The sequence below is a fragment of the Danio rerio genome, chromosome 4 (assembly GCF_052040795.2).
Source record: "Danio rerio strain M-AB ecotype USA chromosome 4, GRCz13ab, whole genome shotgun sequence".
Lineage (NCBI taxonomy): Eukaryota > Metazoa > Chordata > Actinopteri > Cypriniformes > Danionidae > Danio > Danio rerio.
The window spans coordinates 44,132,319-44,276,497 of record NC_141024.2 but is presented as its reverse complement, the minus strand read 5'-3'; the positions used below and the strand labels follow the sequence as shown (position 1 = coordinate 44,276,497).

At 37.7% G+C, this 144,179-nt stretch overlaps 6 protein-coding genes, 2 long non-coding RNA genes and 14 other non-coding genes across 31 annotated transcripts in view; 12 read left to right on the top strand and 10 right to left on the bottom strand.

The window, feature by feature from the left end:
• LOC148681160 (protein NLRC3-like) overlaps window positions 1–695 on the bottom strand; it is a 345,676-nt gene extending 344,981 nt beyond the window's left edge. For 4 of the 6 annotated variants that reach the window (XM_088650157.1, XM_088650154.1, XM_088650152.1 and 1 more), the window contains exon 1: window positions 630–695. The gene's annotated coding sequence lies outside the window, so the exon portion shown is untranslated. Of the gene's footprint in view, window positions 354–452 lie in introns of all 6 variants that reach the window. The other 2 variants (XM_088650155.1, XM_088650153.1) reach the window with 1 other exon arrangement.
• Window positions 696–1,897: 1,202 nt separating this feature from the next.
• Window positions 1,898–9,769, top strand: LOC148681159 (uncharacterized). Of its 3 annotated transcripts, XR_015942629.1 has the most exons (4): window positions 1,898–1,946; window positions 2,286–2,435; window positions 7,389–8,875; window positions 8,940–9,769. XR_015942629.1 is itself a non-coding variant. In XM_088650699.1 (3 exons), the coding sequence occupies exon 3, from the start codon at window positions 7,454–7,456 to the stop codon at window positions 8,381–8,383; it is 930 nt and encodes a 309-aa protein (XP_088506825.1). In that variant the 5' UTR covers window positions 1,898–1,941; window positions 2,286–2,435; window positions 7,389–7,453; the 3' UTR covers window positions 8,384–9,769. The 3 variants fall into 3 exon arrangements, 2 of the variants coding, with proteins under 2 accessions (XP_088506825.1, XP_088506824.1); XM_088650699.1 differs by having other exon boundaries at window positions 1,898–1,941; window positions 7,389–9,769; XM_088650698.1 differs by having other exon boundaries at window positions 7,389–9,769.
• A 2,878-nt stretch (window positions 9,770–12,647) lies between these two features.
• trnar-ucg (transfer RNA arginine (anticodon UCG)) lies at window positions 12,648–12,720 on the bottom strand. Its single transcript has one exon. It is a non-coding gene; the product is annotated as a tRNA-Arg (tRNA).
• A 3,479-nt stretch (window positions 12,721–16,199) lies between these two features.
• Window positions 16,200–16,271, top strand: trnae-uuc (transfer RNA glutamic acid (anticodon UUC)). Its single transcript has one exon. It is a non-coding gene; the product is annotated as a tRNA-Glu (tRNA).
• An 88-nt stretch (window positions 16,272–16,359) lies between these two features.
• On the top strand, window positions 16,360–16,446 carry trnay-gua (transfer RNA tyrosine (anticodon GUA)). Its single transcript is given in 2 exon segments — window positions 16,360–16,396; window positions 16,411–16,446. It is a non-coding gene; the product is annotated as a tRNA-Tyr (tRNA).
• Window positions 16,447–16,899: 453 nt separating this feature from the next.
• trnar-acg (transfer RNA arginine (anticodon ACG)) lies at window positions 16,900–16,972 on the top strand. The gene has a single exon. It is a non-coding gene; the product is annotated as a tRNA-Arg (tRNA).
• Window positions 16,973–18,590: 1,618 nt separating this feature from the next.
• On the top strand, window positions 18,591–18,677 carry trnay-gua (transfer RNA tyrosine (anticodon GUA)). Its single transcript is given in 2 exon segments — window positions 18,591–18,627; window positions 18,642–18,677. It is a non-coding gene; the product is annotated as a tRNA-Tyr (tRNA).
• Window positions 18,678–18,762: 85 nt separating this feature from the next.
• Window positions 18,763–18,834, bottom strand: trnae-cuc (transfer RNA glutamic acid (anticodon CUC)). Its single transcript has one exon. It is a non-coding gene; the product is annotated as a tRNA-Glu (tRNA).
• A 295-nt stretch (window positions 18,835–19,129) lies between these two features.
• Window positions 19,130–19,202, top strand: trnar-acg (transfer RNA arginine (anticodon ACG)). Its single transcript has one exon. It is a non-coding gene; the product is annotated as a tRNA-Arg (tRNA).
• A 1,458-nt stretch (window positions 19,203–20,660) lies between these two features.
• trnae-uuc (transfer RNA glutamic acid (anticodon UUC)) lies at window positions 20,661–20,732 on the top strand. Its single transcript has one exon. It is a non-coding gene; the product is annotated as a tRNA-Glu (tRNA).
• Window positions 20,733–20,820: 88 nt separating this feature from the next.
• trnay-gua (transfer RNA tyrosine (anticodon GUA)) lies at window positions 20,821–20,907 on the top strand. The gene is given in 2 exon segments: window positions 20,821–20,857; window positions 20,872–20,907. It is a non-coding gene; the product is annotated as a tRNA-Tyr (tRNA).
• Window positions 20,908–20,992: 85 nt separating this feature from the next.
• On the bottom strand, window positions 20,993–21,064 carry trnae-cuc (transfer RNA glutamic acid (anticodon CUC)). The gene has a single exon. It is a non-coding gene; the product is annotated as a tRNA-Glu (tRNA).
• Window positions 21,065–23,988: 2,924 nt separating this feature from the next.
• Window positions 23,989–33,164, bottom strand: LOC148681155 (uncharacterized). The gene is made up of 2 exons (XM_088650782.1): window positions 25,790–33,164; window positions 23,989–25,706 (listed from the first exon to the last, which is right to left on the bottom strand). Exon 2 carries the CDS (start codon window positions 25,662–25,664, stop codon window positions 25,053–25,055), a length of 612 nt encoding a protein of 203 aa, XP_088506908.1. The 5' UTR covers window positions 25,665–25,706; window positions 25,790–33,164; the 3' UTR covers window positions 23,989–25,052.
• Window positions 33,165–38,023: 4,859 nt separating this feature from the next.
• On the bottom strand, window positions 38,024–45,938 carry LOC148681154 (uncharacterized). Its single transcript, XR_015942854.1, has 4 exons — window positions 45,888–45,938; window positions 45,010–45,369; window positions 38,792–44,811; window positions 38,024–38,621 (listed from the first exon to the last, which is right to left on the bottom strand). It is a non-coding gene; the product is annotated as an uncharacterized LOC148681154 (long non-coding RNA).
• A 3,827-nt stretch (window positions 45,939–49,765) lies between these two features.
• Window positions 49,766–49,839, top strand: trnat-agu (transfer RNA threonine (anticodon AGU)). Its single transcript has one exon. It is a non-coding gene; the product is annotated as a tRNA-Thr (tRNA).
• A 14,040-nt stretch (window positions 49,840–63,879) lies between these two features.
• znf1069 (zinc finger protein 1069) lies at window positions 63,880–79,795 on the bottom strand. 3 transcript variants are annotated; one of them, XM_087250279.2, is made up of 3 exons: window positions 79,583–79,795; window positions 78,235–78,382; window positions 63,880–66,200 (listed from the first exon to the last, which is right to left on the bottom strand). In XM_087250279.2, exons 2-3 carry the CDS (start codon window positions 78,317–78,319, stop codon window positions 65,068–65,070), a joined length of 1,218 nt encoding a protein of 405 aa, XP_087106405.2. In that variant the 5' UTR covers window positions 78,320–78,382; window positions 79,583–79,795; the 3' UTR covers window positions 63,880–65,067. The 3 variants fall into 3 exon arrangements, with proteins under 3 accessions (XP_087106405.2, XP_088506635.1, XP_087106404.2); XM_088650509.1 differs by lacking the exon at window positions 79,583–79,795 and adding an exon at window positions 78,914–79,008; XM_087250278.2 differs by lacking the exon at window positions 79,583–79,795 and adding an exon at window positions 78,966–79,008.
• A 3,014-nt stretch (window positions 79,796–82,809) lies between these two features.
• LOC148681150 (uncharacterized) lies at window positions 82,810–115,821 on the top strand. The gene is made up of 3 exons (XM_088650335.1): window positions 82,810–82,865; window positions 83,777–83,927; window positions 99,735–115,821. The coding sequence occupies exons 2-3, from the start codon at window positions 83,843–83,845 to the stop codon at window positions 101,189–101,191; spliced, it is 1,542 nt and encodes a 513-aa protein (XP_088506461.1). The 5' UTR covers window positions 82,810–82,865; window positions 83,777–83,842; the 3' UTR covers window positions 101,192–115,821.
• Window positions 87,306–99,728, top strand: LOC148681152 (uncharacterized). Its single transcript, XR_015943049.1, has 3 exons — window positions 87,306–88,042; window positions 96,735–97,346; window positions 98,633–99,728. It is a non-coding gene; the product is annotated as an uncharacterized LOC148681152 (long non-coding RNA).
• Window positions 106,406–106,494, bottom strand: trnar-ucu (transfer RNA arginine (anticodon UCU)). Its single transcript is given in 2 exon segments — window positions 106,406–106,441; window positions 106,458–106,494. It is a non-coding gene; the product is annotated as a tRNA-Arg (tRNA).
• trnat-agu (transfer RNA threonine (anticodon AGU)) lies at window positions 106,929–107,002 on the bottom strand. The gene has a single exon. It is a non-coding gene; the product is annotated as a tRNA-Thr (tRNA).
• trnat-ugu (transfer RNA threonine (anticodon UGU)) lies at window positions 107,193–107,266 on the bottom strand. The gene has a single exon. It is a non-coding gene; the product is annotated as a tRNA-Thr (tRNA).
• Window positions 115,822–127,379: 11,558 nt separating the features above from the next.
• On the top strand, window positions 127,380–142,719 carry LOC137491304 (stonustoxin subunit alpha-like). Its single transcript, XM_088650780.1, has 4 exons — window positions 127,380–127,456; window positions 128,842–128,892; window positions 139,072–139,118; window positions 141,502–142,719. The coding sequence occupies exons 2-4, from the start codon at window positions 128,849–128,851 to the stop codon at window positions 142,035–142,037; spliced, it is 627 nt and encodes a 208-aa protein (XP_088506906.1). The 5' UTR covers window positions 127,380–127,456; window positions 128,842–128,848; the 3' UTR covers window positions 142,038–142,719.
• Window positions 142,720–144,179: the final 1,460 nt, after the last annotated feature.

The window sequence follows — 144,179 nt, the reverse complement described above, 5'->3', positions numbered from 1 at the left end:
AATATTCAAAGTAACATGGTAAACAATATAGAGACTTCTAAATAAACAAATGTGCGAATATAAAACTAACTTTACCAAAACATCGGTGACACGACTACTTTGAAAATCATGCAGTGAACTCAGCAATACAGGTTCTGTCAGGACATTAAAGATATAAAGCTCTTCAGTGTAGGTAAATGATGGATTCAACAAGCTTTTTCACTTTCGTTTCTGAAGGGTTATGTTGTGCCGAAAATTGTGACCAGGGGGCGCTGTTCCGTGAAATACTCTCTCGGGAACGCCCAGGTCGCTCATGCACGCGATCGTAAACGCGCACTCGCGCAGACATTACAAGTGATCAACGTCGAGCAGTGCTGTAAAGCATGTTAAAAAGCTGGATTCAGCAAACATGTTCATATTGAAAAACATATGAAATATATTGGAGAACTTTGATTTACTGAACTATGACTCACAGATTTCATCTCAATGGTCACACCCTATACTTTACAGTCTACGGTCACACGAGTGCAGTAAAAACATCCGTCACAAACACTCAGAACAGAGTAGATAAGGACATGCAGGGGCCCAAAGGACATGCGGGATTTACATTCAATCAAATGACATGCAAAGGGTTACATGCGTGACTTTACCTAAAGCAGTATTAACTGCTGGATGTGGAGAAGAAAGTTTAGACGCTACGCACCTCTTCTTCTACTGGCTGTGCGTAGAGACAGAGTGCAGAGTAAAACTGCACACCGCCACCTGCTGTATTGGAGAAAGTAACATCAGTCCTTCAATGTGGATTTCCCTGAATATAAAATGACTGCTTTCACTGCCTTCTCAAATTACCTAAGGTATTTCAGTTCCTACATAATGTAAGGATACATTCATTGAGTTTATTCTGTTCTTGTGTTTTCTTCATTTTTTTCTGCAGGAACCTGCTGGTATCCTGTAGGAATTATGAAATCCTGTAGGACAAAATGACAATATGTGCAGGCAATTCCTAAAGGTTTTAGAATCATGCAGTACTTTTTACAGGAATCCTGAAGGATTTATTTTCCCCCCTGCAGGACAGCTGCAGTACTGCAGGAATTATAAAATCCTGTAGGACACATTGACGATATGTGCAGGAATTTCTTACAGGTTTCACAGTGGATTCAAGCAAGTGACAAATCCTGCAGGATTTTATAATTCCTGCAGGAGTTATTTGCTGTAATTGGAATGAAAGAAAGGAATTCTGTCACTTGCTGTTAGCAATACAGTATGAGTTCTAAAAGATAAACAAAACAACAAACATACAAAAACTTAATAAATACAGAAATAAATAAAAGTATATGAATACATTATAGACAATTATAAAAATCAACCATTACACCATTTAAATTATGCATTTGCATTTTACCTTTTATTTCTATACTTTTTTTGTATCATTTTTTAAAATGTCAATCCAGCTATCTATTTTAATTCAACTCCCATCTGTTTCGTTGGATGCAAAAAAAAAAAAAAAAAAAAACTGAAAGACTGGTCCTTGAGGTAGACACATGTTGAACGTATGTCTGTGCATTTCATGAGTTCAACAAGGTCTATCCCTTCTTCTTTTAAAATGTTTGCTGCTGTTATCCCTGATTCTCTGTCTTTTTGACATAAGCAACCTATTTTATTTTGTGTTCATTGCCTTTTTGTGGCAGCTGGAACTGGTGCCTCTTTTTTAAGTACACTTTTTACTCAATTTTTATCCTTTAAAAAGAAGCAGGTTAGTGTTATTGTTAGTGTGATTGGTAAACATAATGTGTTTTCTGCAATGTTAGAGTAAATTGAATCAGTAAATTAATATAAACATTTGTTAAACATTTTAAATAAAATGCAAAATTGAAATTAGATTATTAGATAAAAAAAGACTTTTATTTTGGCGTAGCCTGTGACGTCATCAGGCGGCGCCGCATCAGCGCTGGTTCAACTGGAGTAAGGTTTGTTTTAAAAGGTTTACAGATATAAACCGATTTAAAGTTAAAGTTCTGAAGTTTTAGGTTTTTTAAGCGAAATTAAATTATGTCCCTGCTGTTGGAAATATTATTTTACCTTTTTATACAACGTAGTACTATTTCTATAATCTATATTCTCTCATTATTTGAGAGCTATTGTTTGAATAAAGTGTGTAAAAAGTGTTTTAAAGAAACGTTTTACCCGATTTCTTTTTGTTGATTATTCATATAAAGACACTTTTAAAGAGAAGTTATTTTGTTTCTGTTCATTGTTTTATTAATTTTAAACAGGACATTTTTTATTGTTTTGTTCATTTTAAACAGGATAAAGTGTCCAAACGCAGAGAAAAACTCCTGCTGAAGCGACTGATCTCCACACTGTTATAAAGATGGCGTTTATTAAAGTGGAGAGTGAAGATTTGAAGATTGAAAAAACATTCACAGTCAAACAGGAAGATCTGCAGGAACAAACAGGTTAATTTTTATTCTCAAACACCAACTCAGTCGTTTGATCCTCATTCAGATATATTTTAATAATAAAAATACTAAATTAAATCCATCTTGCAGCCCTGAGTGTGCTGCCTAGTTCTCCTAAATGCACATAAGCACTCATATAAAGACAGGAATAAGTTTCTTTCTTGTTACTTGTTCTCGTGTCTTTTGTCATTATTTTATGTATTATTGTAAATTCCTTTTTTTTAACCAAATTCTTTATGGGTTTAAACTTGTTTCTAGTAGTTGTTACTGGTTGTTACTTATAGTATCAGAGTTAGAACCACATTATTATAATAACTAATTACCAGGGCTATTGTATTTAAACAGGGTTTCCGCGAATCATAAAATGTCTTAAATTCCAAAATCTAAATTTTAGGCCTTAAAAAGTCTTAAATTTTTCTTAAAGATTGTGTTGTAGGTCTTAAATCTTTTTAAAACAAGTCTTCATTTTCCTTTGTTCATGATTTACTACCCAATCTGGCCAAAACCCATACAATCACCAACAATCCATCTCAATAAAACTTTCAACTTTTTAATTAAAAAAGGACATTTTAACTCTATTTATCATAATAGTTTAATTATTTCTTTTACAATAACATTTGTTTAAATGTGATCTATGTATTTACTGCTGAGGACATCTACCTGGACAGATTGTTGTGCATAGATTTAGTTTATTATAGTTTTAAAAACTTTTAAAACATTTGTTAATTTTTTTTGTATTTTTTCAAAGTTTATGTTGGGAAAAAGTGTATGGATACAAGTAAAGGCTTGTTTTTACACAATATTTAAAATCTTTTGCTAAGAAATATCTAAAATATTGTAATTTTATTTTATTCATTTATTATTGTATTATTAAATGTATTAAAATCATAATATTTTTTAAGGGCAAATAAAAACCATTTTCATCTGGGCCATCTGAAAAATTCCTTAGCTTTTAGCCCTTTATGAGTATAAATTTTCATTCATAATGATCTTAAAAAGTCCTAAATTTAACTTGGTGAAATCTGCAGAAATCCTGGTTTAAAGCATGTCAAAAACGTGGATGCCCACAATTTTAAACATGCTGAATGAAATGGACACTAAAATAATTAATTATTATAAAACATTGTACATTATTCTAAACTATATTGATGATGTTGTGGGACAACATGAGGCAAAATAAACAAATTATAGTAGAACAATAATGTTTAGCATTGCACTGACTACAACTGGCCAACAAACTAGTCTAAAAATGACTTTTGCTGCTTAAGAAATGGATTACAGCATGCTGATGATATGCAAACATTTGAGTGTAAAGTTTATTAGAATTTTGACCATATTCTTTGTGTACCAGCAGACATTGGAATCTTTTTGCTTGAGACTTTATTTAAAGAATTAATTTTTAGATCCTAAAAACAGTGTTATGCTGCTAAGGCATGGGACGATAACAATTTTCAAGGTATAAAGCTGACAAAATATTCTGCTATATCATTACTACTGTATATGTAAGGTTTTTATGTTTTAAGTTTTTCAGGACAACAGTATCTCCAGCAGAAAAGATATCAAAAGATGCCGTTTTAAATAATAAAGAATTCTGTGTTTCTAAAACTAATGAAGACAGCAGAAGTCAATGATTTATTAGAATTATTCAGCCTGACATGTTTACTGCTCCAAAACACTTTTAAATTTTCTCAAAAAAAAATATATTGTGTTCAAAGGGGAAAACTGTTTGTTTTTTTACCCAGACATATAAAAAAATATTCATTTTAGAGCAGTAATCACAGTACCATGAAACTGTGATATTTTTATTCAAGGTTTTTAGAATTAGAATCTTATACTGGCCCTTGCCTAATGCTGCTTAATGTTGCAAAGTCAAAATTTCTATTTTTATTATTTTTGTTTGTATATAATCATGAACACACTTGTTTGCAGAGCAAGTAGTGTGACCATTTTCTGCCATTTATTATTCCTGGTCATTTCTCCAAGAGGCACTTGAATTGGAAGTTCTAAAACATTAGCATATGAGATCAGGTCACTGCTATGACATGATTGACAATTTTTGTATGTCGCTGTTTGTGTTTGTGCTCTGTTTATGCTGAGAGCTGATGCTGAGTATTCTTAGGGCTTTTCACACTTCAAATGGATAATCCTTGGTCATTCTAACTCTGAATGACAAAATCCTTGGTTATCTGTAAGCACCTTCCACACTGCTCATGCTATACCAGGGGCTAACAAATAATCCTAGATGTTTATTAACAGACATTACACATTCCCAACCACAGGGTTAACATTATTATATGTATATTTATGTTGTCACTGTCCCTGATTAGACAAACAGCAGGTCACCTTTTTTGATGGCATTTCTGCATCTTGTCAGGTATATGAAATGTCATCATGTAGGTCTTCAGCTAATCCTCGGGACATGCACAAAGACAATAAAACAAAGACAAAAGTACAAGTGAATGAAAACAAGTTGAAAAGTATGTCATCTTGCTATCTCCTCATTACTCCAGTTTACAGCAAACTGGCATTAAGCATTTGCATAAGTTCATTCATTCATTTTCCTTTGGCTCAACTGGGCCGAAAAAGGAAAAAGTTGAAGAGAAATTGCTAGTTCCCTTCAAAACCCAGGCAGTGTTTCCTCTAGGATTTTTTCCAGTTGTAGCGGCAGGCCTTTTTACACAGATCTACCAACTACCTGTGGCGTTATTTCACTGACAAATGTTGTGACTGCAGTATTAAAAGTTGAGTTCGCATTTATGTAATAGCCTACAGCATGCGGATCTCTTTGCTTGCCCAGGTAAAAAAAAAAAAAAGAAAAAAGTGCACTAAAATGCACTTTAAGTATACTTAGTACACTTTTCAGTAATGTACTAAAAGTGCTCTATTTTTGCACACTAATTTTGTACTTAATGTACTAAAAGATAGTATTAAGTATATGTTAAGATAAACTTAATACCATCTAAGTGTACTCAACTGTGCTATTGAGACACCCTGAAATTGAACTAAAATGTGCTTTTAACATACTATATCTGTATTTTAAAAATATATATTTAGTTACAACTAGAAATACACTTGAACCCTACTTTTAAACATTTAAATATATTTATGACTAATTTAAAGTATAATAGTAATATATTAAAAGAATATACAAATTGTAAAAAAAGGGTGCTAAATACTGTATTAAAAGTGCTCTATTTTCCCAAACTAATTTTGTATTTAATGTACTAAAAATTAGTATTAAGTACATTTTAAGAACAGTGAAAGACCAGTTGCAATGAATAAAAACAAAGAGTCAGGAATGAAATAAAATAGAAGGAAATTTAATTACTTTTTTTTGTAGTTTTGACAGCAAGAAATCAGCTTCAGCACTCTCCATGAGCTCCACAGGTCGACCTTCCTTACATTCAGAATACAGTGATATTTATGCTAACAGAGTCAACAAACCTATGTCATTAGATTGTTTAGACATCCTCACGTAATTGGTTAGACAAAAGATAATTAAGTAGAAGGATAAACAGTCCAGAACAATTTTAGAATATGCAATGTAAAACATATGTATCCTTAGATTATCATATTATTGACTACACTAGATATACACAAACATATCATCCCTTCTGCATGCCCATTCTTGGCTTTCCTGATCATTCCTTTACCCACAACACACACATACTTCAAGACAATAATGTTTTGGTAAGATTACCACACTCAAAATCAATTTAAGTGTTAGTGATAATTGCATTCACATTAAGTGTACTTAAGTACAACTTTTGGGAAAATGTACTTCTACTATATTACATTACTAATAGATGTTCTATATATTAACTTATTTTAAACTTAAACAGTGTACTAAAAATCAACTAATGTTTAAAGCATTTAAAGCACACTTTTGAAAAAAACACACTAATAAAACTCTTTTGAGTGTTTTTTTCTGTAGTGTACTTTATTGTAGTACACTAAAAATGTATTTAAGTATTACTGGTATTTAGTATACTTTTGTCAAGTGTACTAAAGTCCTACTGAAGTATAAACATACTTATTTAGTATATTTATAGTGTAAAACCATCAAACTTTTATTTAACACAAAAAAATAACAATGTACTAAAAATGTATTTGCGGGTATTTAAGTGTATTTTAATTGCATTTAATTATATATTATTTTCACCTGGGATGTCATCTCGCCATCTCCTCATCACAGTTTACAGAAAACGTGGCATTAAGCTTTTGCAAAAGTTCATTCTTTCATTTTCCTTCGGCTTAGTCCCTTTATTTATCAGGGGTCGCCACAGTGGAATGAACCCCCAACTTATCAAGCATATGTTTTCAACAGCGGATACCGTCCAGCTGCAAACCAGTACTGGGAAACATTTGCATAAGTTATTTACAATAATGCAAACTCACTAATATAAGCTGAATTATGCGTACTAGCTATAAACATGCAGGATTTGTCTCAATCGGGTCTTCTAAGCAAGTTACAAATGTTTAAATCCAGTGGAAGATACATATAAGGGAACACAACCTGAGTAATCTAAAGCGAGTGCATTTGATCATTTGCATTTAAAGCCACAGGCACAAAAACAGCTTGGTTTTTCTCTGACCCCCAAAATGAAATATTCTGCAAGGTATATGATCTGATTTTGAGCCGAAACCTCAGACACATTCTGGGAACACCAAAGACTTATTTTACATCTTGTTAAAAAAAAAAAAAAAAAAAAAAAAAAAAAAACTCTCCATTACTCTCCATTAATAAGTTATCCCTTGGTTCTTTTGAGCACAAGATATTGTAAAAAAAATGCAAGCTTCCTTTGTGTTTCAAAAGAAAGGAAATGTTTAAAACCACATGACGGAGAGTAAATGTTAATTGGTTATTTTTATTTGTGGGTGAAACATCCATTTCATGCTTATCGCTTTGTGGCTTCATACTAAAGTTCACTTTTTTTGTTGTTTTTTAAGACCTGATGGTGCTGAAAGAAGAGACTCATCAATGCAATGAAATGGAAGAGAAACATTAAGACATAATGGCTGATGAAAAACCCACACTGACTAAAAAGACTTCATCACGTGGAAGACCTCGGAAATCCAAATCTAAGTGTAATTTCAGCAGTAAACAGCGTAGAAAGACTTTTAGTCAAAAGCCAAAGCTTGATGTTCACATGAGAGTTCACACAGGGGAGAAACCTTGCACCTGCAAACAGTGTGGAAAAAGCTTCTATACTATAGGAAACTTAACGGTGCACATGAGAATTCACACTGGGGAGAAGCCTTACACCTGTGAACAGTGTGGAAAGAGTTTTTGTAAAAAAGAAAACTTTAAAACCCACATGAGAATTCACACTGGAGAGAGGCCGTACACATGCCAACAGTGTGGAAAAAGCTTCTGTCATTCAGGAAACTTGATAATGCACATGAGAATTCACACTGAGGACAGGCCTTACTCTTGCCCTCAGTGTGGAAAGAGTTTTAAGCAAAATGGCAATCTTGAAGTCCACATGAGAACTCACACTGGAGAGAAAAGATTTACTTGCACACAGTGTGGGAAAAGTTTTGTTAAAAAACAAAACCTTGACATCCACATGAGGATTCACACTGGAGAGAAACCTTACACATGCACAGAGTGTGGTAAAAGTTTCACATATAAAAGCTCACTCAATCACCACATGAGAACTCACACCGGAGAGAACCCGTTTGCATGTGTTCAGTGTGGAAAGAGCTTCACAACCAAAACTAGCCTCATGAACCACATGAATGGTCACACTGGAACCATAGTGTTCACATGTGATCAGTGTGGAATTAAACTCACACGCAAAGACTACATTAGGCGACACATGAAGACTCACTCAAGGGAGGATCATTTTAGATGCAGTGAGTGTGGAAAGGGCTTTACCCATAAAAGAAGCCTCAGCGCTCACATGAAGCTTCACAATGCAGAGCAGAGTCCTGAAAAATGAGGCCTTGTCCACAGAAACACTGGTATATTCAAAACGGCAGCTTTTTCATGTAGTTTGGCTGTTCATTCAAGTGAAGTTTATTTTTAAACTACTTTTGAGAGGATCACATGCTTATGATTGTCCACAGCTGGTCCAGCATTAGCTAAAACATGATTTACCAATCAGATGATTCCAAACTCACTATAAATAACCAGAGTTTTTTTTACCTCAGTTATTGCTTACATGCAGGGCCGGATCAAGCTGAACTGCCGCTCTAGTCAGAAGACAGTCACGCCGCCTTAAACCCCAATGTAAAATCGAAAGTGACCGGTTATGAAAATGAAGCGAGGTATCGTGGACCTCTTTTCTGCCGCCCTATGCGCGGATATAACTGAGGACGCGCGAGTGCTGAGGGATGTGTCACTGACACCGCCCTCTCTATTCTGTCGCCAATGTGCGAATATAACTGAGGACGCGGGTGGTGAGGGAGGTGTTGCAGACATAACTGAGGACGCGGGTGGTAAGGGAGGTGTCGCGGACGCTGCCCCCTCTCTCCGCGCCGGCCCTGGTTACACAGTTATGCCGTTTGTTATAAAGTAGTGTCTCACAGACTGTACTTTGGTTTAAGGTACTTGAAGACGGATGAGTTAACATCACTGATGAGGACCTACACTATTAGTTGTCTTCAATAAAGTCTTCTCCCTGTAAGAACTTTGGTCAGCTTACTTATTTCATCTGTTAGAGTCATCTATACATTGGCAAGCCACACAAGAACGGTACAAATACAGCAAAATATAACAATGTGTTTCAACTATAATATGCACCAATAACCATATTTGTGCACAGTGCTCCTTTGCAAATAGTTTATTAATTTACCAATCAAATGATCGGCTCTGAAAAGAGAATTAGAAAGATTAGGGAGGAGAAAATATTTGAGGAGATGCAGGTAACACCCTTAGATTATGGTTTTGATAATTCACATTGTTTGATTGTCACTTGCCTGAACAAACAAAGATTTGCCTCCAATTTTGTGCTTTTGTCTGCAATTTCACCAAACTTGTTAGTGGATAAACTTGTGTGGTGTGAACTCGCCATAAGGCAATGACAGTGAGCGACCGATACAGACTCGCTGAAGCCCTGTTCAGACAATGCCTTTTGCCAGTTACCACAGATCAGATTTGTGTCAGATTATGAGATTTTAACTTGATCAACTCTTGATGTTTTTGGGTAACAAATGAAGAGTTTGATTTTAAAACACTACACATTTATTTTGATGGACTGATTTGAGAAAAGAAACAAGTTTTCTTTCTGAAAACAATTACACTCTCTGTACACAACTTGTTGTCTTTAAAGATGCAATAATGTGAAAACTCCCATATTACTACAAATAAATCTGTGTATGGGAAACCCAGTGTCTTCAGTGAATGAGAACATGAGTCATTTGTTAGCTTACATGCTAATTTCAGTACTTAACAGACTACTGAAGCACTTCAGCTATCTGATAATTCCAATTATTATTTGTATGAAAATTTACATTTAAATAAGCATATAAATTAGCTTTAATACAAAAAGCTTGTTAAGCTAAATCTATAACATAAGTTGAATGATTTGCACTGATATTATATTATAAATTGCCGTCTTGAACATTAGCTGCATCAGAAGTGTATATTTCTGGATTGTAAATGTATTTAGATTCATTATATTTTTATATTTTGCTATTTCTATAATCTGCAACAAAGAAGTGAATTGCACTGATTCTGGAGGAATGAGTCAAACTGACTCTCATGTGTCTTGAGATTGGCTGTTTGCTGCACTTGTGTGTCTTGTGATTGGCTGTTTGCTGCACGTCACACTTTAAGCTGCATTTGCTCCAAAGTTGATCACAAACTAAAGTAAACTTTACGGTTTATATCAAGCATTGTCAAATCATTTAACATCGCCATAACCAGGTTGGGTTTATTTGATTTTGTCAACTTCCAGAGCTTTATCTTTAAACCAGAAGAAGGAGGGAAAATGCACTCACTCTGCATAGTGACATCTTAAAATAGTATTTAAACTAGCCTAATAGACCAGGGGTTCTCAACCTTTCACAGGCTGGCCTCACCCCCAAAAGCTGGTCAATTGCAGTTGTATATAGTGTATATAAACTAAATACTGCCTCATGTTTTATACGTTTGCAGCCTCTGCAACTTCCGTCCATCATAAAAATTTATTTGGATGATTTGACTTTCCGCCGTTTTCTAAAGTCTTTGAGCGCAGCACACACAAACTAAATTGACATACTGCAGTCACACTTCAAAATGTGGTGTTTTTACATTTATAACATTTGAGCACAGTTCAGCAAAATACATCACATGATCTGACAACCAAGAGATCTTACAATTGACCATCTCTTAATTTACCATCACTAAACGATTTAAAATGTGACACTGATTTCATACAGAGTTCATACAGACACAGCCTAATAAAAATCAAGGTTTTCTAAGCACTTTTTCCAGCACCTATTTTTATTTTCAAGACTGACACGCAACGTATTGAGCACCTGAAATGTATTCTCAGCAACCCATTAAAGCATTGCATAGGAACCATCTATTGATTTATTAAAGAAAATGTTAATAAGATATAATAATTAGTTAATAATATATTTATAATTAAGAATATAATAAACCAAAATTGACACGCAATGTATTGAACACCTGCAATGTCTTCTCAGCAATTAATAAAAATACTGCATAGGAACTATCTATCGGTTTATACAAATAAAAAACGTTTATGAACAATAATAATAATTGATCATATATTAATAATATAATAAGCCTGCACTAAATGTGCTTGTGATTTTTTTATTTTATTTTATTTATTGATGTTCTCTCACAGATGAAAAGAAAACAGAATATTTGTAGTCAAGTTATAATACAATTACACTGCTAAAATAATACAAGTTTTAGTAAATAATACTAATATTTTACAAATTACTCTTTTAAAAAACTACTCTGAGTACTAGTTAATTACTTTTGAGAAAAACTCTGATTTTCATAATGGCCCTTTTTAAGAATAAAACTATTTAAATGGTTTAACTGCTTACATCACAAGGCTACATATAGGAATTTGCATTAACAAAGTATGGTCGATTTTTCCTTTCATGACATTGACTCAATTTCAATAGTACTGGCACAACTACCACATACTTTAAAGGCCATAGAGACACTTTTTGTCCATTTGTAAACAATACTTCCAAGCTTTGAAATGTTTAATTAAAGTATATGATGAAAAGATTTAAATTTGGGGTTTTATTTACATATTGTACACTATTGTCCTATTTGCTCATTGTTGTCTATACAACATTTTATTTTACACTTGATCTTAAACTGAAATAATTTTACACAAGGACAAGGACACTGTCAGTGATAAAATAATAAAACAAATGACTTCGTTTCACATGAGGTATTTGAAATATGACGACTCTACATTTCTCAAAGCAGTGCTTTAAGAGCCTTATTGTTTATTTTGATAAATGTAACAAATTGTTTGACCTGTAATGCCTGCACAATTTAGTGATGCTATAAGACCAATCAGAACACCCCTATTATGTATAAATCACATAAATACCTCATTCAGAAACATTTCTGGCATTATTATTTTGTCGTAAAGAAATAAAAAGTTTCACCTTTGCTTAAAGTTCTGTTAGTATAATATCATAACAGTGTTATTTGCAAACTCTAAATAGCGAAATCATATTAGCAGCCAATGACTATCAAAGTACAACATTGGTCACAGTCAAATAAACAGTGTTAATGTTGTTTTTAAGTCATACTTGCATGCTAATTCTGATCGAATATTCAAAATTACATGGTAAACAATATAGAGACTTCTAAATGAACGAATGTGTGAATATAAAAAAAACTTTACCTTTATAACTCGCCATCGGGAGAGAAGAGAGTGAAACGTGTTTATAAAAAATGTAAAATATATTACAATTTGTTTATGAAATAATGACTGTTTTGGTCTAATTTAGCAGCAGAAAGAGATCCGATGAATCCAAACAAAGATAACAAATTTGCACGTCCCCAAGTGTCTGGCTTAAGAAGTTCTTGTAACTCAGAAAACAGCACTTCAGGATCCCTATTGCTTTCAGACGATCTGGTGTGTACACCTAATGACAAAACAGCTTCTCTGACGAGTTTTCCATTGTCATGTCTTTTTGACCTAAGGGTATGAACCTAGCTTTTTGAAGGTCACACTGGATTGTGCTGCACAGCCAACTTCAAATGAACTGCATCAAAGACAACCCAGGTGGGACTTGAACCCACAATCCCCAGCTTCGAAGGCTGGTGCCTTATCCATTAGGCCACTGGGCCATGTCACTAATTTCTATCAAGTATCTCTTGTATGCCTTCAACAAGACTCTTCTTCAGGGCTTGTTGGTCTCGTGCTATGATTCTCACTTAAGGTGCGAGAGATCCTGGGTTCAAATCCTAGATGAGACCTATGTCTGTCACAGAAAAAGCAGTGGTGATGTGCTGTGCTGTCTAGGGTGTTTATATGTTAATTGTAGCACATTCAGCTGTGTTTTCAGTTAATGAACATGTTGTGGACTTCTGATCTAAATCAGTATAACTTGTACGATTTAACAGACAAAAAAGAAGCGTCCTATCGGATTTCTTTGAAGGATTTCAATTAGAATTATGATCATATTTTGCAACCATTCCTATAGGATTGTTTTAAAGTACAATACATAAAAATCCTTTAGGATAATTTCTACAACATTTTAATTGGATCCAATTTATATCTTAATTAAGATATGCTTTTCTATTGTCTCTCTTAGCCTATTATACAATAGTTTTGAATGTTTAATGCACAAATTTCCAAACTAACATGTCTATACCAAAAACATATACAATGTCGCTAGCCCAAACTGTGGGCTGGCCCACTCAAAACAGACGTTCACTGTGGGCCCATAGCAAGTCCGCACAAAGTGTAGTGTATATAGCCACAATGGGCGAAGTATAGGTATACTATCTGGGTCAGAAGTATGTCCTATGAGCATGCTCTGTGGGCATTTAGTAATTAACAAGTTAGGTCCCACTAATACTAAGTTGAGTCCAGGCACAAAATGTGCCTATAAGGTCCCAGTAAAGCCCTTTTATGCAGGGCCATTGTGGCTTTAACACAAAACAGAACTAGTTCACTTCTACTATGTACCAAAATAGCACAATATCACTTCAAATGCATAATTACATATTTTGAAAGCATAAAGTAAAATCAGTAATAAATGAAGCATCTAAAAATATAAAGACAACATGGACTATTTTTCAAAGGTTTGGGACAAAACTGCTTTAGTTTATAAAAATGCAGATATAAAAGTAACCTTGTAAATAATTATTCCTTTTTAATATGTTAACTTTTCCATTTGAATATGTTAAAATATAATTTATTCCAATGATGTTAAAGCTGCATTTGAGGCATTTGTGTCCTAAATAAAATAATTTGAGACAAAACAACAAAACATATAAAAATATACTTAGTTAAAAGAAAAACAAAGTAAGATTTTCATGTTTGTATTTTCTCTACCATTTGTACCTTAAAGGGTCACGAAACTCCAAAACACATTTTTTGAGCTGTTGACAGTCATATATGTGTCCCACACTGCTAAAAACACTATTTGGACACAAATATTTCACTAAAAAGTGTAAATTGGTTGTTTTTGCGTTATTTCAAGCAAATTTGTACTTCCGGTTTGAAACAAATTTTTGAAGCTGCGTCTCAACCATGAGATAATAGTGTGTATTCCAGCGTGCAGACTGGATGTCTGTGCCAGAGTGTGTCTTATTACGTCTTACAGTGCGGCTCGAAGGACATCTTTTGCATTCAGAGCTGCTTTCATGAAGAGATCATCGGCAACACTGCTCGAAGTTTACCATGGAGGTGAAAAGGAAGCTCCCTGACAAGGAATTGAACCCAGGCCACAGCGGTAAGAGCACTAAGTCCTAACCACAAGACCACCAGGGAAGGCCTGGCTAAAGGTTGCCCTCTAGCCTAGCTGTGGGCCTCCACCCAGGTGTGCTGCAGCTGCTCTGACAAAAATAACTCTAACGTTTGCAACCTCCTCCTGGAGAAGAGAAAGTCTCAGAGCCTGGTTCACAGTTCTTCTATGGAGGGACTGTCACATGCTCTGTGTAAAAGCATCCTATCGACACCACAACTTGCCATGACAACAAAGCACAGCATGCGTTGAAGGAACTCCATGTTTACCGGTCCATGTCCTCTTTCCAAACAGCATGCTAATGAGCACTCATTGAACAGTGTGTGCCAGTGGCGCAATGGATAACGTGTCTGACTGATCAGAAGATTCTAGATTAGAGTTTTGGCTGGCTCGATCAGGATTTATTGCATTGCTCTCAGTCAGTGCACTGCAGTTGCAGTTTGCCCCTGCCAGAGTTGTTTGGTTCTACTTTGGAGTGGATCAAGTTTCTGGGGCTGCCAGCACAAAGCCTGTGGGGTGCTCCCCTGGGATCAAAGTCTGCCCCAACTGCTCTCATATCTTGGTCCCGTACATCCCTCAGGACTTCCAGAAGAAACCAGTACACCCACTCTCCTGGGAAGACAGCAGTGACAGCTTGTAGACCAAAATGTTTGCTGTGAGGCTAAGGCGTTCTACTGCAGCACAGATACGCATTTGAAAAGCAGACAATATTCAAAAACAAAGTGCCAACCTAAAACAAGATTGCAGTCAAAATGACCACCTCAGACAAGTGTGAGCAATGTTTCAGTCTCTGTTATACGTCGGCAAATATGCCACACAGTGCAGACGCCCATACTACTGAAAAGGAAGTTACCTGACTGAGAAAGGTATAAATAGAAATCGGAGCCTGCTCCAAACGACCTGGTCAGCCCCAAGTGAGCTGTAAAAACCTCCTGGAGTTTTCATTCATTTAATGTCTGGTACTAGACACTGCGTCCAACCAGTTATGTTTGAATGTCAAACCTACCCCAATCCTTAAACCAACCTCACAGTTTCCTGCTGTGTTTTATCAACCTCCCAACCTACCCCAACTCTTAACCCAACCTTACAGTAACAAACCTCCATGTGGGTTTCATTGATTCAATGTCTCGTACATGGCACAGAATACAACCTATCGCAGTTTATTAAAATCACACCTACCCCAGCCCTAGGCCCAACCTCACGGTAACCTGCTGTGTTTTATTCAATTTTACTCCTACCCCAACCCTAAACACAACCTCAGAGTAAGCAGTTTATATATTTTTTTTATTTTTATGAATGTCTACTACAGCTACATCAATCGCAAACCCAGCCTACATGCGGCATAAGTGCCTACCACTTAGAGGTCATCCAGCCTACTTGCTGTGTAATCTCCTCCACTTGTAGGTCTCTGAGCTGCAGCAACACCTAAGGGCTCTGACACACAGACACAAAAGAAACCATTGCTTTTAACCTCCTCTTGGAGAGGAGAGAGTCTCCGACCCTGGATCTCAGGTCTTCTATGGAGGGACTGTCAGGAATCCTGTAAGAGCATCCCATCCACACAACCTCTTGCCATAAAAACAAAGCAGAATGTGTGGTGAAGGAACTCCGGGTTGACAGAGTCTTGTCCTTGCTTCAAGCAATGTGCTAACAAGGTGCTGAACAGAGTGACGGTGGCACAAAGGTTAGCGCTTATGACTACGGATCAGAAGATTCTCGGTTACGGAAACCAAGAAACTGTGTATGAGAGAGTGCGTAAGTGTATGAGTGGCACTTGTGCAAGCGGAGCAGGGACGTGCCAGCGATCAGAATGAACTGGAGTTTGTGCCAAGACTGGGTTTCAAGAGTGGCAGTTCCCATATGGTCTAGCAGTTAGGATTCCTGGTTTTCACCCAGGCGGCCCGGGTTCGACTCCCGGTATGGGAAGGCTTGAGTGCTTTTGCTTCTGTCCTTTTTGGCCAGCGGTCGGACTGCAGCTACCTTATAGGATGTGGTTGTGGAACTGCCCCATAAGCCTTCGATAGCTCAGTTGGTAGAGCGGAGGACTGTAGGTGGGATGATGGCAATCCTTAGGTCGCTGGTTCGACTCCGGCTCGAAGGACACCTTTTGCGCTCAGAGCCGCTTTCTTGCCTTCACCAAGTTAGTTAACCACTCCTCAAAGTTCAGCATGGAGGTGAAAAGGAAGTTCCCTGACCGGGAATCGAACCCGGGCTGCGGCAGTGAGAGCGCCAAATCCTAACCACTAGACCACCAGAGAAGGTCTGCGTAAAGGATGGCCTCAAGTCTAGCTGTGGGCCTCCACCCAGGTGTGCTGCAGCTGCTCTGACAAAAATAACTAACGTTTGCAACCTCCTCCTGGAGAAGAGAAAGTCTCAGAGGCTGGATCACAGTTCTTCTTGGGAGGGACTGTCACATGCTCGGTGTAAGAGCATCCTATCGACACCACAACTTGCCATGACAACAAAGCACAGCATGCGTTTTAGGAACTCCATGTTCACCGAGCCGTGTCCTCTTTCCAAGGACCATGCTAATGAGCACTGCTGATGCGAGGCTGGGCCAGTGGCGCAATGGATAACGCGTCTGACTACGGATCAGAAGATTCTAGGTTCGACTCCTGGCTGGCTCGTTCAGGATTTTTTTGCGTTGCTCTCAGTGCAGTGCGGTCGCGGTTTGCCCCTGCCGGAGTTGTTCGGTTCTACTCTGGAGTAAATCGAGTTTCTGGGGCCGCCAGCACAGAGCCTGTGGGGTGCTCTCCTGGGTTCAAAGGCTGCCCCAACCGCTCTCATGTCTTGGTCCCGTACATCCCTCAGGACTTCCAGAAGAAACCAGTACAGCCACTCTCCTGGGAAGACAGCAGTGACAGCTTGTAAACCAAAATGTTTGCTGTGAGGCTAAGGCGTTCTACTGCAGCACAGATACGCATTCGAAAAGCATACAATATTCAAAAACAAAGTGCCAACCTAAAACAAGATTGCAGTCAAAATGACCACCTCAGACAAGTGTGAGCAATGTTTCAGTCTCTGTTATACGTCGGCAAATATGCCACACAGTGCAGACGCTCATACTACTGAAAAGGAAGTTACCTGACTGAGAAAGGTATAAATAGAAATCGGAGCCTGCTCCAAACGACCTGGTCAGCCCCAAGTGGGCTGTAAAAACCTCCTGGAGTTTTCATTCATTTAATGTCTGGTACAAGACACTGCGTCCAACCAGTTTTGTTTGAATGTCAAACCTACCCCAATCCTTAAACCAACCTCACAGTTTCCTGCTGTGTTTTATCAACCTCCCAACCTACCCCAACTCTTAACCCAACCTCACAGTAACAAACCTCCATGTGGGTTTCATTGATTCAATGTCTCGTACATGGCACAGAATACAACCTATCGCAGTTTATTAAAATCACACCTACCCCAGCCCTAGGCCCAACCACACGGTAACCTGCTGTGTTTTATTCAATTTTACTCCTACCCCAACCCTAAACACAACCTCAGAGTAAGCAGTTTATATATTTTTTTATTTTTATGAATGTCTACTACAGCTACATCAATCGCAAACCCAGCCTACGTGCGGTATAAGTGCCTACCACTTAGAGGTCATCCAGCCGACTTGCAGTGTAATCTCCTCCACTTGTAGGTCTCTGAGCTGCAGCAACACCTAAGGGCTCTGACACACAGACACAAAAGAAACCATTGCTTTTAACCTACTCTTGGAGAGGAGAGAGTCTCCGACCCTGGATCTCAGGTCTTCTATGGAGGGACTGTCAGGAATCCTGTAAGAGCATCCCATCCACACAACCTCTTGCCATAAAAACAAAGCAGAATGTGTGGTGAAGGAACTCCGGGTTGACAGAGTCTTGTCCTTGCTTCAAGCAAAGTGCTAACAAGGTGCTGAACAGAGTGACGGTGGCACAAAGGTTAGCGCTTATGACTACGGATCAGAAGATTCTCGGTTTACGGAAACCAAGAAACTGTGTATGAGAGAGTGCGTAAGTGTATGAGTGGCACTTGTGCAAGCGGAGCAGGGACGTGCCAGCGATCAGAATGAACTGGAGTTTGTGCCAAGACTGGGTTTCAAGAGTGGCAGTTCCCATATGGTCTAGCGGTTAGGATTCCTGATTTTCACCCAGGCGGCCTGGGATCGACTCCCGGTATGGGAAGGCTTGAGTGCTTTTGCTTCTGTCCTTTTTGGCCAGCGGTCGGACTGCAGCTACCTTATAGGATGTGGTTGTGGAACTGCCCCGTAAGCCTTCGATAGCTCAGTTGGTAGAGCGGAGGACTGTAGGTGGGATGATGGCAATCCTTAGGTTGCTGGATCGACTCCGGCTCGAAGGACATCTTTTGCGCTCAGAGCCGCTTTCTTGCCTTCGCCAATTGAGTTAACCACTCCTCAAAGTTCAGCATGGAGGTGAAAAGGAAGTTCCCTGACCGGGAATCGAACCCGGGCCGCGGCGGTGAGGGCGCCGAATCCTAACCACTAGACCACCAGGGAAGGTGTGCGTAAAGGTTGGCCTCAAGTCTAGCTGTGGGCCTCCACCCAGGTGTGCTGCAGCTGCTCTGACAAAAATAACTAACGTTTGCAACCTCCTCCCGGAGAAGAGAAAGTCTCAGAGCCTGGATCACAGTTCTTCTTGGGAGGGACTGTCACATGCTCGGTGTAAGAGCATCCTATCGACACCACAACTTGCCATGACAACAAAGCAAAGCATGCTTTTAAGGAACTCCATGTTCACCGAGCCGTGTCCTCTTTCCAAGGACCATGCTAATGAGCACTGCTGATGCAGACTGGGCCAGTGGCGCAATGGATAACGCATCTGACTACGGATCAGAAGATTCTAAGTTCGACTCCTGGCTGGCTCGTTCAGGATTTTTTTGCGTTGCTCTCAGTGCAGTGCGGTCGCGGTTTTCCCCTGCCGGAGTTGTTCGGTTCTACTCTGGAGTGAATCGAGTTTCTGGGGCCGCCAGCACAGAGCCTGTGGGGTGCTCTCCTGGGTTCAAAGGCTGCCCCAACCGCTCTCATGTCTTGGTCCCGTACATCCCTCAGGACTTCCAGAAGAAACCAGTACAGCCACTCTCCTGGGAAGACAGCAGTGACAGCTTGTAAACCAAAATGTTTGCTGTGAGGCTAAGGCGTTCTACTGCAGCACAGATACGCATTCGAAAAGCATACAATATTCAAAAACAAAGTGCCAACCTAAAACAAGATTGCAGTCAAAATGACCACCTCAGACAAGCGTGAGCAATGTTTCAGTCTCTGTTATACGTCGGCAAATATGCCACACAGTGCAGACGCTCATACTACTGAAAAGGAAGTTACCTGACTGAGAAAGGTATAAATAGAAATCGGAGCCTGCTCCAAACGACCTGGTCAGCCCCAAGTGGGCTGTAAAAACCTCCTGGAGTTTTCATTCATTTAATGTCTGGTACAAGACACTGCGTCCAACCAGTTATGTTTGAATGTCAAACCTACCCCAATCCTTAAACCAACCTCACAGTTTCCTGCTGTGTTTTATCAACCTCCCAACCTACCCCAACTCTTAACCCAACCTCACAGTAACAAACCTCCATGTGGGTTTCATTGATTCAATGTCTCGTACATGGCACAGAATACAACCTATCGCAGTTTATTAAAATCACACCTACCCCAGCCCTAGGCCCAACCACACGGTAACCTGCTGTGTTTTATTCAATTTTACTCCTACCCCAACCCTAAACACAACCTCAGAGTAAGCAGTTTATATATTTTTTTTATTTTTATGAATGTCTACTACAGCTACATCAATCGCAAACCCAGCCTACGTGCGGCATAAGTGCCTACCACTTAGAGGTCATCCAGCCGACTTGCAGTGTAATCTCCTTCACTTGTAGGTCTCTGAGCTGCAGCAACACCTAAGGGCTCTGACACACATACACAAAAGAAACCATTGCTTTTAACCTACTCTTGGAGAGGAGAGAGTCTCCGACCCTGGATCTCAGGTCTTCTATGGAGGGACTGTCAGGAATCCTGTAAGAGCATCCCATCCACACAACCTCTTGCCATAAAAACAAAGCAGAATGTGTGGTGAAGGAACTCCGGGTTGACAGAGCCTTGTCCTTGCTTCAAGCAAAGTGCTAACAAGGTGCTGAACAGAGTGACGGTGGCACAAAGGTTAGCGCTTATGACTACGGATCAGAAGATTCTCGGTTACGGAAACCAAGAAACTGTGTATGAGAGAGTGCGTAAGTGTATGAGTGGCACTTGTGCAAGCGGAGCAGGGACGTGCCAGCGATCAGAATGAACTGGAGTTTGTGCCAAGACTGGGTTTCAAGAGTGGCAGTTCCCATATGGTCTAGCGGTTAGGATTCCTGGTTTTCACCCAGGCGGCCCGAGTTCGACTCCCGGTATGGGAAGGCTTGAGTGCTTTTGCTTCTGTCCCTTTTGGCCAGCGGTCGGACTGCAGCTACCTTATAGGATGTGGTTGTGGATCTTCTCCATAAGCCTTCGATAGCTCAGTTGGTAGAGCGGAGGACTGTAGGTGGGATGATGGCAATCCTTAGGTCGCTGGTTCGACTCCGGCTCGAAGGACATCTTTTGCGCTCAGAGCCGCTTTCTTGCCTTCGCCAATCAAGTTAACCAATCCTCAAAGTTCAGCATGGAGGTGAAAAGGAAGTTCCCTGACCGGGAATCGAACCCGGGCCGCGGCGGTGAGAGCACCGAATCCTAACCACTAGACCACCAGGGAAGGTCTGCGTAAAGGTTGGCCTCAAGTCTAGCTGTGGGCCTCCACCCAGGTGTGCTGCAGCTGCTCTGACAAAAATAACTAACGTTTGCAACCTCCTCCTGGAGAAGAGAAAGTCTCAGAGCCTGGATCACAGTTCTTCTTGGGAGGGACTGTCACATGCTCGGTGTAAGAGCATCCTATCGACACCACAACTTGCCATGACAACAAAGCACAGCATGCGTTTTAGGAACTCCATGTTCACCGAGCCGTGTCCTCTTTCCAAGGACCATGCTAATGAGCACAGCTGATGCGGACTGGGCCAGTGGCGCAATGGATAAAGCGTCTGACTACGGATCAGAAGATTCTAGGTTTGACTTCTGGCTGGCTCGTTCAGGATTTTTTTGCGTTGCTCTCAGTGCAGTGCGGTCGCGGTTTGCCCCTGCCGGAGTTGTTCGGTTCTACTCTGGAGTGAATCGAGTTTCTGGGGCCGCCAGCACAGAGCCTGTGGGGTGCTCTCCTGGGTTCAAAGGCTGCCCCAACTGCTCTAATGTCTTGGTCCCGTACATCCCTCAGGACTTCCAGAAGAAACCAGTACAGCCACTCTCCTGGGAAGACAGCAGTGACAGCTTGTAGACCAAAATGTTTGCTGTGAGGCTAAGGCGTTCTACTGCAGCACAGATACGCATTCGAAAAGCAGACAATATTCAAAAACAAAGTGCCAACCTAAAACAAGATTGCAGTCAAAATGACCACCTCAGACAAGTGTGAGCAATGTTTCAGTCTCTGTTATATGTCGGCAAATATGCCACACAGTGCAGACTGGGCCAGTGGCGCATACTGTCACCTGTAAGTTGTGGTTATTCTTGGTTACACCGGCCAATCACGTTCTGAGTTGGAACCAAGATTTTTTTTAATTCTTGGTCATGCTGGCCAATCACGTCCCGAGCTGGAACCAAGATTCACCCTATTCTTTGTTAAGGCAGCCAATCATGTTCCGAGTTACAATGAACGCTATGGCCAATCAGAGCCCTTATACCATTCAAGATTTGTACTGTTATAACAGATTTCGTTGCAGATTAATTCGGACAACAATTGCAAACTAAGTATTTTTATAACAAGTTGGTTTAAATGAATAACCATTACAGTAACGTTGAATAATACACTGTTAAAAATTGTCCCGTTAAAAAACAGTAAAATACTGCCAGCTGCAGTTGCCAGCAATGTACTGTTATTTTACAGTATGTTGCTGTAAAAATACATGGGCTACATTGATTTACACAATACTCAAGTGAACTCATTTTGCTCACTGAAAGCAACCGCCTCAACTTGGTCAACTGCTGAATGAGTTTATGAGGTAATGTGCTATATATGCTTAGAAGCATACTTATAATGATAACTTATTTTAGTTAATTAGAAAAGTTCGGTTTAACTCTAATGTCTTATTTTTCACAACAGCACACATACATGTAAATCTGGAATCACCAGAGAGATTCTGACTGCATCAGCAACTAAACAGCCGCTATCTTTAAATAGAAAAAAACCATGCAGAATAACATCAGCAGTTCATTGTTCATCTTTAACTCATACACTGGCTCTACTCTCCTCCACAACGGTGACAGACAGAAGAAATTAGCTTCAGGTCTTACAGTAAAATACTGTTTTTTCCTTGATTTAACAGTAATCTACTGGCAGCTGTGGTTGCCAGCAATGTACTGTTTTTTTACAGTCTACTTCCGTAGTTTAAGTTAACAGTATATTACTGTTAAAATACATTTTACACTGTGTTTTTACCTCTCACACCTTTAACCCTTTAAACCCCAGAGCATATACTTCAGTTTTTATTGAAGTGTCCACACTACTGAGTGTTCAAGAAACATGTAGCAAAGCTGAAGTAAATTCATTAATTAACTGACTAATTAAATGATAATGGAAGATAAACAATGAATAAATGAAGAAATAGTGAAGGGAAAAAAACAAGAACAGAACATACAAAACTTTAGTCACAGCTTTATAATGAAATAACCTGAAGAACAACAAATGATTAAATCATTTAAATGATCAGCGGATGAATAAACAACTCTACAAACATCATCACCAGCTACACTTATTACTTAATACATGTATTTTTGTATAACATTTACTAAAGTTCTTCTTGAGAAAAAGTTAAAGTTTTACGTCATCATGGAGAACAGAGTTTGCTTTAGTTGGGCTCTTAGCCCTGTCATTTTTAACATTTATATATCTTGGCTGCTGCAATTGTTAAGAACTTTGTTTGACAAGCTCCTTTGTTGTGGCAAGCCAGCCAAAAACCTAAATAAGATCTGGTGATATTCATGTTGCTATTAAATGGCAGAGTCTGTTCTCATTTCGTTTAATAAAATTTACTGCTCCTATTCAATGTTAAATCTATTGTTTTACATTATATGTATATATATATATATGGCAATGATTTCTGGAAGTTTTTAAGAATATCTTGGACAATAACACTGCTCTATGGTGTAAATCGCACTCAAAGAGACATCAATAATCAGCATATGAACCTCAATAATGGTGAAAACAAATTTAACAAAATTTAACAAAATTAACAGTTTAACTCACAAACAGGCAACTGAAAGTCTAAACATAAACAACAGCAGAATAAAACACAAATAAAGAAAACTGTTAGACCATTATACAACATTTATTTATACCGCAATGCATACTGGGATATTTGTACAGTGCCACTCCCAGCATGCATTGCAGCATGAAACATTTGAGATGTTACCATTGTTGAGATACAAGGTCAGATTCATGAGGTCTGAGTGTGTATTTGTCATAACTGAACTGTTTTTGTATGTTATTTCTTAACTGTTAAGTAATTACGGAGATATATTTTCTGTTTTGTTGGACTATTTCTCACTTGCCTTAGTCCACCCCAATTCAATAATCGGTCAGGAGTCAATTAATCAAAATCAATGAATTTATTTATCGAGCATAAGTGAATAAAGCGAAGGTCAGGATCCTGGGCTTTTGAAGAACCGTCAGCCAAGCAGTCTGGATGTCCAAAAGCTCTCAAACTCTCTCGACTCCCTCCTTTTATCCATCAGCAGCGTTCAATCTTTTTGGCTACTCCTCTGATCAGTTACCCCCAATCTCTATTGTTGCCATCAGCTGTTTTCAGGCAGAATCATCTCTCAAAAGTCTGTGGTCTGCACACAGAGATACCTTTGCACACAGAAACAAAAGGGCAGGTGAAAGTATCACTTCTCCTTGACATACTTGACACTACTGACATCTGGGGTGCAGCAAGCAACTGTAGCAAAAAATCATCAAAGCACAGCTGAGCATCATAAATTCCTTATAGAATTATCAGGATAATATCAATTTTATTAAAGCATCATACATCACGCATACACAGAGAGCAGTATAAAAAATGCTGCATCTACCACATCTGCTTTTCCTCCTTGTCCTGTCTATGAACTCTTGACCTGTGTATGCACCCATCTAGGGGAAGCACTTTTGCAGATCTGTCTCCAGCCAGCACCCACACACAGCTCTTGTGGTTTTAGCAGTTAGTTAGAAACGCATTATTACAGGGGTTAAGTAGAAGTACGCTATATCAGGAGACATCATCATATCTGACAAAAACACATATTGTAAATTATGAATAGTGAGGCAAATGGGAGAATATTCCTCCAATAGCAAATATATATCAAAAGAAAAGAGTGATTAGTAAGACAATAAAGCAATATTTTCCTCATCTGCTCCAGTTCTCCTTTCTGTATAGAAAAGTCACACGTCACAGCTGCAACCCAGACAGGGACTTTCTGCAAGACTTGTTTGTTACAGATTTAGTTATTTGACATTATAGGTGTGGAAAGTTCCTGTCTCATTTTAAGGTCAAACAGAATGTCTCATCATATCATTGCTTGGGCTCATTAGATTATCATGGTTCAAGCAAACACATGCATTATAAGCATGAGCACATATATATCATTCAAAAGAAGCATTAGACTATAATTTTATTCCTTCACTCTCCAGTGTGGATCCTCATGTGGTGATTAAGGGATGACGATTGGCTGAAACTCTTCCCGCATTGAGTGCATGTGATTGGTTTCTCTCCAGTGTGGATCCTCATGTGTAGATTAAGGGATGACGATTGGCTGAAACTCTTCCCGCATTGAGTGCATGTGAATGGTTTCTCTCCAGTGTGGATCCTCATGTGGTGATTAAGGGATGACGATTGGCTGAAACTCTTCCCGCATTGAGTGCATGTGAATGGCTTTTCTCCAGTGTGGATTCTCATATGTCTATTAAGGTCTGATGAGCAGCTGAAACTCTTCCCACACTGAGTGCATGTGAATGGTTTCTCTCCAGTGTGGATCCTCATGTGGTGTTTAAGAGATGAAGATTGGCTGAAACTCTTCCCACACTGAGTGCATGTGCATGGTTTCTCTCCAGTGTGGATCCTCATGTGTTTATTAAGGTGTGCTAAGCAATTGAAACTCTTCCCACACTGAGTGCATGTGAATGGTTTCTCTCCAGTGTGGATCCTCATGTGTAGATTAAGGTATGATGATTGGCTAAAACTCTTCCCACACTGAGTGCATGTGAATGGTTTCTCTCCAGTGTGGATCCTCATGTGTATATTAAGGTGTGATGATTGGATGAAACTCTTCCCACACTGAGCGCATGTGAATGGTTTCTCTCCAGTGTGGATCCTCATGTGGTGATTAAGGTTTGATGATATGTTGAAACTCTTCCCACACTGAGTGCATGTGAATGGTTTCTCTCCAGTGTGGATCCTCATGTGAATCGTAAGTTTGCTTTTGTTTGCCAAACTCTTTCCACACTGGGTGCAGGTGTAACGATTCTTGTCTCCCCTTTTCAAAATACCATCAGTCTGTAAATTCGATTTTTCCTCAATTTTGACATGATGTTTTTCCTCTTTACTCCACTCATACTCTTCAAATAGGTCTGAAATAAAAAAAAAACATTATTTTTCACCAAGTCTTAAAAACTCTCATCAAGAGCTGAAACGTGTAAAGACACATTGGCTACACACACTGTAATTTTGATGCACAATAAATGTAAAATGAATCAGATCATACTTAGTTTGGTCCATTAACGTGTACACATTTAAGCAGATTCAATTCAATTCATCTTTATTTATCTAGTGCTTTTACAATATAAATTGTGTCAAAGCTGCTTAACAGAAGTTATAGTAAATTGAAACTTTCTCTGTGTTTCAGCAAACGAACCAATAATTGGGGACATCTTATTTTGACATATTCTGGGAAAATGCTTTGAAATAAAAAATAAATAAAAAACCTCAATACACTCTGGGCAAATTTACTCCCTTTTCGTTATATTCATGGCTGTTTTTTTCTCAATTGGCCTCTATTATAACAACATTTTTTTATTGCAAAGCCATGACAGCATATAATCATGCATTAATAATTGTTGGTGTTTTCTGTGATGACAGTCAACATTGTTTAATTGGTTTGTAACTAACTGTAGGTTCACACCGAAAGCGGCGAGGGCGTCAATGTAGCCGGAAGTCATTTATTTTCAATGAGAGCCGGCAGCGATAAGCAGCGAGGAGTGGCACGTCTTTGCGGGTGTGGGCGTCGAGGAGAGTTGAAATCAAGTCAGCTTTATGGTAATGAGCTATGATGCAGTTCGGCGGCAAGCAATCAGAATGTAGAAGTCCACCGCTTGAGAGGAGTCCAGAGAACACAGTTCTCCTGTGAACTTTGGTTTCGACCTCAGTTGTTCCCAAGGGTTTATTTATTGTGGTTGCCAAATTTATAATTATTTGCAATGTTTCTCTACTGGAACATATTTTAAAATGTTACTGGCGAGCTACTAACGTGCATTAATGTTGTAAGTTATTATTTTTTTTCTTAAAAAAAAACTGAATGTCATGCGACAATACAAAACAGTATTGCTGCTTCAGGATATTTTAGACATATGGACACACTGGATAATTAAGTGAAGCAAATCTACATCACATGCAAATTGATCTCTCATTGTTAAACAAACATTTTCACGCTAGAAAGTATGGTTTTATGCTGGAATGTAACTGATAAGATATGCTGCAACGGCCCCTTTAAATACGAGATCAATGTAGCAAATTTTGACGCTCTCGCTGCCACAGCTAAAGACAGGCAGCGTTGTCGCCAGGGCGGTCAGAGCGACCTTTGACGCACTCGCCACTTTCGTTGTGAACGTACAGTAAGGGGGAAAAAAAAGTTTATTTATATATATATTTTTTGATTGCAGTTTATTTAAAATATATTTAGTTATCACACAAAACAACTTGATACACTTGTGAGAGTCAGTAAACTGTAATACAACTCTGTAAACTATATAAACTTACATATAGCAAATCTACTGATAAATACACTTTACGTATAACTTAAGGCCTGCACTGGAATTTACACAACACATTGTGTACAGAAGACACATTCAGAGCAAATCAACAATGTAAATATGAAGCGTGTGAGATAATAAAGGGTGTAAGGTTTGTAAAAGCCGAGTGTGAGCATCACATGGTTTTAGCTGTGGTCCAGATTCATGAAAAATCTCAGAGCCTGTGGAGCCATGTCAGCATCAGTCTCTCTTTTACGCTTTTTCACATCTGAAAAAAATAAACAATCTGATTACATAAACTACATTATTAACATTTTTGTGATGTTCACTGATACTAGTACTGAATTTACCTCATAAACTCAGTTACCACATAGGAATTATAAACAACACCTGTTCTGTAAACAACGGTCAGCATATTTACTTAATGAGAGAACAGAATGCAGATAACAAAGAAACTCTATTTTAACACTATCAACCACAAACAAGATTATCAAACTCGCATGAAAAAAATTAGTAATTTATAGTGAATAATGAAGTTGTTTTGAACCATACTATAGTAAAGTACTTGAAAATATTTGTTTAATTAATTCAATAGTTATTCATATAACATTTTTATTATATAGGCCTATGAATATCATTATATGCTATATAAGTTATAGGATACACTTTGTACAGCAATGAAACTACAAGAAGGTAAGAATAAAAGACTTACCCGACATAAATTCTATCCTCCGCTGGGTCTAGACGTTCTTCAAAATGTATGCGTTCGTCATCAGAGTCGTGCTCTTCCTCTGAGAAAGTAAATTCTTCATCGACGTGCATCCGAAATGCTTCTTCACTCGTGTAACATGCGCATCTATGATAAAGCTTGTCGTTTTATGCCATGTCTCGGGGAGTGTGAACATTATTACCTGCCTCACCTCAGTTTATTTCCATATAAACAGCGCGCTCACAGAGGGCGGCATCACAATAGCTGTAATGAGGCGATACAGGAGAATCTGTACCAGTCCTTACTTTTATACGGATTACAAGAAAAGAGATTATTTGTTTTTGACTTGAATTGGTTAATGCAAAACTATACACATCAACCTTTCTATAGATATATCTCTCATGCCTCTTTGTTGAGTATTTGCAGAGTTTCTGTTCATTTTAATGACGTGTTTTTTCTGACCACAGTCTACATGTTGTGTGTGTCTATTGCAGACGACTGTAATAACAAAGCCTTTAAAAACAGTACGGGGAGAGAGAAAAGAGAGAATGCCGACACTGTTAATTATCCTTTTTTTGCAAAAGCACACGTTTGTTGTCATTGTGAGTGTACACAATAAAAACTAGACTCTTAACAGATTCGATTGATGTATTGATCTGATCTGTACGATCAAAACTAAAAGTGTAATTCAAGTTCTTTTTGGCATTATGAGGAGAAGACGCATAAAAATGTGTACACGCGGTCTTCAACCCCCTTACGTAAGAGTCTAATAGTTGGTATTCTTAGATTGTATGTAGAGCGGTCTACAAACTTTTTGCGAGTGTTGAAGCTGGCCTCTGCTGATGAAACTGCAAACTATTTACAGTAAACTTTCTTTTAATTGAATCTCTGACTCCTGCTCTTCTTCATCCAATTTATGGGATAAACTGTTGGTCCCCTGAACTCCATATAAAAGACAGAAGCTTTTTAAACAGGCCTATCTAAAGGGTTAATGCTGCCAACTGATGATCAACAGTAAAAATAACATGTTTTACCTCTTCCCAACAGGGAAAACACCAACAATCTAGAATCCATGATTATTTGGTGTCATGGCTTTGTGGTTAAAAATGTGGTTATAATAGAAGTCAATGGGTTAAAAACAGCCAAGAACATAATGAAAGGGTGTAGGCTGCACAATGAATCATTTTACTTTCACAATAACGATATTTGTGGCCCACAACCAATAATTAAATATTGTCACGATTTTACAGTATAAACATCAAGCCGTTATTTTAATGAGTGGAGTTTACGGATTGTAGCGCAACACAAGCATGAGGTGACTGCGTCTAGATTGCAAGTGTTTTTTTTCCGAGGAATGTAATGATGATCAGGTAGCCTTTGCTCCTGTTCAGTCCAAACTTCCAAAGATAACACAACAAATCTCATTAACCACCTTAAAAACCATCTCAAAGTTGCTGTCATCAGTAGGTTATGCCGAGTTCAGCCTGCATGATTTTAAAAGTAGTCGTGTCACAGATGTTTTTACACTGCATGACTATCTGGGCAAGCGTTTCGTCACTGCTTTGTTTACACTGCAAGATGGATCGGCGACAGGGACTTTCACATTGCATGACTTTACTATAGGAAGAATCGCAACAACTTCGTCCAAACTACGTCTCACAGCCAAAAACACGTAGTATATCTTTTGTTATTAACTACATAATGAGAAAGAAGCCTTTAATGGGGTAGAACATGTACATGTTTGCTCACCTGGGTTTAAAGGGAATTAGCCATTTCTCCTTAACGTTGATAATAAACTAATTTCTTTCTGGATGAAACGTCAAACAGACACGGTTGCTCCTGAGTCCTGTCAAACCTCCACTAGTTTTTCCTCCATTTTGTGGGTCCAAATAAACCGAAAAAAGAGCGCTTTTAACTTCTCCCCCAGCCTCCCGCTGGCCTGCAGCAGGTATACACACACGCACACACCAGTGAATGCTGCTCTCTCATTGGCTGTAGGCGATCGCTGATGTTATTTTCAGTCAAAACTCAATTCACACGGCATGATTTGAATCGCCGACAGCTCCAGATATTTAGCACGCCAAATATCTCGCAGGCATCGGCGACTCATCGGCGATTCTCTCAGATTGCGTCTTTGATAGTTCATACTGTGTGATTGTCACTCACGTGCACGAGCAGCGATTTGCCTGTGATTTCAGGCATTTGTCGGCGATTTCTCAAAACCTGTTGGCGAGCCAAAATCAGGGCTAAAATCATGCAGTCTGAACTAGGCATTAATGAGCTCAGGACAAATCTGTTTTGCATTTTTCTTTGCATTACTAACATTACTAAACATTTGTTAACAAAATTTTCGCAGAGATTAAGCCATTTTTTCCTGACGCGTTTGCCAGTCATGTAGACAGAAGACACTATCCAATTGTTTCAATGAAAAATAAAGTCATTGTGGCCCTGTTCACGCGGGTATTCAGGTTAGTTTTCATCAATCTGATGCAACTTTTATTATTTATAAGAAAAGAAAACGCAATTTAAAGTTTCAGATTTACCTCAATTTTTAAAAAAGACTATTTTATGCATTAAATAACGAAATAGATTAATTTACTAATTTCCTTTATTTCCGATTACCATGCACTTTATTCAGTTTTACAGTTTTTTTTTTTATATATATAATTATTTTTTAGGGGTTTTCATCTTTATTTGGATAGGACAGTGGAGATTTTACAGACAGGAAAGTGTGGTTATCATAGATAGGGACCGGATCAGCAAAGGACCACAAGCCAGGAATCAAACTCGGTCGCCGTGAGCACCTTGGTGCTATGTTTTAACGCACTAACCCCAAGGCTTTTGGCGCAGACAGTTTACAGTTTAAATAAGTGTACAAGCTTTTTTTTAAATAATCGTTTAACAAATATTTAGCACATTGAAAGTAATTAAATTATCTTGTCTTTTGTTTTAAAAATGTGTGCAAAGGATCAGGAATTGATTGCACGTGCATTGCTCTCATGCTACGTTTTCAGGGATAAATTTGCGTCTGTGTGCTGCTTTGAAAAGAATAAAATTATTAAAAAGCACATTAAAGACTATACACATAAAATAAAACAGTCACAAAGGTGTATCTTATGGAAAAAAAAACACCAATTGACGGGGACTGCTTTTGGTTTTTAAAGAATCAAGCATATTTTTAAAAAAGTCTAATTTGCAGAAAAGAAATGACAAACATTTTGCAAAAGGACAAACTTAAACATATCGGCACTGTTAAAAGAACATTCTACTTTATATATTCTTTCGACTCCAATACAACAGCTAAAGCCCCGGTCAGATCACATGATTTTTACTGTCGTTTAGTCACTACGTCAGATCATGCAATTTTTATTTTCTTTTTAAATCTTGACTTGTCGTTAGTAGCAAATGTGCCAGACTATACACAGCAAATTTTAGATAGTAGATTTAACTACCTTGGAGTTAAAATTAACACTCTCTCAGAGTTTATATGGGAACCACTATAAGTGTTAAAAATAACACTTTTGAAAGTGTTAACATTGTCAACACCAAGAGAGTGTTAATTAACAAACTCTTATTGTGTAAAATATCTGTTCAATTTCCGAAAAAATATCAGCAGCTGTCGTTGCCAGAATCTTTTTGTGAAAAACATGGAAGTTTTATATAACTGTATAAATTTACAAAAAATAACCATATTTCATGAACTAATACATTGTTCATTTTACAAAATCATAGCTTAGTGCAAAAAAATGTAAAGTCTTTAGATGCAATAATGTTTTCATGTGTGATGGCAAGTAGCAAACAGATTTTGACTGCATTAGTAACTACACAGTTACCTTTAAACAAAAGAAGATGCAGCATAACATCAAATACTCTCAGTTCATCTTGGACTTGAACAGAGACGCTATTATCCTCCACAATGGTGACACAAAAACCGTTTTGCTGTTTTTCTTTCTTTTTTTTCATTTTTAGATTTTACGGAAAAATACCAGCAGCTGTGGTCGCCAGTAATCTGCTGTTTTTCACATTCATAAATTCAGTTTACAGAATATTTCACATTCAAAAGCACATTCAACAGTCTGTATTTTTTATCGATCTCACACTGCAAATTTTAGATTTGGTAGATTTAACTACCTTAGAGTTAAAATTAACACTCCCTCAGTGTTTATATGGGAACCACTATAAGTGTTAAAATAACATTTTTGAAAGTGTTAAAATTTTTAACACCCAGAGTGTTAATTAGCAAACTCTTATTGTGTAAAATATCTGTTAAATGTATGTCAAAATACTGGCAGCAGTGGTTGTCAGTAATCTGCTGTTTTCAACATTTTACATTCATAAATTCAGTTTCCAGAATATTTCTGTTAAAAACAAATCCCATAGTCTGTATTTTTCATTCGAACACACTTAAGCCTTAAATTCCAGAGCAAAATCCTCACTAGTGTCCTCACTACAGAGGGCTGAACACTACAGAGGGCTGACAGTGATGAAGTTAACGAGACAATAAAGTGTCTAATTAAAGGAGGATTGAGAATTATTGATGAACAACTGTTAACAGCAGAATCACTGAAGGACAGAAAAACACAAGCCAAAACCAAAGATGAAATCAACTGAGAAAAAAAAACTCTAAATAAAATAATAATCAATAAAAATAAAACAAATTACACAATAAAAATGTTATTTTTCAACATCTTTAAAAAAAAAACTCATCAAATTAAACAACTTATCATGGAGCTTCACCTATTACTGACCAGTGACTTTATTTCTGTCATGTGAACAAAAGCTCTTAATGAAGTTTCTGTTGTTCATTTAAAGTCACCATGATGGAGGACAGAGTCTGCTTTAGTCAAGCTCTTCAACTTCTTACTATAAATGACTTTTATTTTGGCTGCTATAGTTAGTGTTAATTACACTATTTAAACATATAGCATGGAAAGCCAAAAGAAAATTAAAGTGTCAGTCTGAAGAGATTATTAATGATAACATAGCCATCCTTTCCTGCTTGTTTTCTAATTCAATATCATATTAATTATGTGTGAGAAATAAATGATATACAAAAATGAAACCACTGAAGCTCCAATAAAATAAAATAAAAACAATATTTACAATGAGAATGTTTGATCTATGGCAAACCTTAAAAACACCCAGACATCAATAATTAGTCTTTGAATCTCAATGATGGTGACAAACAAAAAATAAAAATCAAGTAAAAAAAACACTCTACTGAAATATCACCTCCCAAAAACAACACAAAATAAAGGAAAAGAAAGAGATTGTAAGAACATAAAGCTGCATAATTTATTCATGCTGCAATGCATGCTGGGAGCTTTGTACTATGCTGGCACCCAGCATGCATTGCGGCATGAACTATGCAGCTTTTTTTTTTTAGCAACCACGGTTGAGGTTCATGTCCTGATTCTTGATACCTGTGTGTCATAAAGAGCAAGCTGGAGCTTGAATGTTAAGTGCATGACACTCTAATTATTAATTGCATCCTAATTGTTTGCTGAATTTTCTATGAAGAGCAGCAGACTGCCAGTAGTATTGTCCCATGCAGTTTAAATACAACTATATTTGCATATTTTTATGAATCAACTTAATAAACACCTGAAATTAAATCTATAACAATTAAGCATAAACTGTATAGTTTCTCTTGACCTTGCTTGCTATAGCTAATGAGTTTTAGAAACACGGCTATAGCAGTCAGAGAAACATTAGGATATCAGCGTAAAGCTTCAAGAGCTCAAATAAGCAGCCTCTGATCTCTATGATGGTGAGGTCAAATGAAATATTTTTAATAAAAAAATATAAACCTCTGTTCATTGTCAAATATTCTTACAGAAATTAAGTCAAACTGTAATCAGTGAAGCTGCTTATGCTATTATTTAATGGAGTTGTTTAATGCTCTGTTTTAATTCAGTTGGTTTGGTGTGAGGCTGTGTCTGTAGTTTTATTTCTTCCTTCAATTTCTTCTTCCTTCAGTGATTGTGCTTGTTAACAGCAGGTGTTCAACAGCAGGTGTCTGAATTCACTTATTTGTGGTCATTCACTCTGTCTAGTGGACTAAACTAATTGACTAATTTAAGGGCCAGGTGAATGAGGGTATGGTGAGATTTCAGACACTCTGATTAGTTTCTCAAATACAAGGGTTTTCTACATGTTACTCTGTATGACAAGGAGGCAAATAAGCTTCTAACGCCGAGAGGGTTATTTTACCTTTATCTAACTCTAGAATTTTAACACTTTACTCTGAATTACCACAACACTTGAAATTTAACACCAATGAATTTGCTGTGTAGGTAGGTTGCTATATATATATATATATATATATATATATATATATATATATGTATATATATATATATATATATATATACATACATACATACATACACACACACACGTTGCTATATATATATATATATATATATATATATATATATAGCAACGTGTGTGTGTATGTATGTATGTATGTATATATATATATATATATATATATATATATATATATATATATATATAGCAACCTACCTATAGTCTGGCACATTTGCTACCAACGACAAGTCAAGATTTAAAAAGAAAATAAAAATTGCATGATCTGACGTAGTGACTAAACGACAGTAAAAATCATGTGATCTGACCGGGGCTTTAGCTGTTGTATTGGAGTCAACACATACATATACACATACATACATACACACACACACACACACACACACACACACACACACACACACACACAGACAGTTGAAGTCAGAATTATTAGCCCCCTTTTAATTTTTTTTTTTCTCTTTTAAATATGACCAAAATGATTTTTAACAGAGCAAGGAAATTTTCACAGTATGTCTGATAATATTTTTTCTTCTGGAGAAAGTCTTATTTGTTTTTGCATGTTACACTTCAATTAGTACAAAATGCAGCAGCCAGAGTTCTGACCAGGTCTAGAAAATATGATCATATAACCCCAATTTTATCCTCCTTACACTGGCTGCCTGTTAAGTTTCGTATTGAATTTAAAATATTACTTCTCACCTATAAAGCTCTAAATAATCTAGCTCCTGTTTATCTAACCAACCTTCTGTCTCGCTACAAACCAACTCGCTCTTTAAGATCTCAAAATTCAGGGCTTCTGGTAGTACCTAGAATAGCAAAATCAAGTAAAGGAGGTCGAGCCTTCTCTTTCATGGCTCCTACACTCTGGAATAGCCTTCCTGATAACGTCCGAGGCTCAGACACACTTTCCCAGTTCAAAGCTAGATTAAAGACCTATCTGTTTAGTAAAGCATACACTCAATGCATCACCTAGCGGGTTCCACACAGGCTTCTGCATCTTGCTTATATACACTATGAACAGCAGCTACGCTAATTATTCTCTTTATTCTCTATTTTCACCTGGGGATACTCATCCCGAGGTCCTCAGATTATGCGGAGTCACTGATTGGATCCAAGACCAGCGACGAGATGATCCCAAGGATTCCATATCCGGTACCAGGCCATATCCTGAGCTGCTGCTGCGCTGATGGTCGTGGGGAGTGGAGAACATGAGTCTGATTCCAGCGACGCTCCAGGGACAGACGAGTCTTTGCTGAGGCCATTTTCCAGCCTCAACCATGGCGAATGAAACTCTGCACAAGACTTTTGGCCAGCGGAGAAATTAAAATGGTCGTGCCCAACTGAGTCTGGTTCTCTCAAGGTTTTTTTTCTTCACTCCCATCAGGTGAAGTTTTTTTTCCTCTCCGCTGTCGCCACTGGCTCGCATGGTTCAGGATTGGTAGAGCTACGCATCGATGAATTTGCTCTTCAGTGTTTGAACTCTCAGTAATGATTAAATCACACTGAACTGAGCTAAACTGAACTGAACTGAACTTAAACACTAAAACCTGAACCACACTGTTCCAGTTACTATGACCATTTATGTGAAGCTGCTTTGACACAATCTACATTGTAAAAGCGCTATACAAATAAAGCTGAATTGAATTGAATTTTATTTCGGCTAGAATGAAAGCAATTATTAATTTATTAAACCCATTTTTTTTTTTCAATTTTTTTCCCGACAATCTACAGAACAAACCATCATTATACAATAACTTGCCTAATTACCCTAACCCGCCTAGTTCACCTTATTAACTTAGTTAAGGCTTTAAATGTCACTTTAAGCTGTGTAGAAGTATCTTGAAAAATATCAAGTAAAATATTATTTACTGTCATCATCATCATCATCATGGCAAAGATAAAATAAATCAGTTATTAGAAATAAGTTTTTAAAACTATTATGCTTAGAAATGTGCTGAAACAATCTTCCCTCCATTACACAGAAATTGGGGAAAAAAATAAACAGGGGGGCTAATAATTCTGACTTCAACTGTGAGTGTGTGTGTGTGTATGTATGTATATATATATATATATATATATATATATATATATATATATATATATATATATATATATATATATATTTATTTATTATCTCATTTTCAATTTGTTTGTTTTTTAAATATTATTTTAATCTCAATAAACAACTTGCAGACAATAAAAATGCATTTTATTTAAAGGCGCCTTTCATGACACTCATGGTCACCGTACAGGACAGCTAGAACAATCAGTTCAGGTAAAAACACAATAAAAATAATAGCAAAAACAAAACAATACAAACTTAGCAAATTTAGCATATTTAAAATTGGGGGCTTCCACGATTTTTGACATATTTTAAACCAGGGTTTCTGCAGGTTTCACCAAGTTAGATTAATTAAACCTTTATGAGAAATAGAGTTAAAATGACCTTTTTGAATGAAAAGTTGAAAGTTGTATTGAGATGGATTGTTGGTGAGTGTATGGGTTTTGGCGAGATTGAGTAGGAAAACATGAACAAAGAAAAATTAAGACCTTTAAAAAGAAAAGGTTTAAGACCTACAACACAATATTTCAGTAAATTTAATACTTTTTAAGGCCTGAAATTTGGATTTTGGAATTTACAACGTTTTAAGACCCCATGGAAACCCTGTTTAAACACAATAGCCCTGGTAATTAGTTATTATAATAATGATGTAATTCTAACTCAGATACTATCTGTGAGAACTAGTAACAACTACTAGAAAAAAGTTTAAACCCATAAAGTTGATGAAAAAAAGGGAATTTTGATCACCGTGACATATTAGTACAAAGTACTAAGCCAACATTATCACTGTAATAGCAGATTTCTTCTATGAGAATACTGTAGGTCAAATATCGTCAGCTCAATTAAACTTCTCTAAATGTACTGTTTTTGTTTATTTTATATAGCGCCAGTGCTCAAGGATGCTTTACAAACAGAAGGAGAACTAGAAAAGCAATAACCTTAAGAAGGTAGAGAAAATGGAAGACATAAATAATATGTCATAATAATAGAAGTAAAGTTGGTTTTATATTCGCACATTCCGACCTCTGCGTTCAATAAGTTTGTTAATCAGCAAGTAAAGAATCCATATTCAATTATTTACCGTTGTAGTCGATTATGAGCAAAATGTACACCACACTTTTCTGTCAAACTCGGCGTTTTAAAGGAGTAGAAAAACACGCTTACCTCTATGAAGGAGGTGACGTCATCGCTTTTTTGAGGGACCGTCTACAAACTATCAGTTTGTAAAATCAAGCTGCTAACGTTCACTGTCTATAGTAAGCCTACTAAATCTTAATAAAATAATCTGCAAACAATATATCACAGACATGTTTATGTATACATTATATTAAAACAATTTAAAAACATAAAACTTTTAGAATAGACTTAGTAATTTAGAATAGTATATTAGTATAGAATAGTAATTTTATACACTGATTTTTGAGTTATGATTAATGTATATACACTTTACACAAGTATACATGTTCATATGTAATATGAATAACTATATATGTTTTTTCCCCTCTTCTTTTTCCTAATTATTTACAGATTGTACGCAAGCAAAAGATGGCCAGATTGAGACTTGTGAACTTCACCACTGGCTCCCTCCTTTAAAATGTTACTCTGCTGAAGTACATGTGAATAAAAAAAATATTTTCAAGACAGCAAATAACAGTGTCATGAAATGAGTTCGGCTCATGTGGACGAAAAGAGTCCAAAATGAGAATCTATGCATTTGGGGATTTACAATGCTATTATTCACTTTGGAATGTTTTTTTTTTACTTGCATGTACTTGCACAATATTTTTATACATAATTGCCACACATTACATAGTAATGTAATAAGTTGTACTTTCATTACATATTAAGTGAGATTCTTGCCAATGTTTGTTTCATGTCCCATGCGTCAATATAGAGCTGCAATAGGAAGACCAGCAGACCTTTTGTGATTTGTGTTTGTAATCAATGAAATTGCATGATAAAATGATGAAATAGGAGATGTAATGGATTTATTCTTAAATTATCATTGTGTATGAAGTGTGCTTTTTAAATAAACTTGTTTTGAAATGCAAGAAAAATACTATTAAAATATGCTTATAAATATTCTTATAAATTAATATACAAGATATGTTTATGAAAAGCTACTTGTGAGTGATAGATAATATAATTATTGATTTCTGATGTTAATTTGTTGATGTTACAATGGTTGGACTTAAATAAATTTAGACATCTACATCCACAATGAACACTACAGAAAATATGCACACAAATATTAATATAAATTATTTTACAACATATATTTATGAAAATGTACTTGTGAGTGATAGATAATATAACTATTGATGTCTGATATTAATTTATTGATCCTACAATAATTGTAAAGCAAGATATTAGGATATCTGCATTTACCATGAAAAAAACAAACTGGAAAATATGCTTACAATTATCAATATAATTTTTTTTACAAAATATATTTATGAAAAGCTACTTGTGAGTCATAGATAATATTATTACTGATGGCTGGATTTAATTTTTTTATCCTACATTTATTTCACAACAAGATATTAAGATATTTAGATTCATGAAAAACACTACAGAAATTATGCTTATAAATATTATTATTAATTCATATCTAACATACATTTATTAAACGGTGCTTGTGAGTGATAGACAATAGTATTACTGATGTCCGATGTTCATTTGCTGACCCTACAATGATTGTAAAACAAGATATCAGGATGTTTACATTCACAATGAAACACACACTACAGAAATTATGTGCATAAATAAAGCATATTAATTAATGTACAGGATATATTTATGAAAAGGTCCTTGTGAGTTATAGATAATATTATTAACGATGTCTGATTTTAATTTGTTGCTCCTACAACATTTGGACATTAGGAAATTAAGATTTTTACATTTACAATGAAAAACACACACTACAGAAATTATGTGCACATAAAAATGAATATAAATTAATGCAAACCATATATTTATCAAAATGTGCTTGTTAGTGATAGACAATATAATTATTGATGCCTGATGTTTATTTGCTGACCCTACAATGATTTTGAAACAAGATATTAACATATTTACAATTACTAAAACACACTGCAGAAATTATGCACACAAATTTTTATATAAATGAATATACATTATATATTTATGAAAAGCTTCTTGTTAGTGATAGACAATATTACTGCTGATGTCTGATATTAGTTTGTTGACGCTACAATTATAGTGAAACAAGATATTAGGATATTTACATTTTTACAAAAAAACACACAACAGCAATTATGATCATATATATTAATGAATTTTTTTTACACCATATATTTCTCTAAAAGTACTTGTGAGTGATAGATAATATTATGACTGATGTCTGATATTAATTTCTTTATCCTACAATGATTTCACAACAAGATATTAAGACATCTGTGTTTACTATAAAAAACATATGCTGTGGAAAATATGCTTATAATTATCAATATAAATTTATTTACAACATATATTTATGAAAAGCTTCTTGTGAGTGATAGACAATATTACTGCTGATGTCTGATAATGGTTTGTTGATGCTACAATTATTGTGAAACAAGATATTTACATTCACACTGAAAAACACACTACAGTAAATATTCACACAAATATTTATATAATTTTTTTATGACATATATTTCTCAAAAGGTACTTGTGAGTAATAGATAATATTATTACTGATGTCTGATAGCAATTTGTTGATCCTACAATGATTGGACATTAAGAAGTTAAGTTATTTACATTCACTGTGAAAATCATACACTAAAAAAAATATAGTCGTAAATTTTCATTTAAATTATTTTATACTATATATTTCTCCATAAATTTCTGTAAGTTATAGACAATAATATTACTGATGTCTGGTGTTAATTTGTTGATCCTACAATGATTGTAAAACAAGATATTAAGATATTTACATTCACTGAAAAAAATAAACTACTGAAATTATGATCACAAATAGTTATATAAATTCATTTACAACATATAAACATATATAAAAAGGTACTTGTAAGTGATAGACAATATGATAACCGATGGCTAATTTCAATTTGTTGATGCTACAATGATTGGACACTGTATGTGTTGTTCATTGTTTTAACTGTTTTGTTACATTGTAATTACAACTATAGGTTCATATTTTGCTAATTGTAGAAACATGTACTTGTGACTGATAGACAATATTATTACTGATGGCTGATTTTAATTTGTTGATCCTACAATGATTGGACAACAAGCTATTAACATATTTAAATTCACTGTGAAAAACACACACTAAAGAAATTATGTGCATAAATATTAATATTAGTTAATGTAGACCATATATTTCTCAAAAATTACGTGTGAGTGATAGACAATATTACTGCTGATGGCTGATTTTAATTTGTTAATCCTACAATGATTGTGGAACAAAATATTAAGATATCTGTGTTTACTATAAAAAACATATGCTGTGGAAAATATGCTTATAATTATCAATATAAATTTATTTACAAGATATATTTATGAAAAGCTTCTTGTGAGTGATAGACAATATTACTGCTGATGTCTGATAATAGTTTGTTGACACTACAATTATTGTGAAACAAGATATTAAGATATCAATGTTTACCATGAAAAATATGTACTGTAGAAAATATGCTTATAAATATTGATATAAATTTGTTTACAACATGTATTTGTATAAGGCTACTTGTGAGTGATAGGGTATATTATGACTGATGTCTGATGTTAATTTGTTGATGCTACAGTGATTGGGCAACAAGATATTAAGATATTTACATTCACTGTGATGAAACACACTACAGAAATTATGCTTATAAATATGAATATACATTCATTTACAACATATAGTTGTGAAAATGTACTTGAGAGTAATAGATAATATACTTATTGATGTCTGATTTTAATTTGTTAATACAATGATTTTGAAAAAAAAAAAAAAAACTCGATAGAAAATATGCTTTAAAAGTTCACCATAATAATTGCTGTGCACATTAGTAAAATTATTGATGTGAGTACAACATAAAATGAAGACTCATGTGGGAAATAATTTTGCTTAAACTAATATATTTTAAAGTACTTTTTTACACCTGTAAATGTATAGAAGATTGATTATAGGCAAACTTAAATAATACGAGAAAAATATTGAAATAAATAAATATTATCAGTAAAACAATTGATGTCACCACAACATGAAGATTGATGTGGGAAAAATTGGTTAAATTACAATGTATAAAAACATAATTTTATATTTTTAAATAAAAAGATTAAATACATGCAGTGGTTGTAAGCAAACTTAAAAAAAAATACAAAATAATATTGAAAGAGATGTTATTAGTAAAAGAAATGATGAGTACTCTAGACTAGAACATGTAGACAAATGCTGGAAAAATTATGCTAATAAAAAATATTTTTATTAAGTCATTCATTCATTTTCTTTTCAGCTTAGTTTTTATTAATCCGGGGTCGCCACAGCGGAATGAACCGCCAACTTATCCAGCAAGATTTTATGCAGCGGATGCCCTTCCAGCCACAACCCATCTCTGGGAAACTATTTTTATATATATTAAAAAAAAAACACACACATTAATGACTTTGACTTTAGGCTAACATAAAAAGTGACAAAAATACTTATAATATTCTTAAAATAAGGTATACGAGTACAACAAAAATAAAGATTCATGCTTGAAATCAATACCATCATTACCACCACCACTGAAATATTATTTTACTATTGTGCACAACAATTATTAAGGTGGACTTTTAAAGCATATTTTCTATAGTGTTTTTTTTTTATTGTAAAATATATTAATATCTTGTTTCAAAATCATTGTAGGATTAACAAATTAAAATCAGACATCAATAAGTATATTATCTATTACTCTCAAGTACATTTTCACAACTATATGTTGTAAATGAATTTATATTCATATTTATAAACATAATTTCTGAAGTGTTTTTCATCACAGTGAATGTAAATATCTTAATATTTTGTTGTCCAATCACTGTAGCATCAACAATTGAACATCAAACATCAGTCATGATATCCCCTATCACTCACAAGTAGCCTTATATAAATACGTGTTGCAAACAATTTAATATTAATTTTTATAAGCATATTTTCTGCAGTACATATTTTTCATGGTAAACGTTGATATCTTAATATCTTGTTTCACAATAATTGTAGCATTAACAAACTATTATCAGACATCAGCAGTAATATTGTCTATCACTCACAAGAAGCTTTTCATAAATATATCTTGTAAATAAATTTATATTGATAATTATAAGCATATTTTCCACAGCATATGTTTTTTTTTTATAATAAACGCAGATGTCTTAATTTGTTGTTGTCATTTATAATCAGTCATAATATTATCTATCACTCACAAGTACTTTTAGATAAATATATGGTGTAAAAAAATTCATTAATATTTATGATCATAATTGCTGTAGTGTGTCTTTTTCATAAATGTAAATATCTTAATATCTTGTTTGTAGCGTTAACAAACTATTATCAGACATCAGCAGTAATATTGTCTATCACTCACAAGAAGCTTTTCATAAATATAGAATGTTTATTAATTTATATTAAAATTTGTGTTCATAATTTCTGCATTGTGTGTTTTTAATGATTGTAAATATGTTAATATCTTGTTTCAAAATCATTGTAGGGTCAGCAAATAAACATCAGGCATCAATAATTATATTGTCTATCACTAACAAGCACATTTTGATAAATATATGGTTTGCATTAATTTATATTCATTTTTATGTGCACATAATTTCTGTAGTGTGTGTTTTTCATTGTAAATGTAAAAATCTTAATTTTCTAATGTCCAAATGTTGTAGGAGCAACAAATTAAAATTAGACACCGTTAATAATATTATCTATAACTCACAAGGACCTTTTCATAAATATATCCTGTACATTAATTAATATGCTTTATTTATGCACATAATTTCTGTAGTGTGTGTTTCATTGTGAATGTAAACATCCTGATATCTTGTTTCACAATCATTGTAGGGTCAACAAATGAACATCGGACATCAGTAATACTATTGTCTATCACTCACAAGCACCGTTTAATAAATGTATGTTAGATATGAATTAATAATAATATTTATAAGCATAATTTCTGTAGTGTTTTTTATGAATCTAAATATCTTCATATCTTGTTGTGAAATAAATGTAGGATAAAGAAATTAAAAATCCAGCCATCAGTAATAATATTATCTATCACTCACAAGTAGCTTTTCATAAATATATTTTGTAAAAAAAAAAAACTATATTGATAATTATAAGCATTTTTTCCTCAGTTTTTTTTTCCATGGTAAATGCAGATATCCCAATATCTTGCTTTACAATTATTGTAGGATCAATAAATTAATATCAGACATCAATAATTATATTATCTATCACTCACAAGTACATTTTCATAAATATATGTTGAGAAATAATTTATATTAATATTTGTTTGCATATTTTCTGTAGTGTTTTTCATTGTGGATGTAGATGTCTAAATTTCTTCAAGTCCAACCATTGTAGTGTCAACAAATTAATATTAGGCATCAGTAATAATATTGTGTATCACTCATAATTAGCTTTATATAAATATATCTTGTAAATAAATTTATATTGATAATTCTAATCATATTTTCTACAGTATGTTTTTCATGTTAAACACAGATATCGTAATATCTTGTTGTTCAATCATTTTAGGATTAACAAATTAATATCAGACATCAATCATAATATCCCCTATCACTCACAAGCACTTTTTGAAAAAAATATGGTGTGAAATTTTTTATTAATATTTGTGAGCATAATTTCTGTAGTGTTTTTAATGAATGTAAATATCTTAATATTTTGTTGTGAAATAATTGTAGCATCAACAAATTAATATCAGACATCTGTAATAATAATATCTATCACTCACAAGTAAGTTTGGAGAAATATATGTTCTACAATAGTTTATAGTAATATTTTAGAGCATAATTTCTGTAGTGTTTGTTTTTCATTGTGTATGTAAATGTGTAATTTTTTTTGTTGTCCAATCATTGTAGGATCAACAAATTATAATGATCATAATAAATGCACACTATTTATGATATAATGATAGTTTAATGTACAACAACATGTCATAAACAGAAAAAACAGAAATGACAGTGTTACAATATTTAGTTAAGACAATGGGTAAGACAGAGGTAAGGAAAACAGCAAGGCACAGGTTGCATGCATGTTCTGTAGGGTCCACAGATGTTGATGTGCACAGGCCATGATTTCAAAACCTATTTAAACAAATCAAATGACAAGGTTACATACAAATCAGAAACATAAAAAAATTGTGTGTATGTATATATATATATATATATATATATATATATATATATATATATATATATATATATATATATATATAAAATTACATGAAATATATTAATCAATAAAAACATGTCATTGTAATGCAAAATGTAAGTGATGTGTACCGTTATAGTAGTTGGCTGAATTGCTTTTGTTCGTTTTTCAACAACCTGAGAACTTTTGACACGGTCCCTTTGTTGTTTTTCACGCGATATTGAATATTCGGTCTGAAATCGCATGTAAGTAACACTTCAAACAACACTAGCATGATTTCTTTGACCATGAACGCTGTTGTAGTTTGATAATAGTTGTCTGCTAGTGTGATTTCGCTATTTGGAATTTGCAAACAACAGTTTTCTAATATTTTATTAGGGGAGCGTAAGTGCGAATGTGCAAATATAAAACCAACTTTACTTCTATCTTTATAACAGTGTGAAGATCAGTCGCTTCAGCAGGAGTTTTTCTCTGTGTTTGGACACTTTATCCTGTTTAAAATAAACAAAACAATAAAAATGTCCTGTTGAAAATTTATAAAACAATGAACAGAAATAAAATAACTTCTCTTCAACACTTGCTTCAACAGTTTCTTTATATGAGAGTAATTAACAAAAAGAAATCAGATAAGTCTGAGCAAGAAACTATAGCCAAAAATGAGCTGAAGATACTCCATTTCTTATATATAGTGATGTATACTTAGAATAGATTGACATCATGCTGTTTAATAAATTAAACCTTTACTAAAACACTCATTACACACTTTACTGTTGCTACAACAAAAATAAATCAGGTAAAACGTTTCATTAAAACATGTATTACACACTTTTCTGTTACTTTAGTCAAACAATAGCCCTCGATTACTGAGAATAAAATAGTACTACATTGTATAAAGGGTTAAAATAATATTTCCAACAGCATTAACATAATTTTGCATCGTATAAAAACCCTGAAACTTTAGTATTTTAACTTTAAATCGGGTTATATCTGTAAAACTTTTAAAGCAAACCTTTCTCCAGTTGAATCACCGCGCTGTAGCGGCGCCGCCTGATGACGTCACGTCACGCCAAAATAAAAGTCTTTTGTTTAGCTTTTTTGCCACTCTAGGCAGGGCAAACTTTATTTACAGAGCACAATTTTACACAACCGTGGTTGATCCAAAGTACTTTACAATAAAATAAACTACACAATAAAACTAAAAAATTGTATCAAAAATACAAAAAAATGTATGTTTAAAAGTAATACTAAAATACAAAAAATACAAAAAATAACATGCATTTGTCACTCAAAGGAAAGAGAGTAAAAATAAGTCTTTAAGTTAGATTTAAAAGCATCCATTGATGTAGCAATCCCGATGTTCAAAGGGACACTGTTCCAGAGCCATAGAGGTAAAGTTGGTTTTATAATCGCACATTCTGACTTTCCCCTTAATAATATTATTTTTTTTATAAAAGTATTATTTGCAAACTCTAAATAGTAAAATCATATTAGCAGCAAATGACTATCAAAGTACAACATTGTTCACAATCAAATAAACAGTGTCAATGTTGTTTTCAAGCCACACTTGCATGCTCATTCCAATCTAATAGTCAAAGTAACATGGTAAACAATACAGAGATTTCAAAATGAACGAATGTGTGAATGTAAAACCAACTTTACCTCTATCACAGAAAGCTCTATCACCCTTTGATTTGCAGCGAGACCGAGGGACAGACAAAAACTGGTCATCAACTGGTGATTTTAACGGTCTACAAGCTAAATAAAGTCTAATAAGTTCACTTCACTGACATAGGCTAGGGCAAAATTGTGCGCAGCTTTTAATTAACAAAACGAAATTGAGTAAAACTTTTCATTAAAACACTTATTACACACTTTTCTGTTACTTTATTCAAACAATAACCCTCGGTTACTGAGAATAAAATAGTACTACGTTGTATAAAGGGTAAAAATAATATTTCCAAAAGCAGGAACATAATTTAGCAAAAGTTTTTTTTCTTTACATTTTTTTCCACTTACTGTTGCAGTCATCATGAATTATTGATACATTTCTCCCATGTTTTTATAGAAGTAAAGTTGGTTTTATATTCGCACATTCGGACTTTCCCCTTAATAACATAATTTCATAAAAAGTGTTATTTGCAAACTCTAAATAGCAAAATCATATTAGAAGAACAGGCGTAAATCTGCTGTATTAGTTACTTGGTTATTAAGTATTAGGTATAATTAAGTATTAGCTACTTAAGCTAAAGCCGTTTCCCATGTGTTGTTTCATTTGTAAAGACTTGGCATAATGTTAACTTTACATTAAGGACCACAATAAGCATTTTGTCTAGCGGTGTATTTGCTTAATGAGCACTGTGCTACGTCCAAACTAACCCCACTGTATTTTTGTATAATCAATTTCTATTCTGTTGTTAAGTGAATCAATTAATTTAAAATTAAAATGTTAACATTTTTTTAATTCTTTGTTTTTATTGTTGTGATTATTTTTATAATAGTTTTGCATTCTTTATGTAAAGCACTTTGAATTACCATTGTGTATAAAATGTGCTACAGTATAAATAAACTTGCCTGGCAGTTTAATGTATTGGATAAAATGACAGAGAAAATAGACATAAGATCATGTTTCAGTGCAACTAAACCCCAAGTACAAAAAGTTCACAAATTAAGCAATTTGGCTTTAAGAATGAGTTGTTAAATTCTAATGTCACATTATCAATCACAGCAGGGTCGACCCGTGGCATAGGCAGTATAGGCAATTGCTACGGGCGCAGTAAGGCCAGGGGGGCGCCAGAAATGGGAGAAGAAAAAAAAGTAACTTCCACTATACTTAAAACTAGTTGGTATGAATTCAGAAAAGAATAAGCCCACATTAATATAACTGCATAGTGCATAGCCTACTAAGTAGTAGTAGTATAATAATAATAAAACCTACTCGCCTAAGACGCCCCCCTCTGAATAATTAGACTGTACCTGTTATGGTGTTCATTTATTTTGATGGGTCAACATGCTCAATATGTCAAAACGTCCCAAACCCTCTCAAACAGTCTAGTGCGCAGGGGAGGCAAAAAAAAAAAAAAAACACAAGAAGAGGAGGAAAAACACGACAAAGACAGAGGTAATGTTACAACAAAGATGATTATTTTACTGTATCCGTGATCGATGACGCCATTAATTAGCTAGACACATACTTGTCAACTCTCCGGTTTTCTCAGCTATCATCAAGTTTAAGTATTTCCCCGCAGTTGCCCTGTATGTTTAAACTTTCTATGAATAGTGAAAGTACTGTCAAAACAGAGCCGATCTCAAATGTGATATAAATTGCAAGAGCTGTGCAAGAGAATTGTGCTTTCGCTTTATTTTGGCTTGAAAGAATGTTAATAAAAATGTCTGCATTCACTTTTTTCCTGTTAAAGCTGTGCGTCGATCGACGCAACCCCTGAATCAGTGTATGCATGCAGTCTGACTACTGGACGTGCTCTGTGTGATATACTGTTCCCAGATCCGCTTCTGTACTCGCAATTTAAAGATGAGCGAAAGTTTAGCATACTTTGGGGATTTATGTGTGTTTAAACAGACACATACATTTAATAATATGTAAACATGTTTGTTCTGCTTGTATTATTTTTAAAAACACAACATTTTTTTTCTTAAATGAGCACAAACAGTTACTAAACTAATCGAATGCTTTCATTAGCCTATAGATCTGTGCATCCTTATGCCGAGTTCAGACTGCATAATTTTCAAAGTAGTCGTGTCACAGATGTTTTCACACTGCTTGACTATCTGGGCTAGCGTTTCGTCGCTGCTTTGTTTACACTGCAAGATGGATCGGCGACTGGGACATTCACATTGCATGACTTTACTATAGGAAGAATCGCTGACAACTTCGTCCAAACTATGTCTCAGCCAAAAACACGTAGTATATCTTTTGTTATTAACTACATAATGAGAAAGAAGCCTTTAATGGGGTAGAGCATGTACATGTTTGCTCACCTGGGTTTAAAGGGAATTAGCCATTTCTCCTCAACGTTGATAATAAACTAATTTCTTTCTGTATGAAACATCAAACAGACACAGTTGCTCCTGAGTCCTGTCAAACCTCCACTAGTTTTTCCTCCATTTCATGGGTCCAAATAAACCGAAAAAGAGCGCTTTAAACTTCTCCCCCAGCCTCACGCTGGCCTGCAGCAGGTATACACACACGCACACACAAGTGAAAGCTGCTCTCTCATTGGCTGTAGGCGATCGCTGATGTTATTTTCAGTCAAAACTCAATTCACACGGCATGATTTGAATCGCCGACAGCTCCAGATATTTAGCATGCCAAATATCTCACAGGCATCGGCGGCTCATCGGCGATTCTCTCAGATCGCGTCTTTGATAGTTCATACTGTGTGATTGTCACTCACGTGCACGAGCGGCGATTTGCCTGTGATTTCAGGCATTTGTCGGCGATTTCTCAAAACCTGTCGGCGAGCCAAAATCGGGGCTAAAATCACGCAGTCTGAACTCGGCATTACAGTGACACCTCTGTTATCAAAAAACAAAATAAGAGATTGCTGCTCTTCACTAAATAACTGTAGTAATGCTAATCAATATTTAAATTCAGTAAAAAGTGAATGGGATTTAATAACTTGATTTATTTTCTGTATAGGCCATTGGTTTTATTAGGCAAAATATTTTGTGTTATTGTTAATATTTTCTAATGTTTGCTATGTCTTCTTTTTAAAGCTAATTGTTGTCCCATATTTTTACATCCCAGTGTTGAGAGGTATGGCATAACATGGTTTGCTAATCAATAAATAGCAACCTCTTTGGTTTTTAAGACTGGCTGTCTTTTTTTAGTCTCTTTGTGCAAAAACGTCTTACCCTATTTTCAGCATTGGTACTGTGGCTTAGTTGGTCAAAGCGCCTGTCTAGTAAACAGGAGATCCTGGGTTCAAATCCCAGCAGTGCCTAATGTACAGTTTCCAGAGTTGCTTCTTCTCAAGATTTACAAGTGTTTACGCAGCAAGCTGTTTAGCAGTGTGGGTTTGAACCCCAGCAGTGCCTAGTCCGTACTGAGATTGGCTTTTATATGCCAGAGAGTACCAAAAAGTGCTTTCTGTGGAACAGTGCTGGAGCACTCAAGCTCTCCGGTGCAATCAATAGTGTCAGACTTCTAGGCTGTGAGCTGAGTCATGCAAAGGTTGTGGGTTCGAGTCCCACCAGAGTCGCAAGTTTTGCCCCTTTTCTTCACTTGACTTAGGTGTGGTGAGTTTCCATCATTTTACGCATCTGTACATCCAGTTTTGCTTCTTTCCTTCATTGCTCAGTGCAGGCTTAGATACTAGGGGTACTCTACAATGAAGCTGATGACTTACAGTTTTTTCTTAGTTGTTTACACACAATTACTTGTACTACAGACACAATTTCTACAACATGTGTAACTGATGCACCAACCCCCTGAACCAATTCTGCTAAACTACAAGCACAATTCCTGCTTTACACTCAAATTGCAGGTTTACAACACACTTTTTTCAAAACACTACACACAATTTTCTGCATATTACAGAATTTTCATGCAAAAAATCTTTTGTTTTCACAAGGAACACACTGACAGTCTGTTTCTTAACAAAACTCAAATCCTTAAGAACGCTGCTCGTTGAAGAGGGCTTTGGACAATGGCTTTATATCGCATGGTGGGGTAATGTGTAACCAATTGGACTTTAATATTTCAAGTCGAGACATTCACATGTGCAGCGCTACTGTTGTAAGACAGGGGCAAAACAATTTGTCCTTGTCTGTCGTTGTGGCTTAGTTGGTCAAAGTGCCTGTCTAGTAAACCGGAGATCCTGGGTTTGAATCCCAGCAGTGACTTATTTGCAGTGAGCTGTTCTTTTATGGGTCAGAGAGTACTCAGGCTTTGTGGCGCAATGGATAGCGCAGTGGACTTCTAGGCTGTGAGCTGAGTCATTAAAAGGTTGTGGGTTCGAGTCGCAAGCATTATCCATTTTCTTCACTGACTTAGGAGTGGTGCGTTTCCATCAATATAGGCATCTGTCCATCCAGTTTTGCTTTTTTTCTTTCATTGCGCAGTGCAGGCTCAGATACTAGGGGTACTCTACAATGAAGCTGATGACTTAATTGAGCTGTTTTAAATAAGGGAGATTGGAAAGCGGTGCAGGGCAGAGTGGGCTTAAAAAAGGCTCGAAGGCAACCTGTGGTTTTGGGGAAAAGTGACTGCCACCTATTGTTGAGATCAAGCCTTTTGGGTTTGTCGTACAAAACCCTCTTTATGCATGTGCAAAGTAACTGAGTAGAAAGCATAGTAAATTTTGCTCCCCCCCACTGTCTTAGATGAAACTTCGTTTTGGTTTTTTCTTTTAGTGTTAAGACTAAGTTGGCCAGAGCACCTGTCTTGGGAACAGCAGGTGCTAGGTTCAAATCCAAACTGCACCTTTCCCTCAGATTATGGGAGAGTGGCTTTCTGATCTGAAAATCTTTCAATGGCCGATAGCATATGTTTGTCCAGATTTCCATTTTCTTTCCATCTTGTCAGCATTTTCTGCATCCTGACATGCTGGTTTTTGTGTTTTATTGTTTTTTCTACATCAATTTTTGTTATCGGGCAAATGTCTCTTACAGTTAAACAATCTCTTTTGGTTGCCATTTTAAGACTTGCTGTCTTTTTTTAGTTTCTTTGTGCAAAATCATCTTTCCCTTTTCAGCGTTAGCGCTGTCGCTTAGTTGGTCAAAGTGCCTGTTTAGTAAACAAGACATCCTGGGTTCATGTAGTGCCAAATGTACAGGTGCCAGAATTGCTTCTTCTTAAGAGTTACAAGTGTTTACGCAGCGAGCTGTTTAGCAGTCTGTTTCTTAAAAAAACTCAAAACCTTACAGGTTTTTCCAATTGTTTACACACAATTAATTGTACTTCAGACACAATGACTACAACATGTAACATGCACCAACCCCCTGAACCAACTCTGCTAAATTACAAGCACAATTCCTGCTTTACACCCAAATTGCAGGATTAAAACACATTTTTTTCAAAACACAACACACAATTCTCTGCATTTTGCACAATTTTCATGGAGAAAATATTTTGTTTTCACAAGGAACACAGTCATTCACAATTGTAAAGTCAGTTGTCCTACTTTGCATACTGATTCATTATATAGGTAAACACCTGTCACACAGAATTGCAATTTAGAAATCAGAGCTCATCTGGTTCATAACTGGTTCTCTGCCTACCCATGTTTTTTAGTTGTTTATCTCCCCCTCCATATTCTCCATTCCTCAAACCTATTGAGGATTTTTTTTCCTACCTGGAGATGTAAAGTGTATGACCGAAATCCACACACACGTATACCCCTTCTCCAAGCTATAGCAGATGATGCTTTTCGTGAATGGATTCGCCATGCAAAGTAACATTTCCCCCGCTGCCTGGCCAGACCAGACCAAAACAGAAAAGAGGATGTAGACCATGTTATCTGCAACTTTGTGTTGGTTGTAATGTACACTGTGTACACTGTATTTATGAGGAAAATACAGTAAAATATATTTGGTATTTGTTTGTTTTGTATAAAAACAATATTCTGAAATATTTTACAAAGCACTTCTGTAGGCCTACTGTCTGTAGTACAGTCTATTCCAATTGTTTACACACAATTACTTGTACTTCAGACACAATAACTACAACATATAACTGATGCAACAAACCCCATGAACCAACTCTGCTAAACTACAAGCACAATTCCTGCTTTACATTCAAATTGCAGGTTTAAAACACCTTTTTTAAAAACACTACAGACAATTCTCTGCATTTTGCACAGTTTTCATGCAGAAAATATATTGTTTTCACAAGGAACACACTGTCATTCACAATTGTAAAGTCAGTTGTCCTACTTTGCATACTAACTCATCACATGAGTAAACACCTGTCACACAGAATTACAATTTAGAAATCAGAGCTCATCTGGTTCATAACTGGTTCTCGGCCAACTCATTTTTTTTAGTTGTTCATCTCCCTCTCCATATTCTCCATTCCTCAAACCTATTGAGGATTTTTTTTCTCCCTGGAGATGTAAAGTGTATGACCGAAATCCACACACACGTATACCCCTTCTCCAAGCTATAGCAGTTGATGCTTTTCGAGACTGGATTTGCCATGCAAGGTAACAAGTCAGAAATCCTCATTTAACAATTGAGTCAGAATATACCTTAAAAAGCTTAAGCATTGAAGCAGGGCTTTTGCTTCATTTGGACTCTGGACTTTGTCACGTTCAACAAAAATAAGAGTCAAAATAGGATCCAAATGCAAGTGAAAATAAGGTTTATTTGACCAAGTAAAAATAAACAAACAGGGAAGTGACAGGCTAGGAGGACGACGAACACAGGGCAGGAACAGACAGGAAAAAACAGGGTCCAGAAATCTCCTCAGGGGCCTGAGCACAGATAAAACACATGAGAACAGATGTAACGAACTGATAATGAGACATAGAAACGTCGCCCTGATATAGGGCTAATAATGAGCCTCAGCTGGTGAGTAATCAGCCCCGCTGATAGTCGTCATGTCACGTGAGCATAACAAATACACATGGACAACCAAAACAAAACAAACCCACGTGATCAAACATACACTCCGGAAAAGCGCACAAACCTGCAACCGTGACATTACCCCTCTCCTAAGAGCACCTCCTGGTACTCCCAGAAGAGCTTACCTGGCGATTGTAATCATCAATAAGAGAGTGATCCAGTATGTCCTTTGCAGGAACCCAACTCCTCTCCTCCGCACCATAACCTTCCCAGTCCACCAAGTACTGAAATCCTCGCCCCCTCCGTCTCGAGTCCAGAATACGCTTAACCGAATAAACGGTCTCCCCATCTACGAGACGCGGCGGGGGGGAACCGGTGTGGGCGGGTTAATTGCCGTATGAAAAACGGGCTTTAATTTGGAAACATGAAACACGGGATGTATTCTCCTGTACGCTGGAGGAAGTTTAAGGCGGACTGCCACCGGACTAATGATCTTGATGACAGTGAATGGGCCAATGAATTTAGATGCAAGTTTATTACATGCGGAAAGCAATGGAATATTCTTAGTTGAAAGCCACACTTTTTGACCGACGACGTAAACGGGAGGCTTCGACCGGTGGCGATCGGCTTTAGCCTTAGTGCGCGCACCCACTTGGAGGAGGGTCTGTCTGGCCCTGCTCCAAGTGCGTCGACACCTCTGGACAAAGGCGTGGGCGGAGGGGACCGCGATTTCGGATTCCAGACTGGGAAAAGCTGGTGGCTGGTAACCTAGACTACACTGAAACGGAGAGAGGCCCGTAGCCGACACTGGTAATGAATTGTGTGCGTACTCCACCCATGGGAGCTGCTGACTCCAAGAGGAGGGATTTTGGGAAACCAAACAACGTAACATGCGCTCGAGATCTTGATTGGCCCTCTTTGTTTGTCCGTTACTCTGAGGATGAAAACCAGAAGAAAGACTTACAGTCGCTCCCAATAAATGACAAAATTCTCTCCAAAATTTAGAGACAAACTGGGGCCCCCTGTCAGAAACCACGTCCGTCGGGAGGCCATGAATGCGAAAGACGTGATTAATGACAGCATCCGCTGTCTCTCTGGCTGAGGGTAATTTGGGCAGAGGAATGAAATGAGTAGCCTTCGAGAACCGGTCCACTACGGTCAAAACTGCCGTATTGCCACTGGATGGCGGGAGACCAGTGACAAAATCTAGCGAAATGTGCGACCAGGGTCTCGAAGGCACTGACAGCGGCTGAAGGAGTCCAGCAGGAGGGCGATTAGAAGTCTTAGAAACAGCACAAACAGAACAGGCCAAAACAAACTCGCGTATGTCCCGTGCCATAGCTGGCCACCAAAATCGCTGTTTAACCAAAAATAAAGTACGACTTACCCCCGGATGACAAGCCACTTTGGAGGAATGTCCCCACCGAATGACGTCAGACCGAATCTCCTCCGGCACAAACAAACGACTGGGTGGGCATCCGGCCGGGGGCGTTACCCCATCCAGGGCTGTGCGGACCCTGCTCTCGATCTCCCATGTCACAGCAGAAATACAAATGCTCTGGGGAACGATGGGCTCAGGAGACGGATTGCGCTCGGAAGAATCAAAAAGACGGGATAACGCGTCGGGTTTGGTGTTTTTGGAACCCGGCCGATAAGAAATGGTAAAGTCAAAACGTCCGAAGAATAATGCCCACCGAGCCTGCCTGGAGTTAAGTCGTTTGGCAGACCTGATGTATTCGAGGTTCTTATGATCGGTCCAAACGATAAAGGGAACCCCCGAACCCTCCAACCAGTGACGCCATTCCTCCAATGCGAGTTTGACAGCCAACAACTCCCGATTACCAATGTCGTAATTACGTTCTGCGGGAGATAATCGATGTGAGAAAAACGCGCACGGATGAATTCTGTCATCCGAGGCGGCGCGCTGGGACAGGATAGCGCCCACCCCCACCTCTGACGCGTCAACCTCCACCACAAACTGCCGGGCTGGATCAGGTGTCACCAGAATGGGGGCTGAAACAAAACAGCCTTTCAGTTTAGTGAATGCAGCCTGTGCTACACTCGACCACCTGAAGGGAGTCTTGGCGGAGGTTAAGGACGTCAGAGGGGCGGCGAGCTGGCTGAAATTGCGAATAAATCGCCGGTAAAAATTAGCGAAGCCCAGAAATCTCTGCAGGGCCTTACGAGACTCCGGAATTGGCCAATTTACCACAGCCTGAACCTTCTCTGGATCCATGCGCACCCCCTCGACTGACACAATGTGTCCTAAAAAGGGAACAGACTGTGCATGGAACACGCATTTCTCCGCCTTGACAAAAAGCCCATTCTCTAGCAGCCGCTGAAGCACTCGCCTGACGTGCTGCACATGTTCCTGGAGAGAACGAGAAAAAATCAGAATGTCATCCAGGTAGACATAAATAAACTGATCTATCATGTCTCGCAACACGTCATTTACGAGTGCTTGGAAGACCGCAGGAGCATTAGAAAGCCCGAACGGAAGAACGCAATATTCAAAATGCCCCCTGGGGGTCAAAAACGCAGTCTTCCACTCATGACCCTGCTTCATGCGAACCAAATGATATGCGTTACGGAGATCTAATTTCGTGAAAAACGAAGCCCCCTGCAGACGCTCGAACGCTGAAGACATCAACGGCAAAGGATACGTGTTCTTCACCGTGATGCTGTTCAGCCCTCGATAGTCTATGCAGGGTCTAAGAGAGCCATCCTTCTTTTTCACGAAAAAGAACCCCGCCCCCGCCGGTGAAGAAGAGGGCCGTATGATCTTGGCCGCTAGAGAATCAGAAATATATTTCTCCATGGCCTCCCTCTCAGGAATAGAAAGAGAGTATAACTTGCCTTTAAACGGAGACGTACCTGGCAATAAGTCTATTGCACAGTCATAGGGACGATGAGGAGACAGAGAAGCAGCTCGAGACTTACTGAACACTCTCTTCAGGTCGAGGTACTCACTGGGCACGTTTGACAGGTCCATGCGCTCCTCCTGAAACACAGAACAAGAGACAGCAGAACGAGCAGACGAAAGACAAGACTCATGACATTTCTCACTCCACGAGAATACAGAATTAAGGCCCCAATTAATGTGGGGTTTATGCAGAATCAACCAAGGATGACCTAAAACCACTGGTGAGTTGGAACAGTCTGTTAAAAAAAATGAAATGTATTCAACATGATTTCCAGACGTAATCAGTTTTATGGGTTTGGTGGAGTGGGTGATAGTGGGAAGGGAAAGTCCACTGAGTGCGCGTACTGCAATGGGTTGTGATAGTGCTATAACCGGAAGTTTGAAACTGAAAGCGAAACTAGAGTCAATGAAGTTTCCTTCCGCCCCGGAATCGACGAGCGCCTGTGTGTTATGAGTTCCGGAACCCCATGATAAAGAGACGGGCAGTAAAGTAGCAGACGTAGAGGATTTGTCCATATTAATTTCACCCATCAGTAACCTCTTGCCTACTGATGGGTGTTGTCTTTTACGGGACAGGAAACCACCCGATGCCCTGCCCCACCACAGTAGAGGCAGAGTCCCTCCGATCTCCGTCGGCGCTTCTCCTGCACGGACAAGCAGGATCTACCCACCTGCATGGGTTCCGGGTCAACCACTTCCGGTGTCGCAGTCAGGACCGGAAAGTCAGGGACGAGCTCCGAAAACCCGCCCTGCTGCAGGCGACTCTCTCGACGGCGCAGTCTAGTGTCAACCCGGATGGCTAAGTCAACTAGCCCGTCAAGAGTTTTAGGAAGATCTAACGAATAGATCTCATCCTGAAGCCGGTCAGATAATCCGTGCAAAAACATGTCCCATTGCGCCTCCGGGTTCCAGCCGTATTCAGCGGCTAAGGTCCGGAACTCTATAGAGTACTCCGCCACGCTGCGATTCCCCTGGCGGAGTTCAGCAAGAACTCGGGCAGCCTCTCTCCCGGAGGCGGCTCGATCGAAGACCTTCTTTAACTCTGTGGAGAACAGGTCGAAGGTAGCACAGCATGGTAACTTTTGTTCCCATGCTGTAGTTCCCCATTGGGCCGCCTTGCCTGAAAGAAGCGTGATGACAAATGCTACCTTGGATCTTTCGGTGGCAAACAATGATGGTTGCAGCGTAATATAAAGGGAACACTTGGACAAAAGGGATCGACACAAGAGGGGCTCCCCAGAGTAGCAGGTCGGGGGTGGAAGGCGTGGTTCAACAGAGTGACCAACAACCGCAGACGCTGGCGGTGTCACCTCCGGAGTCGATGCCGAGTCAGCCCGTGCAGCTCCAGCGATCAACCGCTGGACTTGGGAGGAAAGCAGCGACACTTGGCCGACCAGAGCCTGGATCGCCTGTGACGAGGTGACCAAAGCCTCATCCTGACGGTCTATCCTGGCGTTGCTGTGCGAGACGAACTCGGAGATTTGGGATGCACTAGCTGGATCCATAATAAGGTCAGTTCGTTCTGTCACGTTCAACAAAAATAAGAGTCAAAATAGGATCCAAATGCAAGTGAAAATAAGGTTTATTTGACCAAGTCAAAATAAACAAACAGGGAAGTGACAGGCTAGGAGGACGACGAACACAGGGCAGGAACAGACAGGAAAAAACAGGGTCCAGAAATCTCCTCAGGGGCCTGAGCACAGATAACACACATGAGAACAGATGTAACGAACTGACAATGAGACATAGAAACGTCGCCCTGATATAGGGCTAATAATGAGCCTCAGCTGGTGAGTAATCAGCCCCGCTGATAGTCGTCATGTCACGTGAGCATAACAAATACACATGGACAACCAAAACAAAACAAACCCACGTGATCAAACATACACTCCGGAAAAGCGCACAAACCTGCAACCGTGACAGACTTCTGCAAGGGTTCATCCAGGATTTGAACCTAGGAGCTCTCGCACCTTAAGCGAGAATCATATCCCTAGACCAACAAGCCACTGCAAGATAGCCACCGTACATGGCAAAACTATCTGCTGACAAACCAGCATTCTCAGAAAAAAGCCTCTGTGTAAGCCACAACGCCTTTACAAAACAGCGGACAACTGTAAGGGCTCAACCAAAATTTGAACCTGGGATTTCTCACGGCATGATTGAGAATCATACTCCTAGAACAGCAAGCCACTATGCAAGGAATGATTCATGTGGTGACACTATCTGGGGTCCGTTCTTCGTACCTCGCTTAAATGATCTAAGATGATTTGGCAGATCCTGGATCTTTTCATCTCGATAACTGATCTCTCGCTAATTTGGTTCTTCAAACAAGTTCGCGAATCAGATTAGAATGTCTGGATGAACTGATCTGAGATCACTGCATGTGTTGTGAAGGACAGATCTATCGATCCTCGAAATCATGATCAGCAATGCCATGATTGGCTGACGGCACATCAGCGTATTGACATCATCTGATTAGTATTCAATTATCCATGTGAGCAAAATAACATCAAACTAGCAGTAAACGGTTTGTTAAATTTGAAACGCAATAACCTTCCACATTTGTTGCTGCAGGCTTTACACTTTCATGTGTCAAGACTATTCATCATGTATTTTAAAGAGCCCATATTATGGGTTTTTGAAAATTCCCCTCCATGTAGTGTGTAACACAGCTCTAAGTGAAGTGAAGTATTCAGCAAAGGCTTAAATCTGTAAGAATACAGTGTTTAAAACGGTTGACTCATCTATAAAAGAGTCGACTCATAGTGCTTCAAACGAGTCGCCTTGATACCGAGTCATTAGGTGTTTCGCCATGACGTACGAACGAAACCAAGTTATTCACGTGCACGCGCAAACCCGGGAGATTTCAAACCTGAGGCCCCGCCCTCTGACGCAGAAACCCAGACACACACACACCCACAAACACACGCACACAAACTTGCCGGTCGATTGAAGTCACACTGCAGATGGATATTATATCGAGTCTCTACTCAAAGATGAAACCTCAGCATTATAGCCAAGCAGTTGGAAACTACTGGAAACTTCTGGAAACTACATGCTACAAAGAATACTTCATCTGCGTTTGTTAAAGGAAGGATCAGTAAAGAGTAACTTACTGATGGACGTCAGGATGGGTTTCTTCCTACCTTTCTCAAGTGTAAGTACTTGCGATTAAAGTTGTTGCCTCATTGACTCTGGCTTGCAAATGTATTTAGTTGTGATTTGTTACTTGTAACCGCGTGTACTGTATCAGGTTAACTGGCTATATTCTCTTATCGCGTGCAAAGTCACGTTAAAAACGCGACACGTGCTGCTTTGTTTAGGGAGCTCCGTGGTAGGGGTCTGCATACCAGCGGCTGTCCCTGCGCCAGATTTCTGCGGCGCGGTAATAAATTTCCGAATAAATCGTGGGAGCGGTCAGTAACGGGTTTAATTTGGGACAGGAGCGGGCTGTCTAGCAATATCACGGATATTGCTATGCGAATGAGAAAGATGTGTCTGCTTGGTGCTTGTGTGTGTGTGTGTTAGTGCGCACGCGCGCGTATGAGAGAGAGAGAGCGCGAGCGAGAGCTTTGTGTGCTTGGTGCTGTGTGTGGTTTTATACAGACAGCTTGGCTGTCTGGACTGTATAGCTGGGTGATTTTTGGTTGTGTTCTCCCCCGCTCTTTAGCGGGATCGGGCGCGGTGGGCAGAAAATGGGGCGGGTTCTAAGGCTAAAACCTGGCGGGTGCGGGCGGAATCGGGAGCGTTGTCGTCCGGAGGTGTGTGTGTGTGGCAGCTAAAATCCACGCCTACACTATCGAGCGTGTATGAACTGTGATTACTTTTTATATTGCTGATTAGCTATTGGGCATTTTACTTTCTGACTGAAGGCAGTCGACCAATCGCGACAGACTGTCATCGGTCCAATCAGCGCAGATTAGCTTCGTGCTAAGGAGGGGTTTGGGAACAAATGAATCACTGGACGATTCATACGGGAGTCGCTGGGATAATTAGGTAAAAATAAATGCAGATTATAAGACCATGAAAGTGTTTTTTGACCTTGCATGCATATTAGACTGTTGTTGGAGACCCTTACAACCAAGATATGACCCTATTTCATGTATAATATGGGCTCTTTAATGCATATCAGTGTATTTAGTTCTACATTTAGAGAAGATTTTCTTTATTATAGTAGCCGGTTTTTTAATCAGTGTAAAGAAAAACTGGTTGTTTACAAAAGCATTTTAATATTGATAAGGCATCTGCAACTTTTGTGAAGCATCAAATCACTGGCATATTAACTGTCAAAACATGTTTATGACTGCATAAATGTATTATTGCTTTTAAAAAAAGTCACATATTGTGCATTTCTATTATACACAATTTGTACTAAAGTAATTTAAAAAGTTCATGTCAATACATTTTCTCTTTGCACCACCAGGTGGCAGTCTTTGTACTTTTCTTTCGAGGGTGTAGATTGCATAAGTTTTATTAATATGTATAACTTCATTTATTGTATTAGTAACTATAACTATATATATATATATATATATATATATATATATATATATATATATATATATATATATATATATATAGTTAAAAATATTTACCATTTTCCCAAGTATATATAACTACTACTGTAAGAAAATATTAGAATTCGGTACTTACTTTCTGTATTATCATTGCTTGAACTGAGCCGATCTAATCCTATTTCTATGAATTTAACCTGCTTCCGATCAGGTTTGACCTAGCAGAACTGTTGCTATGACAACAACTCTCAGATCAACTTTGAAGAACGAAACGATCCTGGATCGTGTTTAATCGTCAATATCTAAATACAGCTAACTGAGTAATCCACATACGAAGAACGGACCCCTGCTGACAAACTGGAATTCTTCGAAAGACGTTTTTATGAAAGACATAATGCCCTGTAAAACGCAGGACACCTGCAAGGGCTTGTCTGGGATTTAAAACCCCGGACCTCTCGCACACGAAACGAGACTCATACCCGGGGGTGTCCAAACTCAGTCCTGGAGGGCTGGTGTCCTGCATAGTTTAGCTCCAACTTCCTTCAACACACTTCAACTCCATGGAGCTTTCTAGTATATTTAGAAGAGCTTGATTAGCTGGTTTAGGTGTGTTTAATTGGTGTTGAAACTAAAATATGCCGGACACCGGCCCTCGAGGACCGAGTTTGGACACCCCGGCCCTAGACCAACGAGCCACTAAAGTGTTCACATTTTACATGGCGTCAGAAGTATCAGATAGTCAAAAATTTTTCTCTAACAAATCAAGGGCACCCTAAGCGAGAATCATACCCCTAGACCATTGAGCCACTGCAAAACAGCAACTTTACATGGCGACACTATCTGCCGACAAACTGGCATTCTCAGAAAAAGGCATCTGTGTAAGCCACAATGCCCTTACAAAACAGCAGACAACTGTAGGGGCTCAACCGAAATTTGAACCTGGGATTTGTCATGGCATGAACGAGAATCATACTCCAAGACCAGCAAGCCACTTTGCAAGAACTTTTTTATGTGGTGACACTATCTGCTGACAAACTGGAAATCTTTGAAACACCTTTTTATATTAGCCATAATTTTGAACCCAGGACCTCTCGCACCAAAAGCGTGAATCATACCCCTAGAAAAACAAGCCACTAAAATCTGAAGTTTTCACATGGCATCAGAAACAGCAGATAGTCAGAAATCAAGTGCAGAGAATTTGTAAGATGGAGGAAGAGAGTCTGAAACAATGGTGGATAGTCTATTGGGTGAGAGAGAGCGTAGGTTTCTGCGAAAGGCAACTTGTTTTGGAGTGTGTGGTGGCTCAGGAGTCCTGTGGATGTTGAGAGACAAAAGGAAATATTCCGATGTGTGTAGTGGAGTTACTAGTGTTTGATCAGTGAAGCAATGTCGAGTGTAAATAAGATCAGTAGCAGAAGTAGGTGCTCTTTTGAGGTCAAAACAGGCAAGCAGAGTCTGGAAGTCAGTAGCTTGAGGTTTTTCAATGTGGATGTTGAAGTCACCTAGCACCAACAAGGGAGTGTCATAAACAGAAAAAGATGAGAGAAGAATATCCAGTTCATCTAAGAAGTGACCTAATGTACCTGGTGGGCGGTAGATGACAACCACATTTATGTAGAAGGAGTGGATAATGGTGGCTGCATGGAATTCAAAGGAGCTGATCTTTGCCAGTGACTATCTCTGAGTAAATTTCCATTCTTTGGAAATCAGTAGTCCAGTTCCACCCCCTCTCCCTGTCTGACGAGGAGTGTGGGAGAAAAAGAAATTAGCAGAAAGAGTAGCATGTGAAGCAGTGTCCTCCGGTCTCAACCAGGTCTCAGTTAGAGCCATGAGATTATAATCAGAATGTGTAGCTATGGAGGTAATAAAATCTGCCTTGTGAACAGCAGATTGACAATTTCAGAGGCCCACGGAGAGAGTTGTGAAATAGCAGATGCATGTATTGAACGAAGGTTGTGATAATTATGCCTGCAGCTTACCTCCCGTGCTTTGCGAGTGTTAGTAACAACAGGAATTAGTTAACACATAATAAAAGTGCAATGAAAACAATAATAAGTGCAAAGATTAAGTAAAATAAATAAATAAAGTACTCAGGTGCTTTGTCAGTGTCTTTGCTCGGTGGAGTCGCACAGGTAGAGTCAATGGTCTTTACACTCGTCGGTCTTCACACGCAGTGAGACTAGCTGCTTATATACACCCCTGAGCGCTTGCTGATAGAATTCAGCTTGACATGCCTCAAGAGTTCCAACAATACAACAACAGAAACTGAGGCGAGGGGTTCAAAACCGACCGTGATCCACACACAAGCTCTTACAGTAACCAAGGAAACAGTGAGTAATATTTCTAGCACTACACACAAACAACTGAAAACAAGTCTAAATGTACTTACACGCTGCTGGTCTCGTTGCTAAAGTGCTTCTCCTTATATGGTTGAACAAGCCATCCTACTTCCCTTACTTACTTACATTGTCTATCCATCCATCTATTTATTCATTTTGTTTAGTAAATGTGTTATTTTTGAGGCTGACCTAATAAAAATATAATAATTTTACTGCCAGAATTTTAGGTGCAGGCTAGGACTGTCTCTGCCATTGGCAGATAACGTTGTTTTTTTGGCTTCATAGGACATGGACTTTCAGCATGCAGTGGGACGGTTTGCTGCTGAGTGTGACATGGCAGGGAAATAAACAGCACCTCTGAGTCAGAAACCATGGTGCTTGACTGGTAAAAAGGTGGCCATCTCCAGTTTGGAGAGTCTTTACCCCAAATGGAGTTTTTTTTTTTTCATGAAAAATGGAATGTGAGATTAAAAGATGGATCAGTGGAGGAGTAGCAGTAATGCATTTGATGTGATTGTCTGTTGTGGTGAAGTAGCTGAGATGAAAGGCAATGTTCTAAATTTACCACTCAATCTAGGTTCCTACTCACATCTATGATTATGACTGAAAGGACAAGATCTCGGTAACAACCGGACACATTTTGCAAAATGTTATGACCTGCTTGTTTGAGTTGCACCATAAAAGTGAGATGAGACAACAAAATAGCCTGAATGCAAATGATTTATTATAAAATGTAACTCAGAACAATCAATCAAAGCAACCAACAAATGTCTAGGCATAATAATGAAGATAAAGAACTTAGGATATAATCACAACAACACTTTAACTACATAATATAAGTAATGCAAAACAAAACCATAAGGTTAAAGAGCCAATGAGATGGCAGGTCTAGACATGTGGACTCCTGAGTAGCCACAGCGTCCAGGGGTAGCTAGCACAACAACTTTTATATACCCATTGATAAATAATGCAGGCATCCAATCAGGATTTACCACATATTCCAATCTGGAGTCTTGGGATTATCACAGTGTATTAATATTATAAAACTAAATACTTGTCGCTCTGCCAAAATCATCAAATATTCATCAAGTTTGTATTCTACTCAAAACAGTAAATGTAGTAAACTAGAAAGAATTTCGAATCTAAAAGTAAAGAAACTTTACTAATAAATAGATGATTTGTTTCTCATTCAGGGAGTCAGACAAAGAACATCATCGAAAACAACACTAGCTACATAAATACACTGAAGAGTAGAGTACAGATATATCCGCACCTGTACAATCACTTGCAAAGAGATTTTAAGCAGCAGAGATGCTGTTTGCCAGATGTTTATGAAACTGTTCTTCTCTCAGTTGCCATCATTGTGTTTACAGTAAACGCAAGGAGCGCAACACATTTCTACAAAATTTTCACAGAGGCACAACAAACACACAGACGCAGGGGAGAAAGACAGTGACTGTTTACATGGACATCAGTAACTGACTGTTTAATGACAGTGGAATGTTTGATACTGCACATTGTATAAGAGAAAAAAAAATGCATTTCTCGGTAACTGAGATGCACTCGGTATGTCAGAAAGCCATGTGTGTGTGTAGACTATCCTGTCAAAAAACGCGTTTACATGTTTACACTCAGAGAGCAGCATTTACAGCAGATCCTTCAGTCCATAATATGGTAGTGATATTAACGTACTGACTTTAAACAATTCCTCTTCTCCCACTTGTTTTGGCAACCCAACTAGTCGTTTCTCTGCCGTCTGAACACTGTTTCAGGTAAAACAGTCTTTAAAGCTATCATACTTATTAATGAAGTTGCCCCAAATACACAATAGAGCGCACTGATTGGTTTGAACAAAGTCTTTCTCATGAATGAATCCAGTGTGACCGCGGCTTAAGTGCATGTGAATGGTTTCTTTCCAGTGTGGATACTCATGTGTTGATTAAGGTATGATGAGCGGCTGAAACTCTTCCCACACTGAGTGCATGTGAATGGTTTCTCTCCAGTGTGGATCCTCATGTGTTGATTAAGGGATGATGAGCAGCTGAAACTCTTCCCACACTGAGTGCATGTGAATGGTTTATCTCCAGTGTGGACCCTCATGTGGTAATTAAAGTGTGATGAGCTGCTGAAACTCTTCCAACACTGAGTGCATGTGAATGGTTTCTCTCCAGTGTGGATCCTCATGTGTAGATTAAGGTGTGATGATTGGCTGAAACTCTTCCCACACTGAGTGCATGTGAATGGTTTCTCTCCAGTGTGGATCCTCATGTGTAGAATAAAGTTTGATGATTTGCTGAAACTCTTCCCACACTGAAGGCATGTGAATGGTTTCTCTCCAGTGTGGATCCTCATGTGTTGATTAAGGGATGATGAGCAGCTGAAACTCTTCCCACACTGAGTGCATGTGAATGGTTTCTCTCCAGTGTGGACCCTCATGTGGTAATTAAAGTGTGATGAGCTGCTGAAACTCTTCCAACACTGAGTGCATGTGAATGGTTTCTCTCCAGTGTGGATCCTCATGTGTAGATTAAGGTGTGATGATTGGCTGAAACTCTTCCCACACTGAGTGCATGTGAATGGTTTCTCTCCAGTGTGGATCCTCATGTGTAGAATAAAGTTTGATGATTTGCTGAAACTCTTCCCACACTGAAGGCATGTGAATGGTTTCTCTCCAGAGTGGATCCTCATGTGTTTATTAAGGGATGATGAGCAGCTGAAACTCTTCCCACACTGGGTGCATGTGAATGGTTTCTCTCTAGTGTGGATCCTCATGTGTAGATTACGGGACCACGATAAGCTGAAACTCTTCCCACACTGGGTGCATGTGAATGGTTTCTCTCCAGTGTGGATCCTCATGTGAATCTTAAGATGGTCTTTTCTTCCAAAACTCTTTCCACACTGAGTGCAGGTGAAACGATTCTTGCCTCTCCTTTTTAAAATACCATCAGTCTGTAAAAAATTTTTTTCCTCAATTTTGACATGATGTTCCTTCTGTTTACTCCCCTCGTTCTCTTCAATTAGGTCTGAAATAAAAAAAATAAAACATTAGTTTTCATTAAGTCTTAAAGGGCACCTAGGTTACCCCTTTTTTCAGATTTAAGTCTTTTGCGTCTCTAGAATGTGTATATAAAGTTTCAGATCAAAATACACATCAGATTTTTCATTATACCTTTTACAAAATGCTGTTTTATACTGATTTCCAGCAGGGGGTGGTTTTGTCGTACTGTGCCTTTGAGCCGAGTTCTGCCCGCCCACTGTTTCTACATGCCTCCTTCCTCAGCTGCGTCAGACAACAGACAGACTTAAAGGAAGAAGGTCTCACGTAGCGTCTGTGAGATACTACAGTAAGAACTAACCTTTACTAATCAGTATTGTGAAATTGCCTTGATGAGTCACACACAATATCGTTACAAAGTTAACGCGTGCGCACACGCACGCACACACACAGATACACACGCAGGCAGGCAGGCAGACAGACAGAGCGCGCCTAGTTAAGGCCAACCTCAAGTGTGGATATCTGTTATGCTAATGTACAAAATAAACCTGATTTAACTTCCACAAACCAGGATTGAATCGTCTTCTTTTATAATTGTTCTGACACGCGGCTGTGCTGATGAAGTAAAGCTGAAGTAAAACGTAATTAATTACACACATACTCTGTTGTACAACACTTTAAACATGTGAAACTTACTCTTAATCACATTTGATGATGATTGCTGATCCTAGCGAACAGAACAGACCTTTTATTACCGGTTGCTTTGCGTATGTCTGCCTGGTCTTGTTGACATATACACGTGACAACCGGAACATGTTAATGCGCGCAGCTGTCAATCAATTCGGTGGGCGGGGGGATCGCACACCTACGTAATGGTGCGATCGATTTGAAAACAGCTCCAATTGGCCGACCCTTTTTTTGTAGTTAAATTGAAAAAAAGGACTGGGTGTGTTCATATCACCTCAGTATGACGGTCTATACACTATACCAACACACAGATCTGTCCAAACAGCTTGAAAAGTAGATTTTTTACCATAGGTGCCCTTTAAGTCATCCTTATTTATCTAGTGCTTTTACAATGTAAATTGTGTCAAAGCCACTTAACATAGAAGTTAAAGTAAATTTAAACTGTCAGTCCAGTTTTCAGAGTTTCTTACATAATTGATCATAAAAGTCATTTTGGTCATATTGATCAGACACAGATTTGAAAGCTGTAAATGGCCTATTTTTATTCCTATATATTCACAATTACAACAAAACGTTTTTCTAAAATGTGTAAAGCAGACAGGGAATACTTGTATATTCTGTGCCTGACTGAAAAAAGTTATTGGGTAACAGCTGAACAAACAGCTGAATTTTTGCCTTGCAGACATGAGACATGCCTGTCAGCATCTGCATAAAGCAGGGGTTCTCAACCTTTTGCAAGCTGGGCCCTCCCAAAGTCGCTTTATTGCAGCTAGGGCCCCAGTGACTCAGAGAGGGTACAAGGACCTTACATTTTTGAGACTTGCTTAGCTTCTCGAAGAGAAATCAAACAAATGAGCGCTTTCTAAAGTCTATGAGCACAGCACACACAAATAAACTAAATTGACATACTGCAGTTATATTTCGAAATGTGTTTTTTTAATATTTATAACATTTGAATACAGTTCAGCAACATACATCACACAACCTGACGACAAAGGGAGCTGACAATTGAACATCACTAAATTTACCATCACCTCAAGATTGAAAATTTTACACTGATTTCATACAGGGTTCATACAGACACAGCCTAATGAAAATCAAAGACTTTTAGGCACTTTTTCCAGCATCTACTTTTATTTTCGAAACTGACATGCAATGTATTGAACACCTGAAATGTATTCTCAGCAACCCATAAAAACATTGCATAGGAACTATTAGCAAATTGTTATAATAAAATAAATGATGTAGCCTTCCCAGTATAAAATAACAGTAGCAGACCTAACTTTATAGCTACAGCTCGGCAGAGTCAGCAAAGGTATAAAAACAGGTGGTTTTATTCCTGATGAGAATATTTATTGTTGTCAGACTTCACTCTCACATAAATACACTTAAATAAATCAATCAAAACTCATAGCTAATCAGGATAGCCTGTGCGTGTAGGGGGAGAGTCAGAGGAGGGTAAGGTCAGTAAAAATTAGCATAAAAAAGGGAGTGTCCGTTTTGGGCACGTGCTGATTTTCACAGAGGCAAAACAAACACACAGATGCAGAGGAGAAAGTCAGTGACTGTGTTTACATGGACATCAGTAATCGAATTATTTGCCAAATTATTAAATGCTAGATTTTAATTGCAGTTTGGCTCTTTCATTCAGGAATTTCATTCGTGCCCGGTGACAAACGAGATATTTGATTCGAGGAATTGCTGGAAGCGTGTATCTTTCATGCAATGTTTGTTGCAAAAAAAAAATCCTTCACATTTCTCTGTAACTTAGATGCACTTGGTAGGTAGCGTCAGAAAGCCATGTATGTTATTCCTGTCACAAAATGCGGGTGTAAGTTTGATTGAGGTGCTAACATGTTTACACTCAGAGAGCAGCATTTACAGTGGATTTTTCAGTCCATAATATTGTATATATATTATCGTACGGTAAACTTTATTAACTTAGAAACCATTTGACTAAGGTCTGTCTCTAAACACTGAAAGAGTACTGCTGACGAACTAACTTTGCCTCTGAATAAACAAACAAAAACCACTGGTCGCTCACTTAACAAATCTGTAGAGACAGGACAATCAACACATACTGGAGCTCTGTCTTTTATTAAAGGAGACGAGCAGCAAATCTGGATTTCACCATTTTCAGACGAGAAAAGCTCTCGGGTAAAAAATGTTCCTTAGACACACATTTCTGTCACGTGTCGCGTGCAGCATAATCCACACGTGAGTCCAGCTACGCTATCATAGAGGGAAAATAAAAACAAAACCTTCACTGCAGCAAATTATAAAACGCAACACTGACGACCAAATATTTCTTGTTCTCCCACTTGGCAACACAACGTGGCGTCTCTCTGCCGTCTGAACACTGTACAGGTACAAACAGTCTTCAAAGATATCATGCACATTAATGAGGTTGCACCGCATACACAATAGAGCGCGTTGATTGGTTTCAACCAAGTCTTACTCATGAATGAATGCAGCACACTCAGAGACGTCATAAGGTACTCCCAGGTAGATGTTCAGTCTACATGCTGGAATACACGCTAAGATCTCATGGCCGTGAGGCAGCTTCAAAAATTCATTTTAAACCGGAAGTACGAATTTGCTCAAAATAACGCAAAAACAACCAATTTTCGCTTTTTGGTGAAATATGTGTGTCCTAATAGTGTTTTTAGCAGTGTGGGACACATATACGACTGTAAACAACTCAAAAAATGTGTTTTGGTGTTTTGTGACCCTTTAATGTCAGAAGTAGAGTATGGTGGTATTGTTATTTTGGACCATTGTCCAGTCTCACTAAAACTGTTTTCCAGGCAATGTAATTGCCCAATGTACATGACGGTTAAACTCAATACTATTGGCAGATGACGATTTTGTAAAATTTATTGATGCTCAAATAGATTTCTACTTTGAGACAAACGAATCCCCAGAGATAAGTTAAAGCATCCTATTGGATACTCTGAAAGCATATATAAGAGGACAGATTATTTCAGATCAACGTAGTGCAAATAAAACAATGTCAAAACGGCTTACAGAGATTATGAATAAAATACAATGGATCAGCTACACTCAACATCACCTTCTGAATAGCTCCATAAAGAAAAAAAACTTCTTCTGCAAGTCAGTGGCGTAGCGCAAAATGCAGAGGTCCCCCTGCAGGGATCGCTGACGGGGCCCCCTGATGAAGGGGGGGGGGGGGTGGATACGTCATACGTCAATTTGCATATCACTAGCTTCATCACGTTCTACCGTTTCTGTTTGTTTAACAGCCAATGGTTAATAAAGGGGCATTTATAATTGCACTACACTTTATATAAGCATGTTTATTTAACTAAATTTATTGCTGTTTGAATACAGTATGTCATTATAGATGTGTAGTGAATGTGCAGTAATCTCTCATATGTAATAAACTCAGACAAGTTCAGAAACTGTCACTAATATCTGTGATTGTGAACAAGAAAAGAATAAACGGTCCAATTAAATTGTTAAAATAAAGTAGAAGTAGATCGGTTTGACTGTACAAGGGAAATACCTTCACACTGCCTGTGCTAAATCATTTGTCGTCGGTACGCAGAGGGGTGATCTGCTCTCGGGCTGCAGGTGGGAGAGGCTGCTGTAGAGGACTGACTGGGCCGCCTGTCAGTGCTGTGAGGCGGGGGAGGGGTCGGCGGCATCACACGCAGCTCGTTGAGAAGAGTAGGGACGGTACAGTATGGACAAATGACAGTCTAAAAAAAATCTCCAATAACACAAAAAAAGTCGCTAGATTTGTCGCTAAGGGGGTCTGAAAAGTCGCTAAATCTAGTGACAAAGTCGCTAAGTTGGCAACATTGGCGGCAAGCAATCAGAATTAAGTAGTCCACCGCTTGAGAGGTGTTCAGAGAACACAGACGTGTGAACTTTGGTTCCGACCACAGTTGTTCCCAAGAGTTTGATTATTGCGTTCGTCGGTGGATTTTTAATTATTGAAAATCACGACGACGCGGGGCCCCCCCTAATCACGCCCCCTGCGGGCCCGTCCGCTACGCCACTGCTGCAAGTAGAATATGACTCCTTGACAAGTGAAAAGGCGTTATGAACGAGCTGGCAGGTTATTGTGTTACCAACTGAAATGATCCTCTGCAGTTGGTTTTATAGTTGCAGCTCTGAGGAAAACAAAATTGAAAGTAATGAGGTTTTTTATTATTATTTGGAATTACCATCTGTGATTCAGATCAGTTGGCATCAGAAGGAAAATAACACCTTCTGAAATTAAAAATGCAATCAAAAAAGTGAAAACCGGAAAATTGAAAAGTCGATCAGGCCCTGGTGGCTTCCCAGCTGAGTTTTATAAGAAGTTTACTGTCAAGCTTACACCCCTGTTGTGCAAGGTATTTGCTGAAGCTCTTGTCTCGGAATCACTACCCCTCTTTATGACATCGGCTGCTATAACAGTACTTCTTAAAAGGGAAAAAGATCCACTTAAATGTGAATCTTATTGTCCGATCAGCTTACTCTGCTGTAATTATAAGATCCTGGGGTGTTTCTAGAAAACCTAGTGAGAGCTTGTTTAGGAAGCCAAGGTGTGTCTGATTGGCATTGGAACTAAACTTTCCAGGACACCGGACCTCCATGACTGAGTTTGGACATGCCTGCTTTAGGGGAACGAGGCAGGAATACCCTCTGTCCCCTCTGCTCTTTGACATTGCCATTGAACCTCTTGCAATCGTAAAGAACTCAGATAGCTTGCAAAGAGTTTTCAGAGAGGGACAAGAACATAAGTTCCTGCTATATGCTGATGATCTTCTTTTTCTGTCAAATCCAGATACATGTATTCAAAAAGCTCTTACAATAATTTCAGAACTGGGAAATGTTTCTGGATACATAGTCAATCTAGCAAAGTGTCTCCTTTTCCCTATCAATGATAGAGCACAGCAAATGTCCTTCCAATCCTTTCCATTTTCAGCAAGTCCTGATAAATTTGTATATCTGGGTGTGAGTGTGACACGCAAATATAAGGATTTGTTCAATAATAATTTTGAAACAACATTAGACAAAGCCAAACGAGACATGGCATGGTGGCAAATCCTTCCTTTATCTTTGGATGGGAAGATGAATTCCATTAAAGTGACAATACTACCAAGATTTCTGTTTCTATTTCAGACTGTGCCTGTTTTTTTTTTTTTTTTTTGTCAATTCATTTTTCAAGAAGTTGATTACCATACTTTCTGGACTATAAGATTCTACTTTTTCCCTAGGTTTTGACCATGCGGCTTATACAAAGAAGCAGCTATTCTGTGGATTTTTCTTCCACCGCTAGGGACGCTCTGATCGGAATTACCGGTAGAATAAAAAATAAGAGACGAAAAATCTATGCAAAGAAAAATAGACTGCGCTACTTTTTCTTTAGCAGATAGAACACTCATGACAAATTACTAACTGGAAATTATATTCAAATCCTTGCCCCTTCATCATGGAAACCACACAAAGAAGTTCATATGATTCAAGTTAAGTTAAAGGCAATCGGGCTTGCTACCCAGGAAGGAAACTGCACTGCTGCACGCAAGCTTAGCGTCAACGAATCTATGGTGAGGCGTTGGAGGCGGCAGCGAGAAGAGCTCATGCAATGCCAAAAGTCGAGAAAAGCTTTAAGAGGACATAAAAGCAGTTGGCCTGAACTTGAAAATGTCCTGGAAGACTTGGTGAACACACATAGAGCATATGGCCGAGGTTTATCCATTGTAAAGATCAGACTGAAAGCCAAAACAGTCTGCCTCAAAATGAACATCGAAGGTTTCAAAGCTGGGCCGTCATGGTGTTTCAGATTTATGAAACCTTTCCAATAGAGCACGGACCCCTCTCTGTCAGTAACTGCCTCCTGACTATCAGGAAAAAGTTAAAACCTTCCACAAATTCGTTGAAAAAAAGATAAAAGAACTCCATCGGACCAGGCAACATCAATAATATGGATGAAGTACCTTTGACGTTTGATCTGCCTCTGACCAGGACTGTTACCAAGACAGGTGCATCATCCGTGTTTTTGAAAACAACTGGCCATGAGAGAACGCACTTTACCTGCGTTCTGACATGAACGGCATCCGGACAAAAAAATTCCACCAATGGTGATTTTTAAGCACATAACTATGCCCAAAAAACAACTCCCGAAAGGTATAGTGGTCAAAGTTAACGCCAAAGGTTGGATGGTGGAAGGCCTAATGAAGGAATGGTTAACGAAGTGCTACGGTAAGCCGATTTTTTCACCGGAAAAAAACGCTGCTTGTTTTGGATAGCATGAGGGCCCACATCACAGATTCTGTGAAAGCAGCAATCAAGAAAACAAATTCCATTACAGCTGTGATTCCTGGAGGTGCAACAACGTATTTGCAGCCACTTGACATCAGTGTGAATTGGGCATTTAAAAGGTGCACTCCGGGTTGATTGGGAGTCTTGGATGACAAGTGGTAAAAAGTATTTCACAAAAACTGGCCGCATGCAAAAAGCATCCTTTTCTGATGTCTGTCAGTGAATCCAAACAGTGTGGAGTGCTGTCAAAGAATCCACTATCACCATTGAGATCGAGCAGCGAGAGCGGCGCACCTTCAGAGATAACTTCACTGGAGGATGAATGTGACACGGAGATTGAGACGGATAAAGACAAATGTGACGAAGCGCTTCTGAGGCTGTTCAACTCCGACACTAAAGAAGATGAATTCATGGTTTTAGTGAAGATGATTAAAGTGACTTGTGGTTTCAAACACAGGAGAAATGAACATGAATACCAATTTTTTATGTTCTGTTTTAATCAGCAAAGTTGCTGCCGTGTTAAAAGGCAATGTCCGGAAATAATCTGTTCAGGTACATACATGCATGTACAGTTTCAGAACAAAATCATTCTGTACATGCAGCAAATTTCACATTTTTCACCATAGATAACTGCAGTTTTCCCAGAGATGGGTTGCGGCTGGAAGGGCATCCGCTGCGTAAAAAACTTGCTGGATAAGTTGGCGGTTCATTCCGCTGTGGTGACCCCAGATTAATAAAGGGACTAAGCCGACAAGAAAATGAATGAATGATAACTGCGGCTTATAGCCCGGTGCGGCTTGTATATCTTTTTATACAGGTGCGCTCTATAGTCCAGAAAATACGGTAATTGTATTTCTGCATTTCTCTAGGATAAGAAAATTCTTGGAAAAAAAAGAAGGAAGAGGGTGGATTGCCAATGCCAAATTTCTGCTCCAATTTTGTTAAATCTATTATTCCCCGCCACTCTTATAGATTCAGCATTCAAATGATGGTCTAGGAAGGGAGTTAACTGTGATAAGAACCTGTTTAAATATGCCATATTTATCTCATTTCAACAGTTAAGAACAGACATTGAGATTCCACACTCTAATTTTTATAGGTACCTTCAAGTCCGTAGTTTCATTAAAAAACACTTCTCTCCTTCACTGAACCAACCAGAAGCATGCTGGATAGATGAATTGGTAAACATGGACCCATATCAAAAAGATGTAATGTCCATGTTATATGAAGTGGTTCAAAGAACCGCGTCCCCTTCCCTAAATCGTAAAAAGAAAAAAATGGGAAGACAAACTGGGACTGGAAATATCAGATACAGCCTGGCCATATGCCATAGCACTGGTACACTCATCTTCTGTATGTATTAGACATGGTCTTCTTCAGTTTAAGATACTTCACAGGCTTCACCTATCTAGGCGCAAGCTGGCAAAAATGTATTCAGGGTCAGATTCATCTTGCCCTAGATGTGGTTTGGAGCCAGCAGATCAGAATCATATGTTCTGGGGATGCCCTATATTACATATATTACTATATTATTATTTTTAATCATTTTCATCTAAATGTAATAAAAATATGGTTCCTAATCCTTTGATCTCAATTTTTGGTACAGGGCCAGAAGAAATGTACCTGTCAGCTAATCACATAGAAATCTTTGCATTTTCTTCTTTAATGACCAGACACCTGATTCTTCTCAGGTGGAAAAAAACAAACCTGCCATCCCATAAACATTGGATATTAGAAGCGTTATCACATCTTAAACCCTAACCTTAAGTACACCATCCGAGGCTCTACAAAAAAAGTTTTATGAGGTTTGGCAGCCTTTCCTATCCTACACTGAACGCTCAGGGGTTATTATATCCTAAGTGAGAGTTTATCCCTAATTTCCTATTTTGTTTTACCTATTTTTATTTTTCTCTTTCTCCCTTTTTCTTTATGTGGTATGAGTATGTCTGTAGGTATGTACCATGTTAATTTGTTGTTTAATTTGTTTGTTGTGGAAAAATCGAAGACTTTTGAAAAATCAATAAAAATATTTGAATAATAAGAATACAAGCAGAACTAAATAGTTTTTTGAACAAGTAATAATCCCATTAATCTAGTTATAGTACATGTTACTGTTGAAGGTCTGTGAATTTAAGCGAATTATTAATTAAAGAAGGACAAGCAATTCTCATACGTGACTTTGTTCTTTGAGTGACTGAAATGTAGGCAATGGCTGTGTTTTCATCCAAAAATGCGAATTAAATTTATTTGCAAAACTGGAATATTACATAAAAAATATGCAAATAAATCAGCGTTTCCGTCCAATGAATCAAAGAGAACAAAATCGTCACTTCCTGATTAACTAGCATGAAATATCAACAGTAAAAACAGAATTTACTGCGGTAGAAGAAGCTACATGAATCTTTTCTTTATTTAATAAATGACTTTCACCTCAGAGGACAATGCCAACACACAATGAACACATGGTGGCGTTTGAAGCAATGAGATGTGGAGAACAGACGCTCTTGACACACTCCAGACGCTCTGGAGGTTATTAATAATATAATAACATTAATACTGAAACGGTTGAGGTGTTTTAGAATGACCAAAACAACTATTCCTAATATTTTTTAAATGTCTGGGTAAACAGACACTTTTTCCTCTTTGAACATAAAACATTTTCTTTTGAGAAACTTTTTAAATAATTTGGAACAGTAAACATGTCAGGCATGTCATTCAATTGAATCCTTGACTTCTGTTGTCTTCTTTTGTTTCAAAAACACAGATTTCTTTACAATTTGAAACAGCATCTTTGGATATCTTTTCTGCTGGAGATACTGTTGTCCTGAAAAACTTGTAAAACAAAATGTAAAAAAAAAAAAAAAACGTACATATACCGATGAACGGTACAGCAGAAAATATTGATGGTTTTAAAACCTTGACTTTTTTCAAACTGCGTTATACCTTGAAAACAGTTATTGTCCTACGCCTCAGCAGCACAACACTGTTTTTAGGATCTAAAAATGTATTCTTTAAAAAAAGTCTCAAGCAAAAAGATTCCAATTTCAGTATCTGCTGGTACGTGAAGAATATGGTCAATATTCTTATGGACTTTACACTCAAATGTTTGCATATCATCAGCATGCTGTAATCCATTTCTTAAGCAGCAAAAGTCATTTTAGACTAGTTTGTTGGCCAGTTGTAGTCAGTGCAATGCTAAACGTTATTGTTCCACTATAATGTGTTTGTTTTGTCCCGCAACAACAACATATAATTTAGAATACTGTACAATGTTTTATAATAATTAATTAATTTAGTTTTCATTTCATTCAGCATATTTAAAATTAGGGGCATCCACGTTTTCTGACATACTTTAAACCAGGGTTTCCACAGGTGTCACTAAGTTAAATTTAAGACTTTTTAAGATATTTTTTAAAGACCATTATGAATGAAATTTTAGATTAAGGAATTTTTCAAATGCCCCAGATGAAAAAGATTTTTATTTGTCCTATCAAAAAATATTATATAAAATATTTAATAATACAATAATAAATCAATAATAATAACATAAAAATATTTTAGATATTTCTTAGCAAAAGATTTTAAATAGTGTAAAAACAAGAGAGCTCTACTTGGATCCACACTTTTTTTTTTTCAAAATAACCTTTCTTTAAAATAAAAAACAAATTAACAAATGTTTTACTAACTATAATTACTATACTAAACTATATTACAACTATATAAACTATAATAAACTAAATCTATGCACAACAATCTGTCCAGGTCGATGTCCTCAGCAGAAAAAAAACATGGAGCACTGTAACGACGGGGAGTAACACCACAACAGAAGGTAGGATCCAATATGCAGATATATTCACAGTCAGGCAAGCAGTGATCAATATGGGAGCAAACAGATGTGTGAGGACAATCCAGAATCGTAGTCAATTTAACAAGCAAGAGGTCGAAAGGCAGGCTGCAGACAAGGATAACTAAATAAACAAGGCTAGGTTCAAAACACAGGAAAACAAGACAAGGAAAGGAAAATGCTATGTAATGCTACTTTACAGTGAACAAGACGCAGCAATGTGAATGAGTGTGTGTGCTGCTTAAATACTGTTTGTAATCAGTCTTGAAGCAGGATCAGCTGTGGGAGTCTAATCAGTGGAGACTTGGAGCAGGTGTGTGTATGTGGCATGACTGAATATGTAGTCCATTTACTGGCAGTTTCATGAGTGAGTGTTTACCAGCGACATCTGGTGGTTTGTTCACTGGTAAACATGACAAGCACGTTTAAACAAATGAAGCACTAAAATAATTAAAGCATTATGATAACTAGAGTTAAAATGACCTTTTTGAATGAAAAGTTTAAGGTTTTATTGAGATGGATTGTTGGTGATTGTGTGGGTTTTGGCCAGATTAGGTAGCAAAACATGAAAAAAGAAAAATGAAGACCTACAACACAATCTTCCAGTAAATTTAAGACTTTTTAAGGCCTAAAATTTTAGGTTTTTGAATTTAAGACATTTTAAGACCCTGCAGGTATTAAATAGGGAATAGCCCTGGTAATTAGTTATTATAATAATGATGATGTAATTGTAGATACTGTCTGTGAGAACTAGTAACAACTACTACAAACAAGTTTAAACCCATAAAGAAGTTAATGAAAAAAGGGAATTGTGATCAATGTGACATTTGCAAATCGAAAGTACTAAGCCAACACCATCACTGTAATAGCAGATGATCTCTTCTATGAGAATACTGTAGGTCAAATATAAATATCGTAAGCTCAGTTAAACTTTTTTAATTTATTGTTTTCATTTGTTTTATATAGCGCCAGTGCTCAAGGACACTTTATAAACAGTAGGAGAACAAGAAAATCAATAACCTTAAGAAGGTAAAGAAAATGGGAGACTAATAATACATTAAAATAATGACAAAAGACACGAGAACAAGTGACAAATGAAACTCATTCCTGTTTATCAATGAGTGCTTATGTGAATTTAGGAGAACTAGGCAGCACACTCAGGGCTGAAAAGTGATTAAATTTAGTATTCTTCTTATTAAAATATATCTGAATGAGGATCAAATGACTGAGTTGTTCTTTGAGAATGAAAACCAACCTGTTTGTTCCTGCAGATCTTCCTGTTTGACTGTGAATGTTTCTTCAATCTTCACATCTTCACTCTCCTCTTTAATAAACGCCATCTTTGTAACAGTGTGGAGATCAGTCGCTTCAGCAGGAGTTTTTCTGTGTTTGGACACTTTATCCTGTTTAAAATGGACAAAACAATAAAAAATGTTCTGTTTAAAATGAATAATACAATGAACAGAAACAAAATAACTTCTCTTTAACACTTGCTTCAACAGTTTCTTTATATAAGAGTCATTAACAAACAGAAATCAGGTAAGTCTGAGCAAGAAACAATAGACACAAATGAGCCGATTAAGACTAGTACTCCATTTATTATATATAGTGATGTACATTTGAATAGAATGACATTATGCTGTTTAATAAATGAAACCTTCACTAAAACACTTATTACACACTTTACTGTTGCTGTATTCAAACTTTAACAAATGTTGTTAATTATTTTCTTTGTTTTATTTATTTAATTGTCTGCTTACAGCAACGCTGTAGCACTTATTTGCACAAGACAAGAATTTCCTCTTGGGAACAAATAAAGTTTATCCTATCTTATTCAAACAATAGACCTTACTGTGAGTAAAATAATACTTCTTTGTATAAACGGTTAAAATAATATTGTCAACAGCAGGTACATTTAGCATTAAACGAACAACCTGAAATTTTAATCAGTCGGTTTACATCTGTGTAAAAGCTTTAAAAACAAACCTTTCTCCAGTTGAATCACAGTGTGGGAGCGGCGCAGCCTTATGACATCACACCACCATGCCACAATAAAAGTCTTTTTTCCCCCCATTTATTCTTTATCATGACTTATTGATACATTTCTCCCTCGTTTTCCACTTTATACTTTATCTGCTTTCTGTTTTGTACTTGTAAGACCATCATTTATGTTCATTGAATAAACCCATGTACCCCCGCTAGATCTTTGCCTTCAGGTTGGTAAGAGGTTGCATTTTCTTTAAACGATTGCATTTCTTCATCCATAGCTTTAACCCATTCACTTGCATTCACTGATGTTACCACCTCTTTGTATGTTTGAATGGGGAAACATCAAATTCTCCAAAATTACCTGCCAGGTTCCAACCTATATATGTAATAGGTTGAAACTTATTTGGGCTACAGTCCATTTGTCAGAATAAAAACAATATTTATAACCAAATAAACAAACAAACAAAAAAACTAAACAGTTGTGAAGAAGCTTTTTAAAATGACTGAAGAACTTAATACACTGTTGAACAATGCATCCACACGTTTAGATTTTACATTTTACAATGTTAGCATTCAGATATTATTTGAGTGTAAATTCAGAATGTGCAACTCACCTTTCCAGTCTTTAATGAAGAAGTGGGATGAAAAAATGGCCTCTGTGGGTTTTTCTTTGTATGTTGTTGTTATTAATAATCCCAATGTAGGAATCTAAAATTATAGTTTGTCCTCCAAAGCTGTTTTCTTATAGCAAAATAAGCCAATGAAGATTCTTTTAGGAACCCAGAATATATAGATGCAACCATGCTGAGCTACTGGATCTGGAATGTGATTAGATAAGACTCTATTGGCCCCCATTAAGGCTGGTATAAAGATGCAAATGAGCAATGGGGAGCAGTTAAGACTCAAGACACATTACTGTGGGGCAGGGGGAGTTCAGCAGCTTTACAAACCAGTTTTACAGAGAAATAATGTTGTATTGGGAAAATAAGTTGACTTTAGCCATCATCATTTGTTTTGTTGCTGTTGTTTAATAGTACTATTGATGACAGCTTTTTATTATTTTGGCTGCTGCATTTTGTAGTTAATGTTGATACACTTATGATCTGTAACACATTTCAATTATTTTTTTTCCCAAGCCTGGTTAAAAGGTAGTGCAAGAGTTGTGTGTTGTTTTTGCAGAAGCTTCTCAGAGTCTCTTGGCTGAAGTCTTTGTTTAAAGATGCAAATGAGCATTGAAGACTTAATTCATACCGATTTCTCAATACACACAACTACATTCACTTATATAATAGTTATAGAAGATGTATACTATTATACTGTGATTTATTATCCTTCGTTGAAAGAAAGAATTTCTAAACTTCACAGTGAAGTTTTATTCATGTTAAGTTCAGTCAATATATTGACATGAGTTAACTATTAGCAATGTTTAAGTTATTTATTTATCACTGAACTTGTTTTTATGTGAGCTTAGAGGCCTTTATTTCTCTTAAAGCACATGCAGCTCATTACTGACTTTTGTAATAGTCAACACACTCTTAACAGATCATTTTTTTCTTTACAAAAGTGTCTTCAGATTTTAACTATTGAAATGTAACTTGTTTCTGTGCCAATCTTTTTCTTTTTTGCCTCTTATTCACCGGATATGTATTAAAGATGTTTTTCCCTCTATTTATTACTTGTGTTTGTGCAAATAAATATGCATAGACCTTCACAAAAGTATATAAGATACCCTGTGACAAAACCTTTTCCTTTTAACACAGTAAAGCTATCACATACTGTGATGCATCTAAATATTTATAATCAGAAAATAATTACATTTCAAGTTAAATTATTGTATAGGCAGTTTATACAGAATAATTCAATGACAAGAGTTCACTTTCATAACTACACAATGCAGAACTTTTAATGTGATTAACCTGCTCCACCTACACCAACTACAGCATTTCGCAGACTTCTTTTTCACAATGGTGTTAATTACAGTAGTGAACATGACATAAAACAACAACTGCACTTACTCCTTTAACCTGTTTGCAACAATGAATTTTAAATATCTGTGTAACATATTCATTTAAATAAATGGTTTATCATTGTGTGCAATCATCTTTAGTAATAGCTGCCTGACCATTAACTGAATAGGACCATTTTACATATAAGAAACCCGTTAACATGTATAGCTGTTCATGCCAATACCACCTTGATAGACTATTACATGAACATATTACATGAACAGGACCTGCCTAACATCTCTTAAGACAAATAAGCATAGTGTCTATAACAATACATGCTTGATTCTGCAGATCACTACATCTGAATCGTGCCTTTTGACCTGTTTTAAAAATAACAACCATTTGTAAGCATAGTTCTTCACTAATACCAGTTTACCTCAAATAATTACACATGTAAGTGCAGTGGGTAGCTCGATCGCCTCACAGCAAGAAGGTCGCATGTTCAAGCCTCAGCTGGGTCAGTTGGCATTTCTGTGTGGAGTTTGCATGTTCTTCCCGCGTTCGTGTCAGTTTCCTTCGGATGCTCTGGTTTCCCCAAAGTCCATAGACATGCGGTATGCATGCAGTGTGAATGAGTGTGTATGCATGTTTCCCAGTAATGGGTAGCAGCTTGAAGAGCATTCGCTGTGTCAAGCATGTGCTGCATAAGTTGGCGGTCCATTCCACAATGGTGACCCCTGATTGATAAAAATAATAAAAATAAATGAATACATGAGTAATATCACACGAGTAGCAGTGCGATGTAGCCTTTTATCCGTTTTTGTATATCTATTTGTTGTAATGGCCAGTTGTTACTGCAATAAAAAATGAATAAATACATTTTTAAAAAGCAGTGCAATGTGGCTGTAGGCTGTATGTCAGCACTGATGGGAGGCATGTGTTACAGTGTACACTAAGCACTCAAGAACGATTGTCCCTCTACCTGTTGTTTAATCTCCTGAGAACTTTGCTCATCTTCAGAACTCAAATGAAGACACTTTAGATGAAGTCAGAGAGCTCCTTCATCTGTCATAGACAGCAAGAGTGCCGAGATGCTCAAAGTCCAGAAAAGGAACCAAAAACATTTTTAAAACATGTGACATATGACTTTAGTGGTTCAATTGTAATCGAATTTCAAGAACATTTTGTGTGCAAGAAAATGTTGAAAACAGCAGCCAGGTCCAAAATGAGAACAGCTAAACCATGTCTGTTTTTGCCTCCGTATTCTCTTCATTTGCATTCAGCAGACGAAACTCAAACAGGTTTGGCTCAAGTAGAGGATGAGTAAATGACAAAATTGTGATTTTTATGTGAACTGCCCCTTTAATGCTTCTGTAAGTAAAGGTAAATTAAATATTATTACTGCATATATTGCTAAAGAATGGCAGGAAACGTGGAACACAGATAACAAGAGACGACAATTCATGTGGAAAAAAGGAAATTCTATATACGCCTATGATGTTGTAGAAATAGAAAAGAAGAGGTTATAATTATAAGGATGAGATTTGGACTCAGATATTATTTATTCATTTTTTTGTCAGCTTAGTTCCTTTATTAATCTGGGGTCGCCACAGCGGAATGAACCGCCAACTTATCCAGCAAGTTTTTACACAGCGGATGCCCTTCCAGCCATAACCCATCTCTGGGAAAACTCAGATATTAATAGGAAGTAATGTGTTGCAGACATACAAGTCATCATAAGTGGATTAAAAAAGTTAAGAAAATGTTTAGATTTAAGGTTTGTGTGAGAGAAAGCAGATATAGTGTAAAGTGAAAAACATGGGAGACATGTATCAATAAGTCATGACTGCAAAAGTAAGTGGCAAGAAAGCTAAACAAGAAAATACTTTTATTTTGGCGTGTGACGTCATCAGGCGGCGCCGCTTCAGCGCTGTGATTCAACTGGAGAAAGGTTTGTTGTAAAATGTTTACACAGATATAAACCCATTTAAAGTTAAAGTTCGAAGGTTTTAGTTTTTTATACGATGCTAAATTATGTTCCTACTGTTGGAAATATTTTAATCCTTTATTCAACGTAGTACTATTTTATTCTATAGAGGTAAAGTTGGTTTTATATTCGCACATTCAGACTTTCTCCTTAATAATATAATTTTATAAAAGTATTATTTGCAAACTCTAAACAGTGAAATCATATTAGCAGCCAATGACTATCAAAAGTACAACATTGTTCAGAGTCAAATAAACAATGTTAATGCTGTTATCAAGTCATGCTTGCATACTAATTCCGATCGAATATTCAAAGTAACATGGTAAACAATATATAGACTGCTAAATGTACGAATGTGTGAATATAAAACCAACTTTACCTCTATTTTTATTCTTAGTAACCGAGGGCTATTGTTTGAATAAAGTAACAGAAAAGTGTGTAATAAGTGTTTTAAAGAAACGTTTTGTTAATTACTCTCATATAAAGAAATTGTTGAAGCAAGTGTTGAAGAGAAGTTATTTTGTTTCTGTTCATTGTTTTATCTATTTTAAACAATAGAGGTAAAGTTGGTTTTATATTCACACATTCGTTCATTTAGCAGTGTATATATTGTTTAACATGTTACTTTGAATATTCGAGTGGAATTAGCATGCAAGTATGACTTGAAAACAACATTAGCACTGTTTATTTGACTGTGAACAATGTTGTACTTTGATAGTCATTAGCTGCTTATATGATTTCACTATTTAGATTTTGCAAATAATACTTTTATGAAATTATACTATTAAGGGGAAAGTCTGAATGTGCGAATATAAAACCAACTTTACCTCTATTTTTAAACAGGACATTTTTATTGTTTTATTCGTTTTAAACAGGATAAAGTGTCCAAAAACAGAGGAAAAACTCCTGCTGAAGCGACTGATCTCCACACTGTTATAAAGATGGCGTTTATTAAAGAGGAGAGTGAAGATGTGAAGATCGAAGAGACATTCTCAGTCAAACATGAAGATCTGCAGGAACAAACAGGTTAGTTTTCATTCTCAAAGACCAACTCAGCCATATAGAGGTAAAGTTGGTTTTACACATTCGTTCATTTAGAAGTCTCTATATTATTTACCATGTTACTTTGAATATTTGATCGGAAATAGCATGCAAGTATGACTTGAAATCACAGCATTTGACTGTGAACAATGTTGTACTTAGATAGCCATTGACGGCTAATTTGATTTCGCTATTTAGAGTTTGCAAAAATAATTTTATGAAATTATATTATTAAGGGGAAAGTTTGAATGTGCAAATATAAAGCCAATTTTACCTCTATAATTAAATCCATCTTGCAGCCCTAAGTGTGCTGCCTAGTTCTCCTAAATGCACATAAGCACTCATTGAAAGACAGGAATGAGTTTCTTTCTTTTCACTTGTTCTCGTGTCTTTTGTCATTATTTTATTTATTATTAGTCTCCCATTTTCTCTACCTTCTTAAGGTTATTGCTTTCCTTGTTCTTCTACTGTTGGTAAAGCGTCCTTGAGCACTGGCAATATATAAAATAAATAAATAAAAACAATAAATTAAAAAAGTTTAACTGAGATGAGGGCGAGGCAGTGGCGCAGTAGGTAGTGCTGTCGCCTCACAGCAAGAAGGTCGCTGGTTTGAACCTCAGCTCAGCTGGCGTTTCTGTGTGGAGTTTGCATGTTCTCCCTGCCTTCTCGCGGATTTCCTCCGGGTGCTCCTGTTTCCCCCACAGTCCTAAGACATGTGGTACAGGTGAATTGGGTAGGCTAAATTGTCCGTAGTGTATGTGTGTGTGTGAATGTGTGTGTGGATGTTTCCCAGAGATAGGTTGCGGCTGGAAGGGCATCCGGAATATTAAAGGGACTAAGCTGACAAGAAAATGAATGAATGAATGAATAACTGAGCTGACGATATTTGACCTACAGTCTTCACATAGAAGATATCTGCTATTACAGTGATAGTGTTGGCTTAGTACTTTCCATTTGCATGTCACATTGATCACAATTCCCTTTTTTCATCAACTTCTTTATGGGTTTAAACTGTTAGAATTACATCATTATTATAATACCTAATTACCAGGGCTATTGTGTTTAAACAGGATTTCTGTGGGGTCTTAAAATGTCTTAAATTCCAAAATCAAAATTTTAGGCCTTAAAAAGTCTTACATTTACTAAAGTATTGTGTTGTAGGTCTTTATTTTAATTTTTTTTTAACAAGTCTACATTTTCCTCTATTCATGTTTTGCTACTCAGCCTGTCCAAAACATATACAATCACCAACAATCCATCTCAATAAAGCTTTAAACTTTTTAGTCAAAAAGGTCATTTTAACTCCATTTATCATAATAGTTTAATTAATTTCCTCACAATAACTTTTGTTTAAATAAGCTCCATGTATTTCCTGCTGAGGATATCGACTTGCATAGATTTATTTTATTATAGTTTTTAAAACTTTTCAAAATATTTGTAATTTTTTTTAAATATTTTTTTTAAAAGTTATTTTGAAAAACAATTACAAAACAATACAATTAGAGCTTTTGTTAAGAAATATCTAAAATATTGTTTTTTTTTCATTATTCATTTATTATTGTATTATTAAATACAAATATATTTTTTTATAGGGCAAATTAAAATATTTTCCATCTGGGCCATTTGAAAAATTTCTTTATGTCAGAAAGCTTGGATGCCCCCAATATTAAATATGCTGAATGAAATGGACACTAAAATAATTAACTGTTATAAAACATTGTACAGTATTCTAAACTATATGATGTTGTTGAGGGACGACATGAAGCAAAACTAACAATTTATAGTGGAACAATAACGTTTAGCATTGCACTGAGTACAACTGGCCAACAAACTAGTCTAAAAAAGACTTTTGCTGCTTAAGAAAATGATTACAGCATGCTGATGATATGCAGAGATTTGAGTGTAAAGTTTGTCAGTATTGACCATATTCTTCACGTACCAGCAGGTGCCGCCATTGGACGGCATTAGGCATAGGACAATGACAGTTTTCAAGGTATACCGCGGTTTAAAAAAAGTTTTAAAACCATTATTTCTGCTGTACCATCCCTACTTTTTTTACATTTTGTTTGAATATTTTCAGGACAACAGTGTCTCCAGGAGAAAATATATCCAAAGATGCTGTTTTAAATAGTAAAAAAAATAATAATTTGAATTATTAAGCCTGACATGTTTACTGCTTCAAAATACTGAAAATATATTATGTTTAAAGGGAAAAAAAGTTTAGGTTTTTTAACCAGACATTTAAAAAGAATATATTTATAAATGGTAATCACAGTACTGAGAAATCATGATATTTTTAGTCAAGTTTATCACACCGTCAGAATCTTATACTGGTCTGTGAGGGACCGAGCCAGCACATATAGTAAGGGGCATACAAAAAGTAGATTTCCAAAATAATTATTTTTAATAAAGTCAAAATACTTCACAAAAACTCAAAAAATAAATAAATGAAACAATTAAATCAATTGAAAAATCAATAAACTAAACAAAGAAAACAAAACTGAGTTCAAACCAAACTAATCATGAATAAACCAAAAACAGAACTCCTTGAAATGACAATACAGACCACATTTATACCAAAAACAGACAATTTACAACAACAATAAACTAAGTCAAATATCTAAATACAAATCTAAATATTAGTTAAATAAATTCTAAATGAAGCAAAACTAAATATGAATCTGAACAAACACTGCAAATCATTAATGAACTTAAATTAAAGATCAGCTTTCCCTCCAAGCCATTAAGCCAATGGTATCGGCTGGCGGAACCAATAGACGGCAGTTGGCGGCACGTCGGCCCTTTAGTTTGTCGGGCTACATCCAGAAACTCCGTTCCTCATCGGCACTGCAGCACGGTAACTTAAACGCAAAACAAAACTAAATTAACAAAACATACACCACACTGGCCATCACATGGCCCATGCTTAATGCTGCTTGATGTTGCAAAGTCATTCATTCATTCATTTTCTTGTCGGCTTAGTCCCTTTATTAACTCGGGGTTGCCACAGCAGAATGAACCGCCAATTTATCCAGCAAGTTTTTACGCAGCGGATGCCCTTCCGGCCGCAACCCATCCCTGGGAAACATCCACACACTCAATCATACACACACCCATATAATACGGACAATTTAGTCTACCCAATTCACCTGTACCGCATGTCTTTGGACTGTTGGGGAAACTGGAGCACCCGGAGGAAACCCATGCGAAGGCAGGGAGAACATGCTAACTCCACACAGAAACGGCAACTGAGCCGAGGCTCGAACCAGTGACCTTCTTGCTGTGAGACGACAGCACTACCTACTGTGCCACTGCTTCGCCCCTGTTGCAAAGTCTTATTTTCTAATTTTATTATTTTTCTTTGTATGTATAGTCATGAACACATTTGTTTGTGGAGAAAGTAGCCATTTATTAGTCCTAGTCATTTCTCCAATAGGCAACTGAAGCTCTAAAACAATAGCAAATGAGATCAGGGCCCCATTTCAGAAAGGAGGCTGAGTGAAAACTCAGGGCATTTTAACCCCGAAATGAGAGAAACTCTTGGTTTTGTGTTTCAAAATGACAAGTTTGTGAAATTCGAGAAAGCAGGGTAAGTCAAGCCTGTTTCTGAAAGAGAGGTAACTTGGTAACATACTCTGTGAACCTAACCTGGTCAACAGGTTTTATTCTTTAAACTCAGTTTTGAGTTTCTATCGGTCTCCTTTCCTTTTTTAAAAAGATGAAGCGGTATTTCTCGCTTAGCCTTACATTTCCAGCCACCTATTTTTATATGCATTTTGGATAGGCTATGAGCATTAAAACATCAGTTGATGGAAACATCATGATGCACATAACTTTTGAAATGTAGGCCTAGAAAAAACATGGACTAAATCTTCACCATGTGTTCATTGTGTGCCGACATTGTCCTCTGAGGTGAAAGTCATTTATTAAACAGAAAAGATTCATGTAGCTTCTCCTACCGCAGTAAATTCTGTTTTTACTGTTGAGATTTGGCGTCAGTTAATCAGGAAGTGACTAGTTTAATCTCTTTGATTCATTAAATGGAAACGCTGATTCTTTCATTCATTTTCTTTTTGGCTTAGTCCCTTTAATAATAAGGGGTTGTCACAGCGGAATGAACCGCCAACTTACCCAGGCCGTTTATATGCAGTGGATGCCCTCACAGCTGCAACCCATCACTGGGAAACATCCATTCACCCTCATACACTATGGACAATTTAGCTTACCAAATTCACCTATACAGCATGTTTTTGATCTTGTTGGGTAAACCGAAGCACTTGGAGGAAGCCCACATGAGCGCGGGGAGAACATACAAACTCCACACAGAATTGCCAACTGACCCAGTCCAGGCTTAAACTACCTGCGCCACCTCGTCGCCCGGAAACACTGATGTATTTGCATATTTTTTATGCAATATTCCAGTTTTGCAAATAAATTTAATTCACATTTTTGGATAGAAAGAGCTATTGCCTACATTTCAGTCACACAAAGAACAAAGTCACAAAGGAAAATGGCTTGTCCTTTAATGCAGGGGTTTTCAATCTGTGGGTTGCAACCCACTAGTGTGTCGCACAGTGAACAAATGTGGGTCGTGCAACGTCACATAGCTGCAGCTATATTTACATTGCGGTGAATCAAAACCAGTACGATTGATGGCAATAACTCAAAAACCTCTTACCCAAAAAATATCTAAAGTGTGTTTCCTACAAAAAGACAAAGCTGGTTATGTTTCGCTCGACATTAAGAGCACTGCTCCGTTTGAGCCCTTGCAATCTGCGTTTAGCTGGTAGAACTCCGTCTTTTTATTTATTTTTTGCTTCGTCCTGCGTGTTTCATTTTAACCCTCTCAGGCTCAAATGAAGTTTTAGAGACAGGAAAAATCTGATATTTGGGTAAAATTATCATATGGGGTAGTACAATAGAATCCTGACTTTTTTTTAGAGAGACCTTCACATGCAAGGCGTTCTGAGATGTTGCAGATTTGCAACATTGGCCCAGTGTGGTAATAAGACACTGTCGACTGAATATGATATGAACAATAACTTTTTATATACAACTTTTCAAACAATGTAACAAATTGCTTTTTTAGTGGCAGAACAACAACAAAAACAATATGGGATCTAAATCCAATATCTCAAATCCTCATTGTTTCCAAGTCACTTTGTCATGTGGTGCTCCAAGAAACAGTTTTTGTCTTTTGTGTCATCTGGTGTGCAAGTGGGGAAACTGTTGGTTGCATATGGACAACCAAGTCCTGCAGTGGTACTTCTGAGTAGGAAAAACTCATAAAATATGTATCTGGAGTAATAAGGTAGTTAATTTTTAACTGTTGCAAATCTGCAACGCCTGCCTTAAGAGGGTCACTACTAATTTTCTCTTAAATGAGCACAAACAGTTAATAAAGTAGTCGAATGCTTTCATTTTAGATCTTTGCATTCTAACATTAACAAAGGGGCTTGATCAAAGGTTGATCATATTCTCTTTTAAAAAAAGAAGTGTATCTTTTTCAACAAAAAAAAAAGATCAGTTACAGCCAGCATTCCAAAAAAAAGCACTTCGAGCCTCATTTTGTGCATTTCAAATCGCAAAAATTCAAAAAGCCACAGCCATATATTTTTGACCGCTTTGAATGGATTTTTTTTTAGCCATTTTTCCATATTAAATATTATGGTGGGTCTTAAGAATGAATTACTTGCCTAGGTGGGTCCAGAAACAAACGTTTGGGAATCCCTGCTTTAATGAATAATTATCCTAAATTCACAGACCTTCGACAGGGACATGTACTGTCACTAAATTAATGGGATTATTACTCATTCTAAAATCTATTTAGTTCTGCTTACATTCTTAGTATTCAAATATTTTTATAGATTTTTCAAAAGTCTTCAATTTTTCCACAACACACATATTGAACAACAAATTAACATAATACATAGCTACAGACATACTCACACCCCATAAAGAAAAAGGGAAAAATTTAAATAAATGAAATAAATAAAAATAGATTAAACAAATTAGGGATAAACTCTCACCTAGGATATAATAACCCCTGAGCATTTAATCTAGAATAGAAAAGGCTGCCTAACCTCATAAAACTTTTTTGTAGAGCCTCGGATGGTGTACTCAAGGTGCTCGAGTTTAAGATGTGATAACACTTTTAAAATTCAATGTTTGTGGGATGGTGGGTTTGTTTTTTTCCACTTGAGAAGAATCAGGTGTCTGGTCAATAAAGAAGAATAGGCAATGATTTCTATGTGATTAGCTAACAGGTACATTTCTTCTGGCACTGTACCAAAAACTGAGGTCAAAGGATTAGGATCCACATCTTTATTACATATAGATGAAAATTATCTAAAAATATTGGCCCAAAAATGTATGTAATTTAGGGAATCCCCAGAACATCAGATCTGCTGGCACCAAACCACATCTGGGGCAAGATGAATCTGACCCTGGATACATTTCTGCCAGCTTGCTCCTAGAAAGGTGAAGCCTATGAAGCACCTTAAACTGAAAAAAAAGACCATGTCTAATACATACAGAAGATGAGGGTACCAGTTCTATGGCATCTTGCCAGGCTGTATCTGATATTTCTAGTCCCAGTTTGTCTTTCCATTTTTGCTTTATACAATTTAGGGAAAAGGAGGCAGTTCTTTGGATCACTTCAAAAAAAAAAAAAAAAAAAAAAAACATAGACATCATACCTCTTTGATATGAGTCCATGTTTACCAATTCATCTATCCAGCATGATTCTGGTTGGTTCAGTGAAGGAGAGAAGTGTTTTTTAATGGAACTACAGACCTTAAGGTACCTAAAAAAATAATTAACTGTTGAAATGAGATAAATATGCCATCTTTTAACAGGTCCTTTACACAGTTAACTCCCTTCCTAGACCAGAATTCGAATGCTGAATCTATAAGAGGGAGGCAATATCGGATTGAACAAAATTGGAGCAGAAGGCAATGCTTGTTTATTATTAAAGTGAAGTCTAAATTGTGACCATATTCTGAGTGATCCATTAATAACTGGGTTATTTGTAGAATATTGTTTACTCACTGGAATCGAAGCACAAAGTAGTAAAGTAACTGGATTAGACGTGTGCTGTTCCATCAGTAACCAAAGTGGGGCCTCATTAATACAGATGTTGGAAAGCCAGAACAGTGTTTCTATAATCAGTTTGTGTAAAATGGCCATCCAATAATAGGGTATATGCCGAAGCATGCTAGTAGGACTTTTAATTTGCCAGTAGCCTGTGTTAAGCGCTTTCGGTAAACTGTATGCCAATGCAAAAATCTGCGTGTTTAAGGTCTGCTTTCTTTAGAAATCAGCAATCTCCACTGGCCGAGTGTTATCCGATATAAAGTGGGTCTCAGATTGTTCAAGAAGCACTGCATTAAATTACATTTTTCCCCGCCATGTCTTTATAATATGAGCTTTTATTTTACCCAAGTATATTCAATGGAACTTCTGCGCTAGCCTGTTGATTCTGATGGGTGAATGCGAGTAAAAGGCCTTTTGTCTTGTTTTACGCTTGAACAACTAAATGAATGCCAAAGTTGATTTAAGTGTATTTTAATTACATTACAACATCGATGCTGTAAAAGGAAATAAAAAAAAAAAAAATCACAATAACAGGTCACCGGAAGTTTATCAGTATGGGAACAACACTAGCTTAGCATATACCCTATAGTAAAAGAAATTTGGCATTGCCAATCCACCCTCTTCCTTCTTTCTTTCCAAGAATTCCTTTCTCATGTGAGGAATTTTCTTATCCCATAAAAACGTAGAAATACAATTATTCAACTCCTTGAAAACTGACTTGGGAATAAAAACAATCACGGTCTGAAATAGAAACATAAATCTTGGTAGTATTGTCATTTTAATGGGTCCTACTTTATATTAAGTGGCCTCAACTAATATGTATTTACACAGGAATTCATAGTTTGTTACAATGTACTTATTGTGTGAACACTAGTGTTGGGGTACTCGAACTTGGACTCGGACTCGAGTCCGGACTCGAGTCCAGTTTTGATTGGACTCGGACTTGTCACGGACTTGGGGAAACTTTTACTCTGACTTGACTCTCTCTGGCTGCATGCTAGCTTTTATTTACGCCACCGCACCATACCAGCAGGCAGCAGCAGCACGTCATCACCTTAAACGTGTAACCAGAAATAGCCATAATCACACAATGCGTACGTGGCTAGGTTTACAACAATAATGTCTTTAAAATCAGCAATAATTTGTCTTCTACCGATATGTTGAAAGAAAGAAAAAAAGGTAAGAGCTTATTTACTTGAATTGTACATTCAAATTGTAGGTATGATATTAAAACATACTGTTTTGTTGTTTATATTGGTGTCAATATATCCGCAAATAACGTTTTGCGCTTTGGCTCTGAGCCAGAGAAATATGCGTTCAGCGCTTGATTTAGGCCAGGGCTTCTCAAATCCGGACTCCGTAATATTCAAAGTTTTCCTGTGTGACTCTTATAATGACATCCCGCTATCATCCCGATTCATTTTCCAATACTAATGCTTAATCTTTCTATGAAAAGTGAAAGTACACAGCGATCTCAAATGCGATAGAACTGCAAGAGCTGTTCAAGAGAATTGTGCTTTCACTTTATTTTGGCTTGAAAGCACGTTAAAATGAATATAAAAATGTCTGCATTCACTTCCATTAAAGATGTGCGTCGATCATCACATTTCTGAATCAGTGTAGCCTTTACATGCTGACTGACGGACGCGTTCCGTATAATAAACTCATCCCAGATCCCAGATCAGCTTCTGCTTTTGAGGGTAGGGTTAGGAGAGTATCAAGATTGTGTAAAATTACAGTAATTAAATGATGGAATAGCAAAAACGTTGTAATAATGTTGCTTGGAGTTGCATATTATATTAAGTCAGTATAAGCACAAATTAATTTAATGTAAAGTTATATTCAAATCCAGACAACATTCAGAATGGATAATCACTGGACTAAGTCCACAAATTCAAGCAATAATATAATCTTTTTAAAGATAGAATGAGGTTTGACTTTGAATTTGTGTAAAAATTAATATTCAGGTAATATTTTGATGAGAGACATTGGAGAGATTAGGTCCACAATGTGAGTCTTCTGTGTGAGAATAAACATTACTGATTGTGAGCAGCAGTATATATCTGCCCTACATGTTGAATATGCAAGAGATAATCTGATAATGACACATTTCTGATTCTATTTATAGGTAGTCAAAGAATATGTGTATTGCATAATCATCTCAATTGTTTCCTGTATACAATTATTATTATTATGATTAATTAGGCTGGCTTGAGAAACAAGCCAGACTACTGAAATCCTATTTAAACTTATTATTTTTATTTATTATTCTTCTTCTTCTGAGACTAAAATTCAAAATATATCTCCTCCTAGAGCTTTCGAGCTATGACCACTAGAGATGCGCGGTTGGCGGTTATAGCCGCGGACTCCGCGGATAAACCGCGGATCGGGCGGATGACGTTACGAAAAAATAATATTTTAATTAAATTCGGGCGGGTGACGGGCGGTTGTACTGTTTTTATAGGCATAGCTGGCGCACCAAAAAAAAAAAGCCTAGGACTGATTTCACAGAATGTGAGGAGGAATCGGATACACTAATTCTGGATGAAGTACAGAAGTATTCCTTTACAAACTTCCGTATAGACGGATCAGCAGAGGAAAATCTACTTTCCTTTTGGGAGAAATAAGGCCAGTCATTCCCACGACTACAGCACCTTTCCAAGAGAATTCTATGCATTTCAGCAACAAGTGCTGCGAGCGAGCACTCCTTTAGTGCAGCAGGGCGCATTATAGTGGCTATGCAGGCGCTCCCGTCTGAATCCTGACACAGATGCTGTTTTATTCCTGCATTGTGCCAAGAAAAAATCAAACTAGACCTAAGGTCAGGCATATTAAACCAATTAGCCTATGTTATTTAGGCTACACATATGTTCAATATAAACTTTTGAGTTTGATCAGCTGATAATTTTACGTTCATATTGGTTTAGCCTATTCTATTCTAGACATGTTGGCCTCGCTTTTACGTTTCGAGGCTAAGGTTATTTTGCCAGAATTTCTTTGTCGCAACTTTAATGGCGTAGTATTTCGTTATGTTCGAAGTATCTCGCAGGTTTGAGGGGAATGGGGATGATCCTAAGTCCATGGGTTATTGAGGCACTTGTTATACATGCACTTTAGCCTGGTCAGACTTTATGTTCGCTTAAAGAGGGATGGCATATCTATTTTTCTAATTTAATATCTAATTGTGACGTTTTTATTAAAAAAAATTTCAACTGTTTGCCAAAGCATGCGACTATAGCCTATGCCTATACATTAAGATATTTATGTTAATATTTTTTTACTGCCTGTTGTTTCTTTTAGCAAATAAAATAGGTATTGTCTGATAGAGATATCAATAAAGGTTCATCTGTGTCACAGAACTGGTGTTGTTTCCGATTTCTACAAGCTCAATAACATCCACAGCAAAAAATAAATAAATAAATAAATTTAAAAAATAGTCGAAAAACTGTGCCCATTAATTAGATGTGCAAGGCAAGCAGGTACGTTTTTGGGGTTGCTATGGATAACAAATGTAAACTAATGTAAATGACTTATAATTCTATCTATTTACTAAAAAATAAAGTGAAATAGGCATTTAGTAGTAGACTAAATAGCAGCATGTTGAAATTATGTGTCAATGCGTTGTCTATTAGGCTACAATAAAAAAGTTGTATAGTACAGTGCGTTTAATTTAGGCTATTTATTTACTTTTGTCCCTGTGCGCCGATTGGAGACGGAGTTCACTGCTGATATTCTGAGAGCTCGGGAGCTTCTCATTTCTTATTTGTGCATCCTCGTTTCCTTTCCTTGCTTTCTTTCCTCGTGTTTCCACCCCACCGTATAACGTTACGAAGGAAGGACGCAAGGAAAAGACTCAAGGACCGAGGAATCGAATCAAGTGAAAAGACATGTCCTCGTATCTTTAGCGTCACTTCAAAGCGTCGTCAATTAATGACTTGCACGTTTGGATTAACTGCATGTCTACATTAAAGTCATTCTCTATTCTATAATGATCAATAAAGAAACATTCATTTAATAATAAAAAGGAATAAGCCATTCAAATAAAGAGCTCAATCAGCAGATGGCGGTCGGGTGCGGTTTTAAAAATTGGTCAAAAATGTTACTGTGGATGGATGGCGGACGGATGATGAATTTTGTCATGCGGTTGCGGATGAAATAATAGCCCATCCGCGCATCTCTAATGACCACCAAACACACAATAGACCTCCAAACTATTCTGACTCGGTATGCCATATCTTTTCCGACTGATCCGACTTTCGATTTTCCGAAAAACATCCCGGGACCGTTGGAAAAATCCCATAGACTTAACATTGGACCAAACTTTGTGACCTCATAACTCTGCATCAGACTGTCACACAGACTTCTAACTGGGCTCAATTAACTCAGACTACCTAACTGCCAATAACTGATGAGCTTTTAACTTTCTGGCCACGCCCTAGCAACCACTTTTGGACCCTAGAAACTGTCCCATAGACTTCCATTCAAAAGACTCTCATTGACTTAACATGGGATCAAACTTTGTGAGCTCATAACTCTGCATCAGACTGTCCTACAGACTAGTGGCTGAGCTCATTTAACTCAGACTGCCAAACTGCCAATAACTGATGAGCTTTTAACTTTCTAGCCACACCCTAACTACCAGATACTGCACCCTAGCAACAACTGTCCCATAGACTCTAATTGCAAAAGACTGTCATTGACTTCATAATAAATAAAAACTTTGTGACCTCAAAACTATCTATCTATCCTTTTTCAAACTGCTTTTATCTATCTATCTATCTATCTATCTATCTATCTATCTATCTATCTATCTATCTATCTATCTATCTATCTATCTATCTATCTATCTATACACTGCTTTAATCTATCTATCTATCTATCTATCTATCTATCTATCTATCTATCTATCTATCTATCTATCTATCTATCTATCTATCTATCTATCTACCTACCTACCTACCTATTTATCTATAAACTGCTTTAATCTATCTATCTATCTATCCATCCATCCATCTATCCATCCATCCATCCATCTATAAACTGCTTCTATCTATCTATCTATCTATCTATCTATCTATCTATCTATCTATCTATCTATCTATCTATCTATCTATCTATCTATCTATCATCTTTTCATACTTTTTAAAACTGTTTAAATTAAACAAACTATTTCCAACAGACTTTCTCAAGCCAGCCTAAAGTTTGTCTCGACGAACTTTAATAATCTAGTATTATTATACAATTAATATTCTAAATAAATAACAGAAATTTGTCCTAAATGTAACTGGAACACAAAGACACAACCGGAGTGATGTATTAAGATCATTTAAGAAGTCTTTTGCAAGAATATTAAAGAATTTAATTTGACAATTCCATAAGATACAAAAAGATATGTTTTATAGAATTATCTGTGGGCTGCACGGAAGCGCAGTAGGTAGCACTGTCGCCTTACAGCAAGAAGGTCGCTGGTTCGAGCTACGGCTGGGTCAGTTGATGTTTCTGTGTGGAGTTTGCATGTTCTCATTGTATTGGCGTGGGTTTTCTCCAGGAGCTCCGGTTTCCCCCACAGTCCAAAAACTATAGGTGAATTGATGAATTAAATTGACCATAGCACATGAAGGGAAGGGCATCCGCTGTGTAAAACATGCTGGATAAGTTGGCGGTTCATTCCACTGTGGCGACCCCTGATTAATAAAGGGACTAAATCGAAAAGAAAATGAATGAATGAATGAGAATTAACTGTTGTCTTTTTAGACCTGAATTGTGAACTGTTTTAAGCCTAATCTTACCTGCCTGACTCTTCATCCTTCTTTTCTGCTTCATAGCATGTTTAGTTAAAATAAGATCATCATCATTTTGTTTTAATTTTTGTTTTGTCCACTTGTAAAACTTACACAGGTTTCACAATGCATAATCGCTGCATATATTTTCGAGGTGTCCCAGAGTTGCAAAAACTTCGAAGTATTTTGAATGTACACTTGCTTTATTAAAATGAAAGAATGTCCAAGACAAAACTAATAAGTGTCTTATGAGTATATGTACACTAGCAGTGGAATTTACTGGAATTCACCTGAAAACTTGCCTAGGGCTCCAAATTGGTTAGGGCCGGGCCTAATTATGATCATGCTGGATAATCGTGCGTGCTCGTCTGTTTTAACACACTGCAGCAAAGCAATAATTTTTAACGGAAGAAGATGTCTGCCTCACTGAAAAGAATTGATGAAGAGAATAGACAGTTCAAAGTTGAATGAACAGATAAGTATGTGTTTATTTTGCCCTAAGCCAGCTCGAATCAGTAACCTTCTTGCTGTAAGGCCATTGTGCTACCCACTGCACCACCGTGCTGCATCTTATGGATGTTTATTAAAAACAAGTTATGTAATATCAATTGTTTCATACCTTTGCTTTGACCTTAATAAAAAAATTCAGATTTGGACCTTTTAATTGAGAACCCTTGTTTCAGGCTATCATTAACAGATAGACCCATATCATGAGCCTATAGAAATCTGCACTGGACTTTTTTTTCAGTCTGATTCCCACTGGTTTTATTTTGCAAACAAACGCCCCCGCTATTTATTCACTCTTTGTTTATTTAAAACAAAATTCTTCTAACTGTTAATTCCCTGTTAAGACAGCGGTGAAGCCGAATGGTCTCTCTTTGCTGAACCTTTATGTTCTGTGCAGATCTGGGTCAGTCGGCATGAATATGGTTTCATTTTCCACACTGGGGCTGATAACAAAGTTCTCTGGAATTATTGTAAAAAAAAAACGCATTGTTGCCTTGGTAATGTAAGCGTAATTTCAACAAAAAATGTGAGAAAGTGGCATGAGAATAATGTCAAATGTGCGAGTCTTGTAAAATAATAAAAATTCTACATATATCCTCCAATTTTCATTTTAATTTGAAGCAAGCTAACAAAAAAATACAAGACATTTTGTAAAAATGTACCAAAAGTTTAAAATATTCATTTAACAGTTTAATTGTTAATAGAAAAATATATTTGATATTGATATTTGATTTATTATTATTATTATTATTATTATTTTACATTTTTTTTACATAGGTGGCACCATGGCTCAATGCTTAGCACTGTTGCCGCACAGCAAGAAGGTCACTGGTTCGAGTCTCGACAGGGCCAGGAGTGTTTCTGTGTGGAGTTTGCATGTTCTCCGGGTGTTGGTGTGGGTTTCCTCCAGGTGCTCCGGTTACCCTCACAGTCCAAACACATGCGCTATAGGGGAATTTAATTTACTTAAATGGCCGTGGTGTGTGAGTGTGAATGAGAGTGAATGGGTGAATGGTGGAAGGGCATCCACTGCGTAAAACATATGCTGGACTAGTTGGCAGTTCGTTCTGCTGTGGCGACACCTGATAAATAAGGGACTAAGCCAAAAGAAAAATTAATAAATGAGTTTTAAGACTTTCTGGACTCGGCCGGACTCGGATGTTAAGAACTCGGACTTAAGTCCGACTCGACCCCTTTTGAACTCGGAATTGGACTTGTACTCGACTGGTTAAGGACTTGGTCTCGACTTGGACTCGACAAAGGTGGACTCGACCCCAACTCTATAAGGCGCTGACAAACTTCTTCCAGACTCTAACCATCACTATAAAATAAATATTCAACACAAATGTTAGTTATCAGTAAGAAAAGAGTCTGGAACATTTGTCTGTAATATTCGAGTGCTTTTAAGGACTAAATTTACCTGAAATTGGCAAAAGCAGCCGCATGAGCAGCTTTGTTGACAGCCAGATTGAGTGAGCGCCATTGCTTAGGGATTAGGGAGTCGACTCCAAAAGAGTCGATTTCTCGATTCCTCAATTTACATTGTGCTGTAATCGACTCGAAGAAAGGAATCGACTCCCAGAGACGAGTCTGTTTTTTTCAAACCCTCCAGAATGAAGCAGTTTTACGCTACACTACAGTTATAATACTCATTCTTGAGCACGATGAACATCGAAGACACGTTTTACGCGTTTGCTTTTGAATCTTAAGACCACGAGCACTAGCTATTAGATTTAGTGCTGCGGGAGTGCTCTTTGTAACGTTATTATGTGACCACAGAATGACCACAACAGAAAGTCCTCCTAAAGTCATACTGGGAACATTATTTTATGACTAAAAGAGAACGTATTAAGAACACCCCTAATGTTCTGTAAAGGTTCTGGACTTTTATTACATTTAGGGAACTTTCAGGGAACGTCGCCTCCTACCAGGGTTATCAATCGTTAGTGTGCATATTATTTTTTTTCTCACCCTGTATTTGTTTCCAGGACTGCTAGTAAGCGAGTGTTTGGTTGTTGTTTTTCCCACGGCATTTCCTCAGCGCTCACCCAACCGCTTGTTTACTTTGATATTTGCTTTTTCTGGGACTCACTCTTCAATAAAGACTTGTTTTTCTGCATTTCTTGAGTTCACTCTTTTTTTTTTTTTTCTCGTAACAAATTTATGTCTCATCAATTTGACCAAAAATGATCTGGGATTAATCATATAAGAATACGCTTAAATATGTATGTGTGTAATGGACATCAGGAGGTTGATATGACAAGATCAATCTAAATATGATCTGCTATGTTTTTACATTAAATGTGCATCAAAATTAAGGTTTGTGTAGCCAATGTTTTAGTGCCTTTTCACTTCAGCTTTTGATGAGTTTTAATGATTTACTAAAAACTTAACTTTTTTTTTATTTCAGACCTAATTGAAGACTATGAGGAGAGTAAAGAAGAGGAACATCATGTCAAAATTGAGGACAAAACTCATTTAGAGACTGATGGTATTTTAAAAGTGAGAGACAAGAGTTGTTTTACCTGCACTCAGTGTGGGAAGAGTTTGGCTAGCAAAAGCAAACTAAAGACTCACATGAGGATCCACACTGGAGAGAAACCATTCACATGCACTCAGTGTGGGAAGAGTTTTAACAAATCATCAAATCTTAATCTACACATGAGGATCCACACTGGAGAGAAACCATACACATGCACTCAGTGTGGGAAGAGTTTTAGCCACTCATCACACCTTAATCAACACATGATGATCCACACTGGAGAGAAACCCTTCGCATGCACTCAGTGTGGGAAGAGTTTCAGCCTATCGTCATCGCTTTATAGACACATGAAGGTCCACATTGGAAAGAAACCATTCACATGCACTCAGTGTGGGAAGAGTTTCAGCCTATCGTCATTGCTTTATAGACACATGAAGGTCCACATTGGAAAGAAACAATTCACATGCACTCAGTGTGGGAAGAGTTTCAGCCTATTATCATCACTTTATAGACACATGAAGATCCACACCGGGGAAAAACCTTTCACATGCACTCAGTGTGGGAAGAGTTTCAGACAATCATCATACCTTAATAAACATATAAGGGTCCACACTGGAAAGAGATCATTCACATGCACTCAGTGTGGGAAGAGTTTCAACAAATCATCAAATCTTAATCAACACATGAGGATCCACACTGGAGAGAAACCATTCACATGCAACCAGTGTGGAAAGAGTTTTAGCCACTCATCACACCTTAATCAACACATGATGATCCACACTGGAGAGAAACCATTCACATGCACTCAGTGTGGGAAGAGTTTCAGCCAATCATCATCCCTTAATAAACACATGAGGATCCACACTGGAGAAAAACCATTCACATGCACTCAGTGTGGGAAGAGTTTCAGCCTATCATCATCGCTTTATAGACACATGAAGATCCACACTGGAAAGAAACCATTCACATGCACTCAGTGTGGGAAGAGTTTCAGCCAATTATCATCACTTTATAGACACATGAATATCCACACTGGAGAAAAACCATTTACATGCACTAAGTGTGGGAAGAGTTTCAACCAATCATCATACCTTAATAAACACATTAGGATTCACACGGGAAAGAGATCATTCACATGCACTCAGTGTGGGAAGAGTTTCACCCACTCATCACACCTTAAAAAACACATGAAGATTCACACTGGTGTGAGAGAGTATATGTGCCTGGAGTGTAAGAAAACTTTTATTACAGCTGCAGAATTGAAACGGCACCAGAGGAATCACACTAGAGAGAAACCGTACAAGTGTTCACTCTGCAGTAAGAGGTTTACTCACTCAGGAACCCTGAAAACACATGAGAGGGTTCACACTGGAGAGAAACCGTAGACATGATCAGTGTGTACAGAGTTTCACTCATTCGGGGCAGCTTAAGAAACACATGGGATTGTTTCCAGTATGGCGTCGACACATGTAGTAGCATAGAAAAAGCACTCCCATACACACTGGTAGTAATCCTCCTTTTTACATCATATGTAATAACCTAAACCATATTTAAATAACACGGAGGAAGACAAAAACAAAAAGGCTAGGACAAAACAACCATTGAATAAAAAAAAGAGAAATCAGATGAAAAATTTGAGACGGACAGGATAGCATTGCAGTAAAACATATGGACATCAAAGTTTTCCAGATGGATATTAAATCTGATTTAACTGCCTTCCAAGATTCTCTTGCAAAAGATGTGAAAATGGAAATAAGTTACTTTAAACAATAAGTCAATCAAAAACTGGATGGCCTTATCACGGACCTAAACGCAACAGCAGAAAAGGTCAACGAAATGGAGCAGCGAGTTGGAGAATTGGAGGAGAACATTGCTGAGATGAAAGAAATTCTTGATCAAACCATCCAAATTCAAGAAAACTTACAAGAATAACTTAGATCTAGAAACACGCTCCCGTAGAAATAATATTCAGATTTTTGGAATCCCAGATGGAAGCAAAGAGAATAATATTCAATACTTTGTGGAAACAATTATCAAAACGAACTGTCACTTGACGAAATGGACCTTAAAATCCAACGATGTCAATGGAGGCATCAAGAGATCTGAAAGAAAAAGTACTAATAAACAGCAAAGAAGAAACTATTATAAGAATCTCTGGGAAAGAGAAACAAAGATCTTGGCAAAGTTTGGAGTGACATCGAAGAAAAGAATTTGAAATTAAATTTTAAAGGGACAACACTAGCTCCGTTTGAAAGAAGGGTAAACCCTGACAGATCCTAACAAAGAACTCTGAGAGACTAGTAAAACTTCTTGAGTTGATTCACCGATAATGGACATTTTAAATCGTTTTAAGGAAGAATGGTATTTAACTGAACTGACCAGCAACACAAGTTGAACGATTAAAGCACACCAAGACTCGAGTCATTAAGTAACATACTGCTAGGAAGACATAAAGGGATTCTATTTTATATATTGTTGGAATTTTTAGCCAATTCCATGCGTGTTCAAGAGAAAAGGTCAGGAGAGGTTTTTCTTCAATGTTAAAAATATTAGTAGTTTATTGGATACAATTGAATCATTCGATGACAGAGCTCTGGGTTACATTACTTCAATGCAATACAAGAATTACATTCAAGAGGTTCGCAACTAACATACATTTCCTGACTCCAGCATATATACACAACCGATCTTAACAGGTGGAGTTTTGGTGTAACGTCACTTGTCAGTCATTGTTCAGTCCTCCATTGGCCACACCTTCCACATACTTCCTCTTTTTCTACGAATTCTCTGCACAACAACAAAGCATACATCTTTCTGTGTTCTGTGTTCAGTTTTAACACCTCTCTTCAGACAGGAAGTTTCTGCAGAGCTGAATTTAATTTTGGACCCGCATCTATCTTCTTCTGCAAAAATGCTAATTAGTATGCACAGCATCTCACACAACATTAGAAGTTCAGTTAATATATGACCCCTACATGACCAATTCAAATTATTTTTTGTTTAAAAGAAAAAGAGACAAAAATACTAAAAAAAGATTACTATTTTACATCAATCCCCCTTTTCTGCTCCTCTCTGGAGCAAACAAAAACAGATAATCTAATCCCCACAAATGTTTTAACTGTCATTACTGCAGGCCTTTGCCTAAATCTTTGTTTACCACTTATTCAAAATAATCGTTAACATCATAGTGCTCATTCATTATGTTAGATTATGCCCAAAACCCCTTTTAACTCAATTTCTTTTAACTTTTTTTGATTCAGTTTATAATTTCCATACTCTTGGTTCTCCTCTTCAGTGGTGCAGTCTCTTCCCTCTTGAAGTCACTCCGATATCTTCTTTTAATAAGATTTATACTTGCTATATTTAGGCTTATTACTCCCAACACTCTTATTAACTTCTAATTATCCCATAATTAAAATTTTCCATTCTTATACACTTTATCAATAAAGGTTTTTTTTCTTCCCCACCAAAATTACTAGAATTAAAATATGAATGAAAATAATAAAAAGGGTTACAAATGATAGAAATTTAAACTCCAACATATAAAAAATAAAATCTGATCAAAAGGAAATGCACTACCATAAAGATATGCTACCATTGAAAATCCCACAGTATGAATAAAATCTAAGATCAACACTTGTGAAAATATGATTGGAATTAGAAATTCTAAATTCTAACAACATAATTCAAATCAGGAATTCACTAATACAAATTATAATCCCCCTGAATAGTTCAGACTGAATTTCAACATTTTAAAGTCATTATTGAACAAAAATGTCAGTTAAGGATTTAAAATCTTATTTACAATTAAGATTTAGGATGAATAATCAATAGCTTCAAAGTAGGATTCAACTCAACAATTATTAAAATGAAAGATTCAGAACTCAATTGTAACAATGTTATTAAACTAACAACTCAAACTCGTCACCAAATTATTAAAATCAAAATTCAAACATATTCAAACTAATTTTTTTTTTCTGAATATCTTAAAATGGGAAAATAAAAAACACAACAACGTGATTAAAATAAAAAATCTTAAGAATCTCTTCAAATAAAAGGTTCAAAAACAACAATGGCTTAAAATAAAATGATCTTCAAAAATATTAAAATAAAATGATCTTCAAAAATGTGTTCAAATAAAAGAATCTTAAAAATGTCTTAAAATGAAAGATTCAAAATAAAAGATTAAAAAAAACATTGAATGTCTTAAAATAAAACGTAATGAAAAAACATACAAATGTCTTGAAATAAAAGATTAAAAAAGCATTAGAAAGGCATTAAAATAAAATATAAAAAGCATAAAAATTTCTTAAAAATAAAAGATAATAAAAAATCATAAAAATGTCCTTTACATAGAAGATAAAAAAATAACATGTCTAAAATAAAAGAATTTAAAAAATTAAAAAAACTAACGTGTGTAAAATAAAATTATTTTAAAATGTGATTGTGTTTTATTATATTTTTTTTTCTAAAATGTTTCCATTCTAATTTGTCCAATTCATTCATTTTTTAAGGCTTAATCCCTTTATTAATTTGGGGTCCCCACAGTCAGTGGAATGAACCACCAACTTATCCAACATATCTTTTACACAGCGGATGCCCTTCCAGCTCCAACCCATCTCTGGGAAACGTCCATACAAACTTAATCACACACTTTCTGTCAGATTGTCATATGCTAGTAAATCAGTCTTATTTTCTCTTCCTATTTTAGAATTTAATGTGGTTTTTGGTTCCCCTTTTTGTGTTGGCCTGTATCTAATATACAGTTGGCCTCATGCATTGGTGTTGCAGCATGTTCAGCTCCCACACCAATACATGCGTACACACTCCAATTAGATATCAGATATCCCCTTTTTCTGTTTTTTTCCCCCTTTTGGCCTGGGCCTAGCTCCAGGCCGTTTTACACCCCTATGTTGACTGTCAAGTTAATCCGGCCAGCCTCACACCTTCAGCAACCTGTTTAGAAATATCGGTAATAAGGTTGTTAATTTGTCATTATATAATCTCTACATAAGTGATCCACTGCACATCAAAGCTGCACCAGGTCCCCGGAACTGCAGTCTTGTAAACAATTCAAAAGTCATTAATTCCATTGTTTTGTTCCATAACAAACTAATACCCCACAACATGATTTTTATCCAATTCAGTTTGGTTTGTGCACAGATTTTTGCCAATTATGTTCAAATTTGTATCCATTTTCTCTACCTTTCCCTGTAATTATTAGTCTTACACCATGCCTACTTCTTGCTTCAGGCCCATTACTTGCTGCAATTTAAAATATTCAATATTTCAGTGTTTATCATTATCCACTCTAATTCTTAATCAACATGTATTTGTTTCTAGATCGTCTTTCATTAAACACTTCATCACTGTCTGACTGTCCTCCTTGCTTGCTGGCCACTCCTCCAGCCATTCATTATAGCTGTAAATCATGACTAGCAGATATATTTTTTTTCACCTGTTCTCCCATATCTCTATAATCAATTATAACCTCACCCTCATTCTTCTCTTGCAGTTTCTGATATCTCTAAACATAATTAAAGTCTATAATTCATATTAGTCTTATTACAATGTGTTTTAAATTCACCAGTTTACAGTTATTTGAAATGGCTTATTTATTTAGCGATCTGACTCCACTTATCTCAAACACCACTCATCCTAATATTGAGGCGTGTCATCTAATCCCCTATAATTTTTACTTACTTCCTTTAAATCTAGTTCCATATAAATGTCATAACAACTGCTTCCCAATCAATTAGGGGTCTACTCTTTTTCTGCAAGTAAAATTTCATCAACATGCTTAATCAACACCACTCTCTCTGATAATTAAAAAATCAATCACTTTACATTTTTTCATCAGTATGACCATATTTCTGCATACACTATTAACCTCAGCTTTAAAATCTATTCTCCTTAATTGCTTCTAAATCAAAAACTAAACACAATCTTCTTTTGTTTGTTGCTTACTTGTAAAATTGTATTCAAATTAAATTAGTCACATCTATGTTTATAACTCAGTTAAAATTTAGCTTAAATAAAATTTCTAAAACAGACTGCATATCACCTTGTCTAGGTGTTTCTCTTAATTGCTCAACGACAAACTACCTCTTCACTACGCTGGCTAATTTTATAATCCTCCATTTAAGTATTTCACTAATAATCAATCAGTTTTTGAATTTGACACTACTTTTGAAAATTAATTTTCTCAACTGTTTATTACTTAGTTTTTTCGAATCATTTTTATGATTTTCTTTTGGTTACTAATTAGTTCTACGTCATTTCGGTTCAACTAGTTGCCCATACACTTTTTATATACTTTTATAAGCTAACTAAAAAATCACTAAATTTTCTTATTCGTTTCTTTCAGCTGTATTTTGACTTCATCATTAAACTTCTTCACATGGTTACATGGTTACACCGTTTTCTATTCTCCCTTATTTAAAACAGCTCAATTAAGTCATCGGCTTCATTGTAGAGTACCCCTAGTATCTGAGCCTGCACTGCGCAATGAAAGAAAGAAGCAAAACAGGATGGACAGATGCCTAAAATGTTAGAAACGCACCACACCTTAACTAAGTGAAGAAAAAGAACAAATCTTGTGACTCTGGTGGGACTCGAACCCACAACCTTTGAATGGCTTAGCTCACAACCTAGAAGTCCAATGCTCTATCCATTGCGCCACAGAGCCTGAGTGCTCTGCTGCTTCTAGCACTGTTGCACAGAAAACACTTTTTAGTACTCTCTAGCCCATGAAAGAACGACCAACTGCAGACAAGGCACTGCTGGGATTCGAACACAGGATCTCCTGTTTACTAGACAGGTGCTTTGACCAACTAAGCCACAACGCCAAACGACCTTGACAGGGGCTAATTGGGGCTAATTGGGCTAAAAAAGAAAAAAAAACTTATAACGGTAGTGCTGCTTGAGTGAATGTCTGGACTTGAAATATTAAAGTCCAATTGGTTAGGCATTACCACACTATGCTATATAAAGCCATCGTCCAAAGCCCTCTTGAACGTGCAGCGTTCTTAAGGATTTGAGTTTTGTTAAGACACCGACTGCTAAACATCCCGCTGCATAAAAACTTGTTACTCTTAACAAAAAACAAGGCACCTGTACATTAGGCACTGCTGGGATTTGAACCCAGGATCTCCTGTTTACTAGACAGGCGCTTTGACCAACTAAGCCACAGCGCCAACGCTGAATAGAAGGCAAGACGTTTTTGCACACAGACACAAAAAAAAAAAACGACAGCAAGTCTTATATTGGCAACAAAGAGGTTGTTTAACTCTATTTGTCGCACTATTCATTACGCCTCAAAGCTATACAATTTTATAATTCATTCCGGTAAGCTCTAAAAAACAAGCACACGCACCACCTGGACTAAGGCGCTGCTGGGATTTGAGCCCAGGATCTCCTGTTTACAAGACAGGCGCTTTGACCAGCTAAGCCACAGCGCCACAAAAACATATAGTAAGAGACATTTGCCCGATAACAAAAATCGAAGAAGAAAAAGCAATACACAACAAAAACCAGCATGTCAGGATGCAGAAAATGCTGGATGATCATGTCTTAAACCTGACAGGTAACCTGGCCTCTGTTCAAGATCAAAGCAAAAAATGTGTGAATTTATTTTTATTTAATCTATCCTTAATCATGTGTTAAGTGTTTTTTGGAACCTCCAGTTTCATTACGTCCAAACCCAGAGTCAGCTCGGAAAATGGAAATCAGGACAAACATATGCTGTCGGCCAATGAAAGAGTTTCAGATCAGAAAGCCACTCTCCCATAATCTGAGGGAAAGGTGCAGTTTGGATTTGAACCTAGCACCTGCTGTTCCCAAGACAGGTGCTCTGGCCAACTTAGTCTTAACACTAAAAGAAAAAACCTCTGGATACGATACTTCCAAACGCGGTTTCATCTAAGACAGTGGGGGGAAGCAAAATTTACTATGCTTTCTACTCAGTTACTTTGCACATGCATGAAGAGGCTCTTGTACATCAAATCCAAAAGGCGTGATCTCAACAATAGGTGGCAGTTACTTTTCCCCAAAACCACAGGTTGCCGACGAGTCATTCCTCAAGCCCACTAGGCCCTACACCGTTTTCTAATCTCCCTTATTTAAAACAGCTCAATTAAGTCATTGGCTTTATTGTAGAGTACCCCTAGTATCTGAGCCTGCACTGCGCAATGAAAGAAAGAAGCAAAAGGGATGGAAAGATGCCTAAAATGTTGGAAACGCACCACACCTTAAGTCAGTGAAGAAAAAGAGCAAAGCTTGTGACTCCGGTGGGACTCGAACCCACAACCTTTAAATGACTTAGCTCAGAGCCTAGAAGTCCAACGTGCTATCCATTGAGCCACAGAGCTCTGCTGTCTCTAGCACTGTTGCACAGAAAGCACTTTTTAGTACTCTCTGACCCATGAAAGAACAGCCAACTGCAGACAAGGCACTGCAGGGATTCAAACACAGGATCTCCTGTTTACTAGACAGGCGCTTTGATCTACTAAGCCACAGCGCCAAGCAACCTTGACAGAGGCTAATTGTTTAATTCGAAAAAAGAAAAAAAACTAATAACGGTAGTGCTGCTTGTGTAAATGTCTGGACTTGAAATATTAAAGTCCAATACGCTTATTTCACGCGGCCGCCATTTTAAAGAATCAAAGTGAGGCTGGGGTGGGAAGAAACCTGGAAGTATAGGTCCAGCACTGTAAACATTGCAGTAACATGCTGTGTACTATAAACCTCCAGCTGATGCAGAGATTTCAAAATGCAGAAATGGTGTAACCATCGCTTTAATATTATTCAGTAAGTTTATTTTAAACAATTAAAAGCAATTTAGCATCAAACAAGATCACAATCTCAGTGATACGCTTAAGTGTCCTCCTAGGCTTCAGCTCATGGCACTAGTTAAACACTGTGAGGACGCTTTCCTGCTTCAGCCTGTGTAACCCGGTGAGTGATAAAACACTGCAGTCCTCTGCAACACACCCTCATGTTGTCTTTAATAGTGTTGTCCCAGTACTGAAGTTTTAAACCCGGCTATTTCCCGCTAACATGGAAGCGCCGCTGAGCGCGGATGACTCGATTGATCTTCACGGCTTCGCGCTTCAGTCTCCATGTATTTGTGTTTGGTTTGCGCTCAGTTTACCGCTCTTTACCCAGTGCAAGCACAGATACACGGACTGGAGCGCGAAGCAGCCGTCAAGATCAGTTGAGTCATCAAGCAGATGGCTCGGCTCGTCTGTGTTTGTGCTCAGTAAACAGCGGTGGGTGAACTGATGACCTTCTCGGCCAATCACAAGCATTTCTGTTGAACACGTGAACACAATGGCAAATCAGCGCTGTTTCAAGAAAGCCATCAACATTGCCTTAAATGTTAGCGCAAAATTGCCGGTCTTTCTTTTAATTCAGTATCGTGACAAGTCTAATATAGTGAAAGAATCAGTTTATTAACTCGAGTTTGATGAATAGCATCTAAAACGTGTGTTTGGGAAAGAAAACGTTAGCTAACTAGTGCTATTTCCCTTAACTTAGCTGAAAAAGAGCTCTGATATCCCTTTTTACATTCACCATTCATTCAGAACAGACCTTCGGGTCACCCGGAAGGCGGAGAAATGATAAATTTGTGTCACTTTCTCTTTGCTGATAAGATATATAGCCAGTTACACAACATTCCTATGTAACTCCCTATAATACTTCCGGGTTTCTTCCCACCGCAGCCTCGATTTCGCTTTTGAAAATGGCGGCCGCGTGAAATCAGTCTATTGGTTAGGCATTACCACACTATGCTATATAAAGCCATCGTCCAAAGCCCTCTTGAACATGCAGCGTTCTTAAAGAGCATATTGTAGGTTAAAAAACTGTTTAAAAAAAAGGTAGAATCGTTTGTGAAAATACTCTATAATACCATAAAATACCATATTAAAATGTTTTACGAAGTGCAAGGGCACAAATTTGAAAGAAAATGTGTCTGTTTTCCCACTTCCGCTTTTTTTTCTAACCACCCTGGTGACGTCAGTGCAGGGACTTATCTGACAGACGCACACTGTTTACAGTGGGGCAGAGGAGCTAATAGCAGAACTGGTTGTTAGTTTTGGCGTAATTTATCATCATCGTGGTATAATATTGCGTTTATGGAAACTGCACAAACTCCAGCCTGTCAACAGATCAAGTCCACAAGTTTCCTCTTGCTATTTTGGTTCGTGAAATGGGATGAATCCGATAAGAGTGATAGCTGACGCGAATGAAGAGAAACACTCCTGGATCAGTCGGAGATTCAGCTCGATGAGCTGTACACGGTAAGACAACTCGTTTTTCGTTTATGTTTGTCAACTTTCAAGTCCGTAAGCATTATTCTTTGAGTAATTTGAAGCAACGTGATGTGTTTACTTTGGAGTAGCCGATAGCACGGCTGCTAGCTTGTATTGTTAAGCATATTAAATATACTTTTTAAAGCGTGTAAAAATGTACACATATCATAAGACGGCTAGTAGCATCAGTTTGCTAATATAATAAATGTCTTGTATAGTGTCATGTACTATAATTGCATCTGTGTCTTTAAGACGGGATACAGGTGGCATGATGGGAAGTTTTGTAATGTTACGGAGTTCATGGACACAAAAGAAGTAAAGAGTGGTGTTAAAATGTTAACCTGCATGTGGCTGATTTAATTCAGAAGTATGTGCGATTTATGAATGAACATTCGATGATAAGACACACATACATAACATTGGCGACGAGGATGCAGCCGGGATATTGTGAGCACTGAATACATGCGATGGAAAAGTCAGGTATTTCTGCATTTGAGTGCTACAAAGATCCCGCGACTCTTGGGCCAAGATGGACAAGATGGCTAACATCATTTGAACTTTATGCAGATGGAAAAGGACTTATTATAGAAGAAGGCGTCGCCGCGTCAGTTTGTCAACGACGCAGAGCACTTCTTTTGCATCATGCGGGACCTGATGTCCAAGATATATTCTCCACACTGCCAAATATGGGAAATGCCGATGACTTTAATGCGGCGGTTGCAGCCTTAAATGCATACTTTGTGCCACGAGTAAATACTGCATACGCAAGGCAGTCCTTTTATAAACTTTCTCAAAACTCCGGCGAGACTGTTCAGCAGTTTACAACACGTCTTAGACAAGCGGCGAGAGACTGTGCATTTGCAGATGACCTGAATAATCAGCTTCGAGATGCCGTCGTAGGCAGAGGCTCATCAACATATGTGCGGCGTAAATTGTTGGAGTAAGGACCGAATCTCACTCTTGATCGCGCGTTGGAAGTTGCCGATCTCTGTGAACGAATTGAGGAACAGATGTCTGCGTCATCAGTAAGTGATGCATCAAAATCTGATAACACTACAGAAACTGTGAATCGAGTCTGGAAAAACGGAGGAAAATATACAAAGGGAAAACACCAAGCAGAAAGCAGAAAGTTGAATAAACAGTGTTATAGATGTGGAAACACAGATCATTTTGGAAAAGATTTAAAATGTCCTGCTCGAGGTCAAATATGCCATAAGTGCAAAGGACGAGATCATTTTTCAAAAATGTGCAAAACCAAAATGGTAAAACAGAGAGTTAATCAAGTGGAGAGACAGACTGAATATGCATTTGTCATTCAAAATGATGGCAAGGATACTGATAGACTGAATGTCTGCTTGGGAAATGTTCATCTGAGGATGCTGGTGGACTCAGGTGCTTCCAGCAATATTATAGATGAGAAAACATGGGAGAAACTGAAATCTGAGAGAATTAAATGTCATTCGTACATCCCAGATACAAAGAAAAATTTGTTCTCTTACTCATCTGATCAGCCTTTGCCGGTAAAGGGAGCATTTAAATGTGATGTAACAATAGGCAGTCGGATGGTACATGCTGAGTTTATTGTTATAGAAGGAACTGGTGAACCTCTGCTAGGGAGAGATACAGCCATGGAGCTTGGAGTACTCAAAATTGGGGCAGATATTGCAGCGGTAACAGACCTTAAACAATCACTCCAATCACAATACCCAGAAGTGTTTCAGGGAGTTGGTAAGCTGAAAACTAAGCAAATCTGTCTGTACATAGATCAAACAGTCCAGCCAGTAGCCCAACCCTTAAGAAGAATACCATTTAAGCTGAGGGGTCCTGTGGAAGATAAAATCAAACAACTCTTAGAGATGGACATTATAGAAGAAGTAAATGGACCCACTCCATGGGTCAATCCTGTTGTAATTGTGCCAAAAGCTAATTCTGAAATCAGACTTTGTCTTGACATGCGGCAGGCCAATCGAGCAATCATCAGAGAACGATACCCTATTCCTACAGTAGATGAACTTCTACAAAGTATGAATGGATCAATGATTTTCAGCAAATTGGATCTGAAATGGGGTTACCATCAGTTAGAGCTGACACCAGAATCTCGCCAAATCACAACTTTTGCAGTTCATAATGGAGTGTACAGATATAAGCGTCTCATTTTTGGAGTATCATCTGCAAGTGAGCAATATCAACATGAGATAGCTGCTGCACTTACTGGAATAGAGGGAGTTGAAAACATCTCTGATGATATAATTGGGCATGCTCCGGACCAAAAAACACACAGCCAACGCCTACATGCCGTCTTGAAGCGCATAAGAGAATGCGGACTGACTTTAAATCCGGAAAAATGTCAGTTTTGCATAGATCGCTTAAACTTCATGGGAATCCTGCTGACACAGAAAGGGATTGGGCCCACTGAAGAAAGAGTCAGGGCTGTAGTGGAAGCCCGAGAACCACAAAACGTCTCTGAAATTAGAAGTTTTCTTGGACTTGTCAGTTACAGTAGCAAATTTATTCCACAATTTGCAACACTGGCGGAGCCATTAAGACGTCTTACCAGAAAGGAAACAGAATTTGTCTTCGGACATGAACAGAAAAGGGCATTTAATGCTCTAAAGGAGGAACTTGCAAAAGCAGGGACTTTGGCATACTTTGACAAAGACGCACCAACCCAGGTTATAGCTGATGCGAGCCCTGTAGGGGTGGGGGCAGTATTGACGCAGTGCCAAAAGGGTCAAATGGTGCCAGTGTGCTACATCAGCAGAAGTTTATCAGATTGTGAGAGACGGTACTCCCAGACAGAGAGGGAGGCCCTTGCTCTTGTATGGGCTTGTGAAAGGCTTCACCCGTATATCTATGGGAGACAGTTTGACTTGCTCACAGACCATAAACCGTTAGAGTCAATATATGGTCCACGTTCTAAGCCATGTGCCCGCATAGAGCAGTGGGTTTTACGTCTCCAACCATATGACTTTAAGATTGTCTATGTTTCAGGAAAAGAGAATATTGCTGACCCTTTGTCACGACTTTTAGGGAGCACAGCAATGAGAAACACTCACATGACTCGGATGAGTATGTGAGATTTGTAGCCATTAGTGCCACTCCAAGAGCCCTAACCACAAGGGAGGTGGAAGAAGCTTCAGAAAAAGATGCAGAACTGACAGAAGTGCGAAGAGCTATTGAAAGTGGACACTTTGAAAAGTGTATGTCTTATGCAGCCATAGCTAATAAGCTGTGCACAATAGGCTATCTGGTTTTACGTGGAACACGTATTGTACTTCCAAAAACATTACAAGCAAGAGCACTAGCACTTGCCCATGAGGGACATCTAGGTATAGTTGGAACTAAGCAGCATCTCAGAACCAAAGTATGGTGGCCTGGCATGGACAGAGCTGCTGAGAAACATTGTAAATCGTGTCATGGCTGTCAAATTGTCTCTCGTCCTGATGCTCCTGAGCCACTACGACCTTTACCATTACCTGATGGACCGTGGCAAGATTTAGCAGTGGATCTGCTGGGGCCCTTGCCTTCGAAACATTCAATTCTGGTTGTTGTGGATTATTATAGCAGGTATTATGAGTATGATATAATGACCTCCACCACAACTTCAAATGTGATTGACAGCCTAGAGGGCATATTTAGCCGACATGGACTTCCCTTAACACTCAAATCAGACAATGGACCTTAGTTCAGGTCAGACGAATTCAAAGCTTTCTGTGAAGGGAATGGAATTAAACACCTGAAAACAACACCTAAATGGGCCCAGGCTAACGGTGAAGTTGAGCGTCAGAATGCCTCTATCATGAAACATATTCGAATTGCGCAGTCTGAGAGACTGGACTGGCAAAAGGAACACAGTAGATATGTTACAGTATACAGAGGAATTGTACACAACACAACAGGAAAAAGTCCAGCTGAACTCTTGTTTAAAAGGAAAATGAGAGGCAAGCTACCTGAACTCACATCTGTGGATACAGATCTCGAAGTTCATGATTATGATGCTGAGAAAAAAGGAAAATACAAACTGTACGCTGATGAACACCGCAAAGCACAACAATCAAGTGTAGAGGTTGGAGATCAAGTTTTGATCAGACAGGACAAGACTGATAAATTCACCACACCATTCAGTGCAACACCTCACACAGCAATCAGAAGAGCTGAAAACCAAATAACTGTCGAATCACCAACTGGAGCTCAATATAGCCGCAATACAACATTTGTGAAGAGATATGTGGAGAAAGAAACAGAAGACAGCCAGGGTAACAAAAAAGCAGAAGATGCCAGCTGTTCTGGGGACACAAATCAAAAGAAACTGCTAGAGGGATCAGTTAGACCTGTATCCACAACAGAGTGTGAACAAAATGCCACATATGAGAAGCCCAAAAGGGAACGAAGATTACCAAAAAAATTTACAGACTTTGTCATTAGTTGAATTCTTGAACTGATAAAAACAAAGTGCTGTTTTGATGTTCAAAATGCAGTAACTTTAAAGCAAGTTAGAGAATGTGGTGTTTGCTAGTCAAATGTTTAAATATGTTGTGTTTAGGTAAGTTTAAGACAACTTAGATTGATAGTCTTTATCCAACTTTGGGGGGGATGTCATGTACTATAATTGCATCTGTGTCTTTAAGACTGGAAACAGGTGGCATGATGGGGAGTTCATACACACAAGAGAAGTAAAGAGTGGTGGTAAAATGTTAACCTGCGTGTGGTTGATTTAATTCAGAAGTATGTGCGATCTATAAATACTTGATGATAAGACACACATACATACCACCTGTAGATCACGCAGGTGTGTTTTAGTAAAGTGAAAGAGCTCAGATTGTGTTCCTGCTGCACAAGAGCGTCTGTACTTCTGCATGTGAGTTTAACACTTCTACATTACGCTGATTTGTGGAGATGATGAAGGGGTTTTATATGTGTGAGTGTGATTTAAATGTCTGATCCTAAAGATCAAATCCTCAAACACAGATTAAACACTGAGTCAAACATTGTCATTTAAAGCTGTCTAAAAGCTTTATTTTTAATCCCTTTAAAGTGTTTGTTCTCTTCTATTTCAGACTGACTCAATAGTTTTGTAAGAATTGAAATATTACAAATATTCTGATATCTTTGACAATTCAAAACATGAGCTGAAAACAGAGACTGGTGACTTCACAACCCACCAGGGAGGAATGCGGGAAAAACCAGTTCCTGCTGCATTTGCATCTGACTATGCTGAGACTCAGCTTCATCCCCCCACATATGGTCATTTCAATGTTTCAATGTTTTAGACTAACCAAACTGACTTTAACTATCATGTTTGATATCATTTGAAATGTCTCAGTGCGATTGGTACAATGGTCTCATTCTCTCAGAAATAGACATAATCAGAACAATAAATATATAACTTCAGGCATCTTTTGAACCACTGAGAGGGGTGTGCCACTAAGTGTGAATGCCTTTTGTTCACACCCCCTTCCTTGAGGGAATTCTTGGATTATTTAAGGTAAGGCCTAAGAAAAGCTCAAGGCGATTCTGCCTAACCAGATCAGCCCATAACATGGCTTGTTCCATGTTATGTATATTTCAAAGTCAGGAATGCATCTTTTTAATCTTGGATTTATCTTTGATAATTTGATGTTTTGTATTGATCGTTTATGAATTGACTGATTGAATTGGCATAATACATTTACCTGACTAATAAATTGTTATGTTTTGAACTATTTAAACCTCGTGTTATTATCACTGATAAATGTTGTTGTCCATAGCACTACAAGCCACTGTACAGGTTAGTAACGGACTAAAACATGTTAGACGGAGCAGCGTGGCACGCTAAACAATGTTATTAGAGATCCGACTAGCAAATTGGCATTATTTCATGTATACGTAGACTGCAAAAGGCCAACTATGGGTTTTCTATTTAGAACAACAAAATATTGTTGAAACTACTTTAAATGTGGATATTTAGGCCTTCATCTACAAACTTATAATCCTGTGCGATTATTATTAAAATACTTTGTCTTGAATTAGTAGATAACAGATCTATGGGGACCACATAAGAAATCTCCTAAATTGAGTAAGTAGTGTTCTGCCTTTTTAGGAGAGTGGTTAATCGCCTCTGTTTAATGACCAAGCCTGACAAGCTTGTATTAAGAGATTGTATACCCGGCCGGTGCAAGACTCGAGATGCTATCGGAATCTGAGTAAATGAGAATAAGGTATAATAACAAATCAAAAGAATATTCAATCATAATCTAAAATAATGTGAAAGGAAACAAAATAATCTTATCAATGTTTTATAATTGGAGTCAGATAAAACGAGGATAAACATATTAATATTCTAAACCATCTCATACTAAAATTGGAGTCAGATATGAGTTAAGTTTAATATAAATCAACATTGTGCACTGGAAAGACCGAACATGCAGTGAACCTTCATCCACCATTGGATACCGTCATTGGACCAACTGGCTGGACCCTACAGTTTCAATAATTCAGCATTACATATAACTCTAAACATTCAGAGCCACAAAATCAAAAGTAAAGTTAAAGCAGACCTTCCAGTTGAACAGGAAGAAAAGCTGCCGAAAAACAGTTTTTTTCAAGAGGTGGTTCAGTGTGTTTTGAGGCTTTGTTGTGTTCACTTATTTTAATTATTAAAATGCTGACGTTTACTAAACAAATGACATTTAACCCTTAACTGTCAGCAGATGTTTTAGTACTAACTCAATATCTTAGTTAATATATATAATGTCACACGACCAAGTATATATCATATATATGAAAAGTATGAGGTGTCAGAAGCAGACCAGTTGTACAGGAAGAAAAAATGCTGAAAAACAAGCTGACATTCCTTAAACAAAACTGTATTTAACCCTTTACTGTCAGAGTAATTCATTATAACTTGTATATTAAAACAACAACAACTGCACAATAGTTATAAATTGAGTTGAAATGCAGGTAAAGTTGCTTCATATTCGTACATTTGTTCATTTTGGCTATTTTAAATACTGGCTCTGAAATGGTGCGTAAGAATGACTAAAACACAACATTAGTTTGGTTTATTTGACTGTGACTGTTGTACTTTGATAGTTGTTGGCTGATTATGTGATTTATTGAGGTAAAGTTGGTTTTCGCACATTCAGACTTTCTCAATAATATCACTTCAGAAAATGATTCTGTGCTAATTCGAAATAGTAAAATCATATTATATTATTATATAATGACTATCAAAGTACAATATTCAGAGTCAATTAAACAGTGCTAATGTTATGTTGAAGTCAATCTTATGTGCCATTTTAGAGCCAGTATTTAAAGTAGCCTGTTATAAGATGTTACAGTACCAAAGCGAACGAATATAAAAACAACTTTAACTCAATATTTCACTATTTTGAATTGGCACCGAATCATTTTTTAAAGTGATATTATTAAGGAGAAAGTCTGTGTTATGTGTAAATAAGGGTCAGAGAGGATCCAAGTGCAAGTGACAAAAAATGTTTATTTATATCTGACAAATAGACCAGGGGCCTGTTTCAGAAAGGAGGTTTACTGAAAACTCAGAGTATTTTAACCCTGAAATGAGAGAAACTCTGGGTTTTCCGTTTCAAAATGGCAGGTTTGTTAAACTCGAGAAAGCAGGGTAAGTCAAGCCTGTTTCTAAAAGAGAGGTAACTTTAACTCAGAGTCAGTTATTGTGGTAACTTACTCTGTGAATCTAACCTGGTCAGAAGCAGGTTTTATTCTCTAAACTCGGAGTTTCTGTCGGTCTCCTCCCCTTTTTTTAAGATGAAGCGGTATTTCTCGCCTTAGCCTTACGTTTCCACCCACCTATTTTAATGCTCATTTTGAATACGTGCATAAAAACGATTGATGGAAACGTCATGATGCACATAACTTTTTAAAATATGCATAAAAACGCGCATAACTGAGTAGGATAAACTTTTATTCGATAGAAAATGTGCGCATAAACTACGATTGAAACACTTTTACTGAACAAATTACAGTATGTACATAAAAAAAAAAGATCATGATCATATGATAATGAAAATGTGTGTAAATGGACAAACCAGCAGGCTGAGCACAATGTAACATGTCTTAAATATTGTTTTAGTAATTCTAAAATGCCTTAACTGTTTCAGTATTAGTGTATATTATTAATTACCTCCGAACGTCTGGTGCATGTCAAGAGTCTCCGCGTCTCATGGCTTCAGACGCCCCCACGTGTTCATTGTGTTTCAGCATTGTCTTCTGACATCGAGGCGCAAGTACATTTTATAGGCTAAATAAAGAATTAATTGACGCAGCTTCTTCTACCACAGTAAATTCTGTTTTTACTGTTGATATTTGGTGCCAGTTTAATCAGGAAGTGACGATTTTTTTTCTCACAAATTACATTACTTATTTTATTATACTTAAATATTTAAATACTTAAAAAGTGAAATTAGGCATTAACTTGAGCAGCTGTTTTCCCACACTAACTGTCTCTTCTTCACTGATGGTTGCTTCTTTTCAAATATATACGCTCATATTTGCTATAACTTTGCATGAGAACATCAAGTTTAGCTGGAGAAAGAAATGGTGTTCTCTTTTATAAGATATTGCCATAGTCACTCGTAATGTCTGCGCTCCATTGATAATGCCTTTTTAAAGTCACGGTGAGCGCGCTTAACTCTGAGTTGGTCTACTCGAAGTTGATTGACCCAGCTCAGATCAGCTGTTCTGAAACCGAAAACTCTGAGTTTTTAATCTCTCGGTAAATCAACTCAGAGTTCAAGTTTAAACTCTGAGTTGTTTGAACCTCCTTACTGAAACAGGCCCCAGAAAGTGCCAGGCTAGAGGGACGCAAAACACAGGGCAGGAACAGAACAGGGAAACCAGTTCCAGATTCTCCTCAGGGCCTGAGCACAGACAGCACACACACATGAGCGATAGTAACAAACTGACACAGACTCACAAAAGCGTCGCTCAGATATAGGCACCATGATGAGCCTCAGCTGGCGAACTAATCAGACCAACTGAGTGTCGTTATAACACGTGAGCATAACAAATCCACATGTACAAACAAAACAAACCCACGTGATCAAACATACACTCCGGAGAAGCGCACAAACCTGCAACCGTGACATTACCTCCTCTCCTACGAGCACCTCCTGGTGCTCCCAGAAGAGCTTACCTGGCGACTGTAATCATCGATAAGCGAGTGATCCAATATGTCCTTTGCAGGGACCCACTCCTCTCCTCTGGACCATAACCTTCCCAGTCCACCAAGTACTGAAATCCTCCTCCCCTCCGTCTCGAGTCTAGAATGCGCTTAACCGAATAAACGGTCTCCCCATCTACGAGACGCGGCGGGGGGGAACCGGTGTGGGCGGGTTAATGGCTGTATGAAAAACGGGCTTTAATTTGGAAACATGAAACACGGGATGTATTCTCCCGTATGCTGGAGGAAGTTTGAGGCGGACTGCCACCGGACTAATGATCTTGATGACAGTAAATGGGCCGATAAATTTAGGTGCAAGTTTATTACATACAGAACGCAAAGGAATATTCTTAGTTGAAAGCCACACTTTTTGACCGACTACGTAAACGGGAGGCTTCGACCGGTGGCGATCGGCTTTAGCCTTGGTGCGCCTACCCACTTGGAGGAGGGTCTGTCTGGCTCTGCTCCAAGTCCGTTGACACCTCTGGACAAAGGCGTGGGTAGAGGGGACCGCTATTTCGGAGTTCAGACTGGGAAAAGCTAGTGGCTGGTAACCTAAGCTACACTGAAACGGAGAGAGGCCCGTAGCCGACACTGTTAATGAATTGTGTGCGTACTCCACCCATGGGAGCTGCTGACTCCAAGAGGAGGGATTTTGGGAAACCAAAAAACGTAACATGCACTCGAGATCTTGATTGGCCCTCTCTGTTTGTCCGTTACTCTGAGGATGGAAGCCAGAAGAAAGACTCACAGTCGCCCCCAGTAATTGACAGAATTCTCTCCAAAATTTAGACATAAACTGGGGCCCCCTGTCAGAAACCACGTCCTTTGGGAGGCCATGAATGTGAAAGACGTGATTAATGACAGCATCTGCTCTCTCTGGCTGAGGGTAATTTAGGCAGAGGAATGAAATGAGTAGCCTTCGAGAACCGATCCACAGCGGTCAAAACAGCCGTATTGCCACCAGATGGCGGGAGACCGGTGACAAAATCTAGCGAAATGTGCGACCAGGGTCTCGAAGGCACTGACAGCGGCTGAAGGAGTCCAGCAGGAGGGCGATTAGAAGTCTTAGAAACAGCACAAACAGAACTGGCCAAAACAAACTCGTGTATCTCCCGTGCCATGGCTGGCCACCAAAATCGCTGTTTAACCAAAAATAAGGTACGACTCACCCCAGGATGACAACCCACTTTGGAGGAATGTCCCCACCGAATGACGTCAGACTGAATCTCCTCCGGCACAAACAAACGACTGGATGGGCATGCGACTGGGGGCGTTACCCCATCCAGGGATGTGCAGACCCTGCTCTCGATCTCCCATGTTACTGCAGAAATACAAATCCTCTGGGAACCGATGGGCTCAAGAGGCGTATTGCGCTCGGAAGAATCAAAAAGACGGGATAACGTGTCGGGTTTGATGTTTTTAGAACCCGGTCGATATGAGATAGTAAATTCAAAACATCCAAAAAATAATGCCTACCGAGCCTGCCTGGAGTTAAGTCGTTTGGCGGATCTGATGTATTCGAGGTTCTTATGATCGGTCCAAACGATAAAGGGAAGCCCCGAACCCTCCAACCATTGACGACACTTCTCCAAAGCGAGTTTGACAGCCAACAACTCCCTATTACCAATGTCGTATTTTCGTTCTGCGGGAGATAATCGGTGTGAGGAAAACGCACACGGATGAATTCTGTCATTCGAGGCTGCGCGCTGGCACAGGATCGCGCCCACCCCCACCTGTGACGCATCAACCTCCACCAAAAACTGCCGGGAGGGATCAGGTGTCACCAGAAAGGGAGCTGAAACAAAGCGCCTCTTTAGTTTAGAGAATGCAACCTGTGTTGCACTCGACCACCTGAAGGGAGTCTTTGCGGAGGTTAAGGATGTCAGAGGGGCGGCGAGCTGACTGAAATTGCGAATAAAACGCCGGTAAAAATTAGCGAAGCCCAGAAATCTCTGCAGGGCCTTACGAGACTCTGGAATTGGCCAATTTACCACAGCCTGAACTTTCTCTGGATCCATGCGCACCTCCTCGACTGACACAATGTGTCCTAGAAAGGGAACAGACTGTGCATGGAACACGCGTTTCTCCACCTTGACAAAATGCCCATTCTCTAGCAGCCGCTGAAGCACTCGCCTGACGTGCTGCACATGTACCTGGAGAGAATGAGAAAAAATCAGAATGTAATCCAGGTAGACATAAATAAACTGATCTATCATGTCTCGCAACACGTCATTTACAAGTGCTTGGAAAACCACAGAAGCATTAGAAAGCCCAAAAAGAAGAACACAATATTCAAAATGCCCCCTGGGGTTCAGGAATGCGGTTTTCCACTCATGACCCTGCTTCATGCGAACCAAATGATATGCGTTGCGGAGATCTAATTTCGTGAAAAACAAAGCCCCTTGCAGACGCTCAAACGCTGAAGACATCAGCGGCAAAGGATACGTATTCTTCACCGTGATGCTGTTCAGCCCTCGATAGTGCAAGGTATAAGAGACCCATCCTTCTTTTTCACGAAAAAGAACCCCGCCCCGCCGGAGAAGAAGAGGGCCGTATGATCTTGGCGGCTAGAGAATCAGAAATATATTTCTCCATGACCTCCCTCTCAGGAATAGAAAGAGAGTATAACTTGCCTTTAGGCGGAGATGTACCTGGCAATAAATCTATTGCACAGTCATAGGGACGATGAGGAGGCAGAGAAGCAGCTTGAGACTTACTGAACACTTTCTTCAGGTCGAGGTACTCACTGGGCATGTTTGACAGGTCCATGCGCTCCTCCTGAAACACAGAACAAGAAACAGCAGAACGAGCAGACGAAAGACAAGATTCATCACATTTCTCACTCTACGAAAATATGGAATTAAGACCCCAGTTAATGTGAGGTTTATGAAGAATTAACCAAGGATGTCCTATAACCACCGGTGAGTTGAAACAGTCTGTTAAAAAAAATGAAATGTGTTCAACATGATTTCCAGACGTGATAAGTTTTATGGGTTTGGTGGAGTGAGTGATGGTGGGAAGGGGAAGCCCACTGAGGGCGCGTACTGCAATGGGTTGTGACAGAGCTATAACCGGAAGTTTAAAACTGAAAGCGAAACTGGAGTCAATGAAATTTCCCTCCGCCCCGGAATCGACGAGGGCATGGGTGTCATGACTTCCCTGAACCCCATGATACAGTGACGGGCAATAAAGTAGCAGCCGTAGAGGATTTGTCCAAACTAATTTCACCCATCAGTAACCTCTTACCTACTGATGGGTGTTGTCTTTTACGAGACAGGAAGCCACCTGATGACTCGCCCCTCCGCAGTAGAGGCAATGTCACTCCGTTCTCCGCCGGCGCTTTTCTTGCACGGACAAACGGGATCTCCCCAGCTGCATGGGTTCCGGGTCAGCGCTTACCACTTCCGGTGTCGCAGCCAATGCCGGAATGTCAGGGATGGAATCCAAAAACCTGCTCTGCTGCAGGCGAGTCTCACGTTGAAGCAGTCTGGTGTCCACACGGATGGCCAAATCTACCAATTCGTCCAGAGTCTTTGGAAGATCTAAGTAATAGATCGCATCTTAAAGACGATCAGATAATCCGTGCAGAAACATGTTCCATTGCGCCTCTGTGTTCTAGCCGCATTCAGCGGCTAGTGTTCAGAACTCAATCAAGTACTCCGCCACGCTCCAATTCCCCTGGCGGAGTTCAGCGAGGACTCGGGCGGCCCAATCAAAGATCTTGTTAAGCTCTTTGGAGAACAGGTCAAACGTAGAGCAGCATGGTAGCTTTTGTTCCCATGCTGTTGTTCCCCACTGGGCCGCCTTGCCCGAAAGGAGGGTGATGACAAACGCCACCTTAGATTGCTCGGGGCAAAATAATGACGGCTGCAGAAAGATGTAAAGGAAACACTTAGACAAGAAGGATCGACACAAGAGAGGCTCTCCAGAGTAGCTGGTCGGAGGTGGAAGGCGCGGCTTCACAGAGCGACAAAGAACCGCAGGCGCTGGTGACACTTCCGGGGTTGGTGCAGTCTCGGGGGCTGGTGCAGTATCAGCCTGTGCACCTCAGGTAACCAGTTGTTGGACCTGGGAAGTGAGCAACGAATCTTGGCCAACCAGGGCCTGGATCGCCTGAGCCGTGGTGGCCAGGGCCTCATCCTGTCGATCAATCTGGGCGTTGCTCTGAGAGACGAATTCGGAGATCTGGGAGACACTTGCTGGATCCATGTAAAGGTCAGTTCGTTCTGTTACGTGTAAATAAGGGTCAGAGAGGATCCAAGTGCAAGTGACAAAAATGGTTTAATTATATCTGACAAATAGACCAGAAAGTGCCAGGCTAGAGGGACGCAGAACACAGGGCAGGAACAGAACAGGGAAACCAGTTCCAGATTCTCCTCAGGGCCTGAGAACAGACAGCACACACACATGAGCGATAGTAACGAACTGACACAGACACACAAAAGCGTCGCTCAGATATAGGCACCATGATGAGCCTCAGCTGGCGAACTAATCAGACCAACTGAGTGTCGTTATAACACGTGAGCATAACAAATCCACATGTACAACCAAAACAAAACAAACCCACATGATCAAACATACACTCCGGAGAAGCGCACAAACCCGCAACCGTGACAGTCTGAACATGCGAATATAAAATCAGTTTTAGCTACTTTTAGCTGAAGATGTTTAGTGAACACACAGATGAAATGATCTTTATTAAACCAACCTGTCTGTGCCTCAGACTCTTCTTTTCTTACTGTAAGCGCCTCTTCTTCAATCTTCACATCTTCACTCTCCAGAATCCATCTTTCTTCAGTTGATTCAACAGTTGTTTTCTTTCTGGTCAATCCAGTATTTTCGGCCTAACTCCGCAAACACTCTTTTTGGGCCATGATGATGGAGTTTTTCATCATAATGCTGAATCAGGAGTTGACTGAGTGGGTGTTTGGGTTTAGGTTTAATTTGGTGGACAGTATCTGGCCTAAGCAGTTCACTTTGTCTCAGACAACCACCAACCTTATAAGTCCAGTAAACTGGTCAAGCTCAGGAGCTAGGGCTAATAATCTACTGTTGGAATGTAAGAGTTTGTTACCCTTTAAGTTTAGCTGGAAAGCACCTGGCTTGTGCCTGCATCAGGACTCAGCTGCATAGTCTTGGGCACATACTTTCTCGGGTTTGATTAGTTTGCTTTAACTGCTCTTGAGCTTCATGTTCCACCACCTGATCAAAGCTGTGGTACTGCGAGAATTCTTGCATTATATCAAAGTAGTCTATCATTGGCAGGCTACAAAAGGTTACCCTACTCTCCTCATCAGTAATGTCTAGGACTGATTTCTTTGTATCTTAAGGCCAGGTACTTGAGTCTTGCCACAGAAATTGAGGTCCCTGCTGCCACTGACTGTGAACTGAGAGCTGCTGAAGGGTTTTGCCGTGGGTCTGGGTTTTGCGTGTCGTCTGCTGGATTGTTTTCAGTCAGCTCCTGAATCTCTGCTATTCGTGTACCCACAAACACTTTATATCTGCATGAATCGGACTGGATCCAGGACAAGACTGTCTTTGAGTCACTCCATAAATTAACCTTCTAAATGTTCAGTGTCAGTTCCCTTTCTAGAACTTTTGGTAGTTGAGTGCAGCACAAAGATCCAGCCTGGGTACATATAGCTGTTGTTTTGGGACCACTCGTGATCTGGCTGTGACAAATTCAACCTCAGCTTGGCCTTGAAGACTCTGTGTTCTCAAATATGCTACTGAACCATATGCATGATTTGATGCATCACAGAATATGTGGATGTCTCCTAAGCAGGACTCAGAATCTAGCTGTGTGCTGGTGTAGCACCGTGGTTTGGCAATGTTGTTCAGGTGCTGCTGTTCCTTCTCCCATTCTTGCCAGGCTTGCACAAGTTCTGTTGGCAGCAATGGGTCATCCCACCCATGTTTTTTTTTTTTTTTAATCCCATAGCCTTTGAACCAATGCTTTAGCTAGTGTTGTGTAGGGGATTATGTACCGTGGTGGGTCATACTGACTGGCTAAACATGGTAGGCGTACCTCATTGTGGGTTTTTGTGGCTCCCTCAGATGAGTTTTGTAACCAAGTGTGTCTACTTGGCAGAGCCAACGTAGACCCATGGTGGACTCAGAAACATCCCACTGCTTTTCAGAAAGCCAAACCTCATTTTTCTCAGATCTAGCTTTTGTAGGAAGGTGAGCAACAACAGAAGGGATGTTAGAAGCCCACCGCCTTAATTCGAACCCCCCAGACATAAATAGAGTCTGCAGCTTGTTCACCAGTTTGGATGCTTTGTCACTTGATGTTACACTCTGCAGGTAATTGTCCACATAAAAATGTTTCTCCACAGCTGCACGTGTGTCTTCACCTGGGACAGTATTCTCCTGGACATGTTTGAGGACAGCAAATGTTGCGTAGCATGGACAACATGTTGTCCCAAATGGCAGAACTTGCCACTCATAGATGCTGACTGGATTATCGCGTTGCATGTCTCTCCACAGAAATCTAAGAAGCTGTCTATCTTCTACGAGCAGCCAAATCTAATGGAACATGCCTTTAAAGTCACTCAAGATGGCAAAAAAATGCTCTCTAAAGCGAAGCAACACTCCTAACAAGGTGGAAGGAAGAGTGGGCCCAGGCAGCAAATACTCATTAAGGTTGTGGCCTTGATACAGGAAGGAACAATTGTACACTACCCTGTGTTAGCCATTATGGTGCACCATATGGTGTGGTATGTACCAGGATTCATGTGTTTGCTTGATTGCTTTGGGTGACAATTTGATCACATAACCAGATTGCTCCAGCTTTTCAACTTCTTAGGTTGTACAGGTTGTACACCTTTGCCAGTTCTGGGCTCTTGCTGTACTGGCTCCATCTGGGTGATCAAGTGGTGATAATCAGAACCTATTAGCAGCACTGGCTGGACCTGCGGAAATGCATAAAGAGGCAGTCCTTTGAGATTTCTTTTGCAATAGGGCTACTAGATGTGAATGTTTAGCCAGATCCAAATTTGCTGTAGTTAAAGCACTCTTTATTTTAAATCTTTTGTCTGGCTGATATGCTGGAAAAAGAGTGAAAGATACTTTTAAACCATGAATAAATTAGGTGTCATGTCCAACTGTCCTTAAAGAAAGCTTCTCTTCCTGTCTATTAGGCTTAAGTTGTTCTGCTGCATCATGAAGCAAGATGGTACGTTCAGACCCATCATCCAGAATTGCATAAGCCATTAGTGAATGCCCGCCATTGTGTAACAACACTTTACTGATTTTCAACATGACCTGGCTGCCATTTGCTGGCCGATCAAGCTACAGCATCTGACTTTCTTGAGGCATTTCAACTTGCTTCATCTCAGCTGATTTTGTGTTGCATCATGTAGGACAGTTGGGTGTTTGCCTATACAAATTTTACAGATGCCCTTTAACCTGCATTGAGCAGATTGATGTTTTCGTCCGCGCCTCCAGCAACTCTAATTCATCTTAATCCAGTTAGTTTTGATTTCACTGATTAGCTGTGCAAAATTCGGGCACTGATTAAGCCAACAGTGTTTATTGTCACAGTAATGACAGTATGCATTCTTGCCTGGACTTTGAATTTCTGAGGGGTTTAACACTGGAGTGTTTGAAGACTACTCTGTACCTTGCAAAATGCTGCTGGCTGTAAAGTGTGCTTATGCTGGTATAAGGTATAGCTGTCAATCATTCTTAAACTATTAATAAATCCCTAAACCTTTTCAACATATTGTTTATACACACTTATTGAATATTTTGGAACAGCATCCTTTAGAAACTAATAATATAACAGAGAGATCTGTATGAGGTGTACCTATTTATACATTAATCTGTAATCTTAATTTATAGGTTCAACATTGCTCTATATATTCATCAGAGACCTCTCAGATTTCATCTTAAATATCTTCTTTAAATCTTCCTTCAACACACTCGTGCTCAGAGAATCTGTACAGATACCTTTAGCTCCAGTGGTTTGTGTGTAGACTTCAGGACACGCCCACAGACAGGAGAATCTCATGAATATTTATGTAAGTGTCACTTAGTGGAGCCAATAATATTTCAGGATATACCTGTAGATCACGTAAGTGTTTTAGTGAAGTGAAAGAGTGAAAGAGCTCAGATTGTGTTCCTGCTGCACAAGAGCGTCTGTACTTCTGCATGTGAGTTTAACACTTCTACATTATGCTGATTTGTGGAGATAATGAAGGGTTTTATATGTGTGAGTGTGCTTTAAATGTCTGATCCTGAAGATCAAATCCTCAAACACAGATTAAACACTGAGTCAAACACAGTCATTTAAACACTGTGTCTAAAAGCTTTATTTTTAATCCCTTTAAAGTGTTTGTGCTCTTCTATATCAGACTGACTCAATAGTTTCAATAATTCAGCATTACATATAACTCTAAACATTCAGGGCTCTATTTTGACGGTCCATGCGCAGAGCGCAAAACGCAGGGTGCAAACGCCTTTAGGGCATGTCAGAATGCATTTTTGCTAATTTACGGACAGGAAAATGCGCTTTGCGCCAAGGCGCATGGTCTAAAAGGGTTGAGTTTATTTTCTTAATGACTTATAGGCGTGTTTTGAGAATAAACCAATTAGAGTCTCATTTCCCATTCCCTTTAAGAGCCAGCTGAGTTGCGCCAAGAGCGCATTCGCTATTTACAGGACGCAAAGTAAGTCTAAGTGGAAAAAATGAGCATTTCACAAGCAAACAGTTAACAGTTGACAGTTTTTTAACAGAAAACAGTTAAACAGAGCATCTACTGCGTGAGAATGAGAGATAAATTATCTACTTTTACTTTCGCTCTTGGATAGGGAAACCTTTATGCACAGACATCAATTAGCCTATCAATAATTAATTTTGTTTGTTAAGCGCAAATATTTGTTTCAAAACTATTTCTAAATTCAGTTCTAATTTCCAGCAAACGAATAAATGAACAATAATAATGAAGTGTGCTCAAAAACCTGAGTTATATCCTTAAACACATGCTGTGCCCCATATGGTCTAAAACCTGACAGGTGGGCAAATCTAAGCTTGTTTTTAATAAAACAAATATAAATATGGATATAATAAATAATACAAATAAATAAAACGACTCTTGCGCCAAGCTGAAACTACCAAAAGACTATTGCGCCACGTCTTGCGCCACACTGCGCCGGGTGTATGATAGGGCCCTCAGAGTCACGAAATCAAAAGTAAAGTTAAAGCAGACCTTCCAGTTGAACAGGAAATACAACAAGCTGACGATCCTTAAACAACACTGCATTTAACCCTTTACTGTCAGAGTAACTCATTCTCCAAATAGCCTCTTTAGTAGAGAGACATTTTAATACTAACTAAATCAACAACTGGCTGAACCTGAACTTCTTTTGATAAACTCTATATAACATGCATTTATCTTAAATCAAATGTGAAACACCTGAGATGTCAGATCAGGGGTTAAACCATTTGCATTCATGTTAAGGACTATATATATATATGTGTGTGTGTGTGTGTGTGTGTGTACAATTGTTTTCTGAAAGCTCTGCTTTGGTGTTTTAGCTGCAGTATGGCAGAGAAGCGAGTAAAGGACTCTCTCTCAGGGAAACACAGGTATTGATTCTGTTTTCACACCATTATTTCAACATGACAACAGACAGATCTTCAGTCAACTATTAGTTTGAGCTGAATTAAACTGAACAAACTCATATTTGTCTGATAAACGCTTGTAAAGGAGACTGAGGTTTTTCCTGCAGTTTATTCCTCTGGTGTGTTTGTGTGTTAAGTGTGACATATTATTGTGAACCAACAATCCAGAAAATAGAGTCATTAGTAAATGACAGTGATGGGGGACTCGAGTCACATGACTTGACTCGAGTCAGACTTAAGTCACAAAATGTAGGACTTGATACTTACTTGACAAATATCCAAAAAAGACTCGACTTTACTTGGACTTGGCTGTCATGACTCAAGACTTGACTTGGACTTGAGTTAAATGACTCAAAAAAAAGCTTGTTTTTGTAAAATACACAACCGTTTGTTATATATTATGCGTTTAAAAACAAAAAAAAAACCGAAAGTTTTAAGTCACGCATGCGCAGTATTAACGGGATCTGGACTGGATCATTTGGTTCAGAAGAACCGCTTTAAATGATTCATTTGAACAATTCATTTGCTATTCGGCCATCAGAATGCGGTGATGTGAATGGAAGGCGCTCCGCCAGAGATAGCCTATGTTACGGGTTTAAAGATTACAAACAAGACGGCTAATCAAAGTTTATACTACTTAGTCTGACTCAGTGCTTGCCACACTTGCCGGCCGTCTAATTAGGCTATATTTAGTGACAGTTTTTTTGTACAGTTATTATCATTCTTCTTTTTGTATCTGCCTCTTTTAACCAAACATCCGCGATCGATGTAGTGGAAAATCCTCTCTCCTTACTCGTTGAAGCTGGCTGCAAAATATACCTACACCATTAGTAATCAAAGCATTAGCCTTCTTTAAATAATCTACAAGTTTAAATCTTTTAACTATGTTTATTTATGAATATTTTTTAGAGCTATTCTGTTTTTATTCCTTTTTCTGTCATTTATTTGTCATTTGCTGTATATTTTATTAATTTGATGATGTCATTAGGCTAAAGGCTTTTTTATAGACATAACTAAAATGCTTTTACATGCAAGTTTGCTTTGAACTTGAAAGATAGAGAGAAGCAGATTTGGCCTGTCAGCGGTGCACATTGCTCCTGAATTAGGTTAGAGAAAGTGGATGTCTTTTTTAAAAATGTTTTTTTTACTTTAACCCATTGAAAGTAAAAAGTGTATAACACTGTCATAATAGATAAAAGTATAGTAAAAAATTGAATATGTTTTGTTTGTCACATATAGGTAACTATTTATTTGATGTGAGTAAATGATGCGTTTTGATCCAGCTACCACCGCAAGTATATTTCAAACCTGTGAGAAGCACTGATAGTATTGTATTTGTATGCTAATGTTTAACGTTTAAGTTTTTGTCATATTAGGACTTAAGTTTAATTAAAAAAAAATTGCATTAAAACAATCTGTTAAATGCTATATTCCAGCTTTTTTACCCACATGCATCTTTTTAAAAACAATTTATGGGGGAAAAAATGTGAAGAATTAAGTTAGGCAAAACAAGAAACCATTTCAGACCATGGATCTCAAAAATCTGTAACGTATTTGTGAAATGGACTATATGAATGATCTGGAATCTAAAGGTTCGAAATTGCTTTTAGAGTTCATTCTTAGTAATTCATATTACCAATCAAAACATTTTTTATTGGAGTTATTGAAATGTACAAAATGTCTTTGAGGAAGATAAAATAAAATAAAAAATTATCATTTTTATTAATGAATTTTTTACTCCCAAAAAATGTACCTGTGCACTTTAAGATTAGTTTTTGTGATTTAGGGTCTCATTTAATTAATAGTATAATATTTTATTGGCTTTGAAGTAAGCACACACTCTGAGCAGAAAGCCATCTGATTCACTAGTGATGAAAGTGTCATTTCAAATGACAGTTAATATACTGTATATACCAGGGGTCACCAATCTCGGTCCTGGAGGGCTGGTGTCCCTGCAGGATTTAGCTCCAACTTGCGTCAACACACCTACCTGGATGTTTCAAGTATACCTAATGAGAGCTTGATTAGCTTGTTCAGGTGTGTTTGATTAGGATTGGAGCTAAAATCTCCAGGGCCCGGTTTTTCAAAAGTAATCCACTAGGATTTTGGATAAAGGATTGGATCAAATCTTGAAACTGGGTTTTTCAAAAGAAAAAACGGATTACCTAATCGGATTAGATCACGTAATCTAATCTTGGTTTTGATCCGGATCTAACCTTTACTTTGGGTTTTTCAGACCTTTTTTGTAGGATTTGGATCACTTTGATCTAAAAAACCTGGATTAAACTGATCCCATCAGAAGGGTGGATTTAGTGTGGATTTTATGCCCAAAATGTAATGAAAACTTAAAAAATGTATTAAATAATACTATTTTTGGATCATGCAGTATCTTACAAGATATACTATTTATTCATAAGGTTTTAATTTTATTTGTTCATCTGTCAGGCTATAGTGATTATTGGCTTTAACATATTTAGGCTTTCAGTATAGGCCTACAGCAAACAGCTGGCAAAATTGACCAGAAACAATACATTTTATTTAGTCACTAATTGATATATATTTATTCATCACAATGGAAAATATTTTTGTTTTTAGAATATTTATTAGTGATGCATGCAATGATTACAGAATAACCAAGAAAATGCAAAGAATGGCAATCACTGATTTTTGAAATCACCTTCAACAATTGCAAAAAGAGACTAAAAGGGCAGAAGCACAGCTTCATCTGGCCGAAGCCAGATTTGAGATTTGCTGCCTTCAACAGCAAACCAAGGCCAGATTTGAAATTCACCTCCTAAAGGCTTTGCTCAGACAAGCTACTCTCTCCATATCAGATGAGGAAGTCTGAAATTATTATGGAGTTTTTGACATTAACAATTTTTTTTTTTAAATTTACATCTATATTTGTAACTTATTATAAATACCTCAATGTACAGTGTTTGTGTTGTAGGTCTCAGATAAACAGACTGCTGGAAGAGGATGGTGGGGCTTTTATTGGTTTTTTTTTAAATGTTAGTTTTCATTTCTAATAAAAATAAAGTTATATTTACCCAACACTGGCTATTCTACTTGTTGCTCTTTACATAGGCCTATCTATCCATCTACATTGTGATTGAGCACTGGTAATCCAGATTTAGTGATCCTGAAAAGTTCCTATGCGGATCAGATTGATCCAATCAAATGTTGCTTTGAAAAACTGGCTCAAAAAGTAAGCTGGATTACGTGATCACGGATCGCAAAAACAGGATTACTAAATCCAGATCAATTTTATCCGGATTAAACCTTTTGAAAAACCGGGCCCAGGACACTGGAGATACTGGTATATACTGTTTGTGTGTGTGTGTGTGTGTATAGATAGATAGATAGATAGATAGATAGATAGATAGATAGATAGATAGATAGATAGATAGATAGATAGATAGATAGATAGATATGGATATAATAAGATTTACTTGAAAGTGACTTGCTAGACCAAGCTATGACTTGACTAGATGTGACTTGAAATAAGCAGTGACTTACCTTGACTTGAGTCTGACAAAAATTTACTTGACTTGCTTGAGACTTGAAGGTTATGACTTGAGACTTGCTTGTGACTTGCACATGTGTGACTTACTCCCACCTCTGGTGCAGAGGTAAGGCAACTCTTGAGATTGATGATGGCCAGTTCGGCCTCTGGCTCCCATAGAAAACCTGCTAGGATACCCTTGGTGAAAGCGGATAATGGGACTGCCACAGTGCTAAAGTTCAAGATACATTTCCAGTAGAAATTGGCGAAACCAAGAAAACACCGTACCTCCTTTATAGATGAAGGAAAAGGCCAATATTTAACTGCCTGGATCTTTTGTGGATCCATCTGAATTTGTCCAGGTTTGACAACAAACGCCAGGAACTTAATTTGGGACACATGAAATTTAAATTTTTCAGGTTTGACGTACAAGTGGTTATCAAGGAGGCACCTGAGAGCATGTGTTGAACATGCTTTTGGAGGGAACTTGAGAAAAGCTCTCCTTTGAGGTAGCTCTCCCATTGCTGAAGACAGCCTTAAGGTGATGGTATAGAGCTGGGACTAGAGACAGATCTAAAGGTTCTTGAGACTCGAGAGAATGTTTGAGGGGTTGCTGACTCAGGCAGGCAGGCACATGTTACTCCAACTTAAAATTGTGCTAGTGGGCCAATCAATATGAGGGTTATGCTGTAGCAGCCAGGGGTGCCCAAAGATAACTGGAAACTCTGGTGAGTGTATCAAGTGAAAGCAAATCTTCTCTTGGTGCTGACAAACAGAGAGACCAAGGTGGGAGGTGAGGTGGGTGACTTCTCCTGGACCTAGCGGTTTACCATCCAGAGCAGTGACAGATAGTGGTCCAGGAAAAAGACAATTAGTAATTTTGAAACTTCTGGCTAAGGTGAGATCCATGAAATTTCCAGCAGCCCCATGATCTACAAAGGCCTGAAGTTGGCATTTCTGGTTTGCCCACGTGAGTGTGATGAGGAGAAATAAATCAGCCAGTACCTTGCCTGTACTGGCTGAGCGTTTCCCGAGAGCTGAGGGCAGGTAGACCGGAAGTAACCAGGCAGACCACAATATACGCAACATGGCACTCTCTTTCAGTAAGAGAGAGATGAGTTCTACCCAACTGCATGGGTTCTAAAACTTCTTGAGCAGTTTTTAAAGTTTGAGGGGATGTTGGAGTGAGAAATGGGGTGGGAGCTGAAGAACAGTTCAGCTTCCTTTCCCTCAGACGATTATCGAGGCGAATAGCTTGGTCCTTCAAAGTCTCAAGGTCCAGAGCAGATTCCCTAATAGCTAAGTCATCTTTAAGTACCTTCGACAGCCCATTTTGAAAGCAGACTTTGAGTGCCTCATTATTCCAGCCGTTCCCTGCTGCAACAGTTCGGAAAAGGATAGAATATCTGGCCACACTACTACTACCTTGTTGAAGGTTGAGGAGTTTCTTAGAGGCTTGCCGGTCACTGTGGGGGTGATCAAAAACCCGCTTAAACTCCTCTCCGAAAGCCGTAAAACTGGAACAGAATGGGGTCTTAGCTTTCCTAACTGCAGTGGCCCATGAAAGAGCCTTACCAGATAGCAGGGTGATTACATACGCAATCTTGACCCTAAGTGAAATAAAAAGCGGACGGCCAAGCATGAGGTGCGGGCACAACACATTACACACATTATATATATATATATATATATATATATATATATATATATATAATATTTGCTTGTCCACAGTTGTAGTACACTGGTAAAAATTGTCCCGTAAGTAAAATAGTAAAATACTGGCAATGTACTGTTATTTTACAGTATGTTGCTGTAAAAATACATGGACTACATTGATTTACACAATACTCAAGTGAACTCATTTTGCTCACTGAAAGCAACTGCCTCAACTTGGTCAACTGCTGAATGAGTTTATGAAGTAATGTGCTATATACGCTTAGAAGCATACTTATAATGATAACTTATTTTAGTTAATTAGAAAAGTTCAGTTTAACTCTAATATCTTATTTTTCACAACAGCACACATACATGTAAATCTGGAACTACCAGAGAGATTCTGACTGCATCAGCAACTAAACAGCCGCTGTCTTTAAATAGAGAAACATGCAGAATAACATCAGCAGTTCATCTTTACCTCATACACTGGCTCTACTCTCCTCCACAACGGTGACAGACAGAAGAAATTAGCTTCAGGTTTTACAATAAAATACTGTTTTTTCCTTGATTTAACAGTAATCTACTGGCAGCTGTGGTTGCCAGCAATCTACTGTTTTTTTACAGTCTACTTCCGTAGTGTAAATTAACAGTATATTACTGTTTAAATACATTTTACACTGTGATTTTACCTCTCACACCTTTAACCCTTTAAACCCCAGAGCAAATACTTCAGTTTTAATTGAAGTGTCCACACTACTGAGTGTTCAAGAAACATGGAGCAAAGCTGAAGTAAATTCATTAATTAACTGACTAATTAAATGATAATGGAAGATTAACAATGAATAAATGAAGAAATAGTGAAGGGAAAAAACAAGAACAGAACATACAAAACTTTAGTCACAGCTTTATAATGAAATAACCTGAAGAACAACAAATGATTAAATCATTTAAATGATCAGCGGATGATTAAAAACTCTGCAAACATCATCACCAGCTACACTTATTACTTAATACATGTATTTTTGTATAACATCTACTAAAGTTCTTCTTGAGAAAAAGTTAAAGTTTTACGTCACCATCATGGAGAACAGAGTTTGCTTTAGTTGGGCTCTTAGCCCTGTCATTTTTAACATTTATATATCTTGGCTGCTGCAATTGTTAAGAACTTTGTTTAAAAAGCTCTTTAGTTGTGGCAAGCCAGCCAAAAACCTAAATAAGATCTGGTGATGTTCATGTTGCCATTAAATGGCAGAGTCTGTTCTCATTTAGTATAATAAAATTTACTGCTCCCATTCAATGTTAAATCTATTGTTTTACATTATGTCTATATATGGCAATGATTTCTGGAAGTTTTTAAGAATATCTTGGACAATAACACTGCTCTATGGTGCAAATCGCACTCAAAGAGACATCAATAATCAGCACATGCACCTCAATAATGGTGACAACTAACAAAATTAACAGTTTAACTCACAAACAGGCAACTGAAAGTCTAAACATAAACAACAGCAGAATCAAACACAAATAAAGAAAAGTGTTAGACCATTATACAACATTTATTTATACCGTAATGCATGCTGGGATATTTGTACCGTGCCACTCCCAGCATGCATTGCAGCATGAAACATTTGAGATGTTACCATTGTTGAGATACAAGGTCAGATTCATGAGGTCTGAGTGTGTATTTGTCATAACTGAACTGTTTTTGTATGTAATTTTTTAACTGTTAAGTAATTACAGAGGTATCTTTTCTGTTTCCACTTCTCATTAATTAAATTAATACCTGCAACTAAGCATAAAATCTATTGCATGAGGCCCTTCTTCCAGATTTATAACAAAACATTTATCAGAACTAATTTCAGACTAATAGATTTCTCTATTTATTGACTTTCCAACTTAATTACTATAATACAAGCATTTCGTTACCTCTTTATTACAGTATTTGGAGAGTCTGAATTAATAAGTTCAAGGGTGAAGAGCCCAACTACACCAGCCCCTCACTCCATTACGGTGACACAAAAAACTCCTTAATTTCTGTTGGATCTCATTGAGAATAGTATGGAAGTCAAATCAGTCAGTAATAAGTGTGTGTCTGCTGTTGTTTGTGGAGTTGTTTAATGATCCTCTGCTGAGACTGAAGCTGTTTTATTTTATTTTATTTTATTTAATGTTGTAACTCAAGTCACTGTTTGTGTTTCTTGTTTATTTTCTTCAGTAATTGAGATTATTAACAGCAGGTGTTCATCAGAGTCTGAATTCACTCATTAGTGTACATTAACTCTGTCAGGTGAACTATATTAGTGAACTAGTGTATGAAATAGTGAACAAGGACACAAAGTGTGATTTCAAACACAGACTTCAAAACATCGAATCTGAACTCTGTTAGCTCACAGTTTTCTGCAGTTGGTTACTTTCTCGAAAACAAAAATGTTACCCAGAAAGCACTGTTTTTTAACAGAATATTACTGTTTTAGTGAAAAAAACATTATTTTACCGTAGAATCGGACCGTTTTTTAACAGCAATTTTTTACAGTGTAGTTATTAAATGTGTCTTAATGATGTAATGTAGGGGTGGACAAGTGTGAAGCTGCATTGAGTTTGTGAGGGGCATCCTCCAAGATAAGCAGCTCAGCATCTGTATGTTAGTCTGTCCCGCCTGGGTGTTTTGGTCATTCAGAGCAGTTCACAATTTTTTCTTTCTTCTCCAAATATTGCTCTTTAAATATCGTGCTAGCCTGTTCTTTTACGTAAATGTGTGTGCAGGCCAGCAGTGTAGTGTGGGCATGTTTGTGACAGATATGGGGGAGAAACTACATTATTGAATATCAAGATATAATAAATATTTTCTGACATCACCCAGCCCAACAACTGATTAGACATTTCACCTCTGTAACATTTGGGTAAATGTCTTACATTCATACAACCAGCTGTAGTCATGCATCTCTGTGTCAATCATCTACAAATCACCCTTTTAATGTTTTAAAATCAGCTATCAAATTATATTAAGATACATTATTTGTGTGAGTGTGTTTGCTGATGCGAGGGCTCGATCAATAAGGAGAGCTAATCAGGATGTGTGTTTTCATCAAAGTTGTTCACATGAGCAGAAACAGCAGTCAGCATCTTCACATCACAGAGAAATGTATGATTGTCCTGTGTGATGTGGACTATTGCTGTGTTGGTAGATTGTCTGGCTGTATGGTGACAGAGGAAGGCTGTGGTTTTCTGTCTTCAGCTCTGACTTCAAACCCCTCACACCTGAGAGAGCTGGATCTGAGCTACAATCATCCAGGAGATTCAGGAGTCAAGCTGCTCTCTGCACAATCTACAGTGAAAAACTGTTAAATTAAATTTAGTTTATGTTCAAATGACAGAAAATAACTGTAATAGATCTAATCTTTGTCTTTGAGAAAATGAGCAGCGTTCAGAGTCAACACTCACTAAATCTCACCGTACACCCTCATTCACTAGTCCCTACATTAGTTGATCAGTATGAGATCGATAAAAAAAATACAGACTGTTGAATGTGCTTTTAACAGAAATATTCTGTAAACTGAATTTATGAATGTTAAAAACAGCAGATTACTGGCAACCACAGCTGCTGGTATTTTTCTGTAAAATCTAAAAATGAAAAAAAAAAAAAAAAGAAAAACAGCTAAACAGTTTTTGTGTCACCATTGTGGAGGATAATAGCGTCTCTGTTCAAGTCCAAGATGAACTGAGAGTATTAGATGTTATGCTGTATCTTCTTTGCTTTAAAGGAAACTGTGTAGTTACTAATGCAGTCAAAATCTGTTTGCTATTTGCAATCACACATGAACACATTATTGCATCTAAAGACTTTACATTTTTTTGCACTAAGCTATGATTTTGTAAAATGAACAATGTATTAGTTCATGAAATATGGTTATTTTTTGTAAATTTATACAGTTATATAAAACTTCCATGTTTTTCACAGAAAGATTCTGGCAACCACAGCTGTTGGTATTTTTTCGGATATTTAACAGATATTTTACACAATAAGAGTTTGCTAATTAACACTCTCTTGGTGTTGACAATGTTAACACTTTTAAAAGTGGTTCCCATATAAACTCTGAGGGAGTGTTAATTTTAACTCTAAGGTAGTTAAATCTACTATCTAAAGTTTGCTGTGTATAGTCCACTAGACAGAGTGAATGAGCACACATGAGTGAATTGAGACACAGATGAACAGCTGCTGTTAACAAGAAACACCACTGAAGGAAAGAACAAGACACAAAACTATTGACAAATGAATAAGAACAGAGGAGGATTAAACACCTCCACAAACAGCATTAGCAACTTCACTGATCACACTTAGGGCTCTGTTAAACGGTCCATGCGCAGAGCGCAAAACGCAGGGCACAAACGCTTTCAGGGCGTGTCAGAACACATTTTTGCTAATTTACAGAAGGAAAAATCCGCTTTGCGCCAAGGCGCATGGTCTAAAAGGGTTGAGTTTATTTTCTTAATGAGTTATAGGTGTGTTTTGAGAATAAACCAATTATAGTCTCATCTCCCATTCCCTTAAAGAGTCAGCTGCGTCACGCCATAAGCGCATTTGCTATTTACAGGACGTTTGATCATTAAACTTTATATTTTTATTGAAGATGTTTGAAAAGATAATGCAAATCACTTATGACAAGAACAGCTCAGACTATTTGTACATGCTGAATGATCATAGATGATCAAAGAGCTCTTATAGGTCGAGTCTATTCTATTTTATATTTCCAAATCTGATCTAAAAGCGCTCATCTATAGCAGTTATTAATGCATTGATATAATCAGTTGTTGATCAGCCAATCAGAATCCAGCATTCAGCAGACACTGTAAATGTCTTATTGTAATAAATCTGCATAATGAGTGGTGTTTGAGCAGAATAATTCCTGACTGCAGATCTGCTGAATATAAAGTGTGTGCAGTGTTTTTTTACTGATTGAACGTCAATCTATGTCTGTTTACAGTCTGGATTATGGAGGAGAGCAGAGGATTACAGCTGGACTGCACAAATGTACGTCTACACACACACACACACACACACACACACACACACACACGTAGGGGATTAACCTACATTTTAAGATCGATTAGGATTTATTTGCTCATTTCAATGAATTAGATCCTGAAGATTTGAATCATTGATTAGAATCAATTGAGTCAGATTGAATCTAATTAAAAGATTCAAACTTTATATACCATTTGTATTTGTATTGTACCAACGATAATAATATAACACAGTATTGGGTTACCTTTTAGCAAGGTAACAAAACTGATCTACAGCTCAAGGCAATGACTTAGAAGCACATAAACAAGAACACAGATCTTACAAAAAGAGAACAAAATTTATTGAGCTACACTACGATACATGAACCTAACTACGTAATAAGCAAAAAACACAACAAATGCACACACACAAATTCACTCACACACACACACATACAGAGGCAGTTCAGAGGATGCAAAATGAGTTGACAACGTCAAAAATTAATTCTAATACTTCTTGCAAGATCTTAGAATAACACCTGAGAAACCACAAAAGCAGAGATATGGCTTATCTTTTACTGCTTACGAACAATCTGCACCAGATCAGCAAGAGACAACATTAGTTTGTGTTACTTGCATCCTTTTTGCTGAAGTAAAATTTCCATCGTGAATGGCTGTTGTCCTGGGTTACCGAGGTGATGGACTGCTGAGAGTCAGTTTGCAGAAGTTTGTGCAGTTTTGGCAGTCCCGAAACTTAGGTTTGCATGGAAGTTTGTGGTGACCCAATCGCATGGCGGCGCGGTGTCCGGGCAGACGAGAGGGGGCTGAGAGCAAAAGCATGCGCAAGGTAGCTAATGCAAAAAGTAAAATTTCTTAGTTGCAGGGTGTTTTTATGTGAGCTGTTTTGGTTCGTCCCTATAACACTGTCTGCCAATGAGCAGTTGCCATGAAGGGCGGGGCCACACCCCGTACCGATGTAGGAAGGGTCAATCATTAACAGACAGCATGTAGATTTCACGTGGTAAAACTCTTGCAAGATTGAAACTGTCTTACATCCAATGTTACAAGACGAATACTGTTTTTAGTACCAGTTTTTCATTTACACCAACATATTGCAAATGTCACTAGCTTTCGTTCAATATCAGACATCATACATCTGTCACGAATTACAGAGAGACCCAATTGCAAGTAAAAGATTTATTGGACTCAGACAGAAAACAGAGAAGGATGGACGCAGGCAGATGACCGATGATAGACTAGAACAGGGAAGTACAGTAGAGCAAGTTCAGGGAGCCGTCAACAGAAGTACATGAGTCAAAACACAGAGCTCTCCCAGCGACACACCACCAGAACTCAGCGGCAGGAGCCTGACAGAACATAGACAACAGACGTGAAGATAACGAATTGAAAATGTGTGACAGAAACGCTAAACATATATAGGCGCGGTAATGTGATGCACCTGTGGTCCGCTGAATACAGCTGGGCGGCTGATATGTAAACACAACTCACAGCCACGCGACTACAACACAGACACAGAGACACCCAAACACACACACATTCATACACGCATATTATCACTGCACCGCGCACACACAAACACACATACGCAGACACATCATAGAAGAACAGACAGATCCACAATCATGACAACATTTCAGACACATAGGACATTTTAATCTGCTATAAGGGTTAAAACAACACATTGATTAACCTGGTTGGTTGGAATAACCACAGCATATAAGGAACATCATGGCATGTTTTCTCAGAGATACATCTTCCTTAGTTCTAACATTTTAAGAGATTGTCTTTCATTTGTATGCATTAATTCCTTCTAGAGATTTCTTTGTCTCTACGAAATTGTACATCAGGCAGGATGTGCCCAAGGTGAGCACATAACCATGTACGGGAGTCATTCAAAAGAGTCTTGTGGGGCAATTAGTTAAGTTTTTCCGCTGAAAATCCTGTAAAGTCCCATTGTGGGAAATTGAATGATTTACTAAGTTAGTTAAAGGGCACCAGAACTAAAGTACTGATGCAGCTATTCAAGTTAATTGGCGTTCTGTTATCGTGGTGGTATAGCCCTCGAGCCAGTTCGATGACAGACACTATGGCGCCCGATTTTTAAGATTTCAGATTCAACTCGTGTTGTTCACTGCAATATGCCCATGAGTTACTCACACACTACACATGCACGCACAAACACATAAGCTCTCTTGCAGATGCACACACACCCTCCCTTGCGCACACAAGCTCTCTCATATACACACACACACACACAACCACAAAAACACAAGCTCTCTCTCTCTCTCTCACACACACACGCACTCTTTCAGACTCACACACACACTCTCACATGCTCACACAAACACACACACAGCTGTGGTTATAAATGTGTATGTTCTTGTGTTCAGATGCCTGTTTATTCACACTGGATCCAAACACAGCATACAGTCATCTTGTTCTGTCTGACGAGAACAGAGAGGTGAAGAATGTGAGAGAGGATCAGCCGTATCCTAATCATCCAGACAGATTTGATTATTATCGTCAGGTGTTGTGCAGAGAGAGTGTGTGTGGACGCAGTTACTGGGAGATTGACTGGATTGGAGATGTGTGTATATCAGTGTCATATAAGAGCATCAGGAGGAATGATGCAGATGTTGAGTGTGTGTTTGGAAATAATGCTCAGTCCTGGAGTTTGTTCTGTGATTCCTCCAGTTTCTCATTCAGACACAATAACACACGCACTAAGCTCTCAGTAAAGCCACTCAGCAGGAGAATAGGAGTGTTTGTGGATCACAGTGCAGGAACTCTGATCTTCTACATCTGTAGAGACACAAGGAGCCTCATCCACTCAGTCCAGACCACATTCACTGAGCCGCTCTATCCGGGGTTTGGGCTTTATTCTCTCGGTTCATCAGTGAAACTGAGCAGAAGTATGATAAACTAAGGAGAGAACTCTGGAAGATCAGCCAGTAGCAGTGTGTGTGTGTGTGTGAATGTGTTCACTGCTGTGTGTGTTTGTGTGTGTGTGCCTGCATGTGTGCATTCATACATGTGTTTACTGCTTTGTGTGTGTGTGCGTGCATGTGTGTGCGCACATGCATGTGCGTGTGTGTCTGTGTCTGTGTTTTTAAGTGAAGGATTCAGATTTCTGCCTTCCAATCCGTCTCATCATGGATCAACGTTTATCCTTTTCTTATCATCCTGTTTCTCGTTATCTTTATTAAATATGATTATTTGATTATTTAAATGAGTATTTAACCGTGAATTGATTTTAACTAATGAATAAGTTAAACACACTGCTTTATGTAAGAATGATCAGTCTCTTTATAACTTTTTCAGGAGCCACCAAACTAGGTCAAAGGTCACGGAGACCTTGAGTGGAACTGAGGGCTGAGGACTGAAATCAACTGTTTCTATTGTTATTTCTAGGAGTTAATACTGTCTAAAATGTCTAAAGTGATTTTGCTGTTTTTACGGTTAATTCTTTTAAAGTGATTCTACTTTTTATTTAAGATAGACTTTGTGTAGTAAGGATATTATAACTGCCTGAATGTAGATTACATCCGATTTTTAACAGTTTTAATAAAGACGGCTGAGAATACAGTCAGCCTTGGATAAAAAACAGATTATACTTTATGTGTGTGTGTTCTATTTGATTGTGGATCCGTTTCACAGGTCTGGAGTCATTTCTCAACAGTCTATTGGATGTCTGACGTTTATGCTTAAGATATTGTTCAGAATTGTACGCACAAACCCCACGTGGAAGTTTTCCTAGTCTATTTGCATTTTAACTAATCAGGTGGTTAGAACACCTATATGTATGACACATTTAATGACGTTATGTGAGAGTATAATGGTAGAGTTTGGTTGCAAAACACGATAAACGCCATTTTTTGACATTTGGATTTTATTACTGGAAATCACTGTTCAGATGTAACTTAATCTATGTGTGAATTGCTGCCATTAATAACATTTATTGATCAGCAGTTAGTATTAAGCTAGTTATTAATTTATAATAACTACACACTATTTATAATAGAATCATTTATTAAGCATTAGCAAATGGTGAATTCATTATCTATTAAGCATTACATTACATTAATGTATTACAAAACTCTACATTAACAAGTGTTAGTAACAGTTTATAATTGCAGCTACAAATGCTCTATTTTTGACTTTCAAACATATTTAAAATGTGCTTAATAATTGTACTTTCATACTTGGTTAATGAGTTGCTTTTCTTTACTAAATGAATTATTGCATTATTTACAAACCATTTGTATTTAAGAGTAGTTGTGGGTTTTTAGGATCATTCAGAATGAGTTAGTAAATGATTAGTAAACTATTAAAATCAACATTTATATATCTTATTATTCAGGCATATATTAATGGTTACTATGTATATTAATAAATGCTTTATTAACTCCATATAGTTTCGTGACCTAATCTAAAGTGAGGACTATTTATGCTTTATAAATCCCTTATAAATGACAAATGAATGCTCAGTTAAATTCTAAACAGGAAAAATCACATTATTCATTCCTATTCATTTAAAGATACACAAATGAAACTACACAGCAAACTTTACATAGTAGATTTAACTACCTTAGAGTTAAAATAACACTCCCTCAGAGTTTATATGGGAACCACTATAAGTGTTAAAAATAACACTTTTGAAAGTGTTAACATTGTCAACACCAAGAGAGTGTTAATTAGCAAACTCTTATTGTGTAAAATATCTGTTAAATTTCTGATAAAATACCAGCAGCTGTGGTTGCCAGAATCTTTCTGTGAAAAACATGGAAGTTATATATAACTGTATAAATTTACAAAAAATAACCATATTTCATGAACTAATACAATGTTCAGTTTACAATATCATAGCTTAGTGCACAAAAATGTAAAGTCTTTAGATGCAATAATGTTTTCATGTGTGATTGCAATTAGCAAACAGATTTTGACTGCATTAGTAACTACACAGTTTCCTTTAAAGAAAAGAAGATGCAGCATAACATCAATTACTCTCAGTTCATCTTGGACTTGAACAGAGACACTATTATCCTCCACAATGGGGACACAAAACCGT

Excerpts from the sequence above, each read along its gene's own strand:
- LOC148681159 (XM_088650699.1), top strand. The coding sequence starts at position 7,454 with ATGGCTGATGAAAAACCCACACTGACTAAAAAGACTTCATCACGTGGA.
- LOC148681155 (XM_088650782.1), bottom strand. The coding sequence starts at position 25,664 with ATGAGGATCCACACTGGAGAGAAACCATTCACATGCACTCAGTGTGGG.
- znf1069 (XM_087250279.2), bottom strand. The coding sequence starts at position 78,319 with ATGGCGTTTATTAAAGAGGAGAGTGAAGATGTGAAGATTGAAGAAACA. Across the intron at positions 66,201-78,234 it reads AGATCTGCAGGAACAAACAG|ACCTAATTGAAGAGAACGAG; the intron begins GTTGGTTTTCAT and ends TTTTTATTTCAG.
- LOC148681150 (XM_088650335.1), top strand. The coding sequence starts at position 83,843 with ATGGCGTTTATTAAAGAGGAGAGTGAAGATGTGAAGATCGAAGAGACA. Across the intron at positions 83,928-99,734 it reads AGATCTGCAGGAACAAACAG|ACCTAATTGAAGACTATGAG; the intron begins GTTAGTTTTCAT and ends TTTTTATTTCAG.
- LOC137491304 (XM_088650780.1), top strand. The coding sequence starts at position 128,849 with ATGGCAGAGAAGCGAGTAAAGGACTCTCTCTCAGGGAAACACAG. Across the intron at positions 128,893-139,071 it reads TCTCTCTCAGGGAAACACAG|TCTGGATTATGGAGGAGAGC; the intron begins GTATTGATTCTG and ends GTCTGTTTACAG. Across the intron at positions 139,119-141,501 it reads TACAGCTGGACTGCACAAAT|ATGCCTGTTTATTCACACTG; the intron begins GTACGTCTACAC and ends TCTTGTGTTCAG.